This window comes from Sturnus vulgaris, chromosome 8 (genome assembly GCF_052056855.1).
Source record: "Sturnus vulgaris isolate bStuVul1 chromosome 8, bStuVul1.hap1, whole genome shotgun sequence".
NCBI lineage: Eukaryota > Metazoa > Chordata > Aves > Passeriformes > Sturnidae > Sturnus > Sturnus vulgaris.
Window position 1 is genome coordinate 32,505,780 of NC_142250.1, and position 141,614 is coordinate 32,647,393.

The window sequence follows — 141,614 nt, forward strand, 5'->3', positions numbered from 1 at the left end:
TGCCATATATAAAACATGACTCACACATGCTTTCAATACTTTCATAATTTGAGCTCATGTCTCATTAGAAATATGATTCAGGTATATAAATGAGACTTCAAAGATTTTAATATGGGAGGAGAGAAATAGTCCCATAACAGCAGGTTGAAGAGGCAAATTATGACTCTCTAATGAGGTGTGGCAAGGTAATGACAAGCCAACACTGGCCAAATCTTCCTGTTCTTTCCCCTTTAATAGTGTTGTGATTTTTGGAGTCACAAGCTAAGTTTGTGATTAAATTAATTTAAATTTTATAATAAAAGAATTGTGGCACTAGGTTAATGTATCTACTCCAGCAGCATATCACTTTTGGGAGAAGGAAAAGGGGAAGAGAAGCAGGATTTGTTAATGCCTGCCTTGTGAAAACCTTCCAGGAATCAACATTCCAGGTTCCTCTAAGGCAATGGTTTAATCCAGAGAGATTTTTTCCATGGGGTTTTCACCCACAGATTTCTCTGGGTTTTATTCATCCATATCCAAAACAAGCTACCAAAATCATGCCACATTTTCACTTTGCATCTTTAGGTTTTAAACTGACCACTTGCTTGATAACTTTATGGTTTGCTTCCTAGTTTTTGCTTCCTCAAGATCTACCACATAGTTTGCTTGCTACACTGAACCCATAAAGTTATCTACTAGGCAACAGGCTTGAAACCAAAGCCATGCAATTAAAACATGGCACTTTTTTTGGCAGGCATCCTTCCTTCTTTTACCTATAGAAAAAAAAAAAAATTTATTCTTGAGTACTGCTAAAGATGCAGCTTGAACTTCCAAACAGGAGAGTATAGACTGACGTACCAGGCATTTCTGCAGAATTCGAATAAATTAATGTTTTATGTTGAAAATTGATCAGCATAACAGTTATTATATGAAATACAGGTATCTACTAGTTAAATTTTGACAAGTTTTTGTTCTCCATCCCTTCCTCAGCAATTTTCTCCTGCCTTCATTAGTTAATTCACTCTGCCTGAAGCAGTAAGCTTCTGATGCTTAAGAAAAAAATAGAAAACCAGTAACTCAAGAGACTCTTAGAAGCTTTGATCATTTGTTCACTCAGGCTAACCTACAAATCTTGCCTTTTTTTGCTTTTAAAATTCTTGCTATAAATTCCTGCAGAGAGTCTCAGACTCTGCTGCTGGGGTCCTTTCAAGTGAACTTCTTATAAACACTTTCAATCTCGGGTTGCTGTAGAGAGTTCTCCAAAGCAGCTAATGCCACAGAATAAACACCAGAGAGTCAGAGCTTCTCCAAGCCATTAAGATACCAAAGATGTGAATAAGCTCAGCATTTTTAACTTGTAATTTCACTCCCTCTGCAAAAACCAGTAGAAGGCAGCCCTGAAACCATGTTGAGCTGGACAGTTAATCACCAGTGTTAGCACTGCAATAAATTACCATGAGTCTCATCCAAAATCAATGACAGTGTTCATTTCTTCAAAAAATGATCACTTATCATTTGTCCTCCAGTAACTTTATTAAGTCATGGTTTAATAATTAAGAGTATCTTGCATCTATTATTCATCTTAAAAGGATCAGATGGTAAATCTCAGATGAAATGAAACTTAATATTTTTGAAAACTCCAGGCATATGATCTGGAAACAATATTGACTTAGTTAGCCTGGTTAGTGCTAATAGCAATAAATACTACTGGGGAAACACAAAATAAGCTTAAAAAATTTTCTTCCTTCTCTAAGTAATAAACTGCATCATTGGCCCTTTTTTTCAAGTGCTATCTACATGAGAGTCACATATTTCCCAGCAGAGCCACTGCTTTCAAATAGGCAATTTATTGGAATTTAAACCAATTTGTAATTTAAAACTATTCATAACAGCATTAAGATCATTTTATTTACTGGATGACTGGAAAGTTAATATTGCAACAATGAGTTTCTCAACTTAAACTCTTTCCAGAATAATAATCACACTGTAAAAGCCTGAATATAGCTGTCTTAAAATATGTGTTAGTAAAATTCACAACCCCAGACAGAGGTACATTCTCCATTCTCTATTAGAGAGGATTTATTTGTGATATCAGTCTATTAAAATATCAGATTGAGGCCAATTGAGAAGTGCAGCAATACGAGTCACAAAGTCCTGCGTTGTCCTTATTTTACCTTTGCTTGAACCTCCAGAGAGAAAGCTGTCTTTTAAACATACAGAGTGCTTCAGGCACTTACCCCTGCAACCACTAATCACAGAATACTCTATTCTGAAGTACTAAAAGAACAAGAATTTATTAGTACTTTATTCTGACGATGTACAGGAGTGACTTTTTTTGGGAAGCTGGTACTCCAGATCCTCTCATAAATCTATCCAAACTGCATGTGACCTTTCAAAAATGTGTACTTTGCTAAAGGTTACATATTCTGACCTTCCCAGACCCGTCAGTGGAGGGAAATTTGACTGACTCAGCACTTGAATTCTGAATCTTTGAAAATCACCTTCTTTTTTTAGTTTCAATCCCTTTGCCAGCTCATGGTGACTGCATGACAAGTGTATAGCTGATAGAATAGTGGAATAATGGTTTCTGTTGAAAGGGACTTTAAAGATCACCTCGTTCCAACCCCCTGCCACGGGCAGGAACAGGAACACCTTCCCCTCACCAGGCTGATCAGGGCCCCATCCAACTTGGTGTCAAACATTCCCATCCTCCAAAGCCTCCCAGCTCTGGTCCTGTGCACAATTCTCTTAGAAGCAGCAGAGACTTTTTTTCTTTTGATATTTTGATCATGTCCAGACCCAAATCTGCAAAAGCCTGTGCTGAGCCAACCATCCAACCAGCTGTAATGTCACAACTGCCATTAGAACTCCGAAGTTGTTTTCCTTGTAAATTAAGAACTCCTCTAAATAACAGATCCAGCTGATGTAACTCCCAGTTCAGCAATATTCCTGCCCCTCAGGTCACCTGCTGGAAGTGTTTGGGCTCCTGTCCAGTGAGCTGGGTTGGGCAACTGGTCTCATTTACAAATAACAGTGTGGAAAACAAAACTATTAATAAGTAGGGTTGGTTGACAGGCTGTTCTCAAACCACTGCATCTCTGAGTCACTTCAGAGTCCCAGGGGCTGGAGGTGGACTGACCATGACCCTGACACCATCCCTTGTGCCTTTTTGATGGTGGCAGGAAACACGTGGACGTCTGCAAAGCCACAAAAAACCCAGGGTGCCCACAATTCTGGTAGAGGTCTCCAGACTGAAATTCAGAAGATTCTATTAACAGCTCCCTGGTTCCTAGGAAGAGCTTTTTTAACCAGATTATTTGCCCCCACTGCCCACATTTCAGCATTAACAAATTTATCTTTTTCCCTGCACATATTCTATCACTACTCAATGGGTCCAGCTAATTTTTGCAACATCCCACATGCACACATATTTTTCAGTAAGTGGCAGCCAGATCCACATGACTCATCCTCAGAAATTATCTTTTTCTACAAAGCTCCAACGGGTACAAAATTCCAGCCGTCTCCTAACAACCAGCCCCGTTGTTGAGTCCCTCTGGTAAGTGGTTGCCTCAGTCATACATGTGGCAATTAGTGGTGATGGAGAAAGAGCCTTTTATGCACAATTCCCAGCTGTGAGCAGAGTGATTCTGGCTCTTGGCTGAGCTTATTGACACTCTGCTTGTTTCCCTCTCCACGTGGGCATGGAGAAAAAGATGAGGTTTGTGTTAAAAAATCAGCACAGGTTCAATGCTGCTTTCAGCAGAGACTCAGTGAGGCCCACGGCAATATTCATCTGGTTTCATGTGACTAAATCACAGTATAGGTAAATAAATATGATCTTAAAAGCTTCCCAGAGGAAGCAGTCTGCAGAATAGAGGCAATATAGAACTACTACATCTGCAGGGAGTAAAGTTCTGCCTGTTTATGAGACAACTAAGAAAGAGAAAAACCTTTTTTGTGTGTGCATGACACACAATAATTTCTAATTCTTCTTTCTCCCCCTCTCTTCCCAGATAATCAGCAACCAGAAATAACAGGAACTTTTAGGAAGGGTTTTCAGACCCTTTTGTCAGATAACAAATATTTCTTTTTTCTCCAAGGCATTGTCTACACCAAGGCAGTGCAGGACAGCAAGAATTGCAGAGGGAATAACCAACCATGCAGAATTTCTGTCCTGCCACTGGTCATGGTCACTCTGAGCCATGCTGGGCTCAGCACCAACCAGACTCTGCACCCATCTTTGACCACACAGAGGTGCCTTCACACAGGTTGATGGGACAACCCACAATTTGCAGAGAATCAGCATAGAGCAGACATCAAAAGTCATATGTCAGTGTCCCACTGAAAAAGTCTTGTTCCATAAGGTAGGAATCAGATTTACCAATATACTTCCTTGAACAATCAATACAAATCCTTTCAACAGTTTAATCTGAAGTTCAATAATTGCACTGGATGATTTATTTTTTTAATACTTTACACATTAGCCAGTCATCACGATTTCTTTTAAGCTGTGGCTGCTCTGTATAACAATCAGCTTTAATGGGTACAATCAGGTAGAAGGGATGTTCATCTCCACAAAAATATAACTAAGTAATTAAAGTGTCCTTGAGTAAAATTAATAAAAACAAAGAAGTAAATAAAAAGAAGGAGTGAATTACACTGAAAACCATTTGCACTTTAAAAATATAATCCTATTGACGTCCATAGAAATTAAATCAAATGGAGAACACTGAAATTAAAATTACCCTTTTATCTACACAAATTATTGGAAAGTAGTTAGACAAGGTGATTGTTATGTAAATCTTCATCCAATGCAAGGCCTGGGAGTAATTTCCAAGAAGGCATGTTAACTCTTTCTAACACATTATATCTGCTTTGTTCAGAAACCCTTGAGTCTGGCTTTTCTGATCATCCCCACATGCTTTGTCTTGAACAGAAATATTTACAGTCATGAGCATTCACACACAAATACATTTGATGTTTTTCATGAGTTACAAATGTAGTTGATGAAGAAATGGGTGTTAATGTATATAAACTTCTGTAAAGCAGTTAATGTACTGACATATGGCACTTGGATTTAAAAACAGAATATACACAAAAGCAATATATTGTAGAAAGTGAGCTCAAATGTATATGACATATACTTGAGAGAGTAAGAAGTTATCACATCAGCTCTGGAAAAAAATTTATTCAGTTGTTTTATAAAACATGCAGAAGCCACAAGGGATGGGTTTGTACCAACAGAGCAGCAGCAGAGAATGAAGTAATGACTTGTATCCCAGGGAGACACAAAAGCAGATACTCCTGCACACAAGCCAGGCTTCCTACAGCCTTGGCTAGGAGAATGGGGGCAGAAATGGCCACACATCCCAAATTATCACTTGTCAAACACAAAGCTGTCTTGTGGGTCAGCTTTAACTTTGTGGTATGAATAGGAAAGAGAGAGAGAATTGTATCACAGTCACCATGCGTGCACAGCTACCACAGAGCTCTTTCTCAGTTTCTCCATACCCTCTAAAATGTGCCAGAAAACCAAATACTCTGCAGCAGCTTTTCCTAGAATCCACTGTTACCAGGAAAGACTCAAAGGACCTCAATATGAATGCATGCAAGAGGAGGTTAAAAGGTGAAAATGTTCTAATTCATGCAGACATGATGAGAACATCTGGTAATGGAGGGACTATTAATCAGCAAAATGCATAATGAGAGCTGAAGGCCAAAGCTGGAGCTGGATAAATTAAAGCTAAAAATAAGGCACAAAACATCAGCTATGCAGTTTATTGGGTATTGGAGAAATTTTCTGAAAATAAGGGTTTTTTGTTGCTCAGAGTCTTCCTAAAAATTATAAGATTTAAAGGCTGGTTGATTTCCAGAAGAAATTCTGCTCCTCACCAAGGGTTTACAGGCTTTAAGTTATGATTGTGCCATACACAGCATCCAATTATCCAGAGTGAGCTCCCCTTTCCTGAGGAAAATACACTCCTTTGGAAGTGAGGGGAGTATAAACTCCTGCATGCATTAAGAGTTAAACTCTGCATCACTGTCTGATGCACATGCCCTTCTTCCTTGCCTGGGATTTGATTGTGCATCTTGCTAAAGAGTTTTTATTTCTATTTAAAGCCATGGGTAGAGATGTTCATCAGCCACATGCTACATCCCTGGGTTACAAGCACACGAATTTCAGATTGAGGCTGAAACAAATGGATCTGTGATGACAAAGGCTCAGGAGTGAGATTAATTTAAACTACAGGGATAGCAGCTGAGCATTTCCTAAACAAAAGGCTGCTCCTGGAACAAATATTGACATGTTTAAAAGCTAGAGAGAAGGAATTCAAGAACACTGAGTGTGATCATTTTATCTGCTAAAAGCATGCCTCACTCCTCATGCTATTTTAATCAGGCAGCAATACACAGAATTAAGACACACTTCTCCCACCAGACTGTCTCTTCTCCCTGTGCCTCTGCTTCTCCTCCATCTGTAACTTTTCCCAGCATAAAGAGAAACTGCCACACAGCAGAGGAATTATGCAGATTTTATTTTAAGGTGAGGGAAGGCAAGAATTCTAGATCCATATGAACAAAACAAGGGACCTGCTCCCACACTGAGGGATAATCATGGAAATGCTGCTGGTGACAGCACACTGTGTATCTGACCTATGCTTCAGTACAATTTTTTGTTAACAATGCAACATACCTGAAACGGCAATGAAAATTGCACTAATTCAGTTTAGCACTCCAATTTCGTTTTTGTTTTGTTTCAGCACTAGTTGTTAAAAAAATGCGATTTTTTCCTACCCATTGAATTTATTTCTCGAATGTCATCCCAGAGGGGAATTAGAACAGTGTGAAAGCCTGAAATGGATCCATGGTTAGCCAAAAACAAAGCTCTGTAACATGTGCAATGTTTTTATTAGTATTACAAAATAGTTTTTCTTTCTGTCTATCACATACCTACTCAAATCCCAGCACCTGAATCTTCCCAAATGGGTCCATGGAATAAAGAAATACCCATTTCCAAAGCATGCCTTTGGTAGGGTAAGGAACAGCACTGAAACCCCACAAAGCTGGTTTCCTCAGGTGCCTGCTCTAATCTCCCCCCTCCTCTCCTGAATCCATTTTTGCTTTCCCAGTGTTGGCAGCTGCCTCTTTACAGTTCATGTAAGTGGTATTGCAGCTCAATGCACTGCCAGGCAGGATGGCTTTTCCTGCTTGCTCCATAAATAGTCAGTTTTAAGGGAGGAAATAAAAAATCTCCTGAAAACTTGGCCTAGGATGAGCAGAAAGAAAGAAAGAAAGAAAGAAAGAAAGAAAGAAAGAAAGAAAGAAAGAAAGAAAGAAAGAAAGAAAGAAAGAAAGAAAGAAAAAGAAAGAAAGATAGATAAAAGGGGGGGGAGGGGCTTGGTTGAAGTAAACCAAAAAAGAATCTACAAAAATTTCATTTTGGGCTGTGGTTTGCCCATCTGGGGTTACTTCAGCTTTTCATCCAACATCAAAATAGAACATGTCAGTATGAAAAGCCAAGGTTGCTTTTTAAGAAAAAAAACATAACAATATAAAAATTAACTATGCAGACAATTTTGGAGTGAAGTTTTTTCAAAATGCTGAAGAAAGGCAGGTTTTTAACATTCCTTCTCCTTCTCTTCCCCCTGGTAGAATCTGTTTCCTAAGTTCTATTGAAATTTGCAGGTAATTTCTCTCCTCCCCACGTTCTCAAGAAACCCTCCGCCTCATGGATCTGCTACTTACAAACACACTTGAAAGATTTAAAATGCATAGGAGCAGCTGCTGCTCAGAGCTGACATAATATAAACAGGAAGAAGCTACGAAAAAGAAGGAAAATTACTGTTCCCATGGTCAAGTAATTATAGGAAAAGGGGGAGCATTTTTTAACTAAAAGAGGGGAGATTTAGATCAGATATTGAAATTCCTTAATATCAGAAATTCCTTACTCGCAGAGTAGTGAGGCACTGGCACAGGTTGCCCAGGGAAATTGTGGATGCCTCAATCCTGGAAGTGTTCCAGACCAGGCTGGTCAGAGCTTGGAGCAGCTCAGCACAGTGGAAGGTGTCTGTGCCCATGGCAAGGGGTGGAACAAGATGACCTTTAACATTCTGTGATGAGTAGGATCTCCTCAATGGGGCAGCCCAAATAAAAGCCCAAGTGTTCTCCTGATGGGATCTGAGCCCCCAGCCAAGGGTTTCCAACAGTGTTTTGTTAGATGTTCTCAAGGAACAAAGGATTAGGGTGGAGCACCCTCTCCTTTTCCCATTCCTCCTTCCATTTTTTTCAGTGTTACAAAGAAAGGACATCTGTAACACCAGAAATGGGGTTATGGAGAGAAGTGGCTCCTTTGTCCTCACAGCTACACCTCCTCACCCTCCTGGCAGCCTCCTCACAGGATGATGGCCATCAGGTACACCGTGCCCATCCATACAAATACATCTATTGCCCACAAGGAGTGAATCATGCTCATACAAGAGCAGGGACACCGAGTTAATCTCGGAGTTCATGTTCCTCAATTAACTTTAATATCCCCTGGGGTTGTCATGCCTACAGACCCAGGCACCATCCAGATAATGACTCTGCTCCTGTGATAACCAAACTGCAGGCACTGCCTGGTGCAGCCTGACAAAGCCTTGCTGGGGTCGGCAGAGCTGGGCTGAGATCTCCTCTCCTGGTTCCATTTCTGTGCCTGCAGCTCATGGGCTGTACCCTCAGATGTCTCCCATCATGAGCCCTCAGCTCCAACAGGTCACTGCAAGCCTTTGAAAGGAACAAGGAAATCACACCAGCAATGCCATAGAGCCACCAGCAAAAAAAAATTGTATTTTCAATCAACGAGCACAGAAAATTCTGAAATTAAATGGATTCCTCCCGTCCAGACTGCTGCTCTTCTCAGAAGGTGGCAACGCTGCCCAGACCACACTGCATGACTAAAGCAGCAGCTGGGCTACACTGGGGCTTGCAGTGCCCAGTGCCAAGTGGCAAACACAAGTAGCAAAAGCCCAGCTGTCCTCTAACCGTTGACTGATAGTTTTATTTCATAAAAGAGAACTAAATCAAATTCTCTTCCAAGTAAGTTCGACTGACATGGCAAAGAGTGATCCTGGGGACTGCTAGAGAAGTAAAAAGTGGTTGTTGATATTTTTCAGAGAAATGTTGCCAGAAATCTGGGCTCTCACCTAACAAAAATTGTAGTACAAAGTATCTGTAAATCCATAAAAATTTGTATTCTGACTAAAAGATGAAAGCCACACAAATCTGAAATATTCTTCCAGGCTACTCCTTGGCAGTTTAAATTTAGGACCTGAAGGGAAATCTAATGTACTTCCTCCAGCTAATTAATAAAGCCCCCTTCAGATCCAGCTAAATATTAGGAGCATGTACAATTTCTGTCCATGTCCCTCTTCCAAAGGCTGTGATACAAATTCAGTGGCTTCAACAGGAGCCTCACCAACTTGGAATTGAATAAGCCTGGTGATAATTTAATGATAACGTGCTCCTGTGCTCCAGCAGGGGAGAAGGCTCAGCAATGGGACCTGAAATAATGAAATAATGAAATAATACTTTGGTGGTTCTTGGTGTCCAGGCCTTACACAACTTAAAAATGGAAACCAGAGTGGCATTAGGGGAATACCACAGTAGGCAAGAGCAGACTGGCTGCTGATTGTCCTCCAGTCCTCAAACCTCTTCATCTTCTACTCTGCTACCTGAACACAGGGTCAACAGGAATTCAGCTTGAATCAAGGCTGTCTCATGCCAACCCCCATCCACAATGGCAAATAATTCGTGGTCTAAAGAATTATTCTAATCATTTTATAACAAAGTAAAGAATACAGTGAATTTGGGAAAATAGTTGTTTTGTCAATATTTGGCTACTATGACAAGATTTCAAAGGAGAAGTTGTGAAAGTCTTTCATTGTTTCAGCTGCAATCTAGCTAAATAAATCATTTGCAAAGAAGCACCTGGGTCTACCCCACCAGCTGGGTTTCTAATCTGTGGGACAATTACAAAATAAATCCCCCAGGCAATTTAAAATCTGGCTGGAATAACCTGGTGTTTTCCAAGATTATGACAGAAAGAAGTGTAAGAGAGAAACTTTTATCAGCAAAATTGCAACAGCTGGCCAATTTTGCTTTTGAATGTATATCAGCACTGCTGGCCTTTGTCAGGCAGACTGCAAAGAGTGAGTGGAGGCTCTTTTTAAATGTGCTGGTTTCCACTGGCAACCAATGGAGCAAAAGGACAATCAGATTTAATCAATTGATCTCAATGTGCCATGTTCAAAGAAGTTTTCTTTAAATGATTCAAGAGACAAAAGGAGGAAGAGAAAAGTCAAGCAATAAACTGTAATGGTTCTCATTAACTGCTATGAATCAATTGTTTCATAGTTTAATTTTGTTAGGAACTTCTGAGCTTTTCATATTTTCATCAGATAAAATCTCTTTTTCTCCAAGTGAAGCCACAAAACCTAAATGTAGCCTCCAATCCCTTTGTTTGGATGTTGATTTTTCAACTCAGTTTTCCCAGAATTGGAAATAATCGAAATACCTTTTCCTGTCTAAAATGCCATCTGCTTTTTTCTTAAATAACTCTCTATACATGAATCATCTGTATTTTTATGCTGTTGCCGAAATGACATAAAAACCTTCCACCCAAATTGGAAATGCAACGAGGCTGGATGACATTTGCAAAGAACACCTTCTCAGAATAGTTTTCCACCTAACCTTTAATAAGTGTATTTTCCATATATTTATTAATGTCAGTAGAAGAACATGATGTTCTGGAATAAAATATTTACGGAATTTCTGCGTCTTTGTTGCGTAAGGCTCCTGGTTCCAAGAACCATTCAGAGGCTTTTAAACTGTTCACCATGTCACCCCTGTCAAGTGGCACTTTTGCTGAGCTCTCTGCCTTTTTTTTTCTTTTTTCTTTTTTTTTTTTCTGATGCATTAATGCACACTGGCATAGCTTTTCCTTGAAATTTAAAGTGACTCGTAACAGCACCACAGAACACATCCACCTCACAGACCTTACATTACCCTCGCTCGATTTAATTTTTAAACAGATCTAAATCGCTGTACAGCCTGTTCAGACTCCTCAGCTTCCAGTTCAGCATGTTTAGGGCAGCTCCTGACTCACAGCCAGCATGGAACCAAGCCTCTCATTCTCTCTTCCATGCTGCTTCCCTATTTATATCTCTCCACCCTGTATTAACCCTCATGTTCTTCGTTAATTTTGCCTATTCATTAGCAAACGGGCACACACATACAGCTGTTTCTTTCTGCAGGAGCTGTAACATGCTCTGATGCCCTGATGTCACAGTAGCACTTTTTGTGAGTGTTGTGTTTCTGGATTATTTTACCCCATTCCCGAGCATTCCCAGTAAGTTTGTTGAGGAATGTGAGTAAAAAGGGAGATCCTTGCACTCACATCCTGGCTTTGTTTTACTTGTTTCCCTCTGATTTCCTCTGTTATTTTCTTAACCCTTATTTTTTCTGCTTTATTCCATGATTCCTTCAAGCTGTTTCACAAATGCACACTTCAATAGTCCAACACTATATTTATTCATAGCTCTAAGGGGGCAAGAACATAAAGCAAACAAAACACTCGCTCTTTGATGAGAGAGAAGTTTGTCTCATGTTTTCCAAGCCACCACCTTGTGATGGGATTTCTCTAGCTGGGAATTTGACATGATAGCCTACAGAGAGAGTAGGATGTGCACTGCCAGCCCACACTATTCTCAGAGCCTGCAAACCAGTTCCAGCTCCTCTTTGAAACAGATCTGTTGTTTCAAGTGTTTGTCAATATTCATAGCCTTTTCTCAGCTGTTGCACAATTCTCCACTTTTAATGAGGAGGTTGAAACGTTGGTAAACAGGTTGAGGAAGGTGTAAGATAATAAAAAGGTCAGACTGAACGAAGATTGTACTGCAGTAAGGAGGAATGTAAAATTATTCTTCGTGATTTTTTCAGTAAAACAATGAACCAATCCAGATTTTTAAATTCTCAGAAAAGACAGTAATTCTCTGCTGGACTGAGGGTGAGATGTGATACTGCTACACATGGAAAGCAGGTCAGAAAACATTAATTACATTGCAAAGTGGTGGCAAAAGCATCCTTTCAAACAGTCATTTCTGGTAAGAGAGCAAGAGCAGGAGAGCAAAGTTCAAGCAGGATATTAATTAGACACCTTGCTTACTGTGGTTTGTCAGACACATGGTAAAAAGAAACTTTTCTCACACAGCACTTTATCCCCTCTAGCATGTCAGAAGCTGGCCTGATGCAGAAGCTGACACAGAAATACAAACACATAAGAGCACAGAGGCACTCAGGATACTGACACTGGGCAGACTGATCCCAGGCTGAGGTCACCCACCTTTTGGAGACAACATTTGTTTTGGACCCTGACAAAACACATCTCCCAGGTTCACTGTGGTTTGCCACAACAAAAACAAGCCCAAAGGCGAAAATAGAGGTGTTAGAGCTGGACCTCAAGGGACAGGAGCAGGATGTGCAAGGCCACAGGACAGGCAGCAAGCTGCCTAGCAATAAGGTTTCAGGCTATATCCTGCTTTCTTCTCTCATATTAGTTAATTTTTCACTCTGAGAAGGAAGGACAACTATTCATTTTATAAGATTACAGCAGATCAATAAGGGGAAGCTATGATTCATTTAATGCTTGACGACAGATTAAATAAAAAGCATAATTCTGGGTCTGCTCTAAAGTAAAAAATTAAAAGATAAAAGTAGATGTCTAGGGAGATATAAAATCAGAGCAGTTTTCCTTCCTTTCCTCCTTTTCTGTCTCATTAAAACAGAAATTTAAAATGGTTTTATTATCCTGTGTTCAGCAGACAAGCATCAGGATGGTGAACACTAAAGTCTTTTTTAAATTAAATTCATACATTTGCTAGAATACAAATGTGAAAGTGAAGCAAAGAAAACTTTTGGGAGAAGATTGGTATACTCTGCATAAGCCTCAAAACACTGCTCTTTGAGTCACTAAACTGAGATTTAGCAGAGAAGGAGGCAGATTTCCAAAGTATTTTAGAGCTCTGTATTTTACAAACCATAAAGCAGATTTGCTGTTCTTCTCATCTGCTGTCCTTCAGCCAACCCTGTTGCTAAATCCACTGCACAACAATTTCAGGGACTTGAAGTTATTGCAGCTTTTTCAGGCTTGTTGGAGAGATTATCAAACAGATATCCTGTCAATCTGCTGACTGCTCAGAGTTTTGGGCTAACAGTGAACGGGTAACCTTTTCTGGAAGTATTTGTGGATTGTTGAGCTAAATACCATATCAAATAGGAGACTGCTGGTCTGGAGGTGGTTGTTCAGCTAAAGGAGGACAGGGATTTTCCATCTTGAAAGTCAGGAGATTGCTACACAACTGCTCCTGATCTTCTCAGCTCCACACAACTCATACCCACAAAACAGAGCCTATTGAAAGAGGAAGATGACAGTGAATATTTCTGAATTACAATAATTAGGCTCCAGCTGTTTTCATTATCCTCTGATGGGGATAGAAACCAATCACAATCGATTTTAAACATAATGAAAGACATTCTTCTGGTTCATGGCAATGACTTTTAAAATGTGTCTTGCATTGGGATATAGAAATATTAAAAATGTGCCTGCTTGCTTCTGTGAAGAGCCAAATATTGTGCAACACAATATTGAATTTCAGTAATTAATTACATGCTGCCAAATTCAGCTGTAGCTTTCCTGAAATGCTAGCAGTTGTTTCAGCTAGTCTTTATGGCTCTGCCTCAAAGCCCTTTAAAATGGATCAAAATCTCTCTATTGACTTCAAGTGGTCTTAAAACTGATCCTCACTGTCAGTGAGGCTACTGGGGGGAAAAAAAGAGACAAAGAGTCTAGTCTCATTCATAGAGGAATAGAAATGAGAGCTTTGGAGTACAGCATTCATTAAAATATCAGCTAAAAATAAGTGAAGTTACTACTACTGCTATTAAGAGAGAAAATACATGCAAAAATCATCTCTGGACCTTGAAACAGTCTGAAGATTTCCTGTTAGCTTTGCTGTCCAAAGCCAACTGAAATTGGAGAACTGAAAATGTGTTCTCTTTTCCCTGCAACTGAAGTAAAATAATGTCTTATCAAAATGTTCTACAGGTGGTATGTTTCGTTTGAACAGTAATTTCAGGAGAGAACTGAGATAGTTTAATTTAAATAAAAAATTTATTTTAGTGTTTTATGGGAATGGAATTGGCTTCTTTACAGTTCTAGTCACCTATTACAAAAAGCAGCAGCCAGACCTGGAAGGACCTGCAGTTAAAGGAATGTGATCCCAGTGTTGTAACCAGGCCTGGAGAACCAGGAAAACCTAGGAGAGTAAAGAAATCACAGGGCAAAAAATAAACAACAAGCAAATATTAAAAGAAAAAAAATTAAAAAAAAAAAAAAGGAACCAAAGAAGTTTATTTTGAGTTGAAACAGTGGAACCAACAGTCCTGGAAGCAGCAGGGGAATTGTGTCCCTGGAGGCTGGACTGCTGTGAGCCCCAGCAGAACACACCAGGAGCTGCCTCTTGGCTCTGTCCCTGTCTCTGCTGGCTCACTGTGACACAGCCTGCTTTGGAAAGCAGCTGCTGAATACTTTGAGGAAAAACCAAACCCTTATTCTAACGAGCAACCTTGTGCAAAAGGCATGTTAATTCACTTGTAATTGTAGTGTTGACTTTAAATATGGGACTTGGATTACATTAACAGATATCCAGATATCAGAGCAAACTCATGCAAGCTGCAGGATGCCCCTGTTACAATTAGCACGTGCTGCTGTATGGCTCAGGAGGCTGCACACATGAATCTATGGATCCATAAATCTCCTGAATCTATGGATCTATGTCCAGCTGAGCATGAAGGAATCCATGGAAAATCTTCTTTTCTGTAATTTTTCCTCTATGGAAGTAAGCTCACCCCTCCTTGATAGCATGGAAATAGATGTGGGAAAAAAAAAAAAAACAAGTGCAGCAACACTGGCACTTGGTAGGGATTCCAGAAAAAACAGAATTCCAGGAATGAAGAAGCTCTTTTTGCTTCATCCACAGCAGAGGCAAAAAGGAGCCAACAGCAGGAAGGATTCCTAGAATCTGAGGAGAAGTCATATGAATAAATAATGTGTGAATTTTGACTACTTGGAGCCCTGAGACTTGTGGCCAAGAATCTTTCAGAACAAGCAAGAAAAAATTCAAGTCAGTGTTTTGATCAAGACGCAAATGGCTGGATTTTGAATACTGCAAAAAGCTCAGGGATCTGTTGCCTCTACTGTCACAGATCCATGTGGAATGTCCACGGTCCAAGCTCTGAGAATGGGTGCAATTTGCAATTGCAGGGGTTTCTCCACAGAGCAAGGTGAGGCTTTGTTTGGAGGTGGAGGGATCACTGGACCAGAAGATCTGAGAGAAGAGACACCTGCAAGGAGACCGAGATGCCAAAGAGGTGCTGCTGAAATTATTTACTGCTGTAATAGACTGACCACAGCTGAGCAGGGAAAATTCAATAGTTAAAGTGTTATAGGGATATTCTTTATGAGAACTTTCCTCAGTACTGATCTTGCTTGTGGCTTTATGACAAAATATACCAAAGGGATAGAACAGTGATGGAAAACTCAGGGATAGAACAGAGCATGGCCATGATTTTGAGAGCAGGAAATGTAACTGATTGTGCCTCTTGGATTGATTAAACATCACCACCTTGTTAGCACCTTAAAAAGCAGAAAGCATAAAAATTTACCATTTTACATTATTTTTTTAGCAGTTGTCTCAGCAGCACACCTGGGAACAGATATGCCACGCTGAGCTTCTTAATCTCTGTGTCTGCTGCCTGAGATGTTAAAACTGTCCTGGTGGATCAACTGGCTCAGTCAATCTGAATGATTAAAGCTGCCAATGGAATGCCATAAATCTGCAAAATAATACTCCTTGATGTTAGAGTTTATCAGCTTCAGGTTTGCCTGAACTGGGAGCAGCCTCTCACACCATCAAACAGCTCACTACACACTCTGTGGCCCTGGAACACCAAGACCATAAATAACTCTTTCCAAAATCAATTACAACCTACACATTTGAGCCAAACATTTACTCTTGCACTTGGGAAAGGAAGGGATTAACCTTCCCCTATGCCAGGAATTTGTCTTGCATTGAAGAAGATAGCTCAGGTCCAGTAAATCATGAGCTTGGTGCAGTGCCAGCCATGTGGAGGTTGAGACTCAAATTTATTGATGTTCACCCAAGGGAGTCACTCATGTCACAGCCCAGGGACCTGTGAACCAAACAAAACAAGAAACTTTGCCCTTAGTTTATGCAAGCATTCCTAACTCACACAGGCACAGTTCTTCCCCTGCACAGGGGAACACATTTCTAAGTTGGCACTGCAGCAGCTTGTGGGACATTTCACAGTCAGGCTATTACTGCCTTAGGAATGGGAATAGGGATAGGGATGGTCTTTAACAAAGACAGCACAAGCACAGGCATTAGAAATCATCCAGGGTGGGAGAAGAATATATAGAAATATACTGATATAGATATAGATTGATATAGATAAGAAATTATGTATAGATATAGATGATCTAGACATTAGATATAGATAGATATAGATATAGATATAGATAGATATAGATATAGATATAGATATAGATATAGATAGATATTGATATAGATATAGATAGATAACAGCTCCTGATATAGAAAGAAACTCTTTCTAACACATCATTGCAGATTCTGGGTGGAGGAAATGGATTTACTCAGCAAAAATCTTTTCTAAAACCACCTTCCAGAGTTTGACTTTGCAGTCCTTGTGCAATGGTTTCCCAAATCATGTGCTTAACATGCTCTCTTGGGAAATGTATCATACTGCATTTTCCAGCCTTAGGGATCCCATGCTGAGGTCAAACTGTGCACTGTGCATTCCTCTGGCTCCCTGACTCAACCTTGGGGTGCACAAAGTCCTATCCCTGATGACACCAGCTTTTAGCAGCTTTCATTTTGTAATTAATTGCTCTACTCACAGAGCTTAGCTGGTAGTGAAAATTACAGCTTGGGGGATGGAGTTATTTTTAAAATCAACCAATATTCAATAATAACCTTTAAAAATTTTATTTGAAGTACCAGAGTAATTCACCTTCTTCTATTTTTTTAAATCCCACTTGCAAGTCTTCACCTGTCTGATGCAGGAACTGGAGGTTTTTTGTTGTCCAAGTTAATCTCAGAAAATCAGGTAATCAAGTTCCCACAGCACTTGATATATCCCAGGAGATTACACAGGTAATTTAAAGGCACCATGCTGATCTGTTATAAAATCCAGGCTGTCAGGAGTTCAGAAATTAAATCAACAAGAGAAATCACTAGGACTTTAGCAGATTCTTTAAGTTAATCTGATACATTAAAAGATGTCCTAGACATGAATTTTATGCATAATTTGAATCCCTTACACTGCAGAAACATTAACAATCACTGAAACATGTTTAACTTTAGTGTTTTATCCACTGTAATGATCACAAATAAACATTTGCGATGACAGTGGTTCTATAACAACAACGTCCCAATGACATTGAACATTATTTATAACAGAATGATGTAACCAGATTGTTTGATTAACATCTGCAGAGTCAATTCTGCACTTTACACCCCTCTTGGAACACAAACAATCTTTCTGAGGCTGCCTGTGTGTTTGGGACACTTTAGGGCCTGATTTGCAAGATGCTGAACATCCACATGCCTCACTTTAGTCCACAGGGCCACCTAATTCCTTACAACATCCACCCTTTAGGCTCCTTCTTTGTGTTTTCCTCCCTCAGATTCCATTTGGCACTGGAGCCATCAATTTGTTTGAAGGGCAAGAATTGAGAAATTAATAAGAAGCTGAAAAAGCAGAGTCTCTCCCATCTCCAATGCCCCTTTTCTCTAATTTGTTCTTACTCTGTTTTCCTAATCCCACTGCCTAAAGGAAATCACAAAAAACCCCAAGTGACCAGCCAATACATCCACATGCCTTCTGCAGCAGGGACAAGCCCAGGCTTTTCTGATGATGTCCAGAGAGCACCTGTGCCTCTTTTAAACCAAGAGCTGAAACACTGGCTCCTCATCATCACCCAGAGAAGCTGTGGAGGTCCCATCCCTGGAAGTGTTAAAAGCCAGGCTGAATGGGGCTTGGAGCAAGCTGGTCAGGGTGACTCTGCCCATGGCAGGGGTTTGGAGCTAGATGATCTTCAAGGTCCCTTTCCAACACAAGCAGAGGAGCAGGCGTTGAACTTTGCTACCTGCTCTGCAAAAGATTATTTTGACACAAGCAGTTAATCCCTCAGGCCACTTGTCACTCCTCTCACAATGCTGTAGCCTCAGTTGTCCCTCAGCTAATGCCACAAGCCTGAAATTCCTACCAACAACTTTTAGCACAGGGGTGTGGGTGCACCCGGCAGTGCAAACAGGAGCTGATCCAAACAGATCAGGAGACAAGTGATGTACCACCCTCAGTTTTACACTGACTCAGCAAAGGCTTCATTGAACACCCACAGACAGGTACTAGAGGGGCTCACAAGAACCAGCGAGGTTGATTTTTAGGTCCAGGGATTCAAGTAACATCAAGTAGAGTAACATCAAAAGAGTGCAGCAGTGAAACCACTGAAATTGTGCATGCCAGGGGGCAGAGATCAAACCCTGCAGGCAAAGCAATCACTAGAAAGGAAAACAATATCCTGAAAATAAAATACCCCAGATAAGAAAACACAAATGCAGGTACAAAAATCCAATCCAGCCTTGCATATCAGGGCTGTATTAACAAGGCTTTGCAGAGATCAAAGGACACTGATCCTTCTGCCAGATGAGTCCTTACAGAGAGAACAGGAGGATTTTCATAAGTCAGGTAAGTAAAAAGACAGCAATAGAAGTCCTGTTTGCATTTCTCTGTCTAAATTCCTCACTGTTTTCAAGCATTTTGAGATTTACAATGCAAGATCTGCTGTTCTTCACACAGCTTTTCCACAGACTTTGTGCAGACAATTTATTTTAGTCCCAACTGAAACATGAAAGAATCCTTTTGCCAAAAGCAGGTTTCTCTGGGGATCATTCTTGCTCAAACATGTTTGTCTCTAAGCCTCCCATTTAATTGTGTGGGTAAGAGTGCAGGTTAGAAATGCACTAAATTTCTTTATAAAATAACCAAAAAACATTTTCCTAAGGGAACACTTATGTGGAATTTGTAGTTTATACCTTTACCCTTTATAGTTTGCACTTTGGATTTTTTAAGAAATAATAAATATTCTAAGAGTCATATCTGAGTCTTTTCAATAACCTGTCCCATCCAGCACACTTGGAGCCCATGGGTGCAGCTACAGAGCCTGAAATAACCACAGGAGAGATCATTGTGGAGAAATCTTTTTTATTTCTGAATGATGACAAGTGGTTGGACTGGTTTGCCAGGATTTATCTTGTAGGGTGGGACTCCACATCCTCCAGTGGGGATCAGACTCCAGATGAATTCAGATGTGGCAGTAATATGGTAAATTTAGTAACCATAACAACCGTAATCCTCACTGCAGGATTATTATTTTCACTCCTAAAAAACTTGTCTTGCTCCTATTTCTTCCTAAAAACACTTTAGCTCAAGGAAAAGCAGAGTTTGCTGAGGTTTGGGAGCACAGAAGAGCATAAATTGAAACAAGGAGGGTAAGGTTAGAATTGAAAGAGGATAATGAACAATTAATCAGGATACAAAGGGCCGTACAAATATCAGAACAAAGCACATCCTTTGGTCCTGCAGCAAATGAGATATTAAATACCCCAAGAGGAGTGATGGAGCACCTAAAGGAGCAGCTTAGGAAGTTAGGCACTTTTCTGTTCAATCACCTTGTCATGTTTATAGCTCCCCAAAGCCCTCCTTAAATATGATAATAGGAGTCTGACTAGTCTGACTTTGTCATTTTAATTAAAAGCTCTATTCCTCATGGCAGGAGTAAGTAAAAAAAAATACAGTTCCCACTGCAACCTCATGGAAAATATGAATGCCTTCCTCTATAAAATTGTAAATAAGTGGCACAGCTTAGGGATTGGTCTGGCCTATGATCCATATGCAAGCATCCATAATTCACCTTCAGAAATTGAATTTAATGGTAGATTCACTTTGTTAATGTGAAAAAAACTCCCAACCATGAACCCTTTTTCACCCCTCAGAGAACTTTTATTTTTCTCCCTAGAAGATTTTTCATCCAGAAATTTCCATGGTTTCCAGAATTAAAAATCAGCTGAAGCTACCAACTTTATAAGAAATTTTCAACTAGTTTGAAATTTGTTTTCAGTTTTATTCCACTTGAAACTGTCACATTTTTTCCAAACTGGGAGTTACCCATTAAAGAGAAAATCCAGCTTCCAGCCTGTTCCACTAAGCCACATGGTTGTGCAGAATATAATATCTTGAATCCATATCCTTACATTCCTTAAGCAAATCCAAACCCACAGATTGCCAGGCACAGCAGATAGATCACACTGCCACCAAACTCATTCCCACTATCTGGATCACAGCTTCTACAACTTAATTCCCTCTTTGTCAAACCTGGAGAGCTCCCTCAGTAGTCACAAAATCCAGTTTGCACCTATTTTAAAAAACTAGAAGTCACTCTGGCACACGTACCAGGGGAGGACAAAGATTATCAGTCATTAAAAACATCATTTTCCTGAGTGATCGCTGGCAGCTGATGCTGCCCTTTCAAAGGGCAGAGATATTTATCTGAATAACTCCCCCACAGCCATCTCTGCACACTCATGGATTGCTGTATGTTAACAGCGATCCTTGTCCTTTCTGCTGCATGCACAGAGCACTGGAGCATTTTCACATGGGTTCTTTTTATCCAGCTGAGCAGTTCCATTGTGTCCCAGGGGCTCATGTGAGCCCAGCAGGTCTCAGGCTGGCATTGTCTTGCAGTGGTGGGTCAAGAACACTCTCAAGGGGAGAAATCAACACTCTGAGAGTTCAGGTGAAAACAGCAGAGATCAACAACAGCCCTGGCTAAGAGGGGTGATAGTCAGGATAGCTTTGCAGTAAAGTCCTCTATCTGCAGAGGATAAAGGCCAAATCACACCCTGTAATGTTCTTGCTACTGGGAAAATAAAGATGTGCAGACACTGCATCTTCAACCCAGCTGAGAACTGCTGCACCTTGTGAGTTGAGATCAGGGACAGAGGGCAGGTGGGGGACAAAGGGACAGACACAAACCACCTTTTCCAAGAAGAGTTAAAAAATGAACACTGGAGCAATAACCACACAAACATCTTTCTTTAGCCAGAGCAGCCCATGACATTGCAGCCCAGATACAGAGATGCCTTTCTGTTTCCTAGAGCAAGCTGTAAGAAAAGATCCATCAGCATCATTCCCTCGTCCCTTGAGCTCTCCATAAACACTCATGCTCTTTATTAATTCATTTCCTCTGTTATTTATTAAAGCTTTATTCCACTCAGATTTCAGATGTTACTCCACAGCAAACCTCTTCCTACAAATCTGTTGGTTTCCTTAATTCACAGTAAAAGCCTTAAATAAAATATTTTAGGGGAAAAAAAATCATGGAAAATTAATAAAGATAGCCTCAAAAAATCATACAACACTATGCATAGGTATGAAATGAGTTCAGATGTAGACTGGGATTTCTGAGGAAGGCTGTCGCCTGCAGGCAAGCCTACAGGCAAGCTTTGTGCCTTTGATCAAATTCCCTGGGGGGTTTAAAGTGAGCAGATCAGTTTCTCCATCAGATGTTTTTCCAGTAAACACTCAGTTTCTTGTAATAAAAATCAAACCTAATTGAAAAGCAAACCCAAGAACGCTTATGAGATGAAAGACTTCTTTTTCTCTTGCAAACCAGTCGTTCACTATGAGAAAAGCAAACCCTTCCTCCATGGAGCAGGTCTCCAGGGGTGGCTGGAGGGGTGGTTCCATGGCACATTCAGCAGGGTGTGAGGCTTCCATGGCCTGCAGCAGTCCTGGTGTCCAAAGCCAAGGAAGCAGCAGCTCAGCTTTGCTCATAGTAGAGGATCATGAGTGTGGAAGTCACCTCTAGAGTGAGGTGCTTCAATCTTTGCATTTTTCTTCTGCTCAGATCTTCAGGGAGGAACACAAGTCCCACAAAGCTTTGCTGCCTCTTGGTCAGGAATGCACTGCTGTCCCACAGGGCTTGTCCACTCTTTTTTAAGAGAATATTAACAAAATCTGACGTTAGACTGCCAGAAATTCACTTCAACACCTTGAATAAGAGTTTTCTCTCTCTTCAGAGAGCACAGGAGGTAGAAGAACACTTTGCTTTCTGATGTTACATCAATCTTGTTTGGCCAAGCAGTTATGGAGACCCTAGGAACGAGGTCTGTGACTGCAAACACCGTGCAAGAGAATATCCATTTGCACCTTGACAGCATTAAGAACTAAGACATTTTTGTGGGAGGAAACAATAGAAATCCTTGGAGAATTCCAGAGACTAGTTTTTAGGCTTGGAAAAAACAGACTTGGAGGAATATCTAGGAAATGTTTCAGTAAGACTATGAAATCTTTCAGTGGTCCCAGCCAAATCAAGACATTTTTTAAATCCCCCCAGGGATGATGAATGCTTGAATGCCCTGAGCAACCTATTGCAGTGCTTGACAACCCTTTCAGTGAATAAATTTTTCCTGATACCCAATCTAAACCTCCCTTGTCACAACTTGAGGCCATTTCTTGTCCTGTCACTTGTGACTGACCTGCACCTCACTACAGACTCCTTCCAGGTAGTTGTGACAGCCAGTGGCACTACCCTTTGGTGCATTATATTTCCCTTTTATACAATCTTGGCACAGCCAGCACCCACTGGCAGAACAATAACACAGCCAGACAGGAAAAGAAATATCTGAGAGTTGCAGGTGCAATAGAAAAGCCACTGAAGTCTGAAATTAGCACTGCATTCAATCACTGGAACCCAAAGAGAGCACTGAATTTATAAGTTTCTGTTTTCATAAGACCTGTTCATTAAAATGAAGATCACATAGTTTGGAAATTGCTCTATGATAAACAGATCAGGATTTATGACATGGTATCTAATTTGCTGCCAGCTATGAAAGCCAAACCAGAGGAAGTTTAGGAGTGACTGCTGGGAATGCTGAGGGCTGTAGGTTTGGGGTTTTAACAAATGCTTTCACCATCACATCCCCTTCAACACCCAATTTTTCACTATTTCCATTGCCTTCCTTACAGAATTTGCTAAATCAATAATGGACAAAAAAAACCATCCCTAGGTCCAGTCTGGGCACTGCAAGTTTATCCTTCTCGTATTAGTCAGAATTTCCTATAATTAGGCTTTCCTCACATTTCAGGATATTTATTTTTAAATTAATCCAGCAGGTGTTGTGAAAATAATTATGAATAGCAAATGGCTTCATTGAACCAATTTGGTTCCCTTTATGACCAGAAGCAGATTGTACCCACCCTAGAGAAAGCCTTCACAGCTCCTGTGAGCCACAGCAACAGAAATTAAACATTCTGGTCAAAAATGCCCTTGGTGCCCAGCAAGGCAGGCACCCACATGTAAGACTCTGTATCACACACTGTTCTTCTTTCCAGATGTTCTTTTATTTCCCTGCAATTGATTTTCATTGTGATGATGAGGGCAGGAAACTGTTTCAGGGCATACTTGAAATAATAGAAGCACCAAGGACTGGATCTTGTAACCTCTATTTTTAATAACCTTCAATATATAGAGAAGAGATGAGCTGGGCACTGTTGGGAGTTCTTGCATTTGCATACTCTATTATAGATTTAAAAATCAAAAGCAGAAATTCAATGGACCCTCCTCAACCTATGGGTGGACAATTAAATAATCCCAAGAATTCTGCCAGGAAGTGAACTTGTCACACCTGCTGCCTTTTTCTACTTTCATTCCTATTGAAGCTGCAGGTTCCTTTAATTATCTAAGTGAATAACTTAATGATAAATTCTATTCCATCTCTGACAGCTGAATAATTTAGGAGAATTCTAATAGGGAACAATAAAACAGACTTTTAAAAAATTCACTTTGGTTCCATCTCATCTTTAATTAAGTCAGTTCTGGAAAGATCCAAGTTCTAAAGGTCATTGAAAGAAGTTGGCAAATTCATCAAATATATTAAAATCTAAAAAAAAACCAACCTAGGTTCAGTTTCAACACTCTAAGGTAACCTTAAAGGAAACTGTATGTCATGACCAATGTATCCCTATATATTAGTTTGAAATGTAAAAACTACCTAAGGTTAATTGTAAAATGAATACTTCTATTTTTAAATTGCACTTGCAATAAATTTGCTTTAGCCAGAGTACATTATGTTGTTTTTCAATTAGTGACCAAAACTTCATAAATAATGATGTTTTCAGGGTTTTGGGGTGAACTTTGGAAAACAGTTCATGTCCAAACAAATGAAAAAACAAAGTTTTGTTTTCAAGTCATCACTGAGACAAGCAAACAAGAACATTCTGCTTGGAGTCAGCCTACAAAATTGTTTGAATTGAAATTGAAAGTCTGTTAAAACCCGTTTACTAACTTTTGCTGTTGGATCAAAGTTTAAATAAGGGAAACTCTTCAACAAAAGTCAACATTTCAAATGAAAAATAACTCAAGGCTTCCAAGTAACAAAGTGATTATTTTTTCCCCTCAACTGAAACAATTCACTAACCTTTCTCCAAATTCACAGTGCACATTGATTTTTGGGGTCAGTTACCTCTGTTGAACCCTTCACCAGATCAAGTTAAAACCTGGCAAGCCAGTGGAGTCTCCTGCAACCATTAAACAGATGATTAAAATATTCACCTGCTGCTCAGTAGGATTGTTACAGAGATAATCTAACAGGGGTGCACTCCTGGCTGACCAGACTTTAGGCAATGACAAGCATTCATGAAAATAAACGAATATATTTCGAATGATTGTACAAATATATACATACGGGAGATGTCCACTGCACCTTCTCTCGTAGAATGGGACTGCACTTAGCAAAAATCCTCTGGAATTACATTTTCAACCTAAGTGGATTAGTACCTAAGTGTATTACCTTCTTAGTTCAGACTGGGCAGGAGCAGAGCTGCTGTCCCCCAGGAAATTCATCATCCCAAATCATCTCATCAGCCAAGAACAAGACAGAGTGCAGAGCTCAAAGCAAATGCAGCTGTACAGCATTCTAAGAACTGGCTTGTGCCTGACTTCAGTCCTGACCATCAGAAAATTCACTCTCCTGTTTCCAGATGAAGCAAGTTTCCAGCAGCTAAACAAGCCCTGGCTAATTTCCTGCTGTTGTGGAAATTGACTCCATATCCACATGCCTGGTGAAAATGTATTTTCTCCTTGTGACAACCCAAGTCAGGCAAGGTCATTTACAAGTAATGATGATTTAATGTAAAAATGAAAGCAAACCTTGCACTGAATTTGCGCAATTTGGGGCTTAGGGATTTTCAGCCCGTTCCAAGAAGCAAGATTCCATGTAAATTCCAGTTAAGACAAGATTCCCATCATCACTGCCATCCAAAAACCACTGGGGATCAGGAGCAAAGCACTATCTGGAAAGCCAAGTTGCTGATCAGCATTCCCTGCTAACACTCTCATGCCTGGTGATTTCCAAATCGCTTTATCTGCCTCTCCAGCAGGAGCCAGTCACAGCCTGTATGCAAAAGCTGTGGCCATTTATCACCCTGCAGCCATTCATCTGCCTTCTCCCTCGGATGGAGGGATGCTGGATCCGCCTGAGGCTCCAGCAGGGACTGTGCACCAGCCCCACCCTGCGCAGGAGGAGCTGGCATCACCACGAAGGTGAGCTGGCATCACCACGAAGGTGAGCTGGTATCACCACGAAGGTGAGCTGGCATCACCACGAAGGTGAGCTGGTATCACCACGAAGGTGAGCTGCTCTCTGCTTCCACAAGGACAAGCCCATAGGCACAAGCCAGCACAGCACAATTCCCTCCCTCTTCTCTGTTGTTCACCCCCTTTTTGTGAACTAACTCCAGTCTGCAGCGTGGTGCAGATAGAGAGCAGACACTGCTAGAGAAAAGGGCTCGCCCAATTTAGAGTAAAGCCAAGGAACAAAATTCCCAGTCAGACCCAAAGCAGCAGGTGGGAGGTGTTAGCCAAGCCTGGAAACGCAATGCCTTACTGCCACTCAGCAATTCCAGAGGAGGAGGAGGAGGAGCTGGAGACGGAGTTGTCTCTTTTGAACAGAGTCAAGAGACAGCAGAAACTTCCCCCAATTACTGCTGTGCAGGAGGAGAGGATGGATCTCACGGTGCAGGCACGGTTTCTTGGAGCACTCCAAAAGGAAGGGATTGTGCCACAGCCCCTGCAGGGATGGGGAGCCCCACTGACCCCAACCCAGCTCCCACCCACCCATCCCCACGGCCCCAACTGTTCCTCCTTGAACACTTTGGTGCCACCAGCAGATGCTCCCAGCAGGGGCATGAAGGAAACACCCACAAAGGAGCTCTGTGCTGGGACAGTGTCAGATCAGCCACTGGCAAATTGCAGGCAAAACCTGGGTGATTATTTATGCACAGCTGCACCACCTCATTTCCATAGACCTGTCATGGCTGTGGGTCAAATTAGGGAAAAAGGCTCTTTGCATGCAAGATTCCCCAGGTGGTGTGTGCAGGCAAGACAAGAGAGCACCCAGGACAGCCAAGCAATTGGAACAGTCCACAAAAAATGCAGAAGGGATGAGACTAAAATGAGATGCTAAGCAAAAGAATAAATCTGTGCAACTTCTCCTTGTGGGATTTACAGAAATACCAATTTGTCTTGCTTTCAGACAGATATTTCTTTTTGCCAAAAGCCAAGGCTTTTTCTTGTTTGTTTTTAAGATAAGGGTTTTTTTCAATGCCTACAAATCCAGACATACAATTTAATGTGAGATATGTTCCCAGCATTTTGTGAACTTGGACCATCACCTCAGAAACGGGGAGCAGCTCACTATCTCAAGTGTCCCTGCTTGAAAATGCTTCCCCTCGCAGGTGAAGGGCAGCAGTCACATCCACTGCTTGGATTTGGACCCTCCACTCGGGAGATTCTCCAGTTTCTCTTGGCTTGCTTTGCTAGGTGGAAGAACACAACATCAATATTAGGCCAGGCTTTGATTTCTGAGATGTTACATCTCTGGCTCAAGCTGATGTTTTCATGTTAAGGGTGAGCAGATGATCTTTCTCAAACACAAAGCACAAGCCCATTAAACCTGGGGGCTAACCTGGGGCTTTGCTTTGAGCTTGGTTTCATTCCCAAGCTCAGCTAACAGCACATCTGGTATGCACTTCTTGCAGTTGCTCAAGAGCTCACTGGAACAGTGCAGACCTGGATGGGAGGGAGACAAACAGGCAGATGCAGTCACTGCCCATTTTTTTCTCCTTGTAGTTTTCACCAGATGCCTGGAAGGAAACCATAAAGTAAACAAATATCAAACCTGATGTCTTTAATTCCCCTCCACGCTCAGAGTCCACTGTTTGCTCTTTGATCACCCTGAGAGTTTTCCCCCCTCTCTTGAGGAATCCCCTCTAAAATGCAAGTGAATAAATCCACTCCTCCCAGCAGAGCCCAGCCATGGTTACAGCCTGGCTCCTGTCGTTGCTTTTCCTGCTGCATCCACTGGATCTGCACAAGCACCCACCCAGATGCTGAGCATCTCACCAGGGCTGCAGCCAGGCAAGGGGCAGCAGCCCCAGACCTCAGCTCAGGAAATCTGTGCAGACTTCACAGAGTGCACTGCTGGAAGAAGTGAGTGATGGCAAACCTGTCTCCAAGTCCCACAGCCCAGAGAAACTCCTCAGGGCAGGAGACAGACCCTTGCCCAGGGCACGGGACTCTTCACATCTACCCCATTGCCAGCACAGATACTGCTGAGCCGGCTCCTCTGCCTCACAGGGGACATGCCATTACTTCATTCCCCAAGATATTTATTTTGAAGCCAGTGGTACCAGAGCTTGAATTCATCAGTGCCACCATCCTGGGTCTGTACACATCCACACTGGGCACTGCCAATGTAAATGTCAGTGCAGCTCATCCTCCCCTTCAGCACAGTCTGCATTCCCAGCCAGCTGCAGCGGGCTGAGCTCATCTCCTCTACCTCAGAAACAGAATTATCAGCATCAGCATCAGTAACAGGAAGTTCTCCTTAAGGGATCAACATCTGATTCCACACCAGCCCTAAGAGCCTCACCCTGTGACACAGCTCATTAATTAGGGTTCACATGATGGCTGTAGGAATTTCACCACACATGTGAACCCATGCAGAAACCTGGAACTTGCCAGCTTTAAAGCTCACTAAAGGGCTTTCACAGGAATTTTTAACTAAAGCATCTCTAGCTTCTCTTGGAAATGTTTTGCTTCAGTAGGATCTGTGCTCAATCTCAGCTGTAGGTGATTTCTGCCTTACCTGGCTCTGGCCCACTGGGATGGGGGATATTTTTCTAAGCAAATGTTTTAAAGCCCAAGGACTGGGTTTACCACATAACAAATCTGTTCCCCAGGCCAGTCCATAAACGAGGGTCACACAGAGCCCACGGTGGAGCAGGGGGATGAACACACAGGGATTCCTCACAGGTAGCTCCAGCCTGCCAGTGCTGGAAACAGCAAAGTCTGCAGCTGACCTGAGGCACAATCTGGCAAAAGATGGAATTCTTAACAAGGAGCCAGTCTAGACATGGGAGACATCTGGATATGTCACCTGTGCCCCTCCCAACAGCTTCTCCCTGCAGTTCATATCACAAGAAGGAATTGCTCCTAATTCATCCAGCTTCACTTCTAATCAGTCCCTCTCTCTCACTTCTGTTGCTATATAAGAAAGCCCTTTTAACACCGAGAATAATCTCCAGGGCTTTAGCTTGCTCTAATCAAGTCAGTATTTCCATTAGATAAACAGGCATGTCTGTTTGATCCTTGCTGCCAAGCTGTTTTCTTGTGTCTGGTTCTTTTCTGCCCACACTCGACTTTTTCTCCTTCATTTTAAGCACCCTGATGGTGACCCTGCCCAGGGGTGGTCCCACCAGCAGCATGCACAGGCACCACATCCCCTCCCTGCTCACTCACACACCTTTGCCAACCCGTTTTGCCATCTAGTTTGCACCATGATTAGCAAGACCAAAAAAAACCCAAACAAAAAACAACAACAACAAAACAAAAAACAAACAAAAAAAACCCCAAAAAACAAAACAAACAAACAAAAAAAAGTACAGAATGGCTCCTGTTCATCTCAACACACTTCTCTGCTTTCTAGCAATTCATCTCGGTATTAAAATCAAAGTACTAATGACCATCATCCCATCAGTAATTGCCTTAATCTGATCAAAATTCCTGCAGTTATCAATCACTACAAGTTCTCATTACCCTTTCCTCTTTCTGTTCTGTTATCCCAGAGGCATCTCCACCACCAACATGAAAAATGTTCTTTTATTCAGAGAGCCTGTTAAGGATCATAGCTACCAATTTCCTAAACATGCAGCAAAATCACATTTTTTTTCCTGGTCCCTGAATCAATCACCTCCGAGTGATTCCAGTGATAAATTAAACTTCATATCTTATGTGCAAGAAAGTGAAAATTATTGTTTTCCACTTGAATAGATGCACAAAGAGGTGTAAAAGCCAATATATGCCATTCACACAGCACCAGGTATCTCCAAGGACTCCTGCTTTCAGTTAATGGCTTGAACAGAATACCCTGGCCAGGAAGAAACAGCGTTACACAAATAACTGCTGTAGTCAATTTGCTGGAAAATTGGAGAAGTTTAGGAATATTTATTTTGGTGAATTGCAATCCTGAACAAGCCAGTGTAAGATGCCGAGCTGTAAATAGTCTTCCTTCAAGCAATAAGTGGAGTCTTTTAACAACTTTTTTCCATTGTAAAGGTGAGGTCTGCAGCGTCTGCTGCTCACAGGGCAAGGGGAAGGGGTGCAGCATCCTCAGCAGTCTGTGGTTATTGGGATCCTGTGGTTATTGGGATCCTGCGAGTCTGTCTTCGCAGAGAAACACTTGCCAACAATAAAAACAAAGCCCACAGATTTTCCTGGAGCCTGTCCTGAGCAGCAGCCACTTACTGTGGCTTTAAGTGGTTTTACCTTGGCTGCAGGGCAGGGATGGAGATGTGACAGTGCAGACCTGGGGGAAATGAATAAGAACAAAGGAGCTGCATGCAGCACAAAATCTAAATAGAGGAGAGACAATGGAAATTACCCATTCTCAGACAGCCCAGAAACCGAATTCCTGCCATCAAAAGGCATCACTAATCTCTTAATGCATTAAGGGACTCAGCAGTCCTTGCAATTGCCTAAGCATTTAAAGGTTAATTGCAACCAGGATCTTTCAACGAAGTTATGTCAGAGAATAAAGGTTTCAGGAAATTCAACGCTGTAATTAAGAGATTGATATCACAGATTCACATCTTCCGGAGCTTTGTGCAGTGCCTAACACTGACTTCTCAGTTTTTATCTGGAATTCAGAGCAACACAAATAAGTACGTGAATCTGTTAGGCTGAAGGCTCCAAAATCCAGCTGATCATTTCTTTTGGGTCTAATTACTAAACCCAGGGCTGTATTGGAAGACTCCAGACACTTATTTAAAAGTCCTGGATGAACAACAGCACCCCAGATACAAAAATTATAATCTTCTTTCTTGTGGCCTTTTTGCTAAGAGTTTTTCTTTTGCTTCTCTTGCAGACATTGAAATTCCCGCCGTGACCCACAAAGGGCCATGAAAAGCTCTGGGGAAGGGGGTGTTGCCCCTCCCTAGAGCAGAAAGGATTTTATTTTGTTCCCTTGTGGCAGCAGAAGGCTTCATCACACCTGTATCTTTGTGTTTGTTGGGTGACTGCTACGAGGCCCTTGCCTGGGATTCAGGAAAGGGGAAGATGTAAAAAAGCTGCTGGATGTGACACCAGCAGTGGCTGGATGTGATAGATAAGAGTGTAAGAAGCTGATGAGCCTCAGACAGCAGGGAAAGGAAGGTCTGTGTTTGGGGGTAGTGGCAGAGGAGTTATGTGAGGAGTAGCCAAATTTCACATAATGGAAGGACTGAGCTCCTGCCAGCATTGCCCGGGTAATCAATCACGTCTGTGACATCAGCTGCAGACCTGGCAGCCACCTTTCCACAGGCAGAGCTGGATAAGAGTTTCATGTCCTAGCCCTGCCAGAATCAGCTCGTTCATTTAGTGTCCAGCCCATTTCATACACACGGTGTTCTGAGAAGAGAGTTCAGGAGCAAAGCAGACAAAACCCACATCATCTGCAGATCATCTGCCTGCCTGAAAAACTAGAAAATACTCTCTTAATCAGCTGGTGTCTCACAGCTCAAAGGCTCCTTCTTTGGGACAGTGATTTTCCTCATCACAAGATAAGAATAGACTGACATGTGGGGCTGGCATCCCAAATTCAGAATTTATTCTTTCTGGATCAATCTCTTTCACAAGCCCAAGTCTGTTTTAAAAGCAAAATGAGATGCCCCAAAACAGAAACACGGGAAGCTCTTAGCCAAGCCTAGAGGATCATTAGGACTAAGCTGGAGTACTGAAAGCCCAGTTTTCCCCTTCTGCCTTCATCCAGTGCCCAGCAGGGAACCAGAGAGGTGGTGGATGCCCCATCCCTGAAACATTCCAGGCCAGGCTGGATGAGGCACAACTTTCAGCAGTCCACATCATTAGTGGCATTTCATTAGCAGAGTTGCTAATGAGAAATGAGACTGATATGTGAGCATTTTCCTCCCAGGGACAACAAATTGACCAATACTCACTAAAAGAAGCAGTAAAAAACAGGACATGGGTTCTGTGCCATCTGGGCAGTTTCCACAGAGAACGTGTCTGGAGTCTTGGCAGACCTGCAGGAATCCACCTGGCTTCTTGTCAGAGATTGTATTGCAAGATGCATTTGTACCTTCGTGTTTCAGTTTTAAGGCACTCAGAATTTGGGGTTGATGGGTGAGAAAGGAGCCCAGTCCAGGCCTCTCCAAACGTGGGAGCAGCCACTGCTGTCAGACTGAGCTGAAAGGCTTCACATCCTGCAAAGCCTCACTTAACAGCAGAACTCCACAGACTGGCAAAGGTGAGCCTAAAACTTCACCTCCACGAGATGAAAATCAAGAAGAGGTCATACAGCCTTGCCCTGGCAGAAACAACAGCAAAACAACCAGCCTTTGGCAGGCAAGAGAGATGCTCTGTAATGCACTCCTGGAAAGTGCCCTGCAGTTGTTCTGACATTACCTGCTCAGCTCAGCAACAGCCACAGAACAGAGAGCAGGCAGTGGGAAGGTCAGGTGGAAATTAGATTCCAAAAGAGACACTGCACATTTAAAATTCTCCAGCCTCGGGAGGACAGAATTGAGTTGTTTGTTCAGAAGGAAGCATGTCTGGCTAACATTGAGTTTGCATTTAATTGGCACTGATGAACAATAAAGTTGCAAACTCCTTTCACCAGTGCATGAATGTGCAGAAAACAACCTGTCACAGAACATTATATAGGAAATATTGTCCTTTGGCATCCTGCAGCCTTCTGCCATGTGAATCACAGCCCATTTAACAATGACAGGGATGCTGGGCTGCTCAGGGGAGGGAAAGGCAGCTCTGACCATTACACACCAGCCAACATCATTAGAGTCAATTACCCTATTAGCTCTGAAACAGACCTGATACGTGAACAGGGAGCCTCAATGCTCTTCAAGTGCTGCTTTCAACTGGAGATCAAAAATGGGCACAGGAAAATATCCAGCTGCTTACAACCAGCGCTCAGCACCCGGCAGCATTGGGTCCCTAATTAGGATTTAATAAGCTGGTAATTGTAATGGCCGTGGTCTCATTAGCCTGATACCTCATTACTGTGAGCACGGCTCAAGTTGAGAAAGCCAGTCAACCTTGCAAGCCTTTCCAAACAACCAGACAAGAGCTGATTAAAGCAAGCGCTGCTTTTGAGGCAGCTCCTAATGAAAAGTCCAAATTCACGGCCAATGGGAAACCAACAGTAATTTGTGTCACTCTTTTAAAGAACATCTTTAGTGAGAGGCATGGGACCAGGAAGTTTGTTAATACTAAATAAATGCCCAAAATAAAAAGGAAGAATTTGTAGTCAGCACTACAAAATAAGGAACACTGAACTGGAACAATGCTTGCCCCAAAGACAGTCCATGGAAATTGCTAATGACTGCTCAGGGTAAAATCTCTGAAGCAGACCAACACGTTTCTGAATCTCAAAGAACTTCATGGCCCTTGGTTACTCACTATGTTTATTGAAGCTGTCACTTCAGGTACACATTTGGGCACTGCTCAATAGCAGGTGAAATCATTCTGCATTTTCACTGCAGTGCTCAGAGAGTCTTTGATCAAACAAGTGTCTGCTGACTCTCACCTACCTCTGTTTGTGCAAGATCACAGCTAAAGGTCTAAAATAAAGTCTTGCATTTATCAATAACAGAAATGCAATATGTTTTAAAAATACTTTTGATTCCAGGAATTTAGATAGAAACTAGACTATTCCATGAACAAAACGGGAGCACAGATGCCATCTCATGCTGGGTAATTCCCTAGAAACCAATCAATCAAGAACTTCTGAATGCAAATCAAAAAGCCTTTAGGCTCTGTTGCTCACCTTTTTTCCAATCAGAAGCATTAAGTTTACTGAGGCCAGGATTTTGCAGCAAGTCATTTTACACCACCTTTTCATCTCAAGAAAGCAACATGAGCAGAGAGTTGGTAAAATGAATTCAAAATAATCGATTCATTAAAAATAAGTATCAAACTGGCTTCATGAAGATCAAATATCTACCAAAAAAAGACCACTTCTGAGCTTGATTTCTAAGTATCCAACAGACAATTTTAAAGTTACTCTGAGTGGTTACCAAGGCAGAGACATGTAAAAGATCTTATACAGGAGGAATTGAAGGGTTAAACTTTTTTGGTGAAAAGATGCCTGCAGAACAAATCTTTATATGGGCTACCTTACATTCATAAAATACCTTGACCAACACAGAGAGAAAACTCTGCTCTTACCCTGGTGAGTAATTTTGGGATGGCAGAGGATGCATTTGCACAGAGGCCTTGGAGCAGCAGCCACCCCATGGGCTGTCCCTGGTATCACTCAGCAGCTGTTACCTCCCTGTTCAGAAAAGTCACAATGGACATGGCCACCAAAAATGGAGGAACCCCTCAGGAGCCTGAAAATGAGATTTTTTTAAGCAGTTAAGGGGATCTTCTTTGCTATGCTGGTATCAGTGCCAGTAGTTCCAAGAGCCATGAGCTGGTGTCTACCCAATCCTGCAGGAAGCAGGTTCAGGGAGGGCTCACAGCAGAAATCCTCTCCCTTGCCTGGTTTTGTGTCTTTCAGCATCAGGAAATGTTTACCTTTGTGGGAAAACCCCCAAAGAGTTTTGATAATAACTTCATGGCATTATCACAAGGGGACCTTTTGTTCCAGTCACAAGGTCTCCTTTCCTTCCCTTAAAATGAGATTTCTCGTGGTGTAACTCAATGACCTCCACAAAGCACAGTTATTCAATAACATCAAAATTAATGCTAATGCTAGAGTAATGCAATTTATGAACAATTCAAAAAAGCATTCAGCACTTACAGTTAGGACATAATTATGAGTTTGAAAGGAACCCAAATAACTATACCTGCTTTTCCTCACACAAGTTACTGGTCTGACAGCCCCTTGCCAAACAATTCCACAAATCCTTCTGGAGGAATCGAGTAGGGAAGTCCTGCTCTTTCCAATGGCATTTTGTGTAACATTATGTTGCTACTGGAGCCCCAGGTTTTCCTGTATTTAACCAGAGGCCAGGCAGTTCTGTTATCTGGTGGAGAAATCTGTCTATCCATGCACTTAGAGCTTGACAAGATGGGATGAATTTTGCCTCTTCTGCCCAAAGCAATTGGGCATTTACCTCATGTGCTCCTCAGCAGCACCATGGGCTCAAGGAATGGCCCAAAGAGCACCAGGCAATCTGTGTTTGGCAGATATTGCAATGTATGGCCACAGATGTGTTTTCTTTAGCTGTTTTGGTACTGTCACCCCTCAGGAGCTGTGAGCAGAGCTCATTTTCTCAGGGAAAGCCTTTCCACCCCTCCATCACCAAGGCTCAGAAAACATTGCAGGCAAACTGAGCCCACATCACCTCCTTTACCATTTCTTGCTGAAGGAAATGATCTGCAATGAACCCTCTGAGGTCACAGACCTCAGCAGACTCTAATAAATTGTGGATTTCATTGTTTAACCAGACTCTGTACGGATCCTTCACATGTTCCAGTTTAACACAACACCCCTAGTCGGTTTGTGCAGAATTTAAGGAACAGCTGTGTGCTGTTTCCTTCCTTGTGCAAGACTGGATTCAGCCACGTGTCTGAGCACTTCCCTGCACAAACATCTCAGCTCCAAACTGCAGCATTTGGTGCTTTGCAGGGAAGTCCCAGCCGAGTTCCAGCAGGGGCAGAACTTCAGTCTGGCCTGTACTCCTGGCATCCTTCACCACTGGTTTTGTCACCTAATTTCACCTGTTTTGTCACCTGTTTTCCCTACAACCACCACTTCATTCTGTGGTGCCAGTTTTCTTCTGTGGTTTAGAGGAACTTAAAGTATATTTTCTTATTAAAATATGGACAAGAAGTTACTCTGAGGTGAAACAAACCCCTGACATGCTGAAGCAATGGCCAACACTGCCAGCTGGCCAGACACATCAGACATTCAGCATACAGATGTCCCCAAAGAGCCCCTCTCAGTGTCTTTCAGTAATTTCAGGCAGATTACTGAAAGTTGGATGTTTTTATCTCTTCAACTTCCAGGAATTTTCCACTAAGTGGGAATAATCCTTTCTGACAGCTCTGAGTCAGAGTGAAAGGCAGGAAAAGTGACAGGTTTGTATGACTTGAGAATAAAACCAGAGAGAACACATCTGCAACTTCATACATATTGAAGTAGGCTACAAAAAAGTGACAGCAAGAGAAAATCATACAATGTTGGAACCTAGAAATCAGGAGAACCTGACTGACAGCACAGCAACACCTAGAGAATAAGAGACCAGAATTGCTGTTAGAAAATTTAAATATATTTAAATTAATTCCCCCATTCCCGAGAAAGCAATTATGTTGACGCTAGAAGTACCTAAGATTTCAATCTGTTTTGAAATATCAAGCTGTCAATATTTTCATCCATTTTGCAAATAACCATTAAGGGGAATTAAAATGCAACATTGCTCAAGGATTGCCAGTACATCATCCACACAGGAGAGAGATTAAAGCTGCCTTGACAGCTGCAGCCTCACCCAGCTGCAGCAGATGAACATCCCACTCCAGAGCAGCACTCAAGGACAGGAGCTCGGATGGGGGGAAGGATGCAGACAGCTCTAACGTGGTGCAAAGGCTCTCCAGAGCACATTTGGACAGCCAGAGACACAGATCAAGATTACCAAACCCAGAGGAATTCGGGTCATGATGTTTCTCCTCAGAAAGAGACAGAGACAGTCTAGGTGCGTGGCTGTTTTCCTTCACTGAACAGTCTTGTCCTGTCCAGCCTTTCTCCTGCAAGCATCTGCTTTTAGAGACACACAGACTAGTCCAGACTGTGCTTTGAAGGTGTCCAGCATCACCCAGTCAGAAGACACTGCATAGCTGAAATAGAGACAGTATTTGAAAACCACATTAAAAGCTACAAATTTCAGATAGAACTCAGGCAACACACTGCAGAAACTAAAAAATACTGAAAATGTGCTTATTGGGGCACACACAGGTTTTGCACAGTCTCAGTCTCAGTGGTCAAAGATCAGCTCTTCCAAGTGGTGAAGTGCTGCCTCCATTCTGCTCATGAGTTGTCATGTACAACATGACCCAGGACTTCTTTTATTAGCTCTTAAAATTCTCAGAGATTAATATTGAGGGCCAAGCCTGTTTGAAATTTATCTAGCAAAGAGAAGAATTATTTCTTCTGTATGAATATCCTTCTTTTGTTTTAAATTCAGTTTATTAGCCTTAATTTGACTGATGAAAAATCAAATAAGTCACATGGTTCAATTAAAAGCAGCCAGACATGTTGGGCTTTTTCCTGTGTATATGTAGCCCACAAACAAAGAGAATAATATAATAATGGCCAAAGCATTTGTTTGTATTCAATAGAAGAAGAATTCATCAGACTAAAGCAATCTTGAACTAAGTCATTCTGAGCATACAAACCAGCAGAAAGTTAAATTAGCTCCCCAAGGAACTAACTTCAAATGTATTAAGTTCTAAGGATGCTTTTAAAAATCAATAGAGCTCTTGAAATACTTCAAATACATCCAACAACTGGCTGCAAAGCAGCTAAATCAGTGTAAGGCTGGTTTGTCCTACCCTGGGAATGGCTAAAAGGAAGCACAAGCACCATTTGTGGTACAGTGACATCCTGCCCCCAGCACACAGCTCCCAGCCAGGCTGAGCACTCCTGCTCTCCCCAGAGCACTTTTATCAGCACGTAGCTCTAAACTTTGCAACACGTGGAAAAATGTCCTCAACCAGCCAGGAGCAGTCCCTGCTGCTCTGGCAGGACAATGGTTTTTTAGTTTGCCCAGCTTGATTCAGCATTCTGCTCCTTTCTTCCCCAAAGCCCATGGGAGAATGGTGTTGTCATAGAATCACAGAATGGTTTGGGTTGGAAGGGACCTTAAATCCCATCCAGTGACACCCCTGCCATGGCAGGGACACCTCCCACTGTCCCAGGCTGCTCCAACCCCAATGTCCAACCTGGCCTTGGGCACTGCCAGGGATCCAGGGACAGCCACAGCTGCTCTGGGCACCCTGTGCCAGTGCTTTACCACCCTGAGTAGAGAATTTCTTTCCAACCTGCTCTCTGACAGCTTTTCTGCTCGCTTATATAAATACAGAGCAAAGGATAATCTTTTGATTCCCCCTTTATTAGGCAAACTGCCTCCCATGCCTCAAGGTTAGCCCAGGGCTACACACATTGTCATTACACCTGTAATTAAAAACCTTCCTGCAGCACATGAGCCTTTGGGGACCACTGTGCACAGCCCCTGCACAGCTGAACACAGACCCTCCATGCCCAGGATTTGGAAACAGGAAGCCACGATTTTGATTTCTTGCAAGAGTCCAGAGATGATATAGCTCAGGAGGGGCACGGTGGCTTTGGTAAATGTGCCTCAAAGGTGATTCCTGACATTGGCAGATCACTGACTGTGTCTTATTTTGAAGTAAAAATCAGAGAAGTAAATGTGACAATGAGGCATTGAAATGCCCTGTAGATGAAACAGCAAGTGTGGATGTGGAACCTCATCCAGAACAGCTAGGGCTGCTGCACTGCTCTGCTCAGTCTCCTTTGCTCACTTTGGACCTTCAGGTGCCAGGACATTCTCCTAGGATGACAAGCTGACAAGAGGACCTGACAAGCCATAAGCTTGTCAGTCCAAGTTCAGAGACCTTGCAGCAGATGTGCAAAAACTCTTCACTAAATAGAGTAGATGAAATATTATGATAATTTTTTTCTTGTTCCCTTTACCCAAGAAAATCCCCAATTTATCATCAGAGTCAGAGCATGACACCACAAATTTCCACCTGAACTTTTGTCATCTGTGATGTGAGAGCTCAGATCTTTAGGTCTGCCCAGCAATTCCTATAATGGATTAGCTTTTCCACATGAAGCTACACAGCAGGAACTGACTGTGCTCCCAACAGAAAGAGGTTCCCATCACACTCTGACCACACTGGGGTCCTGCTCATTGCTGTGTTCACAATAAGCTGACAAGGAGGTGAACAGTGAAATGTGAAGTTCCTGTGCCATCACCCAGGGAAGGGCAGAACATTGGCCACAAAGAGCTACAGGACTTCATTTCACTCAGCAAGGGGGTGAGAGCTCCAAACCACGTCTGATTGCAGTGACTTACAAAGACATGCACTGGGAAAACGTGATCCTAATTCTGCTTTCACAAGGAGGAGCTGCTACTACCCACAAATGGCATCTTGGCACTCTAGACGCCCTTCCTTGATATATAGCAGCCAGTAAGAAAAGGCAAATTCAATGCTGGGAATTACTAAAAAAGAAACAGAACATGAATGAACTGAAGATGCAGTTTTTTCATTCCATGTCACATTCCCAGAGGGAAACAGGAAACACAAGTATGGAAAGCAGGATTTCACTTTATGGGTGTCTCTCCCCTGCATATCTGTAACCATGGCATTCTCTGCAGAAGACTGGAGCCATAACTGGTAAACACATTTCACTTGAATATGCATTCAGAAGTTGTAACTGAGGGAACAAACAGGATAATGAGATTATTTCCAAAACAAAGAGATAATCACCAGGTATGACACATCTCTGCATTTTTAGGGAAATGATTATTCTATTTGGATGGAATTCTGCCTCAGATCCATTCCAATAGACATTCAAACTGTGTACCTGAAACAACTGAGGCTGTCTAAGCAACTGGGAACAGCAGGTGCTCACCCAATAAAGACTTAGTACGGAAGTAATAAAGAAAAAGAACCAAACAGGCCTGTTTTACTTCTGCTCTTGCACAGGTAGGACTGCTCCTGTCTGCCAAGTTCTGCTTCCAGCTCCTTCCACAAGGTGGATTTAAGTACCAGCAGCCCATGGCCAGTACCTGAGACCCCAAACCAGAAATCTGGGAGCACATCCATTTACTGATGTGTGATACCTGCTGGAGAAACTTTTTGTTTCACATTGACCACCCAGGGAATTTGAGTCAGGAATAGATAATCCTTAGATTTCAAGCCCTGGCACGTTTCAAACGGGCTGAATGTCACTGCCCAGCCACTCCTGCCACAGGAACAGGCAGCTGTGGAGGTGAGTTTACAGTCCATCATCTCTCCCACGGTGACTGTGTGGAGGCATTCGGGGTGTTTGCTGGCAGTGCAATTCACTCCACGGTCACTGGATGTTTCCATAGGACAGCAGTGTGACCCTTCCCCCAGGGATCACCTCAGCAGAGCCTTCAGACCCCCTCCTATCCCATACCTTGGACAGGAGCTCTCATCCAGGCAATGCACCTCATCCACAGGGCAGCATCTACCAACCATCCTGAGATTAATGTATGAACTGTTCTCTGTACAAAACCATCCGGTTTGCTGATAGATGGCAAATGGTGCAAACCATGACTAATAACAAATAAATTATCTGCTGCTCTCTAACAGAATCCGGTGCTGACCCAGGTCACCACAGAAACTGGAATAGTTTTTCTTAAGGAACGACTAATTGAAAAACAATACTAATGAGGCAATAAGTGCTATTACTAAATCCATTCTGTTGTCATCATTAGGCGAGTCAACATTCCTGTTCTGTGCTAATTAGGTCAGATAGCAGAAGCTCAGAAAAAAGAACATTAACCAAGTGTATCTGGAGCATTCCAGAGACAGAGACAGCCAGAAGGGATTTCTGAGCATTCATTGCCTATGGAATTTTGGAATCCCCTTAACAAGTCATTCCAGTTAGATCAAGATATGTTGGTTTAATCCTTTTCCTCACTCTCTCTAGCAAAGCACAAAACACTTTGTCAAGGAGTTTTCAGCTGAGGCCAAATCAGCAAGTTTGTCCTGTTTTGCTCATGCAGTAATGCTGATTTTCTGCCCTGATAGGGCACAACTCCCCCTCACAGTGACTGATCCCCATTCAAAACCACTCTATTTCAGTGCTACAAGGATGAAATTTAAATACTCCAGCCTTTTTCTCTTAACAGGCACTAGGGACATTAAAATATGGTTTTGGGCCAGTATCACACTGACTTGTGCTAAATTTACAAAATTAATTCCCATGGTGTGTAACTGCTGGAATGACACCTGCCAGAGTAAGTCCACTCCTGGTTCACACCTGTCATGATTGCCAGTACCTGAAGTCTGTAAGCTACTAAAAAGATCCTTGTTTATCCCAGGATGGTTACAGCCAACTGAACCTAAAGGCCCACACTGTAAGGTGAACTAAGTGCCCTCTGGATACCTTGTGCATGTCAAGGCATCACACAAAAAAACCAAACCAAACCGAAATTCTTTGTTTTCTCTCTCCTGGAGCTGGGTTGATGACAGGAGTCAAATTCAAGTGGTTGTTTTTTATTCCATAGTTCCACAGAATAGTCCTTTCACTGGGGTTGTCACAGTGTACACGAGAAACATTTTTCAGTCACTCAAAACATGCCCTTTGTATTTCCTGGGGGTTTTGTTTGGTTTTCTTAATCTTTAGAAAGTAAATAATCATGTCAGGGAAAAATTAAAAGGGATGAGTCTGACTGATCATATTTCTATCAAATGACAGGAGTCAAAAACTTCTTCAATGCATTACTCTGTAAACATTTCCCCAACAACTGCAGGAAGGAGATGCAGCTGAAGAAAAGTTGGGTACTTGGTTAGAACCCCCACTCCATCATTTGTACCAAAGACCATCTTAACCATGTATCAACAGCTGCCAACCATTAGTCAGAATGCTGAATTTAAATATTTCAACTTCTCAAATAAAGAAATGAAATTAATCTAAAAATATTTTAATGTAGCAAGCTTGGCTATAGAACCAGTGCAACATAAAGAGGACACCCATTGTATAACCAACTTTACTGCTTAACAGAGTAAGCTACAGATGCAACAGATTTACCACAAGTTATTTGGTTAAATTAAATACTGAAGTTAGGATCATGCTGTTGGTAATTGTGGTTTTACAGTACCAATGCTTAAGTTGGCTGAGTTAGTTTGACTGTAAGTAAAACGCAAGTTTACAGAGAAACAAAATAATTTAGTATAGTATCCTGTATTCTGTTCCATGCTCAGTCACAATGATAATGCCTTCAACAGATAAACAACATTTCAGCATTATGTAAATAATGCCAAAACATACAGGAATTGTAATGCCAAATTTACAACATAATACAGTGCTAGACAAACAGATTCCTCAGGCATGGGGGCCAGTGGTGACAATGCTACACAGGACTAGAAGTATCCAAGCCCTACCCAGTGCATACACAGTGGACCACACTGACAGGAATGCTTTACCTTTTGATGGAATTGTCACTCTAGGAGTTTGTGTCCCAAATATAATGCAATGGAAAAGGAATGTTCAACCCCTGCCTCAGACATGAAGCAAAAGCATTACATGTTATTTACAAACCTGAACCAGTGAAATCACTTTAAGACCAGAGAATAACTGTGATCACTTGACAAAGATGACAGAGCTTGGTTACTGTACTGTGTGAACCATGATTGTAATGAAGTTGTAAACAAACTTTAACCAAATTAGGTTAATGCATCTATTCTTAACTCAAGAATATTGCCATTTCAGCAGACAGTGATTTTTAAAGCTAAGGACACTATAAAGAGGTTTTATTTTTGTTTAAAGCCAAAACTTTAAAAACCTGGAAGCTGGCAAATTATTTTTGTTCCTTATTAGCCTATTAGCCTTAACTTCTCCACAGCTCACTTCAACAAAATTTTCAAACCTCCTGATTTTATCTAATTCTACTCCAACCTCAATAGCTGGTAGGAAAGTTGAAGCAGACACTACCAACACCTGAAAATCCCTTCTCAGAGTGGTTTGGTTTACACCACTGGGGATGAGTTCAGATTGCTGGCATTGTTCTACACTGAACACAAAACACCGAAGCATCAGATCTTAATTTGAAAAGAAACAGTTCCTCAAAATTAAACAGGCTTTGCAAATATGCAAAGAAAGACAAAGGGAAATCATATTTTAATCTGTCAACCCCATCAGTGTCAAACTCATTTTTCCTCCCCCACCCTCCAACCAAACCACATTGCCAAAGTGGCTGATGAGACACTGATGGAATTAAATTCACTGACATAAAGCCTGGATACAAAACAAAAAGAAAATTTGTCCCTGCCGCATCTATTTTTTTCTTTTTTTCTTGCATTTTCTAATGAACCCATACAAGCATGAAAGGAATTGTGTTGGTATTTTGTGTTGTTTTTTAAAACAGGCATAAGAGTTGTGCCAGACAAAGCTGAATAAACTTTTATTTCACTTCAGATTTTTTTTGTATTCCAACCTATTTCTCTTAATAACTAGAGGTGATAAAAAATAAATCCATAGTAATGAAAAAAAACCCCAAACCCTGTAATTAAACTGCTTTTTCAAGTATGTTTCCCCCCTCATGAAAGAGCTGCATTAGCCATCCTGCTGATTAAAACCCTCATGTCAATGAGCAGACTTAGCCCCTAGGCCCAGATCCCCTGGAAATGGGCTCAGCTGGATCTCCAGGACACAACACTGGAGGTAGGAGGCAGATGGGCACATGCACACTTTATATCACTCCTGAAATCCCTGATTCTGACTGCATCCACTGCCACAGCCTCATCACATCCTCCCAGCAGGAGGAATGGCACAGGAACCACAGAGTGATGTTGGACAGGTACCATTGTTCAGCCCAGTGCAATTCTTGTGCTGATGGAGATGCCTTTGCAGAGTTACCAGACTGCAGAGTTTTGCCCACAGTGTTTTTACAGAGCACAACATAAACCACATCCTGGTATTTTTGTTCAGTCTGGAATTCTCCTCTCCATCTATTGCAATTATGGAATAATAAAATCACAGAATAGTCTCAGTTGGAAGGGACAAGGATCATCCAGCCCAGCTCCTGAGGCCAATGAAAAGCCAGTGAGGGGGATTCTACAAGAGTTGGTCCCTGCATTAAACACTAATACATGTGAAAAATAAATGGGGACAAACTTCCAAGTTGCTATAAGTGATGGTGATAGGTTCAACTTTTCTTTCTTCCTCCTTATTTTCACTTCCCATTAATGCAAGAGAAAAGTGCAACTTTGCAGCATGTTTGTACACATCAAGTTTTTCCTCAAGAGCACATTTTGCAGTAACAAAATATGGTCTGTAAAGTTGCAAAGTGCACAAGCTGAAGGCACAGAGTACAAACACATAAGAAAACAGATTTCAAAATACCAAGTAACAAAAAAAGAGACAAAAGAAAAATCTGGAATTCAAAACTCCCTGACAGAAGATACATTTATACAGGACCAACTCTTGAAAGGTGACAGGTTTTAAACTAACAAACAAATACTGCAAAATAATGAAACTTTATTCTTATTAAGTAGAAGCTCCAGAAAATAACTTGAAGTTTAAAATCTAATACACTGACTTGTTAACTAGTTTTAAGAATGTCTTTAATATTAAGAAAAGAGTGCAAAAAGGATTCTTCCATTCTAACGCTTTTGGAAGCTGCTGATTTCGGCTGCCCATTTCCACTTTGAAAGGATTGTTTTTCAAGGTGCATTCCTCACAAAGGTTGCAGAAGAAGAGCTTGTTGATAGGCTAGACCAAGGAATCTTATCTTTCAAAGTCATCCCAACTGTAGCAGCAACTGACATTTTAATATATAAAGAAGAAAGTCCAAAGCTCTTCTTTGAGGCATAGTTCGTGTCAGAGCTTGAGTATCAGCAGTTGCCAAAGGAGGCTCCAGATACCACCTGTGCTCCTCCAGTGTCTGTTCTGGCTAGGAATAAAAGCTGATCCAGTATATTCACTATCTGTATCCCCTGGAGCTTGCACAAGCTGATGAGCCATCTGAAATTACAGAAAAAGTTAAGAAATTCTCTCATATTAAACTTCCCCATTATGGCCCTTGCCACCCTTCCCCCAAAACACAGGAGTGTCTGCAAAACATTCAGATTGTGAACAGAAGCTGATACACCATCAATGTCCATTCAGTCATTTCAGTCTATGATAAGAGTAAATCATAAAACTGTGTGACATTTTATGGCAGGGAATAAAGAGAACATACTCAGCTAAAAAAAAAAATGAGGAAGCTTGGTGGTAAGAGGGCCATAAAATGAGCAAAAATTAACAACGGTATCAGAACAGATACCATTTCCCAACAGGCTCTACATCCAAGCAGTTTGTATTATTACTGGCATGGTAAAGGTTAGACTGCAGCCAGCTGTTACACGTGGAGATGCAGCCTTTGACACCTCCCCACCCTGAGAAGCCCGAAGTCCAGCACGACCTGAATGCCCAGGCTGGGAGGGGCTGGAGCTGCACTTACTGTAAGTTAACTCTTCTCCAGCTCTCTTGCGTGACTGGTCACCTCTGCGGGAGAAGGCAAAGAAAGGTTTCATGATAACCTCAATTCAAGATGTCCCTGCTCCTCTGGACCTTCAAAGGTCTCTACTAACCACAACCATTCTGTGATCTTCAAAACATCAGTGAAATACCTTAGAAAAACACCTCTTCTAGAGATTTAGAAGCAAAATGCAAACACAGTAACAGTACTACTACTGCACGAATCTCAACTTACCAAAAGTCTAAGTAAATTTCATAGATTTAATTAGCTCATCCTTTTGCTACAGACAGTAGGCTTGATCTCATAGGATAATCTTTTACAAAATTAAGATGAGGAAAGAATGCTCATACACAGCTGGAGCTTAAAACATGCATAAAATTGTTTTCCTCACTTTGAACTCCTCAACCAAACTTTATAGAACTTTGTGAAAAAACTCTGCATTTGTCAGTCTGAAAAGATGCTCCTGAATCCTACAGACTCTGAGCTGACATTTGCTCTTTAAGCAGAAAATTTTAGCACTTAATGGTGTTGATAGCTTTTGTTCTTCAACTAGAAGCTGATGTGCCAATACTGCTGCTGAATAACCTCACTGAGCTGTGTTCCTCATGGTTATTGCTTTCAATCTTACTAATTCTGTAGGTGGCTGATAATAGTTCTGCTTACAAGTGCATTTCACCAGTTTCACACTGCTTAGAGAACTAAACGTGACATTTTGAGTACTAACAGTCTATATCCACAAAACCAACTGGTTTGAAAAATGTTTTTTCTTTAGTTACCTGAAAATGAGAGACTTGGCTGTGAAGTTCCTTGGCTGGTTCTGTAAGGAGGAGAGACTCTGTGAAAGGCTGGGAAAGCCTTGACCATTGCAAGGCAAAATGCATTTCAAAAAACCAGTTGGTTTTGTGGATATAGAAATGTCACGTTTACTTCTCTAAGCAGTGTGAAACTGGTGAAATGCACTTGTAAGCAGAACTATTATCAGCCACCTACAGAATTAGTAAGATTGAAAGTTTGACACCACCAAATTGTTCCCTTTTTTTGCTTTGTTTTGTACATTACATTCTTTTGTCAGCATTATATGCCTATTCAGTTACAAAGTCTCACACTTCTATTTCTTGCGGCAAATGCACTGCTTTTTTCAGCCCAGGGTCTTATGGTCTTTATTTTTATGCCTATCTCTCAAAAAATTCTTTTTTTCAACAGACAGCCATACAAGGAAAGAGTGTGCACCACATCATTTGCATTTGGGACAATGGTAGAGCTCTGAAGCTCAGTAATTTACCAAGCTGTGAAGAGAGAGATGATCTTTGAGGAAAACCACGGAGTATGAGATGCAGAAATACACCCAACATTAAACATACCCACATCTAGTGGGTGTTCAAACTACAGAGCCAGACTCTCAGCATTGCACAGGTAACAGGAAAAATGAAGATGTTTTCTATTTATGAAGAAATGAACCTCTTGGGAGTAGAGCACGAGGCTTTCCCAGACTGATCTTAGATTGTCAAAGCACTGGAGAAATGGTGAAAAGTGCTGTGCCTTTGCCTGGGCAGAAAAATAGAACAGCACAGAGCAACAGGCACTGCCCAGAGGGAACAATTTACAGCATGAACATTTTCTGCTGGGTCTTTTACTGTTTGTTCTTCTCCTTTTTCCCCCCTCCCCAATTTGATAATCATGATGGGAATTGCCTATTTAAAATAAACACCTTGCCTATATAAATAATTCTGATAGTGGAGTAAGGAGAAAATGACATTTTCAGAAGCACCATGAATAAAAAGAGAGCTTATAGAAAATAAACAGCCAAAGTAAAGGTTGAACAGGAGCATGATCATGCAGTATAAACACAACCAAAACCCAGGAATGCATGAACTGCAAGCAACCTGATCAAAAAATTTCAAGCCTTACAATAATCTACTTTTTAGGGACCATCTGCAGCGCTGTTAGTGCTCAAAATACATTGAAAATAAGACCATATTTCAGGTACTGAATTGTGAAGGCTCTTTATTAACTCTTAAATTATTTCTTCAGTATTTTTAGGTGTATCCATTTTTACCATTTCAGCACTGTCCTGCACAATCACTACTGAAGATTAATAATTATTACCTAGTAAATCCATTCTGAATAAGCTCTCTTTGAAGTTTCTGGTCTTGAGCAGCATATTCCTGAAGCTCAGATTCCACAGCAGGGGGTAGAATATTTGGGATGAACTTAGAAAATAAAGCTGGTGCCATCTGTACCCATTCTGTAAGAAGAGATAAAGCAATAATAAAAAACATGGAAGAGATATTTTGTGAAAATGTTACTGTTTGATAAATGTAACTTTATTTTGAATACATATTAGGATCTTGAGTTGAAAAAAAAAAAAGGAAAAAGAAAGAAACACAAATCCACAGATACCATGCCTTAAAGCAGAACAAATAATGAGACACTTGAAATCAGATGTTTACATGTAGACAGAAGAATTACTATTTTTCTCAGCCTCATCAACAAATTGTAATTTAGTTCTTGCAGCATCTCATAGGACCTGCTGAGTCTCTGGACGCTCTTAAGGACAGGCAACCGATGATCAGCAAACTCACTTGGATAATTAGATAATGATTGTAACATTTCACTGCAGAAAATTGATCCCCGAAATGTACCCTTCTCTCCCATGAGCCTTATCTCTAAAAAGCACAGTAGTATTATCATACAACCCTGCTTCTCCATACCCATTTCAAAGGAATTCATGCATTTGTCTCACTGATCTTCCAAAGCTTAGACAAACACTTTTTTTAATATTCATAACATAACTCTAACCTGTATCAGTTCAGCTTCAGGACAGACACGTGATTTAATTTCATTACACTGAACATTGTTTTACAGGAGCAAGACAATTTACCTTGAAGTTGTTTCAAGGCTTTAACACTAAGCACGGGATGAAAATTTGGTTTACAGCAACTGTATAACAAGTTCTGAGAAAAATATATAGCCCTCAACTATTTCTCCAGGCAGACTTTTCACAGGCTGTAGGAGTTACCTGAAATTTGATCTTTACTTAGAAAAAAGGGATGCTTTTAAATTCACTGAGGAACATCACAAGTTTTTATACAATTCCCACAGTCCTGCAAACCAACTGAGGGAGCACTTGACCCCCTCATCCAGATCAGGGACAGAGGTTTGAAAAAGGACTGGCCCCAGAACTGAGCTAGGATTAAAACAGAGTCTTCTCTGGCAACATTTGGAAGTCTGATAGCTGTTAGGAACTTTCAACCTGAAGAGAAAACAAAGGAAGAGGATGAGAAGGGGAAGGCCCTGGCTGCCAGCTGTGCTCCCCCTGCTCTCTGCACTGCAGACCCTCACAGGCTGCTCTAATCCCACTGCACCTTCCACTGCCCCAATTCCTGCTCCCTCTCCCCATTCATCTGCCCAGCAGCCCCACAACACATCCAGTGGAGCAATCCCACACAGCAGGTGAGCAGCACTGCCACAGAGGAAGCCTGGCTCTGACTGATTCAGAATTCATCCCCAAGAACTAGGATGACCAAAGAACAGCCTTTCACATCAAGAAGTCTATCCTGGGCTTTTCAACTCCTCAGAATCTGGTTAATCCCATGGCACCAACCCAAAGCAGTGTCTGCTGTGCTGTGGACAGCAAGACAGGGATCATCTGGAGCACAAAACTGTGAAATCACAAATCCATCACCTACAGTATGAAGTGTGGTCAAGGAACAACCACCCTGAATTGCTTCCAAAAGAGTAATACTTTTATACTTATGTATACACCCTTCCTATCTTTGGTCCTGAACACTTTCTAAAAGTAAAATTAGCATTGCCTTAAAATAGATGGAAGTACATTAATTTTGCTGATGTTAAAATAATCTTTGCTTACAGAAACTGTATTTTGTACATGTAGAGTCCACTATATTCCTGGCTTGTACATATGCTAAAAATTGCACTAAAGCTTTTTGTAAAGGATTCCAATTCTTATTTCTATTTCTAGAAATGGGGACTGCAAAATAGACCAAAGCTCAGGCACAATCCTTCTCTCAGGCACGCCACAGTAAGAAACTGTCAGTACTGTAAAAGGAAGAGAAACAGGTACCATTTATTTATGGATATTTTGAACACTTCCTCTTTCTAAAAACTTCTCAAACACAGGGTAAGGCTCTCCTCAGTTCTCCAAAACTTACAAGGTTCTCGTACAAAACTGATTAAAATCTGCAATGCCATTTTCTTTTCAATATAATTGTTGTTGTGTAAGACATCACAATGTATTCACAAGTTAAATTAAGCTCTTCCATGAAATAAAACCAACAAGACAATGGCTTCATTCACCTCATGCCAAAGATCTGGTTGTTTGAAGAGTGACTCTCAATACAACTTTCCATTTCAGCACTTCTAAATTTCTGACTGTCTCATTAACATCCTTCTTTCTTTATTTCTACAGAGAAGGAATGGATCTTCCCTTTGTCTCCAGAACAGAGGGCTGGGTTGTTTTTTAAAAAAGTATTTGGTATTTGCATGGTACTTTGCCCAGTTGACAGGCAACAAGAACCAGAGTGGAATTGAGCATTATGATGCACAAAACACAACACATTTTGATTGTTAACTGTGCATTAATTACAGAGAAGACACATCTTGGCAAACAAATGACAATCAAGATGAGATCAGTACAAACATTTCTCCTTTTTACCTGGTCGTAGTGTATATAGGCCTTTCACAATATTTGCCATGGTTGAAGGAGTTATTTGAAACGGTGTTGACTGAGCTTCCAAAAGTAAAGCTGAAACAAAATTAAGACAATCAGCAAGTTTTTCAACCAAGAAATACAGGCTCTTACACGTAGATTTTTTTTTTTTTTAAATCAAAGAAATACAGTAATTGTGCTTTTTTGGCACCTGATGTCCTCACAAAGATAACACCACATATCTGATTTCAACTTATTGTTGAGAGTAATAAAACATCACCTTTAGATAGAAGTATCCTGCTCAAATTATGTATAGTGAAAATGTGTAATAATTTATTTTTCACACATTGGAGGTAGCAGAGGTTCAGCAAAACCAAGTGGGTGATAGGTTTAAGCATTCAGACACAGAACTGAAGCAAACTCACACCAAGTGTGTTAAACACCTGAAGATCCACAAATTCTTACTTTATAGCATTTAGAATCTTGCACACAAAACTAAGGATGCATTGAAAGTCTATGCACGTGTAGTGTAAGAATTGTAACCACCAAAGAAGAAAAGCTGTTTTTTAAACACAAGTTACTAACTGTACCTTCCTCTTGAGGAGAAACCTGCCAGTAGCACTTTGCTGTTTATGCCATGATGTACAGGTTTTCATCCTTTATGAGCTAAGTACATACATCTGAATTACAGAAACACACTCACACAAAAGAAAGAAATTAAGAAGGTATAAACCAACTGCTGCCTCTTGATTTTCATTTCTCTACCCAGCAGTTGAGCATCCTTCTGTGCCCACCACAGGAGGAGAAATGACTCTTATAAGTGTTCTACCTAAGGGACATGTCTCCTGGGCTTACACTGGAGAAGCTCTACTTTTTAAGCTTCACAGCATCTCCAATTCTGGCTTCAGCACCTGTCACTAGAATACTTAAATAGAAAGTAAAATCTTCAGTAGCACCTTTCTTCTTCTCTTTCTGAAACTATTTAAGTGGCTCATGTCATAGGGAAATTAAAACAAAGTACTTCTTTGTAACCTTCAAGTAATCAAAGTTGCTGTATTTAACTGTTACAGATGAATTTGTTTTACAAAGAGCCATCTTAAAAGTGCTTGCTCATTTCAGCTGAAGCCTTGAGGGTGTAAGAGCCTGTGATTTGTTCTGTAATGACATATTTACAGCCCCTTTCCTAAAGATTTGTCAAACAGCCTCTTGGCAGCCAGGAAAGTTGGAAATTATAAAATTAAAATGGGTAGAGTGCTTTATAATGTGACAGTCACGCACAATCCAAACAATTTGTGTGCATATACAAATATTTATAACTTTAATTAAGACTGTGGCCACTTCAGCCTAAGCACTACCAATGGATTTGCAAAGTACCCAAGAAACTGTGAATTTGTTCTTCACATGCAGACATTAAATTATGCAAAACAAATTATTTAAAACAAAAAATCTTCATTACTTCATTGCAGCTTCAGAAATTAACATTTCTTATCTTGCTTTCTGCAAATGCACACATCACCTGCTACAATGAAGATTTAAATCACTCACTCCTGATTAACATTCAATAAATACAAGCATAACAGTATTATGTTCAACAAGATAACAAAGTAATGGCATGTATTTCCTCATTCTCAATTAAGAAAATTAAAAAATATCCTGTTCAATAAGCCATACAGTATGAACTAACCCAGCTTGTCCAAAAGCTGGACATCAAACCTCAAAAAATTAATAGCACTGCTGTAGGATTTGTGTTTTCAGAATGATTTCCATAAGAGCAAACACGACCCCTCTCTGGATAGAACCAAAAGATCTCAATGTAAATTTAATGACAAAGTTGTAAACTAAGATGCAAAGATGTAAAACTTCTCTGCACACAAATTCATCTTCAGTTTTACAATGAAACAAACTTAGACATTCATTCAATCCTTTATTACTTCTTGAGAGGCTCACTCAAGGAACAGAAACAGCTCTGCCAGCCATGCTGAAATTACCTCTGTTATTATTTTACAAATCTTACAAAAGACTAGCAAATACTAAGGCTTTGACTTGCTTTATTAGAATAATTAGTGAGAGTCTACAACACAGAAGTTGCACAGACTCCTACCCACTCCCAGAACTGCACCTGCAGCATTTACAAAGATAGAGGAGGGAGAGACAAAACAAAACTGAACCTCAGCTGAATGAGAGTGGTAATGCCACCCTGATACCATCTGACCACCCTCCACAGTGCTCATGAATTAATACCACATTCTACAGACTACATAACTAACATGTGAACAAGTTAATTAACCTGTAAAGAGTCTTGAAAATAACTCCTGGAAGAATCAAAGAAGTGTGGGTTCCCATGTGTTGGGGGTTGAATGCTTTGCTTTTCTTTCTGTGGAATTTCTCCCATTGTTATGCTAATTAATTGTGGCTACACCTTAAAATGACAGATAATGTTCTCTCGTAGGGGGGTGGCTGGAGGGGGAGGGGGGGGGAACCGGAAAAGGAAAGGTGGGATAGGGGGGTCTGGAGCGGGGGGACGCCCTCTCGCTTGTCTCCTGGAGTGGGAAGACCACCTGGGCTCTGCTCTGGCATCTTCCCCTGCCATCCCAGCGCTGAGATCCACGCTCCCTGCCTTTGGACATCGCTCCGCGGCTCTCCCAGCTCACCCTACTACCTCCGGACACTCTGCTGAGCACCACGACCGACACCGTGAGGGGGGAGTCACTTTCCCCATCCCCGCTCACCCCTGGGCCGCGGCCGCCATCACCCAGCCCTCTTCAACTGCGCGGGACCTGCCCTGCCCCCACAGCACCGGTAACAGCACAGGGAGACGGCCTGCGGCCAGAAGGGACTGGAGCGGAGCTAGACTGTTTCTGTTGCCAATTTTTATAGCTGTTGTTGTTTTTTTCTGCTTTGTTAAATACCAGTAAAGAACTGTTATTCTCATCCCCATATCTCCTGCCTGAAGGTGTCTGAATTGGACCTAAAATAATTAAAAGGGAGGGGGATTGCACTCTGCATTGCAGAAAAGGGGCTCCTGCCTTTCCTTAGACCATACCTGTCTTTCAAACCGAGACAGATTTTGGCGCCCAACGTGGGGCATTGCCTGAGGGCATTGAGAGAGGGGTAGAAAAGGGGATAACAGTTCTTAAATTACCCAAGCTTGTGGTAGGTGACACCATGCTGTCCAGCTTACCCTGGATTGGCCTCCATGTGGTCACTGCTATATCTCTCCCATTTGCAAGCCCTTTTTTAAACATGAGTTTCATAACCAAGGTTACTGTGGCTATTATCCAGTTTATTATGTGGGTTGATCAGTTGAGGAATTCATGGATTTTTAATTTTCTCTGGAAGATGGCCACATGGATTCAGAGCTATCACACTCTAAGTGTGTGTTTCTGGGGCTACTTCAATAATGGTACTTACTGTGAGGAAGTAGCAGCAGGTGAAATTTTTTCTCAACCCATCACAGGGTTTTTGAAGTTCACCCCACCAGTCTTCAAGGGGTTCCAATCCTCTTTAAATGCTAATGACATTATATTGTGGCTAGTGTTGCTTATATCCCTGTTAAACCTGTTCTATCTAACATTCAGAGATAAGGGGAGATTGACTTGGATAACAACCCTGATACCTACCCGAGGAAATAGTGATGTTACCCCAGAGCCTGATCTTGTCCCAGAGACTAGGGAGGTTACCCCAGAGCCTGATCCTATCCCAGAGACTAGGGATATTACCCCAGAGTTTGACCCTGCTCCACAGCCCACCTCGGAAAGGAACCACCCAGAATGGGTGGGGGTGCTAGCAAAGGAGATACGTGAGATGGGCCAGATGCTGAAGGAGTACCTCTCCCCAGCTGGTGAGAAACCCTCCCCCTGCCTTAAAGAGGGAGACTCTGGTGGTGCAGCAGTGGGACCCACAGATGTTACATCTGTCCAGGTTCCAGCTGAACTGCAAGGGCACTCACAGCCAGCAGCAGTTGCCCCTGTGGAAACTAGGAAGTCTAAGATGAAAACAAGGCACCTAGATAATAAGGGTCAGGAAGGGGGCCCCTCACAACCAGCAGGGGAGCCAGAAGTTGAGATCATCACCGAGTCCCTGTCATACGAGAGTCTCCGTAACCTGCGAAAAGACATTGTACGACGGGGCCGTGAGGCTTTTACAACCTGGTTACTGCGGGTCTGGGACCTTATGGGTACAGGTGTGCAACTGGATGGTACTGAGGCAAGGAATTTGGGAGCCTTGACCCAGGACTCAGGTGTGGACCAGGTATTTGTAAGGGAGACAGGTCTCCTTTCCCTCTGGGAGCGACTTTTAATGAGTGTGAGAGAGAGATTTGTCCACAGGGAAAGAATGCAGGAGTACCACCAGAGAACACGTTGGAATACCCTTGAGGAAGGGATCCAAAAGCTGAGAGAAGTGGCAGTACTGGAGGTGCTCTTTGGGAGGGATGGACAGCATGACAATGACCCTGACAAGGTCAGGTGCACAGGGCAGATGTTGTGGAATCTGGCAAACCTGGGCCCATCTCAATATACCCCCTTTATTGCAATGATTGATGCTGATACCAACCAAGTGACAGTGGGTTCTGTTGCCAACAGGCTCAGGAATTATCAGAGTATGATGGCTGGCCCAGTGCAGGCTCATGTCTCTGCTGTGGCTAAGGACCTCAGAGAGGAGTTTAAGGAGGAGATGAAGGAGATAAGGGAAGAGGTGAGGAAGATCAGTGCAGCACCAGTGAGAGTCATGGACCCCAAAAGTAGAGCCCAACGCCCCCCAGCTAGGGAGAGAGGGTACACCCCACGTGCTGACCTGTGGTTTTTTCTACGTGACCACGGGGAAGACATGAGAAGGTGGGATGGGAAACCCACTTCTGTCCTGGCAGCACGGGTGCGCCAAATCAGGGAGGGGAACACCAACAGAGGGAACTCCACTAAAGTGAGGGTAGCCTCAGCCTCCCATGGAGGTGCAGGGTATTACAGAAGGGAGGATGATCTGTCAGATCCCCTTGAAGGAACCTCCAGTATGTATGCCCAGGAGAGAAATAATAACCAGGGCTAGAGGGGCCCTGCCTCTAGCCAGGGAGAGGCACGGGAAAACCGGATCTTTTGGACGGTGTGGATCCGATGGCCTGGCACATCAGAGCCACAGGAACACAGAGCATTGGTTGACACTGGTTCACAATGTACATTAATACCATCAGGACATGTCGGAAAGGAACCTGTTTCAATTGCTGGGGTTACAGGGGGATCTCAGGAATTGACTCTGCTGGAGGCTGAGGTGAGCCTGACTGGGAAAGAGTGGCAGAAACATCCAATTGTGACTGGCCCAGAGGCACCATGTATCCTAGGCATAGACTTCCTCAGGAATGGCTATTACAAAGACCCAAAGGGACTCAGGTGGGCTTTTGGAATAGCTGCTGTGGCAGCAGAGGGCATTAAGCAGTTGAACACCCTGCCTGGGCTATCAGAAAACCCATCTGCAGTGGGACTCCTCAGGGTGAAAGAGCAACAGGTGCCAATTGCTACCTCAACAGTGCACCGCCGGCAGTACCGGACGAATCGAGATGCCGTGATCCCCATCCACAAGATGATCCGTGAGCTGGAGAGCCAAGGGGTGGTCAGCAAAACCCACTCACCCTTCAACAGCCCCATCTGGCCTGTGCGTAAATCGGAAGGAGAATGGAGATTGACCGTAGACTATCGTGCACTGAATGAGGTGACTCCACCGCTGAGCGCTGCCGTGCCGGACATGCTGGAACTGCAGTACGAGCTGGAGTCCAAGGCAGCAAAGTGGTACGCCACCATTGACATCGCCAATGCATTCTTCTCCATTCCTCTGGCAGCAGAGTGCAGGCCTCAGTTCGCTTTCACCTGGAGGGGTGTGCAATACACGTGGAACCGACTGCCCCAGGGGTGGAAACACAGCCCCACCATCTGTCATGGGCTGATCCAGGCTACACTGGAGAAGGGTGGAGCTCCAGAACATCTGCAGTACATTGATGACATCATTGTGTGGGGGGATACGGCAATGGAAGTATTTCAGAAAGGAGAAAAGATCATTGAGATTCTGCTGGGAGCCGGCTTCGCCATTAAAAAGAGCAAAGTCAAAGGGCCTGCCCAAGAGATCCAGTTCCTGGGAGTAAAGTGGCAAGATGGACGGCGCCAGATCCCCAGTGAGGTCATCAATAAGATCACTGCAATGTCTCCACCAACCAGCAAGAAGGAAACACAAGCCTTCCTAGGTGCCATAGGCTTTTGGAGAATGCACATTCCTGAGTACAGCCAGATTGTGAGCCCTCTTTACCTGGTCACCCGCAAGAAGAACGATTTCCACTGGGGCCCTGAGCAGCAGCAAGCCTTTGCCCAGATCAAGCAGGAGATTGCTCATGCAGTAGCCCTTGGCCCAGTCAGGACGGGACCAGATGTGAAGAACGTGCTCTACTCTGCAGCCGGGAACCATGGTCTGTCCTGGAGCCTTTGGCAGAAGGTGCCTGGTGAGACGCGAGGCCGACCACTGGGGTTCTGGAGCCGAAGCTACAGAGGGTCCGAGGCCAACTACACTCCGACGGAGAGGGAGATCTTGGCCGCCTATGAAGGGGTCCAAGCTGCCTCAGAGGTGGTTGGCACAGAAACACAACTCCTCCTGGCACCCCGACTGCCAGTGCTGAGCTGGATGTTTAAAGGAAAGGTTCCCTCAACCCACCATGCCACTGACGCCACATGGAGTAAATGGATTGCCCTCATCACACAACGTGCCCGTATTGGAAACCCGAATCGCCCTGGGATTTTGGAGATTATTACCAACTGGCCGGAAGGGGAAGACTTTGGCCTTGCCGACGAAGAGGAACAGGAACAGGTGACCCGGGCCGAAGAAGCCCCACCATATAACCAACTGCCAGCAGAGGAAACACGCTATGCTCTTTTCACTGATGGTTCCTGCCGCATCGTGGGGATGAACCGGAAGTGGAAAGCAGCCGTATGGAGCCCCACACGACAGGTTGCACAAGCTACCGAAGGAGAAGGTGGATCGAGTCAACTTGCTGAACTCAAAGCTGTTCAGCTGGCCCTGGACATTGCTGAAAGAGAGAAGTGGCCAAAACTCTACCTTTACACTGATTCATGGATGGTAGCCAATGCTCTGTGGGGATGGCTGGAAAGGTGGAAAAAGGCTAACTGGCAACGTAGGGGAAAACCAATCTGGGCTGCCAATGAATGGAAAGACATTGCCACCCGGGTAGAGAAGTTGCCTGTGAAAGTCCGTCACGTAGATGCCCATGTCCCCAAGAGTCGGGCTAATGAGGAACACCGACACAATGAGCAGGTAGATCAGGCTGCACAGATAGAGGTGTCGCAGATAGATTTAGACTGGCAGCACAAGGGAGAGTTGTTCCTGGCTCGATGGGCCCATGATGCCTCAGGTCATCAGGGCAGAGATGCCACATATAAGTGGGCACGAGACCGAGGGGTGGATCTAACCATGGACAGTATTTCTCAAGTTATCCATGACTGTGAGACGTGCGCTGCCATCAAGCAAGCCAAGCGGGTGAAGCCCCTCTGGTATGGGGGGCGGTGGTCCAAATATAAGTATGGAGAGGCCTGGCAGATTGACTACATCACACTGCCTCAAACCCGCCAGGGCAAGCGCTATGTACTGACCATGGTGGAAGCCACCACTGGATGGTTGGAGACCTACCCTGTGCCTCATGCCACTGCTCGGAACACCATCCTGGGCCTGGAAAAACAAGTTCTTTGGAGGCATGGTACCCCTGAGAGAATTGAGTCAGACAATGGGACTCATTTCAAGAACAGCCTTATAAACACCTGGGCTAGAGAACACGGCATTGAGTGGGTGTACCATATCCCCTACCATGCACCAGCTGCAGGGAAGGTTGAACGGTGCAATGGCCTGCTTAAAACCACCTTGAAGGCACTGGGTGGGGGAACTTTCAAGAACTGGGAGATTAATCTACCAAAGGCCACCTGGTTAGTGAACACCCGAGGTTCCACTAACCGAGCAGGCCCTGCCCAATCTGAGCCCTTGGGAATATCGAATGGAGATAAGGTTCCAGTGGTACACATGAGAGGTATGCTAGGAAAAACTGTTTGGGTGAATCCTGCCTCCAGCAAAGACAATCCCATCCATGGAGTTGTATTCGCTCAAGGACCAGGTTGCACCTGGTGGGTGATGCAAAAGAATGGAGAGACCAGATGCATACCCCAAGGAGACCTTGTTTTAGGGTGAAATACCTATAGTACTGTGCCTATGTCTCTAACTGCATGTATGTATATATAATGTAACAGTTTAATTTGATATAGCATATTAGTATGGGAGAAATTCAGGGGTGGATAATGTTGGGGGTTGAATGCTTTGCTTTTCTTTCTGTGGAATTTCTCCCATTGTTATGCTAATTAATTGTGGCTACACCTTAAAATGACAGATAATGTTCTCTCGTAGGGGGGTGGCTGGAGGGGGAGGGGGGGGGAACCGGAAAAGGAAAGGTGGGATAGGGGGGTCTGGAGCGGGGGGACGCCCTCTCGCTTGTCTCCTGGAGTGGGAAGACCACCTGGGCTCTGCTCTGGCATCTTCCCCTGCCATCCCAGCGCTGAGATCCACGCTCCCTGCCTTTGGACATCGCTCCGCGGCTCTCCCAGCTCACCCTACTACCTCCGGACACTCTGCTGAGCACCACGACCGACACCGTGAGGGGGGAGTCACTTTCCCCATCCCCGCTCACCCCTGGGCCGCGGCCGCCATCACCCAGCCCTCTTCAACTGCGCGGGACCTGCCCTGCCCCCACAGCACCGGTAACAGCACAGGGAGACGGCCTGCGGCCAGAAGGGACTGGAGCGGAGCTAGACTGTTTCTGTTGCCAATTTTTATAGCTGTTGTTGTTTTTTTTCTGCTTTGTTAAATACCAGTAAAGAACTGTTATTCTCATCCCCATATCTCCTGCCTGAAGGTGTCTGAATTGGACCTAAAATAATTAAAAGGGAGGGGGATTGCACTCTGCATTGCAGAAAAGGGGCTCCTGCCTTTCCTTAGACCATACCTGTCTTTCAAACCGAGACACCATGATGGAAAAGTATTAAATGCAGAAAGATACAAAACGCTTTGAAATGTTCTTGAACGTAACACCCAAAATGGCCTCAAGGAATTGTGAGGAACAGTGAATGAAATATATTGGAGTAAGTGAGGTATGAACCTGCAACACTTCAGATACTCTGCAGTAACCAAGTTACCCCAATACTGCACGGTAGCACTGGAGAACCATGTCCTTTGATGAGCATTTAAGCTACTTCCTACAGGAATTCCAGGAGTAGCAGATGGTATTTTAACAAGTTCAAATTCATTTGTTCTTAACTCAAGACTGACTTGCAAAACCTAGGACTGGCTGTTCTGAAAAGCTTTTTCTATCCTTCAACATTCCTTTGAAAATAGATTTATTTTACTTAGTGAAGATGTAACTTTTCTGGCACAACAGTGAAACTTTCATCTGTTAGTAAAAGGGCCTTTTTCCTCCCTCTGTAGTAATTTAATAGAACTAAAAAGTAGGCTATTTTAATAAATCATACCTAAGTATGACCTAGGCAGATGTTTTCAAAGTTGTAACTACTCAACAATGCACCTTAAAAAAATTAGAAACCGTATTCCCACTAAAAGTAACCCCAAACAGCTTCCACACCAAGGCATTCATCATCTGCTGCTCTCCAGTCTTCAACAGCAGCAGAACCCATTGTTTAACAAGAACAAATGCTGGAGAACTTTGTCAACTGTGATTTTTAGGACTTAATTCCACTATGTATGCAATGTCTATATTGCTGTGCAGGGTAACAACTTCAATACTTCCAGGGAATTGAGCCCTTCCATAAGTGCACAGCATTTCTGCCCCTTGAGAGGATCTGCAAATCTCATGGAGTCAAACCTGTAGTAGGACAAATTACCTTTCCCTCAGCCAAATTATCCAGGGTCCATCTGACCACACAAACCTTTCCACTTCACTGTGATAAAATCCCACTCACCTTGAAGATGGTTCCTTTATCCCAGTCCATGCAAAGCACTGGATTGAACCCAGATGCCAACAGCAATTAAAAACATTAAAGGGAGGGAATTGCTTCAGCCAAGATGCAGCTGAAAGTTTTTGTTGTTGCCATTTTGGGTTGTGGTTTTCTGTGAGGTTGGTCAGGATTTTCTGTTTGTTTTTTACTGTTGCTGTTTGGCGTTTTGGATTTGCTGGGGTTTTTTTTACCTGCTGCCTATTTTATTATTAAATAGTCTGATAAAGCTTGTTCATATATTACATTTTCATTCCTTCAACCTAGGTACAATTCCTGTGTGTTAATTACTGATCTAGAACTTCAAAAGCCTTTTGAATGAAAACTGACTTTCTCTTTGGCTTGCAGTTATATCAAACTGGGGTTTTATCTTCCTTTAAACAGAACGAAAAAAATAAATTTTTACCAACTAAAATTCTTGGTAAGTTTGTACTGAATTAAAATGTAGATCAGAAAAAAAGACATAAAAACTTTTTATTATTACACATTTGCCACTAGGCATTTAATAAAGCCACAGCTTACTTTTAAAATATTCATTACATAGACCAAAAGCTTTATTAAGTACATAGTAAAAATGCTACGAAATAAAAATTCAGAGTCTTAATCACAGGGAAAATACTCAGTGCTGTAAAAAGAATAAATATGAAAAACAAAGTTATAAATGTAGAGATATATGCTTTTGGACTTGTCTAATTGGAAAATAGGGCGGTATTTTCACATTTGTAATTTTATGAGCTCTTACTGAAATCTGAATATTATTCCTCTTTCTTTGCTGAGGAGACAGATTAACCATGGTGGTCATTACCTGGACTGTATTTTCCAACTTAATTTCAAGTGCTGCAACTCTGTCAACATGAAACAAGGAAAATAAGAAACACAGCTGCAACTTTTTAAAATGGCCTAGAGTTCTTTCATGAAAAGTTTAGATCAGAGACAAAATTTGCATGTAGATTGTTATTTAAAGAAATTGAATTTGTTCTACAGTACTTGGTAACAACACAGACTGCTTCCAGTATTGTTCCAACACGATTATTTAGTCCTCAGCTGTCAAATTACAGCTGCAACTTCAATATTAGTAATGGCCCACTTAAACTGCTAAGTGTGTAAATATTGATTATTCCATCAGATCTGCAGAGCACAGAGGGTATAAAACATTAACAGCTACAAAAGCTCTCTCAGTTAGTCCTGGAGAGTGCAAAGGTGTCTGCTGCGGTCTAAGACAAGGGCAATATTAATGTAACAAGAGTTTTGAAGGAATGGTCGAATTTCCTGCAATAGCAGCATCCCAGCACACTCCCCATGGGCTGGGAAAGAAGTGGAACAATAAATACTGCAGTTGATTTTCACTATCAGTTATCTGTGTCTATCAATATTTGGAAAGAAAGAAGGAAGGAGAGGAAGGAGAACATTGTTTAGAAAGGTAGAATTGGAAACTTGAAATGATTAAACTATTTACCAACATAAAATTAGTAAGAAATTAAATACTGAAATTCATAATCTTGTAGATGCATATAATTATTTTAAAATTATTTTTAATGAAGAACTTTAGAATAAAAGCATCCCTTCCCTATATCTCAAATAAAGGACTTTATGCTACAGAACCCTCTTTACTCCCCAGATCAATTACTATCAGAAACTGGAATCTCAACAGCTTTATAGCTGGGGAAAAGGGTATATTAGCTTTTTGTTTCAGAGGAATTCTAACAGAAATCACCCTGGTTTAGTCTAGCACAAACACACTGGAATTAATTGGTATTTTCTCCTAGTGGTCTGCTACCTTTCTTCATTTTTAAGGCCCTGAGGAAGAAATAATTTCATTTCATTTTACCTATCCTGACACATATGCTAATTCTAAGGACAAAGTGTCTCCACAGGCCAGTAATTCTGTCTTTTTAAATATTTCTTTTTTAAAGAAACCTCCCTTTTTTCTGTCTCATTCCTAAACTTAAAAAGCAAGAAATACAGTTTATGAACGTGGCAGAGTAGAGCTGTGCAGATTTTCTTCTCATAGCAGCTTTTCAGAGTTTTGGGAGAAAGCAAAGCAGTGTCTAGAGGCTGGATAACATCCAATATATAACAGAAGGAAAGAGCCTCAGTAATCAAAAAATACATTTTTAAAACACATTGCTTCTGTCATCACAGTAGTCACTCTGAATCCCAAACCAAAAAGAATAATGACTTCGAACTCTTGAGGGCAGTTTCTATATTAAAGCTTTAGTTCAGATTAGAAATGTGATTTTGAAGCAAATTCACTGATCATCCCCACTTTGCTGCTCCTTGGTTGGTATGACAGAGCTGCCTGGGAGCACATTACTTTAATTCCTTTTGGGCAAGATTAAACTGTATGTGCTCAGTCTGCTACTCCCTAGCTCTCTGTCCAAAGGAGCAGACATGAACAAGTGAGAAATAAAACTCCAAAATGAAGGGAAAGGTCAGCACTGGGTCCTCAACACCAACACGGAGGTGTTTCATATTCTGCTCCCTTTCCACCTCCCCACTTATTAATGCAGACACAGCCTAAACCATGCAATGAAACCCTCAGCTCTTCCTACAGGGCCCAAACCTTTCAGATAAAAGCTCGTGCTTCTGCTGCACCAAACCTATAATGATGCTCCAGGCACTGCTGTCAGAAGCAACTCAGGACAGACATTCAAGAACAAGATCATTTTCCTTAGGAAACAGAGTCATTAGATGTGACATGGAAATGAGAAGCACAAAGAACAACTTCTTCAATGTCAGCAGCATACAGAAAGGCTGGGGGCAATGCTCTCTGCAAGAAGCTGAGAAGCCATGAGGGTGTTTTCTCCCCTTGTCAGGGTATTTTTCTGCACTTTGTGCATCAAGGCAGTAACAGGTTGCTTCTCATGAGAAGATTGTTTGAGACATGTCAAATTTGAAGGGGAGGGAAGAAATGCCACCTCAAACAGGGTGAATGTCAATTCAATCCATCTTTTTCTTGTCTATCTGTGCCGAAGGGTGAGGCAAGGGGAGTGAATAAAAAAACCCAGCACACATCAAAACAAACCCTCTGGTCTCTGTTGTAGCTGTAGAGTCAGGCCATGAACTTGACATCAATCACAGTCCTTCTCTCAGCCTTTTGCATTGCCCCTCTCAAACAGAGAGTTCTGTATTCACAAACAAAAGCTGGATATGGCATTTATTAATGAAAGGCATTTTGTCAAAGCAGCACACAGCTGAAGAGATGAAGAGGGTCCCTTGCTTCACTGACATCAGAGAGTTTTTGGGAGGTCAGCACAGCAAAACACAGCTGCTAAATACATAGGGCTGGGTGCCTGCAGAGCAACAAACACTCCTACTGAGGCACTGCACAGGCAACATCCTCCCTGCTACATTCACCAACCTCTAAGAGACATAAACAGATTCATTCTCTATGACTTTGCATTACATTTCTAACTGCTGAATCAACAAACTGGACAACTTCGTTGTTACAGAGCTGTTAACGTTCAAGTTAACTGTTCCGGTAGTTTTTAGAAATCATCAATGCAGTGGAAATGTCTTTCCTGTTTTTATAAAGAAAAACCTTTATAAAAGATTTTAACCTTTCTTTATAAAGAAAAAGGTTTTCCAACATAAATAGCCCTTCTATTGAACATTATTACACATCCAACAAAAAAATGGAACAAAAAAAAAATCTCCTCCCCTCATCTGAATCCAAATGACCTAACTAGGAAGAAACAAAGCTGTCATATGTAAAGATCTTCAGAGAAAAGACTTCCTCTGTAACTAACTAGAAACTGAAAACATAATGAAGGAGGCTGTGAGTGGCCTCCCTCCTCCTGACTTTTTTCAAAGAACTTTTCTTGGAAACCATGAGAAAAACTTCTACTTTGGCAAACATATGTGTTATATTTTTACACTGGGTTTTAGCTCTGAACTCACACATACACTGATATAAAGACTGACAACAACTGCCTACATGCCTTTAGAATCCATACACAGTAACCACTCTGTGTGCTCAGGCTTCAGTGACTAATTCTGTAATTACCCCAGGCAATAGGAACAAAATCACAAGTGCTGTAAAAAGCTATTTTCCCTCTGATAAAGTTCACCTGACTTCCCAGTTGAGTAACTACTGTACAAAAGTGCAGGCAGATTTTTTTTTGGGAAGAACCAACTTGTACTGAATTATCTGTACCAGCACATTGCTCTTTCAAGAGTAAAAAACACTTCTTGAACTCAAAACAGTAACGTGTAAGGCAAAAAACAGCCCTACACACATATAAATGGCTGAAGTACTACAGCCAAGAATTAGGAGAAGGAAGGAGAGGAAGACTGCCCTCTAAAACAGCTTTCACCTCTATGCCCAGCTTAACTTTCTGTTGCTTTTTTCTTAGTATGGGAACATCATCGACCTCCCAGAGCAGGATTACAGTCTAGCATTCACCTTCCTTTCTTCAGTTTTCAGGAAGAGAACAGGAGTAATTGCAAACTCCTGTAATTTAAACCCAAGTGATCTCCGGACAAAGGAGACACAACATTATGCTCTTAATGGCTTTTCTTCTTTTGTTAGATTCAAAAGCAAGCTTGTTTGGGCACTAAGCTGCCAATATCCAAAATGGGAAGAGTGGAAGTTACTTGCAAACACTCTGCCATTGAATTTTACCTACTGCAAGTACTGGACAAACTGGAGTTTCGAGAACTGCTATTCACTTTCACACAGCAGTTGCCATTTTTCTAGATGAGAATAAACAGGCAGGATGTTTCCAGGGCACAGAGACTACAGTGCAGGACTATCAGAAGAGATAGTGGCTGCATAAGGAGAAAATAAACCTATTTCTGAGTTTTTTCTGCTTACAAGTCACCTCATGCAGGACTGTCGCAGGAACAAAGATGACATTCTCCATGACCCCTTCCCTAGTGACATGGGGATATTATCTGCATCTTCTCCTCCTGCCACCCTCATTTCTGAAGCTGCCTGTAAATAAGATGCTATATCTTTGCTTGTTACATTCAGTTAAGCAGTTCTGCACACAGCAACTTCTCCCAAGCCATTGAATGCAGCAGTCTTATCAGCAAGAGCCAGATTTGGCTTTGTAAGGAAAATAATCAGGTTATATTCACTTAGTTCAAATGTACCCACTTTAATCTGAAGAGCATTGACTTGATAAATGTGTGAGTGCAAAAGTGTTTCACAAACAGCTGTGTTTGTGGATCTGTGTATTGTGGGTTTTTATTATGTATTTACTTTAACTAATGAGAAGTGCTCCAGATAGTGAAGTGCTTTAAGAAAAAAAATAAAATTAATCTATCAAACCCCAAATGGAACCAAACTGGCATTGGTACAGAAAAAATGTGTCAAAGTAATGTTCATTTAGGCAGTATTTCCTCTGTAAATAATGAATTGACACCTTGATCACTCAAATTTTTGCAACCAAGTGCTCAGAGAACACCACAGAGACAGGCATTGATCTTGCACCTTTCTGCCTCCCACCAGTCAGCACAGGAATGAGGGGGCTCAGCCTGGGGGAGTCTGAGCCAAGAGATCAAACACCAAGGAAGAGATCAGGGCTGCACTGCTCTTCTGGTTCTGGATCTCCAGATCTGGAGATCTGGTTGCACTTTTCTTGACCCACCCCTCCGCCCACCCCATCTTTCTGAAGTGGAGCAGGAACTTTTTCAAAAATCAAATGAACCTGAAATGTACTTACAGTCCTTCCTGAACACAGCTTCAAATAGAAATGCCAGTTTCCAGGCTCTGAGAGAATGACAAGGTACTATAAACAAAACTCACTTTGTACAAACATAGCAACAAATTTCAGGAGCGAAAGCAGATGCTACTCTGACCTTCCAAGTCTAGAGCACAAATGGATTAAATCAATTTTGTAATTTGTTGGGTTTTTTTTTCAAACAGAGGGAAGGCATGCTTACTCTCACTGAAATGGCAGTTGCAGCATCTCTTTAAAAAACAGCCCCAGGATTCCATTTCTCCATATGAATCACAACTTCCTTGACTTTAATTTCCAAAGTATTCCCATTCGTATCCGTAACTTTTCCACCTCACAATACAGAAACATTTTTTTGCTGAACCAAGTCTGTATCAAATATCAGCAAAGAGCACCACACACTGACATTGGGAAGCAAAGTAAATAACAAACACCAACTTGCATTCTATTTCCACAGAGCCCTTACATTTCCAAAAAGGAAGGTACTACTCATCTATTTTGGTTTGAATTTCAGGAAGCTAGAACAAACAGCTGAGAAAGGCAGAAAAAAATACAATACTAGAAGTTTTTCAGCCCATCTGCAGTACTACATCATGTGCTGTCTATCTTCAATTATTTCCCAAGAACCTGTTAGCAAGTTTAAAATTTTATTTAGGCATACTTTAACTCAATTTATAGATCCTCTTATCCAAGATTTAATTAAATCAGATCACAGTTAGGAGTTCACGCCTGTCAGTATTTATCATCTTACTTAGGAGGGAGATAAAACCCAAATAACTTAGCTTTAATAAACTGATGGTCAGACTGAAATGAACCTCTTGCTCATTAAAGAGACTTTATATACAGCAACACAGACAGCTTACCTCTAATTTTCTTTTTTTTTTCATTTTACTTCTGCAATTAACAGCTGGGGAAAAGTATTTCTGATTCCACACACACACACACACACACCACCACGGGTCTTTTCCTTTCAACAGTTCATTTGCAATTTCTATTTGATTCTGCTATTATCACTGCAGAAAGTTAATTACTTAGCAACAACACATTTGACATCACTTATGCCAGAGGTTGATTCACTGTTACACCTTTGCTTTGCCACTGGAATAAAAAATTCTTTGCCTGAGAAATGCAAACATTTTAATATCAGCCAAATTTTCCATGATCCTGTTGCAGCAATCATCTTACCAGGTTTCATACTAGTAATTCTCTTTGGTACAAAATAAAACATCAGGCCCATGGCTAGGCATTTCTCATTGTTCTGCTATTTTTAAGGAGAAGTGCTCTTAGCACATTTTTTCAGATGGCAAGAAAAGACTTCATCAGAGCTGATCTCCATCCCTGCAGGGAGCCAGGCTCCCTTGTAGTCACCCTGTTCACCCACCCCTCTCCCAGGAAGTCACCTCTCAGTGAACCTGAAATAACAGCAAAGCTCCTTCTCCCCAGCTTGCCTGCAAAGAGCAGGGCATCGCTACCCAAGCACAGACAAAAGGAGCAATAAACTCCACTGCCATTGCCCTAATGCTCTGCTAGCCGCCCTTCTGAGGGGCCAAGCAGGGCAGCACAGGTCCCTGCGCTCACACAAACACTCTCAGAGGTGGCAGGTTTCAGACAAACCCTGTGGCTCACCACAGGAGTCACACTTCCCATTCAGTGCTCCTCTGGGTATCACTTGAGGCACATTAACCCATTAATCTGAGAGAGAAACTGCTGCCAGCATTCTGCAGCTCACCACCTCCAGCAGTACTCGAGTACATCGTGACAATAAGCCCAGAGATATTCACAGTTCTTTGACCACACCATGTTCTCAGTAACACCTGTCAATATTTTGATGATGAAGTTGAAAAGTAACAGCATAAACAACAGAACAATAAAACATTCATTCTGCCACAATCACAAATCTCAAGGGAAAAAGACATTGGTTCCCCCAGATCTCAAGCAAAGCTTTACTTCACATAAGGTCAGATTTCTGACAAAAATAAGCTGAATGTGTCACATTTCCTCATGCCTCAAAGGAATTTGTACTGAAGTTCACTAGTATTTGGCATTTTATTCCTATTTGCTGTGGATTTCCACAGTATCTGAAAGCACTGTGGCTCTCCAGGCTTCCATTATAAGAAAAATTCAACAGCTTTACTTACGCATTAGGTTGTAAATGTGCTTTTCTGCAACATGTTCCGTAAACAGCTTTATAAGGTCATCTTTTAAGTCTCTGTTTAGCTTGGTTTCTATGTAAAATTTATTCTGGAAAATAAGACAGATGTTTTCAAGTTTGTTTCTCATAATAGCAAATAAAATAACTTATTTTTTCTCCATGAAAACAATTCAGAATATTAAAGTCGTAGAATATTACACCTGTAAAGTGTTGCCTTGGTGACTGCATTTAAACTAAATAGAACATTCCTGTACAACAAAAAAACCATTGGTGACAAACCTACTTACATACATACAGCCATACATATTTATTTTGTTTTCTGTATCTAGAGCTATACCTCCATATTGATCCAGACTGAGCTTATATACAAAACACTTCAATTTAGAACTTCTGGAAATGTTGTAAATTCTCTTAACACCAAAATACAGCTGGACATCATGTTTGTAATGCAAAAAAATATTTTTTCCAATGACTAAAAGTGATTAAGCCATTAAAATAGATGGGTTACAATAACAAATCGTCAGCATTTATCCACTTCTGTGGTTCATTGATAATCTCAGAGGATAGCTACTCAGAATAAATCAGCTGTAGAAATAAGTGATACATACAAATCTACACTAAACTAAACTACATTAAAATTTTCAGGATTCCATTACTTTGACCAATTCAGCATTAATAAAGAATTCATCTCTTTGAGGAAAATTCAAAGATAATTCTGTTCATGAGTTCCTCGAGAGCCCCAATACCTAATATACTATTTAGTATCAATGCTCCGTTTCCTGCAATTAATAGCAAGATTTCTTGTCTGAGTCTTATTCATAGAGGTGTTTTAACAGCTGGGGGGAAAAACTGCTTCAAGATAAATCTCCTAATATTAAAGAGCTGACTTGGAAGTAGAACAGTTGAGTTAACTAATTTGGACAAATGGTGTAAAAGAGTTAAACAGATAATCTACCAGAAAATCAAGTAAAAAATAATCCACAGGAACACTTATCTGAGAAATTTACTAGAAGAAGGGATATCTTAGGGGAGAAAGGTTTTTCCACACTTTAAATCAAGTTTTTCTCCTATTCACTAAAGCATTTAACAAAACCAGAACAAACTCTCAGAACACAGATGTTTTTGTGTGAAACCCACTCATGTTTTTGTGTGAAACCCATTCTCTTGGCCATTACCAAAGCTACAAACACACTGCAACAATCTGTCCAGACAGAAACTCCTTAAACTTATGAGAGAACATTTACCAGCAGTTATTTACCTTTAATAAAGATTGAACCTGGTAGAACAAAGGCAATCTGAGGGCTGAATACATGTCCTTATTATAGTTTAAGTTTGTTGCAGTGATGGACAACAGCCTTAAAAAGGCTTTTTTTTTTTAATTTACTAAATTTGCTGCTGGTGGTTCTCTCTGAACCCTAAATTTATCCTGCCTGTAGAGGTTTTATCAAGGACTAGGACTCAGCTGTTTCCCCACACCTGGGCCTGTGAACAGAGATTGAGGGAAAGGCTCTGCAGACAGAATAACCTAATTAGAAACATTAACTTATTGGTAATGGTTTTGGTCAATGGTGAATTGCCATTACAACAGAAACCCACAGCAACTAAAGATACACTTGGAGGAAGTGTTAAGCCACACACCACACTCCAGCCTTTCACCAGAACATTTTCCTAAAACGGTTTGCACAAGATGTGCTAATTATAATGCTTTGTTTTGCTCAGGGGCTGGAAAGCCTAAACTTTTATTTCTAGTAATTTCATTACTAGAAAAGCAACAAAAACCCCCCACAACCCAGCAGTTACAACACAGTGCAAACACAGAAGAAATGTAAAATACTCTTCTCATTTGCTCACTTAGAAACACATTTCCAAAAAGAAGTTTCACTTGTGTGAGCTTAAACAGACAACGAAAAAGCATCTAACTGAAGTACTTCATTTCCAATCCACAGTGCTGAAAGGAGAGAGCAGAAGAGCTGCCACCTCTCCCATTCTTGTTAGGGGTAAGTCTGGAAGGTTTTCTGTATAACTTGACACTATCTAGGCTGTGCCAGTAGTCCTTGAAAAATGTCTGAAGTTACATAAAGGTCTAATTGACACGTAAAAAATAAGCAGATGTGAGTAACTGAAAAAGTCAGGTATGAAACAAACATTAATTTTACACAACAACTTATGATAAAGCAATCTGGCAAATCTTAGAAGATAAAATTCAATTAATATTAAGAGGAGATCAATAAGTGCTTGAAAGGTGTGCTTATCACATCATACTCACATATACTTGTATATACAGACACACACAAAATGCCCTCTAGCTGATAAGCAACAAAGTGCAATATTGCCCAGTAGGGAAAACAACATTTTGGAGGCAATGAAAATATTTTAACTGTCCCAAAATCCCAGTGCTCACAAATGTAAGGCTCATATAATGTGATAAAATAACAGAATTTCAGCTATATCTCAAACTAAAATGAAAAATTGAGATTCTGTAAGAAACATATATCATCTAAATTTTATTTTTTATTCAAGTGGAAATATTTTTTCATTCACATTGTGATATGTACAATCTGTAAGCAGCCAGAATCATCTCACCTAAATTTACAAAACAGTTTTCTGCTAGGAACAAAGCACTGTGTATGAAACTGACTTCCAGTTTAATTTGCTTTACCTTCAGTTACATCCCTGAACTTCTGAAGGAGCCTAAAACCCAGAAAATCTCAGAAGGTCTTTTGACCTCCATGCTTTTCTGACAAAAAGAAAGCAGTCTAAGACTGAAAAAATCCATCACCACGTGAAAAAACAAAGTGCAAAAGAAGGAAAAAGAAAACTTCCTCAGTTGCAAGGTCGGTCCTCTCAGCCACCCCTCCTGATAAGCCTGGAAACACCCCTTGGCCACCATGCACACACAGGGTAAGAAATCACCTTTCCTGCTTTGCTACATATGAGGAAAGGAAAATGCTGCTGCTTCTTTTAAGACATACAGCATTAAGACTAAGACAAAATATTATGCCATATTCCAGTTTGACATAAAAGCTTTAGTTTTTCCTCAGCTTCCTAGATTTTAAAAATATTTAAATGCATATTAGAAGTTTTCCTAAGCAGCAATATAATTATCCTTTCAGAACAAAGTCCTCAAGAGTAACTCAGCAGCCTTGGAAACTCCTGATTAAAGCAATCACAGAAACGGAAACCTTGTCACCTCTGACATAAAGGCAGAGTTTAACAACTTCATCCACTTCAAAATGCTTTGAAAAGGATCTATTAAACTAACTGCAAAGCTGTAATTTAGACTGTAATTAGGCTTTCACCTCTTGCAGTTGTTTTTCAATTGTACTTTTGGACCAAACAGAGGAAACTGCTGTTGGTGTATGAGAAAACTTGATTAGACACTATAATGTAAGATTGTAAGACTACCTGTACATAAAAGTACTTCCAAATGCATGCAGGAAAAACTAAAACACATTTTTCACCCTGACTTCTCCTGACATATTTTCCACATCATGCACAACACTGAAATGATTTCAGTGAAAAAGTATGACAGCTAATTTGCCATTAGCCTTATAAACCAGCTGTACAGCTGAGCCAAGTCAGCATTGCTTTTGGCAGCATGGGGAACTAACAGGTAACAGAACCAGATAAAAGGGCAGATTAGAAGACACCAAGTTCAAGAAAGGCAAATGCCTCTTTTAATGCAACAAATCTGTAAGGTGACACAATATCAAAATACTGTGGCAAGTTATTTAAATTCACTGAGACACAGAAGAGCCCCCAAAGGCTACTGCTTCCAAAACGCTGTGAAACTACCAATGAGAAAAACTTTGAAGAGTTTCAGGCTTATTTAATATTTTTCTTTTTTTTTCCCCCATTTCTAAGTGATATCAAAACAAGGTCAGTTTCTGGGAGGACATATTTCATGCTTAAGTTATGCATTACCATAAAAAAAAAGGCAACAGGAGTTTTGGTACTTGGACAAAAAGGATGCAAATGATTGGTTTCTGAACCACTCCAAGTACACCTGATAGTGCTATGAACATCACTTTATCTTCATCCATCCAACACTCTGAATTGCTTTACCAAATGATAAAGACATTTCCAAGAGACATCTTCTTGTCTTTTCTGAATCTGTACTATTTGAAAGCAAAAAATAATCATCTCCACAACCTGCCCAAACTATAAAGTCAAAACTTAACAAGTCAATAAATAATTGCTGTTCAAAAAGATATAAATACTGAACTATGTGAGATGGCTTTTTTGCCATTAAAATCAAAACCATTCTCCCCACTCCCAGGAAAGAAGTATTAGGGCAGAAACCAACTACAAAACTCAGCATTTAAAGGCATGGCTTCCCCTTCCTCTCCCCATACAATTTAATCATTATTGTTAGGCAGGCACCAAAACTAGGCATGGCTCATAAGTTTTACATGTCAGAAATCATTATAGCTGCATTTTATTCTTTCCACTTTCAGTCAGCATCTTGTGTATGGACATATTTATTTGAAAAGAATTTTCTTAAACTTACCATATATATGAAAAGAGGCACAATGCTCTGCAATGCTCCCATATACTGTCCAAGAGCTACGTTAAATCTTTCAATATAGAGATCTGGAGGGCTGGCCTGCAAGAAACCGTAAAAGTCAGGTTGGAATTTGAACAAGAGAAAGATCTGGAACAGCATGGGCTATGCTTTCATAGCAAACACAAACAGCTACAAAGGATTTCATACACTAGGTCCACACAAAGCAAGCCACACATCATTCCAGAGTTTCTGCTCTAACTCCCTCCAGAAAAACCAATCTCCCTTCAGTAACTAGGTTTTGCCTAGGACTACACATCAGTGCCCAGCACAAGGTCCATTCAATAAGAAATACAGTCAGCCTGTAAGAAGATGACATTTAGCATATGCAAATAAAAACACTTTTCCAAGACCACAGGTTTGTTTTGAAAGCACCAGCTGTCATGCCTAAAATCCATAACCAAATCTGCACAAGTGCTGTAGAGTGTGCTCCCACCCCCCCGAGCTTTCACTCCACCAGGGCAGGGTGGCACGAAGCTGCTGCTTTGCAGCTGAGCTGGCAAGTGTCACATCCTGCAGCTCCAGGGAACACTGTCCTCCACAGAAAACCTGTCTAAGTTACTGCTGGGTCACCTTAGGCAAGGCAAGTGCTCAGGGGGCTCATCTTCACAAAGAAGCAACATCTTCAGAAAGAGTTCTGCATTCACGTCTCATGCTCCAGGTTAGGCCTGTGGAAATCTCCAGCAGTGCTCCAATACACGGAGGTGGAGGCTCCAATCCCCCTGGAGCCTCAGCCTAAACTTGGCCACACAAAACCTGAATTTTTTGGCTACAATATCCTATTTCCCAAAGAAGGGTATAAGGAAGCTAAAAGATCTGTTCAGCAGCAGGTGAAGTTAGATTGAGAAGAGAACCAGAAGAATGGGAAGCACTAAGCACTGTCTCTGTTACAATAACCTTTTGGTGGCATGCAGGGGAGCTGCACTGCAGCATTCAGAAGTGCACTTAGATACCGACAGCTGCAAGTGGAGCTACAGCAATGTCTTCCTCCACTATCCACTTCTCCACCCCAATCCTCCCCCTTACACTGCCCTACCCCTGGCCCAAATCCTGCTTTGGTCTTTCCAGAGGGGCTGGGTGGCTGCCTGAGCTCCTACTGCTCACATATATAGATACCTATACAAACCCAAGGGAAAAGTGTTGCCTGCTAATGAGAAGCATAATTTCTCTTCCTCTGCACTGTTTTCCCCTCTGACAGCACCAAACCAAAAGAAGATGGAGAAAACAGCAGTAACTGAGACCTTGCAAGAAACCAAGTTCAAAGATTTTCCTAAAGCCGAAACATCTGTGGCATGAGAAACACTCAAGGCTTAGCTGCACCTCAAGCACTTTATCAGAACTTAAAGCTATCTTCAAGAACATTTTTCAGCCTTTGTATGGACACTCACCAGCAGTCCTAAGAGAAAAGTTAAAATTTATGTTAATCTTTTGTTCTATTTAGGATTATAAATTTATGATCTTTTTTTTCCTTCAAAAAAGCTTCTTTTGCCTCCCTTCTTAATATGCTTAATGAACACGTGGGTAATTTTCACAGCAAACACCAATACAGAGCAGACAGTTCAGAAAGGAAAGCAAAACTGGCAAAGGAAGAAAGAGTGTTATTCCATATGCAGTTGCCAAAGGCTATATATGGTTATTCCTCATTTTGATCCTAAGGTTTTAATCTTATTGCAAATGCAGTTCTCAGGGGTGGCCAAACAAATTTTAGTTCAAAATGCCAACAACGTATAAAAGCGTCTATGAGCTCCAAGGACTCCCTTTCATATACAGCTACATATACAATTTGTTGCAAATAACATGCAATGAAATCTGCATTCTAAGCAGTATGTATTCCTGCTTCACTCCTTTTCAACCTCAACTTTAAATATGGTTATACTCTCTGATTTGTATACAGCTTCTAAGATGAAAGAAAAAGGAAAATTCTACTTGAAAGAACACGTCAGACAAAAGGAGACCATAGCCTGACACAGGGCACCACTCTTCCCTCACTGATAGTTTGCCATTTTCATTAAAAAAACAAAACAACAATAAAGTCAACAAGAAAAAACATAGACAGAAGCTGTCTGGGCAGTGGAGATTTAATCCCAGGCAACGTGTGCAGCCAGTCTGCCACACTTTTGACAGAGGATATAAGCACTGGTATCTTTTTTCCCCACTGCAGATGAGAACTCTGCTAGCTCAGCTCCCAAAGACCGTGTCACAGTACGGGAGGCTGTTAATGAGGGCATAACATCTGCACACTCAGCTGCCTCCTGACAATGACCTCAGGAGCCCTTCAGTGGAAGGATATCTGGGAGCTGTCAACCACCACCTTGCCTTGCAATCAAGTGGAAAACAGCTGCTCTGGATAAAGACAAAAAAAGCTAAGAGAGGTCCTGATGGCTTCAGAGGAAGTGCCTCACTAGTGTCAGGCAAATATCAGCCCTTGGTTTTAACCTCTGCAATGCAGAAATTACGGTGTTGTCTGCTTTATCAGCATGAAATGTCACTTTTCAATTTCATTCTTCTGATAGCGTTTCATGTCAAGCCTCAACAGCCAAGACATTAACAGCACTGGACAACAACAAAAACAAAAAACATGACAAACTCTGCTCAACTAAAGCTTGACTAGAAAACTACCAAAATACCCAAGCCAAAGAGAAATCAATAATAGTATTTTCACAGCTCATCTATGAATTACTGTAATCTGTGTGGGGAAAACAGAACCATCTGTTTTCTGCTCATCACAGTGTTACTGCCAGACTGAAATCAATTATTTGCTTTAGCACAGCATCTTTCTCCACATCTCCACATTCATATTTATAGGACAGTAACTGGAGCTGGAATAGTTTTATATAAACCACTTGAATTTTATAAACTAAAAAGCAGTACATGTCAACAAATTCATGAGTAAACAGAAGTTGCTAAGATTTTTATATTAAGTGGCCATGATTAGAGCTCAACTTGCATTTAAAATCTATACTTATTCAGATATAGCTATTACAAGAAAACCTCAAAGAACTGCTTTGGCTAACACTTTTTACTCCTGGTCCTAGTCCAGAAAAAGAGAACACATACATTCAGCTGTTTAAATTATAGGGAGAGGGGCAGAATTAAGCATTTACTTCTTACAACTCCCCAGCAACTATTAAGTCTTTAAATCCACTCCTATCTTACCTAAGGCATATATTACAGAAGCTAAACAAAAAGACAAAATACACACTCCTAGCCTAAGGTTTCCCCGGAAAGAAGAGGATCCCTCATTCCTTCACTCCTCATCCTGAATCCTATCAAACTGTCAATTTGGGATGTTTTTTTGTAAATTTGTTGGTTTTTTAGATTGATTAGTTTTTTTTTTTAAACACTCTGACAGGTAGACATTTTAAATCCTCTCCTACATTTGCTCTTATCTACCACTTGTAGGGTTAAGAACAGTTTTCCAGCAACAATTGTATTGTGTGTCTGTCCACAGGAGCACTGAATGTTTGGTTTAATTTCTCAAACTGATGCAGTTGCATTTGCTTAACATCTTCAGCTTGGTTGTGAGTCAACTGCTTCTTAGAATAAAATACTATGGCTGCTGTTTAAGAGCTGATGTTAAAGACACAATTTCATCTCCTTACACACCACAGTGGACATCTCAGCACCAATAGAAATGAAAAGTAACAAGAAAATACATTTGAGAAAGGATGACATACAAGACACAGTCAAAACAAGCAGCTAGAAGTCCTGCATACTAAATTACCTTTCCCTTATTTGAAATCTAATATCTAGGCATTTCAATGCACTTGTGGGCAAGGAACTATACATCTGAAAAAGATCTGTGCTTTTTCAGCCTGAAAACCAGTCTCAATATCATTCTTAAATTGAACATATGAAATCAGAAGGCAGCTGCTGGCTCAAAACAACTCAGAAATAGCTCACAAGAAAGAAACAGAGACAACAGTTCTGTGCTTGAGGAACACAAAGTTAATCTGTTTCTGAAGAGCTGTCTGGCACAACCTGCAGTAGGTGTAGTAGAGCTTACATTCCTATGGTGAATGGGCAGCTCCATTTTCCTGGGAATATTCTCCCTGCCAAAATGCCAGCACATATGCTGCAGCATCCTTCCCACACCAGCCAAGTGAAAAGGGAGAATGGCTATGACTACACAAATTAACCTGTTATTCATGTAAGTGGTGTGAATCTTTTAAACCACTCTTTGTTCTTTCTCAAGAAAATAAAATTTGTTTACCTTGCCTTGCAATGTATGTGATGCCCAGGTCTACCTCGCTCAACTTTGGTATTATTAAAACATTTTACAAAAAACAGACATCAAACCAAAGCACAACTGATTCAAAGGCTGTGTATTCCTAGCCAAGCCTGCACTCAAACCTATTCAAAGCCTCATGACATTTTCTCATGTAACTGTCTTACAGCAGGTTAGCAGGTGTGGGCCGTGTTCCATTCCCATTCTACATGCTTGTAAAACAAAAAGACATTGTATCTAAAGACCATCAAACTATGTAGCAGTAAGAAACCTTCAGAGCTTTTCTATCTATTAAATACATATTAATTTGTGCTGTATTTACTTGTATCTTTCTTGAAATTGCACCAAGGTCTGCAGCCCCAGTGTAGTGTGACACAGCACTAAACAGAGCTGCAGGACTACAAGCCTTTCCAAAAAGCTGCAGGCAAGAATGCTCCTCTCAGCTTAACTTGCTGATGGTTGTGCCATTTCTAATGGCAATTCTGGCAATATGGTCACTCCTACTACTTCAAGTCAAAAGCCATCCACACACAAAGATACAAACATTTATAACACTTCTGGTTTCTACCTTCTGAGTTCAAATCATCCATGTGATCTGATTCAGTTCAGTGAAATTCACAGCCATAAATTCATTTTAATACTAAAGCTGCTTTTGCTGATACCTTTACCTGGTAAAGGTATCTTTGAGCAGCTTAAAGCCCTCATTCAGGATACCTGACTCCCATACACATTCTCCCAAGGAAACAGCAAGTGGGACAATACTTTCATACACTGCACTGACTGGTTTGAGAGCTGACAAGACAAAAAGGCTGAGAAGTTGTAATGATTAATATCAGGCAGGAAACCTTTCTGGCATTGCACAACAAAGACTATAAACCTGCAGGTCCTGGGGGCCAAACAGTAGACATGCAAATTATCTACCAACAGCAGTGACTCCTCAGTGCAATCATGTTCATTATAAAAAATAGAATTCATCATCATAAAAAACCCCACCACAAACAGAAAACAACAGATCCATTTTTCTCTCTTCTCTAGACAAAAAAAAGGGGGCAACAAGACAAATAAAAGGTTTTCAGCTCTAGAATCATTTCACAAAGGAATTTATTCTAACTAAAAGGAAAATATTGCACTGCACCTGCACAAAAAAGCTGCATTTGTAACAAGCTACCTCAAAGCCACAGCACATTCTGATTGTCAATGCTTTAAGTACTTTCCAGCATCTTTTGCTGAAGAGATACATAATAGGTAAAGTGCTTAATTTTAAAGTACTTTATCAGAGTGCAGAAGAATAAATTAAGCCAGAAACACTAGTGCCTAATGCAAATACAGTTTTATTCATTTTAAAGAGATGTATTTAATTTGAAAGCATATGTTTGTGTATCCACCCTACCTCATACATCTGAATGACTCGGCAATTACCCACAAAAACTGCTGATATTATTTTAAACCACAACATAATGAACAATGTCCATTACCAGTGAAATGTTTCCAAATAAAGCATCTTAGAGAAATCATCTGCATGCTATAGGCTTCACAGACCTCAAGACAACAGGAAACAAGTTAATTTGTGTTTTTTGCAGCGACACGTTATTTTTTTTTAAGCTGGCAAAATTCAAAATTCCAATCAACTCAGGAATTAGAGAGACTGAATTCTCAATTACCAAAAGTCCCGATGGTAAAACTCTGTCTTAACTAATGTAGAGAAGCTGGTCAGGCACCAGCTGCACGGAAGGAAAGCAATCCTGACTGTGAGTCTCTCCATAGCGGTGTGAAGAGAGGATCATTCCCTGACAGATACAGTAACTAGGCAGCTGGAAATGGCTGGGCATGCAGGAGCCCCAGACCAGCCTGATGACAAGCAATTCATCTCATCTCAGAGTACCAGCACTCTGCAAGCTTTGCTCACTGCTTTGCACCCAATGTCCAACATGCAGAAATACACCAGCCCAGCTACGTTTTCCTATGGCCTCTGCCACCACTGAAAGAAACTCTCCCGAGCCAACAAGCTGTAAAACAAACCTTCAGGAATGCACAGGGCAACAAACACCAACACCACACAAGGTGTCCTGCAGTCTGCAAAAGCAAAAGTCACATGGGATGACCAGGGTTTGTTCTGAGTGTCCCTGGGACACCCAGCTCAGGGCACGAGTGTCCACCACTCTGCTGATTCCAGCTGTGGCCAGCTGTTCAGGCAAGCACAGGGCTACACACACAGGGAGGGGGGAAATAAATATATATAGGGAGTTTCTGCAGTCAATGCCCCGAAGAGAGAAACCGAACTCTATTAAGACTAAATCCATGCAAGAGCAAGTCTGACCAGTCCCCTGAGGTGCTCCCACTTTTACTGTTTGGTATCTGAGTTTTACTGGCTTGGCTGTTGATGAGGTTCCTGTAGGAGACAGCTTGCTCTGGCATGTTGGTTCCATGCACACATTCTGCAGCCCACTTGCCATTTGGCTGTTACACTGCCATGCAAAGAAGGTGCTGGCCCGTCCAAAGAAAAGACATTGCATTTGCCTGCCATTTCAGTGCCCATAACCATCTGCTTTCTTACACACACCAACATTCCTGCTTCTACTGGGCTACTTTTGCATCTCTGAACATTAAAAACCAACAACTTGCATCAAGTCATAGCTTGCCAAATAAACAGAACTCTTAAAAGTTGTTGGCAGGTGAAAGAGATTATGTCAGAAAGCAAAACACCACAAACTGTACTAAAAGGATTCACATATATATGGTTTTTTCATTGTTTGCCTATGGGAACCAGAAACTTCCAAGCAATCAACATTTATAAAGCAATTTGCTATTGTTGCTAGAGTGAAGATCTAGAACTGCATTTTCGACATAAACCTCAAGTGACTGAATGTCACCAAAATGTATTAAGATCAAAGAAGTATCAGGATAATAAAACATATTTTAGTAATTTCTGAAGAGTAAATTTCACAACCCACAGCTAAAACAGTTTCTTTATAGAACAATTTTTTGAGACACATAAGAGTTTTACCTCCAGTAGCTCAAAAAGATCCATTTGTCATCTAAACGTCAAGTCATGTTCACACAAAACTCACGTAATGCACTCAAGGATGGTATCATGTTATATTACAGGTGTGTCTAACCTACATAAGGAAGCTTTTGCAAGGCTAAGATTGCATTAAACAGTTGTCTCAATTATTCTTTCAACAAGCTGATGTTCAGAAGGCAGCCTTGTTTTCAAGCAGAAGTATTTAGGCTCATATGTGCTAAAGCAAAATTTAAACAGCTGCTTCAGTTTTGGGACTTAGGAGAAAAGAGTCACGGATTAGCACGGAGTAAAGAATTTGGGATATTCCCAAATTCAAATCAAATTAAAGCCGTGTATTACCATGGGATATATCAGAAGAACTGGCCAAACCTGTAAAGCTTAAATGATTCATAGTTCTCACAAACAGAAGAAAAAATGTACAGGCTGCACCAGCTCAGCAGAACCAAGGGAAGGCTTTCTTTTAAATACTACGTTCACCAACTCCAAGCAATTTTTACAGAACACTGGGGCTGTCACTCCATGAGGAATAAAGAGAACATAAAAGAGAAAAGAAGAAAGAACCTAGCAAATACGATGCCTATTAAATGCTGGGTGGTTATTTTTTCTTTATAAGGAAAGCCACAGGAGGAAAACAGTGCAACAAAAAGGACATCAGAGAGATCACAGCGCTATATATTTTAGGTATGCATGTTTAGCCAGAAATATCTGATGCAGTTAAAGCACTAAGACTGTTTTGGGCTGACAGAAATTAGTTATCAAAGCATTAGAAACACTGAAGAAGCTGCTGTAGATAAGGGTTTCTTTGTGTTTGGCTTCTCTGCTTCATGCACTGCAGATCAGTACAGAATTCAAACATCAGTTATGGAAGTGAAAAAAGCTGCAGAGAAAAATCAAGCAGTGTTGCTGCTACAACAATGACAATTTTAAGTTCATATCTGGAGATTCTAGTCTAAAAGGAATGTTCAACAAGGAACACATGTGAAAACAATCATGGATGCACAAGTGAGATGCAAAGGAGGATAGGGATATACAAACTGCACATATTAGGACTGCTGTAAACCACTGACATCTACAGATAGGCAAGAAAAATGCAGAATAAGGTGTAACAGAACTCCAATTCTTAACTTATACTTCACATTCTATACTTAAGTCACTTAAATTTTTTCCTTTAGATTTTCCTTTTTGTGCTGCTTGTGGTGCACAAGAATTATAAACAGTTTATACACATTTACACAAGAATGGCAGACATTTATCTCACGTGCTCAGATACATTTGACTCAGGTATTTACATCCCAGATTATACAACATTTCCCATTCTCCATTATTTCATTCTGTATCATATACTCAGGTTTAGCCACTGCTCTCCATGTGGCTGAGATCTCCAAGGTCTGGCAGTGCCAAACCTTTGGATCTAGTGGTTGGTTTTCTGTCTAACAGCCCATTAGTGAGTGAAGTAGCTGATAATTTTGCAAGTTAATGTAAATCAGTCTTAATAGCAATCCCCTCCACGGGCCACCTACATACTGCTCTGATACAATCACAGATCCCAGGAAAGAGAGAATTAGATTGTGCAGCTTCTTACCTGCAGCTCCTTTGAGACTCTCTCTAAGTGGTTAGTTATCTTTTTTATTAGGTCACTATACATCTGTTCCGAATGCTGCTGGCATACACACTTATACACACAACTGCAGAAACAAATATAGGAACAAACAATGAACTTACAGCAGTTTGCAATGAAGGGTAACAGACTTCAAAACATTTTGTTCAAGTTACAATTTAGAGGATAATCGAGTTAACTGAATGACTGTTGAACTTTTAAATGCAGTCCTAAGTTTGAAATGAGCTCCAGCAGGCTCTTACAGCTCCTCTGGAGGCTCCAGGGTGTCCATCCCACTCCCCTCCCACAAGTTCATTTTAACTTACAATGAGTTCTCTTAACAGTGCACTTCAAAACAGCCAGGACAATTCTGTCAACAGCACATTCCTACTTCTGGCTTTTCTCTCTCCTTTGTGAATGAATTCTCCATTAAAATAAGCAGGTTTAACAATTCTATGAATATTCTAGAGCAAAACCCTTACTAAAAGAAGGGGAATGCTGACAAGTATCATAGAAGTTGCACCAAAACCATGGAAGCGTTAGAAAGAAATGGCAAAAGTTGTAAAATTAGACCCAAACAAGCGTCTCCATTCTTTGTTACTTAAATTCTAAGAAAATTCTACACTTTCATAATAAAGAAAGATGAAGAAAAAGAGCTATAAAAATAATTCTGCATTCTATGGTTTTGCTATGTAAACTCTGGTATTCAGTGCTACCTTTGATTCTTAAGAACACTTTATTGCTCTCATACTGCAATATAACACCTGCAAAACAAGCCTGTTCATTGAAGACATATTTACTGCGGCTGTAAAACAAATACATGTAGTACTTTCAGCACGATGTGACTTGAGAAGTCATCACTGTCAGGACTAACACCAACATCCATCTGTACCAAGCAGCATTTACTCCTCAGTCAGCATTTTGAAATTTAGCTGCCAAATCCAAGAGGCCCAGGGTGACTTCACCTGGTACCTTAGGCAAGTCACATCTCTGTTCTGCTCCCCTCTCCACTCCCCTGTACCAAGAACTGTGACAGCAGGCAATTTAGGCCAGAGACTGCTCTTAGGACATGTGCAAACAACTGATTTCCAGGGAGGTCCAGATACCACCCCTGAAAAAGCCCAAAGCTAGGGGACAGCAACACTGTATCTCTGTAGGGGAACTATGACTTCAATTCTCTACTGAGAAGATGGCACAAAGGCAAACTACCAAGATGGCAAAAGTCTACTTATTTGGTGAACTAGGTTATTACTAAAAAACCAAGACTCCCTACACCTCTCATACTATTATATTTTAAAAATGACTGAGTATCTGTAGTTTGATATTACTTAAATATATAGTCAAGAGCATTCTTTTTCTTTCATATCAAGCCTACCAATAGCAGATCCTATATTGAAACAAGCAACTGCAAAAGAGATTTTGGTACAGTGCTCTTTGCTGAGAGCAAAAAACATCAGTTTGGTTTGGATCAAAGAGAGAAACACTGATAAGAAAAGTGAGACTGATTTTTGTGACCTCTTACAAAACCAGCCAGCTGGGTAACCACAGCAAATGGCCACACATTTGTTTGCTCCATAGCTAACCAGTATACAGCACTTCCCCAAGTTGACTGCTTTATTTGCATGTAACTAAACTGAATTTTAAAGTACACTTCTCCTTAGTGTTGCACACACTATTGCTGCCTCTATTTCTGCAACGTGTTCTGTAGTCAAACACCAGTCTTCCACACACATAGGGTGTGTTTACATTTTATTTGAACACTTCTATTTAGAGGTTCCTTCCCCATTTGAGATCCTGTTTTCAGTTCCTGATTGTGGGCTTAATTCTGTGAATCATCCTTGCTCTGGTATTACCCAAAAGAAGTCACAAGCTTGTTAGTTCTTTAACATAACCAAATACCTCAGGAAAAGGAAATCCCAAAAAGGACATTAAGAGGGTAAGCAGTGGGTGAATATCCAAGCTCTCTAAGCTGTCCTAAGCAACAGAAATCTGCACTGCACCTGGAAAGGAGTGGAAGCTGCCAAAAGTACAACTTAGCTGCTCATATTTTCCTCATCTTAAACGTTCCTTCACACCTCTCTGCCAATTTATCCAACTCTTTGCTAACTGGAAGTGACTGCACAAGCAGGCTTTGGACTCGCAGTTGAAAACAGACACTAATGACACTTTGATACCTTACAGATAAACTGGTCCATGGTAAATATCTGTATACACACCCTGGGAGTTATCTCCCAGCTCTCACTGCTGAGGAATAAACACCTACAGCTAGCACTGACCATGTCAAATATAGCAGATATCCAAATATTTGGGTATCTAATAATGCATTTTGAGTTTGCATTTGCATTTGAACTTGATTCTTTTAGTCACCACAAAGATGACCAAAACTACTAGTGTATTTTCAAGACAGTTTCACTGTAAAGAAGAAAAAAATACATGTAGCTATTTGAACCACTTCAAGAAATATTCCATTTTTCAGAGTAAAGAACTGGCTTAGAAGCAGAGAACATCTAAACTCCAAGTCTGCTACAGACTCTCAAAAATATTCCACGCAAACATCCTTATTAAATTCAATTTAAAAAAAAAATCAATTATCCTTCCCTTGACAATCCATCTTGTCAATCAAAGGAACAAAAAAACCTCCAAAATCAATCTCCTGGTTGGAAGAGGCTGTGGCAGAGTAATTACAACCACAGACATAATTTTTAAACAAAAACTGACAGATCAGCTTTACCAATAACACTAAACTATGGAAAATCTTTAGCTTTAGTAATAGTAAAATATATGCAACAGATATCCATGCATCATTACAGTCCTGCACCAAGTGCCCCAGATGTACAGGGGTTATCCAGGAGAAACCCAAAACCCAGTATTCCTTCAGTAAATAAAACTTTTGAGGAGTAGAAAGATGACAAGGATGAACTGCAGTTATCTGCAAACCGTAATTAGGTAAAATTAAACTACTAACTTTGCACACCTATTCTTTATCAGAGATGACTTTTGAGAGATGTCTTACTGCAGACTGTTTGCACATTGGGGGATTTCAAACTGGGAAAAGATTGTGATTACTTACACTAAAGCTGGCTCTCTTAATTCAAACAACCATCTCAATTATTTATACACATGATGACTGAGATCTGAGTCCTGATAAAAGCAGTTCCAAAAGTTTGGAGAGTAAAGAGGAAGTTTATTGAAGTTTTCAATGGGAACTAAAGGGCAAAACTGAACACCTGCCTTTCTTTTATCTCCTTTCCTAAGCCAAAGAGGCTAAGAGCAAGTGGGTGTGAGAGCTTCAAGCTTTCAAAAACAGTCATCAGTGACTGTAGCTGGCAGCATTATTCCACAGAAGGCAACAAACACTCTGTGAAGAAAACCAACACAGCAATGCCACAGTTGTGCTGCTGGCAAGGGCCAGGGGTTTGAACAGCACCTTGGCCAGTAAATCCAGCAGCAGTCGCCCACTTTCCATCCTATTCACCAACACCCTGAACACCTGCCACCGACAGAACAAAATCTCCAGTTTAGTTCATCTCTTAAGAAACTACCAGGTCTCTAAATCATTTAGCACTTTGGCTTGGAGCAGTAGTGTGCTGGGGAAGCAAACCCCCCACCACCCCCAGTGCTGAGCACTAGTTTAGCCTGAAGGGCAGTTCTGTTGTGTCATTAGATCCCTTTTAAACCAAACTGCAGCTCCAAGACAGGCACAGCCCAAGCCTTCTCCAGACAAGAACGGAGATACAAAGGAGTGTCCTTCAAACTGCCTGGAACTGGGCAAGGGAAGAACACACCAAAACACCTGAGGCAAAACACACTAATGACAATTTACATCTAAGGACCTTGGCACCAGGTGCTTCAATTTCCTTCTGCACATCAACAATACCAAATTGGTTCCTATTAAATATCATAAAGGAGCCTTTTGACACATTAACTGCCTACCATGTCAATCTCTTTGGAGAATAGGATGCTGAGTCTTTAACACATTTCCTAGTACATTATACTAAGCAACTGTGATGGGGTTTATTTTAATGTTAATGTTTTCAGGACTTCTGCATTTTAATTCTTTAGCATTTACTCCTCTTAACATGGTATGTCAAGATATGTACCTATTGTTCACTCTAACCATTTAAACAGTACTGTATTTCACATAACTTTTCCATTTGTCTCCTCAAAGGTACAAAATATGACACATGCATAGACAGCAAGTTCAAATAAACATTTCCTTCTAAAGAAAAAATAAGTTATGTAGCATTTAAAGTATTTCCTTACCTGTATATTTGTTCATAGGAGATAGGGATGTAGTCACCAGGACTCTGAGTTAAAAGCTGATCTATGGCACTGTCCAACTTTGGCCAATATGTGCTCTTATAGTCTTCAATTGTAATAACATTCATTACTGCAAGAAAAAGACAAGAATAGATTTAGTAACTTCACCTAAAAGAATAGAAACAAGTGAATGCTCTGTGATTTCAGATCACACCAATAACCAGGCCAAAAAACCTGGGAACAGCTCACTTCCACCAAAATAACTTCATCTAAAACTAAAGCCCAGACCTCTATTTGCATCTTGGTATTTACAAAAAATAAAATCAGAAAACTTGCCAAATCAGTGCTTCCAGAGCCTAAGTAACATGGAAAAGCAAACCCCTGGGAGTTCTAACATGAAAATATAATAACAAAAATTCATTAAAATATTAATTCAGGCTAATAAATGACGTAACTTTGTGACAGTTCAGAATCAATTATTAACACAGTATCTTCACATTCAGGAGAACAAGCTCTGGCCAAGACTGGTAGGTTTTTTTCCTGCTCCTTCCCAGTAGATGTATTAATTTCAAAAATCTCAGGTGGGACCAGCAGCTTCCTTGGTCTAAAAGATGATGCAATTCCCTCTGCCTTCAACTGCAGTTAGGCTTCCAGGCAACTTTTTTGAATCTGAATTACAGTTCCCCTCTAGCAGGGACAATTACACTCCTTTTCCAGATAAGGATCACCACGGGGAAGAATAGGAGGTGTTTAAATTAGCGTTCCCCACTGCTCTCTGATCTTCCTCCTGAGCTTCCCAACTGCACCCTCTTGCAACAGTGACTCAGGGCCTTCTCAGCCACGGAAGGGTTTGGATCTCTCTCTTTTCAGGGAGGATTTCTGAACCAACCACTCGTGGCTCAGTTCCAACAGTTTCACACCCTCCCTTCAGGGCTATACTCACAGCACTACCTCACTGCCTTGTCACACCACCACAGCTTCACAGCACCCACTCAAAAAAGCCCTCAGCAACCAACAGCACCTCGACCAAATCCATGATTTGAATTCAAGCAATGAAATCAAATCAAATCTATCAAAACAAAAAAGGATCAAAACAAAAAAGGATCAAAACTATCCAGCCTCGGAAATCTAGAACTATTTCTTCATTTGAATTCCACATGTAGGTCTGGTCTAAATGGAACAGTGAATAAAGACACTTGTCACCCCACACAGATCAGTTTAGACACAACACTTGAGTGAAATACTTTGGTTAGGGATGAATTTTAAATATATGTTTAGTAGATTCACTGATGGGTTTCAGAAGCAATATTTTTGAAAGGTGTTTTCACAAGGGGTTGAAAGGAGCTGGGTGAATGAGTCACTTTTGGCAGCATTATAAGGAACAATTATAAGGAAATTGGCAAAATAGGTATGAGTATCATGAGGGAAAAAAAAGGATTGTAAAGAGAAAATTAACAGAGAGCGGTGTGAGACAAGGAAGTGTTGGAACTCTATTTGTACGAGCAAGTACTGCAGCTTTCTCTGTGTGTCGTGTTAGGGTATTTCAGCCAGAAACTTTGCTTAGAGAAGAATGTTAGTGCAGCACTCCTGCCTCCTCTTCATCCTGCTGCAGCCACTGGTGCCCTCTTGTTTCACAGCTGTTACAGAATCAGATCTAGTTAACCTAAAAGTGTCTGAGCAGTGACCAGGTCCTCACTACCACTGCAGGACACTGCCCAAGATCCCAGGCTGCAATCTGAAAGAACATCAGTGTTTGCTAACAAGAGAGTGAAGGTCACAGGGCTGGCTACACAACCACCAGGATTTCAGTTAACAAGTCCAACAAGTCAGCAAGAGCAGGGCACGTCCCTGGCAGTAAACTCAGCCCTTATTCCTTGCCTTGCAATGCCTTGTCTGAGTTCTCATCCCTACGGAGCCCACAGATGTTCTCAGGAGCAGCTCCACAGAGCAGCTTTATTAGTTCTACTTAACTCAGCAGCAAAACCCGAGCTTTTGTTTTTTACTTTGTTACCCAGAAAATACTAGGTTGAAGTCAGCATTACACATTAGACCATGTCTTGCTTTAAGATTTCAGTGTATAATCATGCCCACATCTGGTTTAACATATTAAATAAGCCCTATTAATTTCAAAGAAGATAGTCAAGTTAGATTTGGGAACACTGCAAAATAATTTTGACAGGCTATTGAGATGTTAATTTTTTTATTTTTTTTGCAACATGGAAAAAGAAAGCAGCAGCAGACAGGAAGGTCTGCCCATTAGACATGCTGCACAGGTAAAGCACAAAACGAAAAGCCCGGTGAGACTTCCGTAGAAGAGCTTGCAGAGAAAATTCACTGATAAATTCACAATAACATTCTAGAAAAGCTTCATTCTCATTCAAAAGTCTCTTACAAGTACTATGTAATTTGATTTCCACACTTCAGTTCTGAAACTAAGCCAACCACAATATTTACATAGCTAAAAGTCCAAGACTACAAACTGAACAATAATTTTATTCTTCTAATCTAGAAAACAAAGTACTTTAGAATTTTAATAATTATCACAAGTTAGTAACATCCTTTCTCTCCTGGCAGTGCTTACACACACAGAAGTGAAGGGTGGGCTAAAGATTCTCCAGCTACAAATTCTGCAAGAACACGGCTGAGACCAGCAAGGAAGGAATCACACAGATCCTTAGCAAGGAAAGACAGATTGCCCTTTATTCTTTTATTTTTCTCTCTTTTTAGGATGTCATGCTTAAATGCTTATCACTACATTAGGTGTTCAAGATTTAAAAAGAATTTGCCCAACAGCTTCCACTCTCAAACTGAAATGTAGTCGGTTTCTGGGAATTGATATTTTGTAAGAAAGCATTCTAGAATGCAGGATTTTATCCAACTCCAGCAAGGCTGGGGAGGTGAGGCTGGGAGAGAAATCAGTCTGACAGAATCTAGAGAAGTCAGTATTTTCCAGAGAATTCAGCATTTTCCAGAAAATTATTAAAGACTTCACAAGTAAAGCTTGAGCAAAGATCTACTTTTCCATACAAAAAAAAAAAAAAAAAAGAAGTTCAAAAGGAAACCTTTAAGTGAAATGCAGCAGTGAAACCATTTCAATAAAAAAGAATATACATGAGCTATCATAACCTAGATGTATCAGTATTACAGTCATAATGGAAACACAGTCTGCTCCAAGCTACTAAATTCTTTGATATCAACTTCAATGAAAAGAATGGCAAAACCCACTAAGATTAAAAAAAAAAAACCACACACCCCCTCCACCAAGAGTAGGTATACATCCCCCATGAAACTGGTAATAAAACCTTACACACAACTCACTTTTTCAAATGTGTAGCTAAAAAGCAACAGAGAGAGCAGGATGGCTGATCCAACCTACTGCCAAGTAGGCAGACATCAGCCTGACAATTATCTGTCATTTATTCTGGCAACAAAAATGAAAGAAAGCAACCAAGCATCTTGCAGAAGCTGTATTTCATCTCACCAAGTGAGATACACGAAACTTTACTGCTCAATTAGCAGTGCACCCTACAATCCTCAATATTTTGCTAAAGTGTACAAACTCTTCAGGCAGCTGTCCAAGAGTCATCTACAGACTGTGGCCCTGTGCTTCCCTTTTTCTCAGCCCCCGTGTGCATATTTTCACAATAGATTTTGCTCTGCCCCCCTGCCTGACACATCCCAGCATACATTAGCAAGTTTATGCGTTTACCCTGTGGTTGCTTCCAATTCTATTCTATTTTTATAACCTGCTTCTCAGCCTGCATTAAGGCTGGTTAGTAAGAGTAACTTTTTCTTCATCAGACCATTGCCCACGCAGCAGTGCACACACACTGCACTGAACAATGTTATGCAACAGGGAAGGCAGCAGATTTAATGGATATACCAGTGCATACAACCACATGTGCCTGACCCAAATGGCACTGGCATCAACAACACTTGTAACCACCCTTTCTTGGAAAGGATAAAACAAACAGGATGGAAACTCTTCACTGTTCACCACAATCAAGTTATGCTGAAATCACTACTATGGAAGAGTTTTTCTTAAAGCACTAAAAGTTCTTAGTCTTCTTTTCTCCCTCATGACCTTTGAAAAATACTTTCCACAACACTACTGCTTTATAAATCCACAGCTATGACTGAATGACTGAAGCTGATCAATTGCAAATATTTAGTTCTAAGTTTACTACAACACAGAAGTTTTTCTTAAGTTGCTTTAAGTAGAAGAAAAGCTATTCAAGAAAAACTATTAAATTAACTATGCATTATTCTAACTTTACCTCTAAGTCTTACCAAAATCTCAAGGAAGGAGAATTGGATTTAGTCTCTTTGAAAGACAGGAAGGATACTCTGTCCAGGACAGTCTCTGCATCATGAAGCAAGGCAGGAGTTGTTCTCATTCAACTGCAGAACTGCCTTATGCAGAAGAGAACAATCAACTTTTCTATCAAGCTTAGGACTGGTAAACTTCTCCACACATGTTCTCCCATTACTGGGACAGAGCAGGCAGGAGGGATCCAGCACATGCTGATTTATATCCAAAGTGACCTTTCTCTCTTTTTCTATATGTGAAAATCAAACAAAGGTGATTAAGGGATCCTCTGTCAGAGCCAGGATAAGAACAAGCAGGACCCCATCTCAGCTCCTTCAGGTTCTCAGTCAATACTTCACTGGAATTGTTCAGTTCATTTACATGTGAACCATCACAACTATCCACAACACAAAGGTGTGGAAACCTTATAATGAATTTCACTTAGAGAATTTTCTGTTTTGCAGGAAAATATTTTTTAAAAAATACATCAGTAAGATATTATGTTGGGATAGCACTGCTGGAGAAGTGAAAACAAGAACTCCAAAACCACACCCTAAGCAAAATCATGCTCTGCTGCTGCTGCTTCTCCCCCTCAGACATAAATTGTGGATTAGCTGGAAAGTCATCTTCCCACTTGCTGGAAATCCAGCTTGAAAACCATTTTCATTCTGAAACAGAAGGAAAAACTAAGATTCTGAATGTCTGGACTAGGACTTCAAGAGCCTAATTTAGTAAGGTGGAACAACATCTCATTTCAACTGTCTCGAGGGTTTAGAAGCCACCCCAAGGTACCTGGAGCCCTGACAAGCAAGGCAGGCAAAGTGCCAGGGAGCTCCCAGAGCCTGGGAGTCTTAACTTCAAAGCAGCCAGCCTTGGCCATGTGCCACAAAACCCAGGCTTACCCAAAAAGCAGAAATCCAGAAGCCTGAACTTTGAGCTTCTGATCATCTCTGGACATGGACAGGTGACAGGCCACTGGGGAAAGCAGCGAGGACACACAAAGTGCATTTCCCATCAAAATTTTATCGTGGCAATTACACGGTTGTACTTCCAGGAATGCTTTTAACTATCCAAATCCAAGTTTTCTGACCATGAAGTCAGTCGGAAAGTTTTTGAGAAAAAAAAGGTCTATTTTGCCCAGACGGGTGACTTTTGGAAAAAAATTAGAACCGAAATGTACAGCTAAAAATCTTCCCTTGATCCTAGCTCAGAAAAAAAATGAGTGAAAATGCCATTTTTGCTAGAAGCTATACACAAAAGCCATTTTGGAACCCCCAAGGCCAGCATGGATGGAGCTCTGAACAACGTGGTGTAGAGGAAGGTGCCCCTGCTCAAGCAGGGGGCTTGAGCAATATGGTCTTTAAGGTTCCTTCCAACCCAAACTGTTCTGTGATGTTATGATTCTATTTTTGGGGCTAACTTGGGTAAATGAATCCTGCACCGTTCTCATCAGACCTTTGCAGATACTCATCCCTCCAGGACAGTACACCCATTCCAGGGGCTCTGCCCACAGCTGCCACCAGCAATCCCGAACAGGCTTCCAATTCATCTCTAGGTTTTTCAGGCTGAGCGACAAAGTCTATAGGAAAGTACGATCTGAGCGAAAACGGTTCAGAAAAAGCAGCGGCCAAGAACCCTGCCCACGCTCACTCTCCAGGTCTACAGCCACATTTACAGAGACAGCAAAGCAGGAGAAGTTGGGGCGCTGTGCCAGGAAAGGTTATTTTCGCTTTCCAAGGCGCCTTAACCCGTTTGACTTCGCTTCGAGAAGGCTCTCGAGGCGAGACCCGGGTCGGGGTAGGGAAGAGCTGAGCCCGGCCCCAGAAGGGAGCGGGGTCAGCGGGCTCAGCGCAGCCGGCGAGGCCCCCCCGTGCCCAGGCCCGGGTCACTCACGGAACTTGGAGGTCGAGGCGCTGATGTTGATGGCGGCGATGGCCCCGGCCGCCCCCGCCCTGCCGGCCGCAGCCCCCGGCTCGCAGCCCCGCAGCCCCGCGCCGTTGTGCTCGGGCCCCGCGGGCCGCGCCGGCCCGGCCGGTGGCAGCAGCCGCTCCCCGAGCAGGTGCCGCCCGTAGCCGCCCGCGCCCCAGTTGTTGTGGTTCTGGTCGTCCATCATGGCCTCGCCGCCGCCCTCCTCCTCCATGCTCTCCTCCTCCATGGCGGGCGCCTGGCTGCGGGAGCGGGGCGGGATCAGCGCCCGCCGCCCATCATCGCCGCCGCCTCAGGCCCGGCGGGGCTCGGCGGGCTCGGCCCGGGCCCCAGCCCAGCTCCGGCCGCGCCGCGCGACACTTCGCGCCGGGCGGAACGCGGCGGCCACGCCGGGCGGCACCGCCGCGGGGCATGCTGGGGGATGTAGTCCTGCGGGGCGGAGCGACCGGCGGGGCGCGGAAAGAGGCGCGGCCGGCTCGGGGTCCGTCCCCGGCCGCTCCCGGGGCTCGGCCTTCCCGGTCCCCCGGCGCCAGGGAGGTTTTCTCTGGAGCGGGGAGGCTCCGGCAGGGCCGTGCGGAGAGCGGGCCCCGTGCCCACAGCGCCCCCTGGCGGGAGCGCGGCAGCCGGGAAGGGCCGGCTCTCGGGAAAAGGGAGCGAGCATGGATCGGGATGTCACAGCCATGTCACAGCCATGTCACAGCCATGTCACAGCGATCTCACACCCTCTCCCCGCTCTGCCGCACCAGCCCGGGCCACTGCAAAGTGTCCCTGCCCTTGAGGGGCTTGGAAACAAACCATCCTTAAGGTCCTTTCCAGCCCAAACTGCTCCGGGACCTGCGAAGTGCCTGCACAGCGCTGCTCCCTTCTGTTCTCCTGCTAATAGGGGGAATCATCTGCACAAATAATATATAAGCCCGTTTGTCTTGCAATAATCAATAGAACAATTAAAAAGTTGGTTTTTTTAATATGCTCTTCGCCATGAACTGTAGTCATAGGACAAGAGTAATGGATACAAATTGAAAGAGGGGGAATTTAGGTCAGATATTAGGAAGAAATTCTTTATTGTGAGTGTGGTGAAACACTGGAAGAGGTTGCCCATGGAAGTTACGGATTTCCCATCTCTGGCAATGTTCAGGGACACTTGGGACGAGCTTTGAGCAGCCTGGTGTAGTGGAAGATGTCCCTGTCCATGGCAGTGGGGTTGAGACTAGATGGTCTTCAAGGTCCCTTCCAACCCCCTTCATATTCTGTGATAATATTGCCTAGTTACCTTCAAGCACGCTTATTTTATTTTCATTTTCACCTGAGTACTGTGATGGAAGAATGGAAATGAGTAGTGGGTTTTTACTGAAAATAAATTTACACTGTGTGGGTTTTTGATCTTGCTTGGAAAACAAAACAATTTTTTTTAAAAAAGTGAAAAATGTTGATAAAATCAAAGGTGCCTTGCTTTCTTCCCAAAATGTCTCATAAAAAGTGAAAAGCATGTCACCTTTTTTCTGAGTAGAACAACAGGTTCTATTTTAGCACAAAACAAAATTGTTCCGTTTTATAAAAGCAGAAGATGCCAATGATTTCACAGCACTCTGGAACCATCTCAAGTTGCTTTGATAAAGGCAAGTGATGAAAACAGTTTGCCCCTATTGCATGGGGGGGGTTATACAATTTTGAACTAAGAGTGTTTTCCTTAGATGTAAAATAACACCTTGAGCATCAACGCTCTGCTCAAACCAGCAGACATTTCTCTCCATTTTCCATCTTGGTAAGCACCAACAAGTCACAATTTGGCCTCAGAGTCCAAAAGATGATTTGACACATCATGCATAAATCTCAGATTACGGGTTCAGCAGATCCACGGGCCTGCTTTGGCTGCTGCTTTGTTTCTATACACACCTTTACCACACCTGGAAAGGGAACAGACAGGACATTTCTGTTCACTCTGCTACAATTTGTGCTTCGTGACTTGGATGTGCAGTGCAATGCGAGTATCAGTGGAGTCATTTATAATGGATGTTAAACTTGGAAAGCTAAAGCAGCAAACCATTTCCAGCTTAGGTAAGTGTTGTGATTCTCTGATAACCACAAAGAAAAGTAAATGGAGGTTGCATATCTTCAGTGCTTCAAGGAAGGCATGTTTGTGTTCTCAACCCTCAGAGCAACTCCACTGTTGCCTCCCACTCACCTGCTCTTGCTGATCTCAGGAGTGGGTCTCAGATTCTTTGCCAGTATTTAAAAACATTGTGACCTGAGGAGGAATCAGAAACTTACTCTTATCAGCAGAATTTTATCTTTGTTTTACTAATTTCAAAAGTGCTTATGTTAACACCTAAGAGCAGTGGAAAAGTAAGACAAACCCAGCATTTTTCTGTTCTAGAATTTCTGCTTTTCATTTTTAGTTCTAAAATGCCTTCTTTTCTCTTTCATACTCTCTTGCTGCCCACACCTATTTCTGCTGCCAACTCTGTAAGTTTTACTGAACAGCCAGGGGTTTGGTTTGGTGCTTGGGGTTTTTTCCTACAATCTCTAAAGGTACATTGCCCTTCTAACTCCTTTTCACAACCTTCCATTCACAGTGACTACACTCACTGCACTTCCTTGTGGCAGGAATCCAAGAAAGCTTAGGAAATACTTCACCAAGCATTTCTCCTCCATTGCCTTGTGCAAGGAGGCAGCTCATCTTACCAAGCAAACAAGAAGCCCTTTCTTGCCTCCCATAAGGCCAATAACAAGCTGCAACAGTCACCCATGGCTCACGCTATTCAAAAGACGCCTGCACGCTGATAAAGGCACTATCAGATGCTTCATCACTGCAGCACCACTTGTCTTTGCACGGAGACTTCTCTGCACCTTTTCCTTTTTTCCTCATCAGCATGTGAAAATTCGACTCAGGCTTTAAATACTTTCTTGGCAAAGTTGCATTTTGAAATACCACAACTATAATTATTTTCTCTGTTAGCTGAGAATACCAGATAAAAAATTCAGTTCTGACAAGACTTGAGGATCCTCATGTCTCTGGCATCCCTGGGGAGTTGAGGTTTGTCTCTGTTGTAACTAGCTCGTCAGTAGACTGCAGAAATTTCGATGACAAAGTAACATGCAGATGTCACACTTTCATTTCAGTCTGGATCTACATGTAATTACCCAGACAAGTATCAAAAGCCTTTGTTACTTTTTTTTTTTTTTTTTTTTTTTTTTTTTTTTTTTTTTTTTTTGTGGCTCACAACTTTTGATAACCAGGTCACAGCCACAAGCTTTGCTACAAATGAAAAAGAAAGATCAAGATTTCCTAACAGTACCCCTCCATGGAAAGTGTGAGTGTATATTTTCTAGAACTTCACAGAAATGAGACTACAAGAAAGCTTTTCCTTCCAGGTTCTCAGAAACAGACTGTGACATTTGCTGGATGTTTCCTCATGTGTAATTTCAATTTTATATGAACATTTCTATCAATCAGATAAGGGAAATTTGTTTTTCTCATCGATTTGTGTTTATAAAGCAGAATTATTAGGTAGGCCAGAAGAGCTGTTTCTACACTCTGTGTCCCAGCTGGGTGTATATAGGTAGCAGTTAAATGATATATGAGGCATGTTGGAAAAAGACGTGCGTGTTTTGGTTTATTTCCTGCTGTTGGTGATAAACATTATGACATGGATACAATTCTTATTCATTTCTTCCTGATTTCCCAAGCACCAATTCCACTGCAGTCAGTAGGAAAGCTTTCATTGATTTCAATGGGATTTCAATCAAGCCCTAACACAGCATGTAAAATGCTTTTCAGATTTATAGCTCTGGTTCTAAAAACCAAATAAAAAAGAAAATAATTCCAACAAGAAGGAGAAATTAATGCTAGGCAGAGCCTTAAATAGCAGTGTGTCAGGAGGAGCGTGCAACACAGCTCTTTCAATGCTTAATAAGACAGCCCCTTGCTGAGTGTTGGCAGAGAGCAGATAAACCTGAAAGGACGTTTAGGTGCTGATTATTTTTGAGAAATATTTTGACAATTGATTATTTGCTTAGTCACAGGGAACTGATAGTCCCATTGCAGGTTGGGAATTTGTTCCATGCCTCTTTCAATAGCAACTCCCACTTTGGGCAAGCTGATCAGTGTAAAGTTTTCTTGAAAATGTGCCAGTTATGGGATGGAGAGACCATCCTTAGTGTTTCTTAACTACATATAATTTGTGAACCTAGCTATATACAGTTCTCTCTTATTGCATCATGATGTCTCTGTTGGTCTCTGTCTAAGGAGAAAAAAAAATGGAAAAACACAATTAATGTGATAAATCCTTGGGAAATAAAGGCTGTTAACATGTTTTACCAGTACTATCAATTTCTGAGCTCTATGGAAAGTGTCAGAGCACAAGCAGAAATCACCTGCTTGAAGAGGAATAATCTTTACCATCTTCCACAGGCAGAAGCTCTATTGTGAACAAAGGGAATTCCTGCTAATCCTCACCAAGACAGCAGGAGCATGCTCTTGCCAGGTGCCAGCAGAGTGCCTTTGATGGAGAAGAGAAGGAAACAGCCAGGGAATAGTCAGGGAACAGCCAGGGAGCAACAGGGTAGATGTGAGCTCTGATCAAACACAGCTAATCCAGGGATGTCTGTCCTTTCCCTGTACTGTCCCACATGGCTGCCTTGCAGGGCAGAAAAAAATACAGAGTCCAATCAGACCACATTCTCCTGAAATGAACTAAAAAGTCACACCATGATCTGGTCCTGGTACTCTGGGTGTATATGCAAAAACTCAGTTTGATAATTTGCACTCAGGATATTTGGGATAGTTTTACATAAGGCTCAAGTGTGTCCCTCCTTCTGTCCTTCAACAAGGCTGTATTCCTGCTTCTCAGCCTTACAAAGAGGACAGGATCCAGAACTGTGTGAAAATGTTTAAAAGGAAAATGTATTTTTCAACCAGCTCCCCCCTCTCTGTCTGAATGCTCTCACCAGCAAGATATCAAGAGCACAATGACTACAAGAGTATATGCACTGAAATTTTTCCAGTTTCCCCACTAGTGGTCTCATTCTCTGCATCATCTGTGCCTGGTGTGAGGGCCCTGAGTGCACCAATTTGTCATAATCAAAAAGACCAGCCTCACCTAGATTCCCATAAAACCAGTGCCTTTTTGTCGACAAGCTCTGTTTTAACTCAGAACTTAAGGTTCACTCCATACCTGCCCTATGCTGTGTATGTCCTGTCACCTTTCTCTGCCAGCCCTGACATGTTCCTCCCTCATAAATTATTTAACAGGATTATCTCAAGGTCTCTGAGCTCTTGCATATGAGAATAGCTCAGTATTTGGCCCATGGGAGCAGGAAACAGCACAGCCCTGCCCAGCCATGTTCCCTGGGCCAGAGCTGCCCTGAGCACCCTCTGGCTGCTCTGTCACATCAGTCGGGCTCATAAAGCAGTGTCCTGAGGGCTGCAGGGTGGGAGGTGTGTGTACCCCATAAAACAGGACGTATCTTTTGCTCTTGCACCAAGACAAAGCACAATTCTTTTAGTGTAATTGCACTATAAGCACATTTGTGGCATGTGATATGGGTTAATCCTTCCAACTACAGGCATGACCAGACTATTCTGTCCCATAATCCAATATGTTAAATAATAAAATATATTGCCTGCTATTCATTAGTAACCTCATTTTTTGCTGTTTTTTGGGCCTTTGGTCAGCCAATCTCATTTATCTGGATGACACTGGGCCAGTGCAAGGATTCTCTGAAAATGTGCTCAGGCCCTTCCAGAACCAGGCACCTGGAGCTGCCCAAGCTGTTCCACCAGTGCTGTTTCCCAGCCTGGCATTAGCTGCCCACAGCTGGGACCACAGGAATGGGAAGATCATCCAGCACATGGATACCTCCAGCAACAAGCAGCATTTGGAAATAAACACAAAAGCTTCAGTTTTATTAATGCAAAAGGAGCAAGCAAAACAGCATGTAAATTTTCTGCTGTTTCATCATGTTTTCTCATCTGACTTGCTCCATTATCTCCCAGTAATCGTCTGCTGAGCCTCTGCCTCTACTCGGCTGTGCAATCTCTTGTAAAATCTCTGAAAGCAACCCATTTATCAAATAAGTGCTTCTTGACTAAAAGCAAAAAGCAAACTCTAGACTTCCCGGAGCAGATTTTGTTTATTTTGTCATTAAGTATCTAATTACTTTCTCAGAATGTATTCAGAGAGTATGTGAGAGTCCATGAAAACTTTGGTTCTAGGAAAATAAGATACATTAGTGTATGCATTAAGTGACATTTTCAGAGAATCTCCCAGAGCTTTTGAGCTTTAATCTTAAACCCACATTTCCCTTTGCAATTTTTTAACTGACAATGCAAATACAAAGATATGTTGTGCATAAAAGCCCGACGACTTTTGTCATTTGAAAAAAAGGTGAAAAGTATTTTGATATTGCCAGATATGAATAGGTTTCTCTTGGTAGAAAATCTTTTTTTAAAGGGACGTTATCAACATATTTATGTACGAAGTTTAGGAACTATTTGGGAGTTTTTCATGATAAGAGTGAAGAGAGTGAAAACTTTCCTTCCTCCTAGACTTTAAGCAGATAAGTGTAACAATAGAAATGTGCCTGTAACTGAGAGCAATCTATGTAACAAAACATTCTGGTCTGATTTCTCCTACAGGAAAACAAAAACCTGAGCATAAACAGCTCTCACCCTGCAGAGCCAGCTGTAATTGGCCTAGAGGTGGAGCCAGTCATCTGCAGGGCTGAACACAGAGGAGCAGACGTGTTCTGAGCAATAATGCAGGAAAACTGAGAAATAGTAATAATGTAAGTCAGGGTTGGCTTGAATAATGGCTCTGTGGGTGTGATACATCCTCACCAGTATCACAGCAGCAGATTACTGGAGGGTTTAGAATATAGTTGTGATAGCCACAAAGGAATTTCTCAGGGGAAAATGTAGGAAGGGAGCCTGGGGTGGAGAGAAAGAATCTCTGCACAAATGAAAACCATACATAAAGGAGAAGAGAACAAGTAGCACCTTCCTCACAGAGCAATGTTTTGCTGCCCTACCATGCAGAGCCCTGCTGCTGATTACTGTCTTGCACAATTTTTAGGTGCCAAGCAGCAGTTCTCTTGCTCTTTCAAAAAACAGGCCTTTCTAGGACAGTTTAATCAGATAGTAGGAAAGCTTTCTTCATCACATCTTTCACTGGCTTTCACATCTAAGGCATTCTGGAAAATAATTTGCCCAGCACTTATCTGGGCAGGCGTCAGCTCTCATCGTGCAGCAACAAAAGAGTGGGTGCCCAGTCTTTGTTTTTTATCAGATACTGGATATCGACTCCCTCATTATTTCTATTTTCTCGGGAAATGGAAAAATAGCATCCATAGTTCCTCCTGATGGAAGATAATGCCTGAATTCATCATGCCTTCAGTTTTAAACCTGACTGTTTTATTTCCAGGGCTATAAGAGAGGAGATACTGGTCCATTAAATCTTTTTTCCCTGTAAGCTGTCATGGTGGGGAAGGTTTTAAAGAGAATTATTTTTAATTTTTTAAAAGAGGTTATTTCATCTGCTTTCAATTTAATACTCTCAAAGGAAGGTCCACCCATGTATACTGTGGGACCTGCTGCTGCTTCCCACTTTCCATTCTGCATTGTCCATAATTGACACCTGCTCCTGTTCACTCCAAAATCTCGGATGGCCCAACTAATGTCCCCTATGTAAAATAGGGTGAAAGCAATTACACAAATGCAAGAGGTTTTAGAGACAAAGTTAAACACAGAAATAACAAATGCGAGGGATTTTTATGTGTTGTTATTCAAGGATCAAAGGCACACAAATGCCAGCCTCTAGCCCTCATGATTATTGCTCTTCCCAGCACAGCAAGTGGCCTTATCTTAATCAAACTTCTCCATCAGCACTTCAGCCTCATCCTCTTCAGTCTGCCCAGAGCTCTGGCATTATTTACCACCCACAATCCTGTCTGGCTTCTTTGCTCAGTACTCTCTAATTTTCTTCCTACTTCTTCAGTTATTTCTTCCCTTCAGCCTCTCCTCCCCCGCCCATGTTGTGTTTGTGTCCCTGGCTTAACTTTCTCTCCTCCCTTCCTTTCTGGCAGCAGTACATCCTCAGCATATCAAAAACCTCAAAGACATCTTTAACTGTGCCTCTGGACTCACAACCTCATCTCCTTCCCTTCTCTTCCTTGGGCACAGTCCCATCACCCCACCTGGGTGCTGTCCTGGCCTGGACCTCCTCAAAAACTGCTTCAGGTAACATTTGGGCATCCATCCTCTCTTAATCCCCCGAAGGTGCAGGTCTCCTGCTCACGTTCTTTCCTCTGTTACAGTGCCTTATTTTTTCATTTTCCCTCAACAGATGTGGTTATGTTCCCCCCTTATCCATCAAACCACCCATGTTACTGAACCATCTCAGACCCCTCTTGGGATTCTGGACCCTCTTTTCCATTGCATCAAACAGAAGCTTCACTTTCAAGGTCCTTGATGATCCAGTTCTTGTCTTTCATTAAGAGTCAGGAAACCAACTCTGTCCTCTAATCCATTCAGGATAAAAGCCCTTATCTCTCACTTGTTAAAACACTCACTTAGGCACCTTTGTGCTTTTTCCCAGGCAGCTATAAGTATCTGTGAAACTATCCTCATTATCCTTATAATTCTCCTGTGGCATTACGTCAATACCATCCTTAAGTGTTAGGCTGTGGGTTTGCTGCAACCCTCTGACTCAGAGTGGCTCATGTGTCCTTCTGCCTCCCCCCGTGTCTGTATCCATTCTTTAATTGTCTGATAGGGAGGTCTGGGAAGGACAGACATCGCCTTTCTCTTCCACAGCCCCCACCACAGCGAGGTCTTGATCCCTGACCAGCTGCTGTATTACAGCAGCAGGCGAGTAAACCAATCCACAGCTTTTTCCCATCAAAATCATGCTTCAATTCTTTTTTTTATTATTATTTCTAATAGCAGATTTGTCCCAAATTCACCACAGACTGCAGGAATTTAGATGCAAATGACACATATAACGCTACGTAATGAAAGGAAGCAATGAACTAGCAAGAACATAGATGAGCATTATTGAAGACTAATTCTGACTTCATGCCAGAATGAAAGAAAAAATAAATATGGAGTTCCTGGCAGCATATCAGCAGAAGAGTGATAAGAAAAGGCAAAAGCATTCCTAGGAGGTTTTTAATATGTGCCATGTTTTAAACTCACACCTTTGTTTCTATCAACTATTTGTAGAACTGGTAGAATTTATCAGGAAATAAGAATACAAGACAGAGGTTTTTAAAGGAGTGTGGAACTAAAGCACCTTTTAAATGCCATCTTCTGATGTTACAAAAAATATTTAATCCCATCCTGGTTTTTTGGTTTTCCCATGGTAATAAGGAGCATTAACAGATTATGCTTCAGGTCCATCAGTTCCTCTGCTCTTGCCACACCCTCTGCTGCTCCTTTCCTGCTTCAAGACTGATTCACCAGCACAGATTTTATTCCTGAATCAGAGACCTATCCACTTGGCTTCATAGACGTCTCTCTTGAAGTGAAAGCAGAATTCAAAGAAAATACCCTTTTATATTCATGTGGTCAAAACCATTCTGTTTTGCTGTTAGACAACAATTTCTAAGCCATAAATCTTTACCAGGACAACTTTTGCTGGCAGAATTATAGTGGCAGCAGAGCCACTATAGCATTCCTAATTCCAAACACCACCAGGCTGACATATGCTTAAGTCTAGAACAGAGGGACTAAGCTTTTAAACAGTTTAATTCATTGCTGCAATTTCTTTGATAAATATCAGCTGAAAATGGCACGTAGGATTAAAATCATCGTGGAGGTGCTACAAAACAACACAGTGACTTGAAAATAATGCAGGAGGAAATAGTAGCAAAATAAGTTTTATTTACAGTAAATAAAAGGGAGGGGCAGCAATAATATCACTTCTCTTTATGTGTATTCATTAGTGTGGCTTAAGGCATGTGGAAATTTCACTGCAAAACTCACTGCTGCAGTGTATAATTGATAAAAGTAGAGAAGGAGCTACTCTAGTGTTACAGAAAAAAGCCTACCTGAATCTAACCACCTTTCTTAGATTGTTTCTTCATTCATTCTCTGATGAGGTACAATGAGAATTATCATATTATAGGTGAGCATTTTTCTGCTGATTTATGGAAGAAGTTAACATCTATGTAAAAAAAAAAAAACTAACAAGGAAAAGAAAACCCACAAAAACCTAAATAGATGAATCACTGTAGAGGAACTAACAGGATTAGACAAAGCAAATTAAATACTTAGAAATCTTAAATAACTAACATAAATAAAAGAGGCTGCAAATAGCCTGTCATATGTGTTACTTTCACAGACAGAAATTCTCTTTAAATATTTCTTCTGTAAGTGAAACAGGTAAAGAAAAGCCCATATCACAATAATAAGGGGAATTAGGTCAGCTTCTGAATTCATCCATCAGTGCCATGCAGCACATCTCCAGTTCATACAATTCCAAAATCATTTAAAGTGATTGTTTTCAAGTCAATCTTCCATCACCCACCTTTCTTTTTGCCAGAGGCCAGAAATAGCACCTCATAATTTATCTTCTATGTCAAGCTTTGCAGCAGCTACCCCATTCTGAGCCACTGAACCCAGTTTGCTGCATCTGCTTTCAATATACACACTGGAACCACATTTTCTCCTTGCATTCACCTGTCAAATATGGTTTAGGAGAACACGCTTCAGATACTGCTAAGAAATGCCACATCCACAAGACTCAGGGCTTAGAATTCAGTGTTTGTGAACTCTCCTGAAAAGCTTATGGAACTTCAACTCATTGCAATGAACTAAAGCTGCTAACTCATGGGTTGGATGCCAGAGACAAGTTGGCTGGTGATTTTTAAATTTATCAAACCAGAAGCTGCTTTGGACTCAAACATTCAACATTTCCACCTAAATAAACGCTGAAAGCTTCTGTATTCTTTTCCCAAACACCCTGCATTGCAAGCAGTCTGGAACACTTTGCTCAGATAAGAAAGGAGTTCCTGGAACTTTTCTTGGTTCACGGGTCAGGGTGTGAAAGCTTTACACGTGCTGGCTCTGTGAGGATAAGGCTCAGGCATGACAAGCCCTTTTCCCTCTCCATCTTGCCCTTGATGCTCTGCCTTTACCAGAAGTAAAACTTGGCTGCAAAGGTGGAAAGCAAAGGCCCTTTGGGCCACCTGGCAGTTCTGGGCAGTCAGGAGAAGGATGTACCATGGCTTGTGTTTGCCATTCAGCACATCCTTCCTTTTAGGAAAGCTGATTACAAGATCCCGGTGTACCCAGGCTGCAATGCACAAGCTCTTCCTTCTCTGCACCTTGCCAGAAATTCTCTCTGGCTTTCCACATTGCCCTAATGGAATTTAGCCTGATCCAGTAGGAACAACAGTGGTAGAAGGGACCACAGCACTCAGGCCATTTATCATCTGTTGTAGGAGTCTATTGGAAACACATGCCCAGTCCCAGGGCTCTGCTGCACCAAGCACCAGAGAAGAGAGAAGTCTGGCAGCAAATCTCTGCTCCGCACAATTTACTGAGCAGATGTTGGGCAGGATAAAAAGAACAATCCGGACAACAGGAGAAGTCTCCTGAAGCTGAACCTCACTGTGCCAAGTTATTTATGTGTTTCCACACCCTCACTGCTCTGAAAACAGAGATTCACAATTCCTGTATGAATGTGCACAGTAAGACTCAAGTAAATGGCAAATAGCACATGGCAGTTCAAGTCCCTTTATGTTGGTGCCTGTTTCTTCATCTTTCAAAAAGCAGAAGCAGCAGCCACTCTGAGCTGGAATGTAACCAGCTTTGTGTTGAAAAGGGAAGAATTCCCTTTAAGAGGTCAGTATCCAACCTCAGCTTTGTTCAGCACCACCTCCTGAATAGCAAGAATTATGTTTGAAAGGTATGTCCCTTTGAGCAGCTCCTGAATAGGAAAAACTATAGGAGACTGCACATTTTTACAAAGAGAGGATCTGCTCTTCCCAATTTACTGATCCAATGCTCAAAGAGCTCAGAAAACACCTCCTGCAGGTGCCAGGCTTTGAGAACAAAACAAAATAAAAAAAGAAAAATGGATATTCTGGTAACTACGGAGAGGCAAAAAAAAAAATTCTAGGTCACTGAAGGCGGGCAAAACACAGAAAGTGTTTTCTATTGCCACTCCACTCTCCTCTGTGCTCCCTGCAAACATAAATAGTTCCATGATTCATTGCAAAGCTGCTCTGCCCTTGCTGAATTTGAAAGAGAATATAATTGCTTTTTCCATACACCAGTAATGATGACAGGGACCAAGATGCCTTTTTGACATAAAGTGGTATGTCATTCATTAGAATTACTACTGCCTGAGTGGGAAGTTTTCAGCAGAAGTGTCATCTTCTCAGAACACGCATTGAAAGGAAGTCAGATAAATAGAAGTTTTCTCCTCTTACTTTTGCACAACACATCAAACTAGTTTGCAGTTTAACAAAACCTGTCTGCATCTTCTCATAGGAGCTCTGGGTTGGTTAAAACACCAGCCCAAAGCTGATATTAAAAAATTAATTCTCTATTATTCAAAGTGCAGCCTAATCCATTCGTAGTGAAATATTTAATCTTTTCTAGTTCTTTGCATTCTAAGCTTATATTGAATAAACACACACCACTTGTTACAGCACTGCAACCAGCAAACAGAAAGCTGTATTAGGTTTAAGGGAAATGTTTCAATAGGAAAGGAGGTAACCAGGAGATGTGGGCAGTGAAGGAAGCAGTGGACTCTGTTACCAGCCACACAGTGAAGCCCCCTGGCTTCTGATGCAGCTCTCCTTTCCAGCTTTAAAACCTTGTAGAAGTTCTCTCCAGTGATCATCTCCCCACCACTGCCTGGTGCCCAGCATCAGCAGCAGAGCTGCCAGACCTTCGTTCCAGGAGAACTTGTGTCACACAGAATCCCAGAGCTCTCATGCAACAAAAATAATGGTGTGCCCTTGGTCAACAGCAATTTGTTCTCTGTCTGTCAGCTCATTCCCTGCAAGAGCCCAGTGCCCAACACGCAGGGCTGGGAGATAAAGGTGAAACATGCCCTTCGTTCTGAAAGCAGAGTTAGAGCACAGTGACATCCCTTTGCCTGTGATGCACCTCGCTGTACAGCAAACCCAACACATCAACTGCTGATGCTATCAAAGGAAATAGCATTTCCAGCCACATGGGAAATATGTCAGCAAAACAAATGGATTCAAATAAACAGCAGCAGAAGGCACATAGCAATATTGATTCATGGCTTTTTATCCTCTGTCCTTTTGAAATGGTCCCTTTCCAGCACTCAAGCTGCTGTGATAAATACCTCCTCCCCCTCCTGCATGCTTGACTACTGAGAATACATTTTGTGAGATTTTTTTTGAGCAGAGAAGAAAAAAAAAGGATTAAAAAAAAAGACACCTACACTTTGTAGTGATTCTGGTTTTGAGCCATTAGCTTGCCCTGCAGTATAAAGCACAGCTTTGAACCTCTCCCTGATACAACAATGGCTGATTTGTATCAAGGTGCTTCTCATAAAGGCGAGGCATTTGAGAAAAACACTGAATTGTGTGTCATTAAAAAAAGGTTAGCAGTAGAAATACATCAAAGGAAGCGAGATCAAAATTACTGTGAAGTGAGCAATTGAAGCAACTGGAAAAGTCCTTCCCATTCAGACAGGTCACCTATTCAAGTCCAGCCTGAATCAAAAGTGAAAATGAGTCTTCTGTAGCTTTGAGAAATGAGGGGTCTCTCTGCTGGCTTTACATTTGACAGACAGCCCCATTACAAAATCAGCTGCTGTCAATTTTAACAAAGGACAGGGCAAGCTTGTAGGTTTGGGTAATTCAGATTCTTTGAAACAAAAATATTATGATTTTTTTGAATAAACACCACCACCAGAAGGACATTTTTTTCCACCTAACCATAAAAACACAGAAAAAAAGTGCAAATGGTGTTTGTTATCTCCTGGTTTATGAATGAATAAGAGTGAGACCAAAGAGTGAGTCTCAATTGCACAGGATTCAGCTACCAGCAGAAATGCCATCTCCTGCTCTCCTGTACCAGCTCCAGGGAAGGACAACTTGCTTTGGGGCTTGCAGACAAACAGGATTCTAAGAGAGTCATCAATGCCAAAATAAAATGAAACATTTGAGGAATGCCAAGAAAGCTTTAACCTCTGTCCTTCAGCATCCCTAATGGCCTGGTATCTTGAGCAGAGCAATGCTGCCAGTTCAAATCTTGCCCACACAAGACAATTTGTCTTCAAAATGGAGGCAGCAGAGAGTCATTGCTGACCCAGTCCCTGTGCCCTGAGTGCACAGCTCAAAGGCTGCACAGGTAGAGGAAACAGCAAAAAAACCCTTGTAAACCTAAGGAGCTGCTTGTGCTGACCTCAGGTAACCCTGGCTGGCACTGATCTTGTGACAGGACAGTCCTTCCTGCTCATTCTAATGGCACAACTCACTAACCACACTCACTTTGAGCTCTGAAGTTCATGGACCAAAGCACAGTTCTTGGGCAGGAACGTGGGATTTTTTAGTGAGTTGTTCTGCTAAATAATTTGCAAGTGCCGATTCCCCCCTCCAACCCTAGCTGTCCTTTTTTACTGCTATAAAAATGTTAGCATGACTGTCTCTGATGAATTTCAGAAGTTTCAACACATATTTAAAAGCAGAAGTCATTAGCAAGTATCTATTTGATCACTGACAGCTGAAGCAGTGAGAAGAGCTATCATTTAATAACAGTTAAGGTTAAATATATTCCTGTAGTTTATCATCATTCACTTTCCCTAAATGCACGACTTCAGGTAGTAAACTGTGAAGAGAAGGACAGTGTGAATTACACTGTGTGGCAGATATAGCCATCAGCAGCAGGCTTTAACCTCAGACCAATCGAAAACAGGAGCCTGACAAACAATTCCAGGGGATCATCATATGACAATAAAGTCCTCATAATATCATCCTTTCATATATGTGATATATTGGAGGCAGCTCTCGGGCATTCCTTAATGGCCCAGCTGCCACCACAGAGATAGATGCACTGTGTATTAAGGAAATGAAACAGGAATTATGCACAATGCATCATTTCTCCTGCTGCTGTCATTGGGCAGGGAAGACTGCAGCACCCTGTTGCTTCAAGATAGAACAGGATCCTTAGTGCTTCATTGATATGGAAAAGAACCAGAACATTTCAGTTGGAAGGGACCTACAGTGATCATCTGGTCCAAATTTGTGCAGGTGCAGCAGACCCAGCAAATGAGGAGACACCAACCTAGAAAACCAGATCTGTTCATAAAACCTCAATATATATCATGAAATACCAGCCCGTGCCTTTCCTAGCTGTACTCGCAGAAGATTCACTTTACCAAACTCACCCCTCAAAACAAGCACATTTCCTCCCTGCTCCAAGCTCTGCTCCATTCCCTATTCCAAGCATGAAGCTGGGAGAGTGAAGAGGTGGCCACTGCTCCCTGATTCAGATCCTTCCACACCCTGGATTGCTTGGAGCAGCTTTTGGATGCTCCAGCACCCAGCATTACCCTTGCAGTAAGAGAGCTGAAGTCCCCTGTACCAGTGTGAATGTGGAGTATTAAATACTAATATGTAACTCAACATAGCTTCAGCAAGAAAATGCCAGTGCACAACAACAAAGCAAAAATAACAGCTATGTCTGTCACCTCTGCAGCAGCAGGGAGCTTTTCAGTCCAGCTTTCCTGGGTACTCATTTATAGCAGCATAGAGCAGGTGGAAATCACTGCTGCTCTGATCTGGTGGCATTTTACACCCACTCTGACCAGAGAAGATCACTATAAGGAGAGGCAAATACACAGCACAGTCTCCTGAAGACAAACATTTGGCAGCACATAGTTTCCATTCTCACTACCACATACTTGAAAATAAAATTAGGCTGTCTGGGCAAATGTAATTGTGAGATGCTCTGGTAGGCTGACAGGGAGTGGTTTAGATACTAACAGGCACATCCATGGCACATCTAAGAGCAGGTGATAATCCCAGTTCCAGCCTGCACATCCCTTCCCAGGTCAGCTCACCTTTTGCAGGTTTTCTCCCTCCCTGGGGAGCAGGTGAGGCGATCTGGCTCTTCCCAACAAATTTGCATGTGTCATTCAGAATCTATGTTTTCTCATTACAGAGCTGAAAAAGTGACAACAATAATTAATCTTACTGTGTATGGAGTTCATTGATATCAAGAAGAATTAAACTATTGTGATCAAGTTAGCCTGTTGCAGATGTGTGAAGTGCTAGAGTTTATCAAATTCTGCAGGCACACAATTTGATTCTGCATAACAAGGGAGGACCAGCGAGATAGCAGAGAGCCAGCAATATGATGCAGGATTTCATGAATGCCTTTTCTAGTTCTTAAAAAGTGCCACACTTGTCAGCTGTGCAAAAGATGCCGTGACATGTTAGTGCATGTCATATCAAAATTGTTAAAGGATGCTGTACTCTGGCTCCATGGGGATGTGCTCTGTGTCCAAATCAACATGTTCCTGCACAGGCTTCTGGAGAGACACCTGAACTTCTGCAGCTCCTGGAACCAGATAATGGCAGTAAATGTGCACATTTATGAAGGTGTGAAAAATGCCTCCAAGGGGGATGTTGAAATAGAAGCAAAGCTCAACAAGGGCAATTATCTCTGTCAAAGGCTTTTGGTGATCGATGGCAGCTGCTCTCACAGTCAGAGCTGGGAAAACCACAACATGAATATTTGATTAAATTAGGCCAACCTGAAGTCTCTGCCAGAGCATGTGATGCCATGGGTTTTCTCTGAGATGGCAGGGTCTCTCCTTCACAATGGATTACATCTTTGTCTTGCCTCACCACTCTTTTCTTCAGCTGAAATGCTTTTAGCATCCTAAAAAAAAGGCACAGCTGGGCAGTGCCAGGGATATCTGGCACCCTGTGCCAGCTCAGCTCCATCCCCAACAGGACCCCCACCAACCTGAGGTGCAATTACTGCAAATGGGCTGAGGGCACAATCAGCTGAGCTGATCCAGCAATTGACTGCCTGCAAATCCAGGTTTGGATCTCATTCCACCTCTCCTCCCCTGTTTGGATCTGTACATTCCTGCCCCTTTTTCTTGGGGCTGGCCTTATATTAACCCCCAACCCCCTTCCAGCTGATTCCAGGCACTAAGCAGGCAGATATCAAATCTGGGGGACAAAACCAAGAGAAGCTTCCAATGCCACAGCCAGCACAAGACCGAGGGACAAGATCAAGAGCGAGGATGCCAGAAGGAGGGAAGAGGCACCACTGCTCTGTGGCACTGTGGAATTGGCTCAGCTCTCCCACCAGCCAGAGGAGCTGTTGTACTCAGGAGCAGCAAGTGCTATCAGACCTTTATTTGATGCACCTCAGGCAGCTGAACAGCCTGGAGATTATCTCCCCAGAATTTACTAACCCCTTGGCATTTATTCCCTTTTCACTCACGATGCTTTCCATCTAAGCAGGATGATAAATGGCCACAACTCGATCCTGCTCTTCCTTGCCTTCAGAGACCTGAGCTGCTCTGCTCTCCCTTAGGCACTAGGAGCTGTTAACAAATCAACCTGAATGTTTGCTTGCAAAGCCTAACCTGGAGGAAATGGCTTATTTTCATTAGCAGCCTGGTCTATTGTTCAACACAGATCCTGAACCTGAAAAGGTTGTAACTCAACCTGCCCACTCTGATTCCTATTTGAGAGACTCTGCTCCAGAAAAGCCAGAATTTTCTGGCAGTTGCCCCTAGAATAGGAATCTCTTGGTACTTCAAGCAACTCCACAGACCATCCTGCCAAGCAGTCACCTCTCCCTGGCCCGAACATGCTTTCACAAAGAGGGACAGCCATGTCCACCTGTGCTGCTGATCCCCTTCTCCCCCAGCACGGAAACAGAGCTGTCTTATCCACTGAGGTGAGGAAAGCAAGCAGGAGTGGGTCAGACAGGGAACTGGATGTTTCCTCCCTAAGAAAATAACTGTTAGGGCTGGAAGAGACCTTCTAGCTTGCTAAGACTCACTCCTGCCATCACAAATAACTCTTCTGTGTAAAATGGCACATAAATTGATCAATCTCTCTCCTTAAACAGATCCTGTTGAATCTGTTGCAAGGCCACACGCCCCTAATGCCTAAAAGCTCTGTTAGTTCCCATGTTCTGGTCCTTTTGCAGTTGATTTATGCTCATTTTCTCTGTTTACCTTTAACAATTCCACTGACTGACTCCTTTACCTCATATTATTTAATGTTTCATTGTGTTCCTTCATGCTCCAACACTAACAAAGGAAGTGCAAACACAGGAGAACACATCAAGGAGCAATAGGAAGAATCATACAGCTTTAATCAATTGTGAAAGGGTGGGGCAAAATGTAGAGAACAGCCCAGAGCTGAATATTGCAGTTTTCCACATAATAAATAAATAAAGAGGGACTAGAAAATTTGACCTATGAGTTCAAAATGAAACAAGATTCTTCCTGCAAATGGAACAGCATTAATGGCCACTTCTGTATCAGAGCTGTATTAATTGGGCTAAACAAACACAGCTGGGGAACCAGCTTTGGGGAAGAAGGAAGACTTGAGGAAAAGAAATTAAATTGCTGGAAAGAGCCAAGTAGGCAAATTTGCTGTTGTTGGAATAACACGGGCAGAACTCAGTGAGCAATCCTTGTGAATGAGAGGTGGGAAGTCACAGTTCCTGTGCTCTGCAGAGGGAAAATGAACATGAAGAGGTCACATCTTGCCTCTGAGCAGGAGCTTTTAGGGTCATCTGATTCTGTGGGAGAAGGACCAAGGTTCAGGAGCTGGGTGGGCCCAGGTTGGACCCATCCAGAAACATCCTGGACTATGTAAGAGATCATTTCCCTACAGCAAACAAGGCTTCTTCCCCTTTGGAGTGGTTTTCTCTTGCAAAGAAAGCCATTCTCTACTCATGCCTCTCCAATTAATAGCATCCTCCTTCCCAAAATCACCAGAATGGACAGTACACAAGAACAGTTAAAGAGAGAGCCCTTAAAATAGAGCAGCTTCATTCCAGTGAAAGTCCCAAGTTTATCTTGCTTGACTTTCAAGACACTCATTTGCAACACCTCATCTTTTAATAACCAAGATTCAAAGTTTCCAAAGTCTTTTATGAAAGATCTCCTACAATGTGCACATAACTGTATCACGTAATGGCCTTTCAGAGAACATCTTGAACCCAGGGAATGGAAAACATCTTCACAGGCAAGGAGCAAAGAGGTAACTTAACAAAGAATCATTACAGGAACAATTAGGCTTTCAGCTGGCAACATCAAAGAGTTTATTTATTTGTTACAGGGCTGGAAAATAGACCAGAAAGTGTTATAAAATGTTCCAGCTCATCTGAGAGCGAGTACAAAAGCTTCATGTGCAGTTATATCACCCTTTCTAAGCTGAAAGCAAATAAAAGCCTTGTGATTAATTCTTTGAGTACAAGCCCACAAGAAGTTGGGGTCTATTACCACAATGCATTGAAAAAGCTACAGGGATGTGACTTGGTTTAGAAAAGATCTTGAGAATAAGTCAAACTTTCTTCCTTTTTCTGTTTAAAAATATTTGAGCAATTTTGAAGTTGCACTGAAAAGCTCAGATCGATTTTTTTTTTCTTAATTTAAAACACAAAAGCCTAGGTAGTAGCTGCAAAACACTTTTTCCATATTTTTTCTCAAACAAAAACGGAAGCAATCTGAAAAAAAATTGTATTATTGGTGCAATTTCCATTTTTGTCAAAACTTTTACCACTGAAAGTTCTGAAAAAGTGGTTTTGTTGTTGCTGGCACTACTGGTCCTTTGTAAAATTCAGGTGAATCACTACAGACATGCACAAGCAACTCTCTTTATTGCAATATAAAGTAATTTCTAGTTTTGTTTGAAGGTACTGCTGGTTTGCTCCAACACAAGAGGTTCAGGATGAAGTGAGCAGGGGATCTGACCTTACTCATTCCCAGCAGTAGGAGCTGACTTTTTTTTTCTGGTAAAAGCATTCCAGGCCTTTCATTTTCACATTTTCTGAACAACATATTGTGTTCTATATCAAAGAAATGCTTGGGCCAACGCAATCCTTTTTAGCTTTTTTTATTTTACACTTCTGTGGGAAGATGAAAAAGTTGGGGAGATCAACTCACAAGCATTTTCCTCACAAATTCCTAGTTCACTCAGCAAACCAAAAAATCAATTCTTCATCCATTTCTAGCGCTCAGGGTCACTAAAAGCAAAATACATTCTTTTTCAGTAAGTCATTCCTAATAAAAGGCACAAAATTCAGTGGGCAAATGCCTTTTGTGTAGATCTGGAGATACACAAACTGAAATTAAACCAGTGTCCAGCATTTCTTTCTCCCTATAAAAGGCAAGTATTGAAGGGGAATTGTTTTCTAGAAGTTAGTGGATGTGTGGGGTAAATTGTTCTATAGGTCCTGTGATAATTTTGTTATTTGTTCAGCGTAAGTAGAATTTTACTATAGCAATTTCTTTACAGAGGAAGGTATTGGATGAATTTCAATGAGATATTTTCCTACTCATCATATTATGAGGTTGTTTAATAAACAAATGATAGCAGATTAACGGTTCTGCTTTCAATGTCCAATTCTCTTTAAATCCCCTCTTCACAGAAGGAGCTCTTATATTCATGTAGAGAGAGGGGGAGGCAGCAGGGTGAGCAGATTCCTTGCTGATCTAACATTTTCTTCTCTGTAGCTACCCAATTCCCAGCATGTGTCTGCAATATAAAATTCTGAGCCTTTACATGGCACCTATCAGCATGGTGGGGAGGGGACAGTTTGATTTTCACTACAGGAACCCTCCTGTATTCATCACAGCACAATTTAACAGTGATACTACAAACAAAGCCAAGCTTTTCATCCTCCAGGAAAAGAGAATTCACTCCCTCTCTGCCTCATCCCACATCCTTTGTTTGACCAGACAAGGTGACTGAGCTCTTCTCACGTCTCCAAAACCCAGGTTTGTTTCATTTGCAAGGGTTTGGAAATTATTTCTACTATTTTCTCAGTTGGTCATTGAGGAAGATCCCTTCCATCACTAACCCAGAAATCCTGAGCACCTCCTGCCCCATCACATCACGTCCCTCGTGCACCGGGAGCAACCCTTGTTTTGTATCTTTTTCCACCCACAATTTCAGGAGACAAAGCACCTGCACAACCACAAGTTTTTGCAGAGCTGCAGGGGTCCCACATCCAGTGCCAGTGTCTGAAGGCAGCGTTCCTGCTGCTGTGGCAAGGGAGAGGATGCTCAGGGCACACAGGTGTGGCACCCACCAGGCACAGCCACCACACCTCCCACTGCCAGCTCTAAACCCAGCTCTACCTCCTTTGCCTGGCTCTTCCTTTGCCCTGGAAGAAGCTCTGGTGCAGTCCAGCTCTTATTTTTGTATTTGGAAGATTTAATATTGCCAGCATGGCTAGGGAGTGGTGAGCCAGCACAACCTTAGGTGGCCACGCAGATTGTCCATAGCCAGCCTCTGCATCCACAGAGGCTCCGGGACAGCATCCAGACACATTCCCTCCATTTCAGGGTTACATTTATACCTCCAGTAACCGTTTCCTCATTCCTCCTAATACTAGGAGGTACAGAGCTGGCAAGAGAGGATTAATCCTGGAAGTGTGAGCAGAGATTCACAGGGTGGGAGGGGACCTGGCTGAATTTATTTCTTTAGTGCAGTCCACAGTGTGCTCAGCCTGTGTCTCTCTCACTCCAGGACATCATTGCAGCTGTACAAAGATGTGACTTTTCCTTACCCACAGGCTCACACACACAGTCTGAGGATGGAGCTGGAGTTGTAACTCCATGGTGTGGCTTTGTCACAGCTGCCACCAGTTCAGGGAAAAGAGTCGTGAAACTCCTCTTCCATTTTGAGCTAACCACTGAGCAGCATGTTAATTTTCTGGGTCAGCATCCCAGGATTTTCCTTTTCCTAGCATGCTGTTCAGTACTCTCCACTCTTTGACATCATGTACAACTTCTATAGCAAGAGAGTGCTTAATCCTCTCTGAAGTAATTTCTTTCTTCTTTTATGACTGGAGCCCTGGACAGTCTGTTATGCTTCAACCCCAGTGCTATATTTAACTCAACCATCTTGTTCATTCTTCCTCTCATCTACAGCTTGGCTAAAAGGAAGAAATTGCAGCCATGAACGAAATACCAGAAAGAAAGTCAAATTAAACAACACACTTTTAGGCAAATTCCAGCACTTGCAACACTGCCCATTCTGTTTAGGAAGGATTTTCATACAGCTTACTGTCTAGAAGTGCAGTGTGAGAGTTAGAATTTAGGAAATAGGACAGAATTTGAAACAGTGGTGAGAGAGCAGCAAAATTACTCTGGTCACAGGGAGCTGCCTCAGCCTCTTGCCCTAAGCTGGAGGCTGGATTCTGCAGATCTGGTGACAGCAGAAGCAGTTGCCCACCTATAGATTTTACTTCCAGGGTATGGATTTCCCAGATACTTCCCAGCAAACTTTGCCCACCACTGTACAGCCCTGCCCAAGCAAAACTAGTTCAGCATGGCATTTGTCACCACTTCCAAAACAAGTAAATTTCATTTGTCCACATTTAGATGCCACAGCACTGTACATAACTCATCCTTTTCCATGCTAGTCCTGACACCCTCTCATTTTGTTATATCTGCAGGATGCAGACACAACACCATGAAGAGGAAGAATGTGAATTAGAGCTGCCTGGCTCTGACATTGCTCTTCCTGCCTCAGCTGTTTGGTGTGGATACACCCTTCACCATCTCATGCACATAAAAAGAAATGACCACAATTCACAGCAATCATAATCCTGAAATGTCCTATGCACAAAAATTAAAATTTTGGGGGTTTTGGCCCAATACCAATCTTCAACATCTCTGCAGTTTATTTATTATTGCTTCATTCATGTTTAGCAGAAACATCTTTTCCTGAGGCACATAGAGAGTGCATTGGGGGAAAAGAGGACAGATTTTCCAAATATCTGTCCCTAAAAGGAACCATCTACCTATATGCAAATACCCCATATGTAAGTGCAAACAATCTGGTCTTCAGAAGTATGGAAGATTCAGATAATTTTTAATGACCCAGGGGAAAAAGGTACCAGTTCTGTTTCTATTCAGTTGGTTTTCTACAGATGACATTTTTATTTTCTGTTTCGCTGGAGTGCAGACAACTGAGAGGCTCCAGGTTTAGCCTTTGAAATTTTGGTACAGCTGCAGGGTGACAGCTCAGAGAGCAGACACCAGCACACACACACAGCACAAATGTTCAGAGAAGTCTAAATTCATAAAAGCCTAATGTGCTGGAGGAGTTCATCAGCAGTCACATTTTAAAACAATTTCAATCTGCTTTATTTTGTATATTTCTCTTGATCACAACAAAACCTCATGCAAATCTGCTGCATGTTCCCAGCAATAGAAGGGGCTCACATACACATTTGCAGCAAAAAATGAATTTCACGTTCAGCTTTGAGACTTAAAACCAGCTGGACTTAAAACTCACCTACAAAAGCCTGACCCACACACTGAAAGACTCTCCATTCCAAATTTGTCAAGCAAGAACTGCCTCTACACTGAATCTAGACACTTTTTAATTGTCCCCCAAATATGAAACTGATAGCAAAACCACAGATGAGACAAAAGCACCAATATTTGTTTAGCAGTCAGTTAAAGGAAGAGCAAACTCCTTTCAAACTTCAGATAGGTCTGAAAAACGTCAGGAAAAAGGGAAGAGATGAGACAGGAGAAATTAAACCTTTAGCCTGTGACATCCTGCTCTCAGCAGGGATTTCTATCACAGACAGATGCTCCATATCCCCAAACCTCTTAATGACCCAAGTTCCAACCAAAGCAGAAATTATTTCTCTGCACCCTTGGCCCCAGAGAGGACTGGAGGGAGACAATGCCTCCAGCCAGGGAACCCTTCCCTATTCCCATTGCCCCTGTGACACATAAGGGGGGTGTGGAAGGGGCAGTTGCCTTGCACCAGGCTTTGCACCAGCCAGGAGGGAAGTTGGAGGAAGGCCAAGCCCCCCATTGTTCTGTGAGGCTGCTCACAAAGACTCTTTTTTTTTTTATTGTTTTGTGTCCGTTTTGTTCCACCAGACCCACTCTAAATAGGCATTTTGTTTGCCATTAATGAAATCTGCTTCAATTTCAAAAGTTCTGTTTGCAGGCTGTAATGTCAGTCCCAGTCCAATTTAAATATCTGTTGTTTTGGTGGTGGACTTCTGGACTCCATCCCTCCATCTCAATGCCAAAAACATAACGGAGAAAATTTCACCCACCGTTAGGAGCCATCTGGTTGTGCTGCTCTGAAAAGTGAGACAGATAAGGAGCTGTATGATACCCATGTAAGGCAATTTGCTGGCCTGTTTATCATACCTGACTCTGGGGTGCACAGCTTTATTTTGATTTGATAAAAAGCAAAGGAGTACAGCTGCAGCACACTGCTGCTTCACTAAGTCGACAGATGGGCATCACTGTAAGGAAGCCACATGGCATTTTTTTGTTAAACTCAGCTCATTAGGTTTTATCTGCAATATGTTGCTGTATTGGCAGAAAACCTTTCAGCTAGCAGAAACATTAGCCAAAGTTTGTCAACAGATATAGGGAAGATCCTATTGTGGAAGGATATGTGCTGGGGCAGGGGTGGGCTGTGATTGCTTCTCAACACTCACAAGTCAACTCTTGAAATGCTTTTCAGTTCTCTCTATAATTTGTGCTATAATGGCAGTTTTGACTTGCATATTAATAGAGCTGCTATTCACAGCTTGCAATTGTTGGGGCATTTCAAGACAGTTCCCAAATCACATTATCTGAATAGGTGCAGGAAGTTTGTCAGCAAAACCTGGGAAGTGGGAAATTTTCCTCTTCTCTGACACATGAGAAGATAGATGCTCATATTCTTATAATAGTGAAAAGTGCATTTCTAAGCTGAGAGCCGCAGGCTGTATTATTTTGAGGCAGTTTGGGTTGTAAATAGTTCTTTCCTATCTTGAGTCCCTGGTTTAATTCCAAAGGGAGAGTTTAACTTTGAGAGAAAAAGGAAGCCCCATTCTGTGTGCTAGTAACAGTTTTAGCTACAGGTTGGCAAACGTTAAAGGCAAATCCAAGTATTTTCAATTCACAGAAGAAATATTAGAAACTATGAAAAGTTCCTCCTTAAGGAACTTCAAGAAATTGAAAGGGCTGCTTATTGTTTATGCTGCAGATATTTCAACACCTGCTCATGTGGAGTCCCAGCACCAGCCATTTCACAGACTGGGATCCCACTGAGGTTTTAGGAGCTCTCTCCTCACACACAAACATGCACCAAGTCATCCAAAACCAGTCAGGGAGCCAAGAGACAACCACGACTACATCTTAGCCCAGGTCAGAGATGTGCTTTCAAACCAGCCATCCTGACCATTCCCATTTTGTTATGTCCAGAAAGGGGTCTGGGAGCACATGCTGTGGATTCCTCTCAGATGGAGCTAAATCACCTGCAGTACTGCCCTGCTCTGTAACAGGCACTCAGCTCTCAGGACCCAATTAATCTGAAGCATCCCCCCAGAAACACACACAGTTTGGGTATCAGGGCTCAGCACCATTTCCCCCTCCACATTTCCAGCACTGGATAGCTTGAGAAAGCAAAAACATTGAAAAATATCCCTTGTTTTAATTTACAGGTGGCAAATTTAATTTTACATCGGGGATTTTAATTTTCTTTAAACTCGAACTAAATCAAATCAAGCTCAACCAAAATTTAATAAGTCCAGATTAAACCAAAGTGGGAATATCCACTCAGTTTTCTGGTTACTCTAAATTTACCAGTCTAATATGGTACTTTGAATTAAACCACACCAGCTCAGAATCTAAATGTACCCTTAGTGTCTGTAAAAGAAAACATTTCTCAGTGATACAGCGAGCTGAGCTATGTTTTCCATTAGTGGAAAATGTGATCACATTCTGAGATACTTTATATTTTTATAGTGGCTTTTATTTTTAGCCGTTTCTGTGTTAGAGTGGTGCCCATTATCTCACTCTAATTAAAGGTCACTGCTCCTGTTACTATCTATAGCTATAAAACTTCATGCTAAGCTGTCATACCTTGACCCAAAATTAATAGATGTGTTTTAGATCATGCATTTCCCCCTGTCTGCAGCTGCCTGGCCCGTGTGCATGTCACCCTCCCCGGCTCTCAGCCGTTTTAGGAGTTGTCTGAAGGATGCTGTGGAGGGGTGAGATCACAGTCTCTGGGGACACAGCTCTCACCATCACTGGGATCCATCCCTTGAGCGGGGTTCAAGGCAGAGCTGCCACAGCAGGGAACGTGCCAGCCCTGCTGGTTTGGTCTCAGGTCACCAGGGGAGCCCTGAGCCCTCGTTCTCCTGCACAGGGAGCAGCTCCAGTGCTGGGGGTGCAGGGAGAGCCTTTGGTCATCAGGGTCCTGCCCCAGCAGTGGCACCTGACAAACCACTGTGGGATCCACTGCCTTCCACCCACATCCCTTCTGGCTGGATTTGCTTTTTTTTTTTTTTTGCTTGGTTTCTGCAGAGCAGCCAGCAAAGTGGAATGCTAACCCATAAGTAAAGTTCACTGGCATTTTTGTAATTCAAATAAAGAATACATTGGACTTGCAGCCAGCTCTCTCTGGCCTTACTTTGCTGCCATGCAGCCAGAGCTTACTGTACCATGGGTAAAATGTGAAAGAAAAAGATGGTTTTGCGTGTAGAAAAGCATAGCTGTAAAGTTTGCTATATGATTTTGACCTTTTGTTGTCATGATGGTCTGAATCAGGTAACCAACAGTGCAACTGCAAAATAAGAGACACAATTATTCCCTCAGAAATAGTCCCATTTCCCAGCAGCCCATAAACTGCATTCATTTCAGCACCAGACATATTCCTCCATCTCAAGCACTCGAAATTCTTCTGTCCTTTTAAATTTCAGTCTTGCTGGAGAAAAAAAAAAATACAATATCTAGTCACACATGAAAGAGATAAGCTCCATGGTAATTGAATGGCAGAGATTCTGCACTCCAAATTCTGCCCGAGAGCCTGTGTGGATATTGCCTTTCAAGGGCAGGAAGGGGAATGGCTTTTCCTGATAACCATTGTATATATAGATACTACAGGAAAAAAGCAAAGGGCTATCAGCATGGTGGGAGAGTGGGGAAAAGAAATGGCAGGCTTGGCTTTGGAAGAAACACCCCCAGGTTTTACCTGAGACAGGGTTTGTGCATAGAATTGGATCTCGACTCTGATGAAAATAAGAAAAATCTTCTGGCATCCAGTTTACAATTGATATTCATGAAAATGTATGAGATTAATGTGTTCACTTGGCACTGCCCTTCAACCTTGTAATGAAAGCAGTCAGGTCTGTGAGGAGGTGGCAGAGAATAAAGAGGGACAGGAAAAGTAGAAGTGAAACAGGGAAGAGGAATAAGCAAACAGAATTGATTGATTGAAATATTTCCTTTCTACGGAATTACTGGCCACATGCTGTTCTCCCTTTCACCACATAACACTGGAGTTAGATGAGATTTACCCTGGTGACCTGGGCCACCTCAGACCTGTGCTATTCTCTTTGTGCATCAGAGCCTGCAGCTCAGAGCTGGATGCAGTTTTCCAGGCAGGGTCTGTGTGTCACAGAATCCATGAGATCTCTTGGAAGATGAAGCTGTCCAGTATCCTGGCATGCTGCTACTTTTTGTTTGTGCTGCTCCCTCTGTCCTGCAGGGGATCAGCAGTGTCACCTTGTCCTTCATTTTGCAGGAAACACAGATCCATGTCCTACAATCCTCCTGCCGCTCTTTGGAGGACCTGGCCCTGTCCTTGAACACTGTTGCTCTCCAGCAGAACATTTTCAGCTCTTTGCACTCTGCTGATTATCTCAACAAGACTTTCGAGTGATTTCTAGGAGGAGGAGGAGGGTATTGAGAGATATCAGGCCATTGTGTCCTCTGCCAGTCACCATCCTAAGGGACATTTATGCCAGTGTTGGCCAAGGCTTGGTTCAGCCTTTTCATTAACAGCCTGATGGAAGGACTGGGCCACCATATGGTACTGAATGAAATATAACTGTGGAGCCAAAGAAACCATCCTGATGGCCTACAGGATTAGCCTCAGTAACAGTGTTTGCAGTACAACCCATATAACCTCACAAAAAGGATGTTTCTCTGGTGTTCCAAGAAAAAAAAAAAAAAACACCAAAAAAATAAACAAAAAAAAAAAAAATGCAGTTAAAAGAACTGTAAGGCAGGACCTTGTTCAGAGGCAAGGGGTCAGTGAAACCATCCTAAGGAACAAAATTGTAATGATGCACACCTCCCTTGTTTATAACCCATCTGGCTCCATCTACCCTGTAGTTTCTTCTCCCAGAACTGTGCAGTTCAATGGCTGTGCTGTAGGTAATTGCCTTCCCTGCTCAGCTTTGCTGGTGTGCCAGAACAAATGTGTGTGCAGCACATTTGACATCAAACCTAAGCTGCCTTACAGTGAAAAAAAAAAAAAAAAAAAAAAAAAAAAAAAAAAAAAAAAAAAAAAAAAAACACAACAAATTTGAAGCTTATAGTGGGAAAGAAAAAGCAAAAAGTGAAATATCAGTAGTAACACAGAACCTGCTTTGAGTAACATTCCTGTGCTCCAAGTTTCTCCAGCAGACACATAACCTGTCATCCTCTATCCCCATCACACACTACAAAATATTCTCCAAGGTGAGGAGACAGCTGTTCATGGTGCATGAGGGAACAGCCAGTCCATCTGGGAAATAAAACTCCCATGACATCCTTTCAATATTTCTAAATAAAATGTTATTTCCAGTTATCTGACTTAAAAAGAGGTGAGTAGAGGACAAAGCAGGGACTTTCTGAGAAAAGTTGAACTTAACAGGCAGTCCAGTTTGTTGCTAAAAGCAGTGTCAGAGGATGTTTTCAGGCAAATCTAACAGGTTTCTTAAGGCTCACAGCAGAGTGTGAGCATTTTAGGGAGTGCAGCAGGGGCAGGGCCTGGGGAGGAGCTGCTGCCAAGAAATTGAAGCAGCTCTGCAGACTGAGGTGTCTACTGAAATAACACAAATGGGAATTTTTATTTTTTATTTTTTTGCTAAGAAAATCTTACCTTAAAACACTCCCACTTAAGGACCATGAAAGAATATGCCAGGACAAAACCTGCCTGTACTTGGGGATGGTGCACATTAGATTAAAATAAGAGAGTGTGTTGCTTTGGGCCCTGCTCACACTTTCTGTGCAGTAACCTCATCACTGCCCATGGGTGCTGCTGCATCTCTGCTGTCCCCTGCCCTCCAGTGCAAGGGACACCCAGCTGGGATGAACATTCTGTGTCCATGCAGTGAGAGCTGGCTAGAGACTGAAGGCTTGCAGCTCCTACTGACCCTGGTGGGAAGGGAAGGGATTCAGAATCCTCTCTGAGGTCCTGCTTTGCCATTGTATCTTATTAAAAAGGGTTGTTTGTGCCATTATGAAATAAGTAGGTCACAGACAGCCCTTACCAGTGTTCCAGCCTGCTCACTTTGCTGCTGATGTGGATTAGCACTGAAAAAGTAACGTTACTCTTTTCTCACGTGCAGATGCAAATTACCTTCTCATGTTTAATTCCATTACAGGAAAAAAGGACAGCTGAGCTGCCCACATCTCCGTTTGAGTTTTCTTCTGTATATTTTTTGCTTGGTTACCAAGACTTCCCGTCATCCCTTCAGTATCAGCACAGAGACAGGACCTTGTTAGGTTGCCTCTTTGTATTTAAGAAACCTAATCTGCCCCCCTGCCAGCATTGAAAAAACACAGAAGAAAGAATAACACTTTCTGACCTCCAAAGGATTTTATGAATTAAGTAGATCCTTTCTTTTTCACCAGGAGCCACAGAACAAAGCTGGTAGTGATTGGTGTGTATGAAGTCAAGAGATATCAGGAACCAATGCAACTCAGTATTCAATGGGCCATTACCCCAGAGACAAATTCCCTCCATTTACCTTCCTGGATTTGTTCCTCTCATCTTTGGCCACATTGTTCTGCCTCTGTTCTTATCCCAGTGCTGAGGAGGGAGAGCATTGAGGTCCAAGCTGATAAACAGCAAATGAATTCTTTCTGTGCTTTAATTGACTTCTGAGGTCAATGAGGACTCACTCCATAGGCCAGTTTTTCCTTATCTCCAGAGCACCAGTGCATATGGAATGGAGACATTTATATCCAGCTCCAGGAATGGCATGATAGCTGCATTTATCTTTCCAGGTGATGGTGCCAGGCTCATCACCATGGTACCTGCAGTGCACTGACTTTTAGCTACAGCCTTTTGCTACAGAAGGCTTTTGGTGGCCCTCACCCCCCTGCTGGGAGCCAGGAAGTGCAAGGGACCATTGATGCTGCTCTGGAGTTATTTAGGGAGGAGGGTAAATGTTAGTGTTGTTAATCATTTCTTACTGTTTGCACCGTGGCTCACTGTGGTATGCTAAGTGCCTGAGCTCTCCTGGCAGGCTGAGGGGTTGTGGATTATTAATCACCCCTACTTTCAAATATATAAATCATGATCCCAGTAAAGGCAAAGGAAGAGAAGCAGCAATCTCCTGTTAACCCTTCCAGCTCAGAGGATGCTGTCTGTCCTCACCTGATCTCCCCAGAAGTCCTGGTTTGTCCCTGTGCCACCCACCTTTGCAAGAGAGAGGCCCCCACGTTTTTGTACCTCAAACCTACTCCAGCAGTATTCTCACATCCACCAGTTTTGGGGTTTTAGGCCAGGCTCAGAAGATGCCTGTTAGTTCCCAAGTGCCAGACTCATAAAATGAGGGAAAGCAGCTGGTTGGACATCAGACCCCGCTTCATTCCTTGTGTGAGAGCCTGGAACAAAAGCACACAGCACTGCTGCAGACAAAAATAATATTGGGTAGAGGGAGAAGACACGTTGGACATTGAAAAAACACAGGAATAATAAGCTTGATATCATTCTCAGATCCATAGAAATCGGGATAGTTTAATAAAAATTCCCAGATAATTTGATGTTAATATAATTCTCATATAGAAAAGGGGAAAAAAAAGAAAATTTCCTCCTCACTCCTTCTGCATTATTCTAGGTTTTGTCTGGGCTAAACCAGAATTTCTGAATTGGAGCAGACCTTCCTCAGCTGATCTAAATATTAGATCCAATAAATAGTTATTGGGGTAAATGGCATCCATGCCAAGCCCACAGGCTAGACAGTCTTCTAGCTTACAGGAAATCTTTCAAACTGTACAGTCCTTCATCAGTGCCATAAATCCACATTGATTCCAACCCCAGCCAATGCTGTTCTCAAAAGCCAGAGGAAACCACTGCTCAGGCTGGACCCTCTTCCAAAGCTGCAACAAGATCTGTAATCCAGGAATCACATCTTCAATCAAGCTCCAGACAGTGCATAACCACACCATGTCATGTATCACTACTCTCCTCCAGCTCATCATAGCTAGGGAACAATTTAGATTCATTCTAAGTAAACTTGCAGTAAACAAAATAGGCTTAAAAAGGGTTATTTTACAAATGCTCGTGGTTTTGTATAACATTTTACCAAGCACTGCTATTTCAGGTTAGGAAAGAAAAAGGAGTGGATAGGGTAGGTTTTTTGAAAAAAGAAAATGCTTCAGTAAGATTAAAATGTAGTACTAAAAAAAAGATATTTTATGACTGAAAAGACAAAATTTGAAAACCAATATTACTTAAAGTGATTTATCTCAAGAGAGTATCATGGTCTGAAGACAGCAAGGTTCAGCTCAAGTGATGTATCTCAAGACAGCAATGCCAGCCCTGATTCCTTCCACCTCAGTTCTAGGGGAAAGCTGTCGGCCCAGAAAAAGGAAAATGTTCACAATGCTCACTTCAGTTCCAGGGCCAGATCCTGCATGCAAGAAAAATGCTGCTGAGATCTTCAGAAGGCCCCCTGTGGGTGGGAGGGAGGGAGCTGCCTAAATCATCAGGCCAGATCTACAGCAAAAATTTTCCACCACTACAAGATTTTATTTCAGGTAGAGCTTTCCTTCCCCAACATGGGGTCTGCCCATGCCAAGCATCCTGGGCTGGTTTGGGAGAGGGGGAGCTGCTTTTCCTTAGAGCAGAAGGCAGCTACTGCAGCAAAAATCCACAGTATGAGCACTGGTAGTGTTTTGTCCAATAGTTTGGCCGCTTTAAAATTAAATATAGCGCAGAATAAAAAATTGCTAATTGTCGGGACTTGCGAGCATGTTTTATGCTACAGCACAGATTAATATTTTGAGGTTTTTTCTGTTGTTCTCCAATGTTTATAGCAAATAACAGTAAATCTGGGTTTTAGGTCACCAGTCAGCCATAATGCTCCAAAGGCCTTGCAGCAAAGCAAAGCAGCAGAAATCCTAATTACAGTGATGAAGAGGCAAGAGCTGTGGTCGCAGTATTTCTCAACACTGGTTTGATTTCAGATTGAGCTGTACCCTAACTAGGCATGTTTATAATAGATCACAGAGGTTTGGTTTGTGAGTTTATACAGCCAGACTCTCATGTAAATCAGCACAGCCCTGTTCCAATCCCCCAGAGCTCTGGGCTCCAGCCCCAGGGGAAGGGCTGCTGTCAGTGGAGCTGCATCATTTTACAGCAGCACAGCCCACTACATTTAAGAGTTTGCAGCACCAGAGAGGGTCTTAAATATTGAAGGTTTTATCCTGCAGTGGGCTAAAAGGATTCACATGTCCTTGGAGCAGCAGGCATTTAGTACATCTCAGGAGGAAGGCAGTGCTCTGCACAGTCATTTTCTGTTATCATCTGAGCAGGGCTCTGTAGGCACTGTCAGGGTGGGTAAAACTCACCCCTGTGAGCACACCCTGCACAGAGCACACCTGGGCTGGAGGCTCCCTGCAGCCTTTGAAGTGAATACAGATGAATTCATACAAGGGGAAAACTCCATCCTCTCTAAATTATCCAGCCCTGGAGCTAAAACCCCCCGATGCACAGAACTGCATCCTGAACATGCATCCAAGATCTCTGCAGATGGGATTGGGTCAGTGCAATACCTCTGCTCAAATTTAGATTGACAACTACAGAGAGCAGCTGGAGCAGCTAAAAGGAAAAATACATCTGATTGCCCTCTCTGCTGAGCTCAATAGGTCCAGCATAAAATATCTACAGCACCAGCAGTGCCTCAAGAGCCACAATAACCAATCCTGTCTGCATAAATTAATCAGGTATTTATAAATAGCTAATAAAATGGAGAAACTTGTGTGTGAAGCAGGAACAAAAAGATGTGATTATGGTTAAGCAAATGTGAGCTGTTACAAAGTTTTCTCACTTATCTGTGATGAAGGCACTGGCAGACTCAGCCCCTTGTGTTCCCACAAGCAGAGGCTTTGAGATCCCATCTAGGGCAGCCTGGGAGGGTGGAAAGCCAATGTAGGTTCTTGGGAAAACATACAAATATTTTGCTGTAGGTTTGGGAATCCCGTGGCTCACATGGGGATTGTTGGCTGGCCCAGATGGAGCTGGTAGTGATTTGTTTTACAGGGACAAATTCTCAACTCTTCAGGCAAGGAGGTTGCCATCCCCAAGAGTTATTTCAGGGAACCTGCTCCAACATAGAAAAGATCCATTCTGTAAGCAATGATGCCAGGAAGACATCTTCTTTATCTCAGAAGCTGGATTTATCTGGACACAAAAAATACTGCAGAATATCTGTAGAGCAGGAGATGTCCCAGAATAGCTCAGGCAATCAGTCACTAACAAGCCATTAGTTCATCCTGAACCACCTTGAATTGTTGAATCACAGAGTTCTTAGGCTGAGAAAGACTTCCAAGTTTGTGGAGTCCACCACTAAACTGTGTCCCCAAGTGCCACATCTGTATATCTTTTAAATCCCTCCAGGGATGGTGACACCAACACTTCCCTGGGAACCTGTTCCAGTGCTTGGCAGCACAAGATTTGGGCTGAGAGTGACTTTTCCTGGATGGGAAAAATAAACAAGAAGGATTTCGAGCCTGGATTAAGCTCAAGTTGTATTTCCTACACTCTCTTCATACAATGAACTTCTCCAGGGCCCTTCTGCAGTGCTGTGCCACTCAGAGGGGGCAAATTCTGCTTTCTCCTGCACTGGTGGCAGTGGCTTTGCCCTCAAGTGATCTGCAGATATTAACCCATTTGGGGTTATTTTTTCTCTCAGATGCCAACTCTTATTTTTCTAATCTACCTAAGAGTAAAATATTGACAGGAGCAAGACTCTTCTTATAAGAGCTCCTGAATCATCTTTCCTGTTTTCTAGGATCATTTGAATTAGACCAAGAAAGCCACCCTGCAGTCCTATAAGCTACAGTATATTGAGCGTACTCATTTGATTACAATTACTGTGGTTTCCTGGACTAATAATTAAATTAAAAAAGACATTCAATATGAGCCAATATTAGGTATAGGCCTTGTAGGAAAAACACTTATTGTACTGAAAATTTGGAACACTGAAATATGAGGTCTGTGGGAAAAATCCTAAGTGTTTTATGCAAATTTTAAGAATGCAAGAAGGAAAAAAAAAAATACCAGAAACACTACAGGATCCACCAATTACATGTTGTTTTATGGGCAAGTTCTCCAGCAGAAAGCAGTAACAACTCATATTTTCCCCCATGAAACTGAAAATGCACTTATATGTAAGTATAGTGGATTATGACTTTGTGAATTATTGCAGGGTTCTTTTATTTGCTTTTGCAGGTAGTTAAATTTTAGGGCTACTTACATTTCTCCCTCATCCCCAAATTTAAAAGGCAATAAATTGCTTTAGTGTTTTCAATTTCTTTTCCTTCAAGAGATGTAAATTGATTGCCTGAGTCCCTCTACAAACTCAATTCTTATGAATAGGGGAGAATAATTTACAAGGCCACTGGTCCCATCCAGTCCCCCTTTAGCTCCAGTACACCAGCAGGATGGGGAGTGGGGCAAATCACCCCACGGTGGGTACCCTCCCCAAATGGTTGGATTTTTCCAGGAATAAGGATCATTCCCTGAGCAAAGCCTTGCTGCCACTCATGACAGAGACGCCACACAGCCTCTGCAGCAGATTTGCAAAATGGAAACCTGCAAAGCCTTGAAATGTGAGGGGCTGGCACCTGGCTGATCCTGTAAATAACTCACAGGAGTTATCCCTCAGAAGGGGAGATGCTGAGATAAGTCTGAGATAAGCCAGAGGAGCAGCAGGGCACATCCTCCCAGCCCTCCCCAAGTGTTACACACACAGAAATCCTGTAATCCCACCCCCATCTGATGTCTAGTGACAGCCCATCAAACATCCCCTCTTTATTAAATTCAAGTGTGAACAAAATCAGCAAAGAAATATAGGGTTTAATTAATGTTTGCCTTCACCATAAATGAAAGAGAACTTTAATTTTTTTGCTGTATTTTACTAATCAGAGTCATTCAATATCTTGGATGCTAGTAAATTAATTCTGAACTAATGAAGTTAAAGGGGGTCATTTGTTAGAGAAAACTGATTACATATCAAGATCTCCCAGGGACCTAAATGAGAAAATCACTATAATGAAAAAGTATTTTAAATGATGCAGGTCAACCAAGTAAATCATTAAGGATGCAGGGGGGATGGAAATATTAATGACGCCACGACAGGGAAATGCCAAAAGGGAAGTGAGCTGACATAAGTAAGCAAAAAGACATTTACAGGGCAGGCAGGCTTGCTTCTTTTTTCTCCTTATAATGATTGAATCACACAAATTTCATTGCTTGCCTCAAATTAGTCACCTGTGTCCAGATATTTCAATGACAGCAATGAACTAATGTGCATTATGCACATAAATTTATTTGTATGGCACATAAACCTTTTTAGCAGTATAAATCACAGTGGCACCTAAGGACCCAAGCTGAAATATCGGCTGTATTCTACAAAGCATGGGGGAAAATTTCTCCAAAAGCAAGGGGAAATGAGAGATGCCTGCTTCTCAGAGGTTTAATTTCAACAAACAAGCAGCAGTCGAATGATGTAAGATTTTGTGGCACAACAAGTCAGGCTAGTGCTTGAACAGTGGGAGCAGTGGAGCCTGGATGTGCAGAAATACCCCCAGAGACTGCAGCTCTGCTCAGTCTAGCCCTGAAATCCCACTGCCCTGCACCAGGGACAATATCTGAGCCTGGCCACGCTCTGCAGCCTGCAGTCCCTCTGCTCCTCCAGGATCTGTAACAACTGCAATAGGGACACAAAAAAAATTGTTCTACCTGCACTCTTTGGATCCACTTCACACCTGCTGGATGAAATTAAATGTGTTCAGCAATTTATTTCACCTGACACTTAATTCCTACCAGTTTCAAAGAGTTCTTCCACCCAGAAGCAGTGCAAAATTCGATGAGAAACGCTTCCAAGTCCACCTAATCCATGACTTTACTAACCTTGATTATATCTTTCTCAGCAGTCAAACAAGTCCCAAAGCTTTGCTCTCATCATCCTTCCTGAGGACACGCTGGATCCTGTGGCTGCACAAGGATATCATGACTTCTAAGAGCCTTCAGCAACGTCTCTCTCCCAACTCCTCAGTGCCACTTGTGAGTCTGGCATTGTGTGGGCAGGATTTAAACCATTCTTTTTCCCTATGCCTTGAGTAGTCTCATGAGAATTCCCCAAACATCCCTTTTGCCACCTTCACAAACACTGCAGATGTGGCTGAGCCCAATCCTGCCTGGCAAAGCACACAGAATTCCACATATCTAGATAGCATCCAAAGGCTTGCTGAGCTTTACTGAGGCAGTTTTACTGAGTCAGGGCTTCAGGATACTCTCAGGTAAAGAAAAATTAAAACTCAAAGGAGTAATTGAAGGTAGAAGCACAGCAGAAGGTGCAAGTCAACCCATGGGGAGTGGCAGATACAGCTGGTAAGGAAAATTGTAAATTTGCATGATATGGCTAGACAGAAAAAAAAAAAAAAAAAAAAGAAAAAAAAGAGTAAAAAACCCAAATCTCTGCTCTATAATACAAAGATGGAATCGCCTCATGGATTCAAGAAAGTAGGGAGAATTCAGGGAATATTAGAGGAGAAATAAATGTACTACTGAAGGAGAAACAGTAGTACCAATAAAATTAATTGAAACAATCCTTTATGAAACAGGAAGTACTGACACACTGCTTACAAAGATTACCAGAAAGTGGTTTAGTCAAAGTAAAGAAGATTCTATCCTAGATCCACTAAATCCACTTTTCAGGATTTTTTGACCAAATTAGCTGTAGAGAAATACATTAGTCCTACAGAGAAGATGCAAACTATTTAAATTAGCACATCAGGCAGTTCTATCACAAAGAGGTGTAATTAGATTTGAGGAGCCAATACCTCAAGCAGAGCCTGAAAGAGTGATCAACAGTTTACAGCTTGGAAAACTCCCAGAGCTGGAAGCCAAATCCTTCAGAGCATTTAAACAGAAACTCATCCCCTCATTAAATGGAGCATTTGCTGAAATTCCAGGAAAGTCTAGGATGAGGCTACCATACTAATTCCACACAGACAAAAGCCATTAATTATTGAGGGTTCTTATGATTTATTTCTCTTTCAAACACAGGTACTAAAATCAGTGCTAAAAGGCAGATGACAAGATAGAGATTGCTTTCCCCAGCAGTAAGCATTTCTGACCTTTTAGTGGCCAGTTGTTTAATTGCAATCTCCAGATCAGCAACAACAGCAATTGATTTCTGTTCATTAAAACTCAGTTGTAGAACTAAGAACTAACACAGATGTTTTACAGTGTAAAGATAGCATTAGGCTGAGTTAAGTAACTACATCAGTTAATATCATTATGATGATTTGGCTTCCATGTAAGTATGCCTTGTATTGAACCAAAAACTAGAATTCCTGTAAGAGCTTCATTAAATACATATTCTCCAAGGATAGAATTAGCTATAATTGTTTATCTCTTTTTAATTGGTCTTTCATTGAAAGTTTTCTGCCAACTTCAAATGAGAAACTCCCACCACTAACAAAGCAAACACTTCAAACCCAACTCTACTTCAAGGTATAGGTTTAGCTCCATTTATATCCATTATACTGAAATATTATGAAAGCAGGTATTAATTTAGAAAATATTTCTGGAGTTGTCAACTGCCTGACACAAAACCCCCAAATTTTCAATCATTTGGGTGCAATACCCAGTAGAAAGAGTTGCCATAGTCAACTGAAGTAGCACAGTGAACTGAAGATGTTTAGGCCAGTACAAGTGAAAAATCAGGAAAAGAGCAGATCCATCCAGCTGAAAGGGAACAGATTACTGACACATGTAGGAGAAAAGGGAGGAGGGTTAATTCCTGGAAAGCATAAGGCTGGTTTAATTTAATTCTACACCCAGAAATATACCTGTCACCTCACTGGCACCTGGGAATTCACTTCTGCTGTACCCCTCTGGCTTTGTTGTGGGAGTGCTGCCCATGAAATCACTGCCCCACAAGAAGGGTGGAGAAAAACCCACAAGCTTCAAAGGAACCTGCAGTGTATTTGTTCTCACCCCAACAGAATTATAGGGCCAGGAGTATTAGAGTGATGTATTTCTCACTCCACCACCTCTGCGTGGAGGATGGTGTTTATAAAACAGTTAATTACAGTTGAAATCATAAGTAAGCACTAAAGCTGAATTTCATGGTAGCCAGATGCATAAATCTTCCTCACCTATAAAAGTTGGAGCAGATGTACAGTGGCTGTGCATGCCTGATGTTACCATTCCATGTGGTTGATCCCGACAGGAAATGAGTGATGATTTGCCATGCTTGGTGTGCACATTTTGAAGGCAGAATATTCTCCATGCAGTAATTTCTCCATTCCTAACCTTGAAAGAACCATGCATTTTTGTAAATATATGCATATATGTGTATATATACATATATATATATATATTTAATTTAGAGCACTGATAGACTGAAGTTCCAATGGTGCAAAATAAAGTGCTCCTCTCACAGGTGCTCATCACAGTTTGGTAACACTTCCCAAATTTTTAAGATATCTTCACCTTTTAGTACAGCTGTGCCTGGAATGTACAAATTCCAGCTTTTGGCCTGCCCCAAGTTGTGCCTGCAGAAATGAGTTCTGGTAGCTGATGGAAATTCAGGCTGCACAATTCAAAATGCACACATGCTCAAGATGGAAGAGGACACCTGTGAAACCTGCTCTGATGATAAAAAGAGTGAAATTTATCATCAGTGAAACACAGGCATTAATTTTTTTTTTCTCATCATTGGCCAAAAAACCCGGTGGATCCATTACTAATATTTAGCAAAATTATTAGCTTAATATTAAAAAGAAATTACAGATAACAAGGGTGTTTCTGAAGAAGACCACTGATGCTATTGAGGAATTCCTCTTTGCTATTTAACACAAGATCCTCTTGCAGAGATTATTTCTCATTTCTAAGACAAGAGTGGCATTCGAGAGATTTATTATTAAGACACATCCAATAAATTCCTTCTTTTATTTTCCACATTTGAAGGGTTTCTGCCCATTGACAGTTGGCAGCAGATCTTTGTTCTCAGTAGCTGAGATGGTGCAGTAGAATTCCAGTGAACTAAAGCACTTTCAAAGGAAACATTTCTGCCTCAAGTCCAAACATTTCATGATATCCTACTGTGAGAAGCTAAAGGAAACCTGGTAGAAAACCACTCTGGATTCTAATCTTTGTTTCTAATCTTTTTTTTCCTACAACTGGAGCATGGCAATAAAGGCATGGGGTTTGCACCACCCAAAAATATTGCAGTTTCTTGGCTGTGAAAGAGGAGTGTGGCTTGATACACTTCACACCAGTCTAATCTTGGTGTAATTAGAGGATCAGTGCCAAACAGGAGCATATGCTTTGTCCAAAAATCTCAATGCAAATCTCTGTGTGTGTCTATGTGTGTTGAATTATTAAATTCAGAACCCCATAGCAACATCTATGATAATATATCCTGCTGCTATTATTATACACAAGAAGCTCTAAAGTCACTTTTAATCAAAAGAGATCCTTCTAAATCTATACCTGGTTTTAGTGACATTACTCTTAATGCAGCTGATGAAATATTAAGCATGCAATTACTGTACATGCTCTATAAATGGCTTTCCTGGTATTCAGGCTGTATAGAAGGCTGTGTCAAAAAGAGAAGGAAGTTATTTTTCTCCTGAGTACCTTTTTCCCAGAGAGAGATTCAAGATCAGGTTGAAAGCATTTCACTCAGAAGTGACAAGAATCCCAAGCAAATACAGAATTAATTGGGGAAAAAAAAACCAAAAAACCAAACAAAAAAAACTCCACCAGACTGGAAGAGAAATAATCAGAACTTTCAATTGCTGTCCTGCAGAAGGCTGGGCAGCCACACTCAGGCTTCACACCTGGGGTCCCACCTGGTATGTGCTGAGCAACTCAAAAAAGAAAGAGAGAGAGGCAATCTTCTCAAGAAAGCTTGTGAGAGCCTTGCAGGCACATACAAAAAACACAGGATAAGGTTAATTTGTGCTCATTTTTCTAGGGAAACAGCACTCAGAAATGAGAGATGCCACAGTGAAGCTGCTGACACAGTTCGTGCTCTATACAGAGTGAAAAGGGAGGTTCATTTTGCAGGCATCCTGTTGCCATCCCACCTTTGGAACTGCAGCCATAACCAGTATTGATTGATGGTGTCTCATGGCCTGATAGGGCTGTGCTGCTGTAATTGTACCTACACAGGCAGGTGTCAGAAAAGCACAGACATGAGCATTTGCAGAGCTCCAGAATCTGTCTGTCAAGCTCAGAAGACTGAGTAAAACACAACATAACCAAAATAGAGCTGCTCACTGCAGGCAGCAGTCACTGCAGGGTGTGCACTGGCAGGGCCAACCATCAGTGGCACAAACAGGTACAAACCTTACAAACCCAGTCTCACTGCAGGACCTTTATTAACCTTGGTGGTTAAAAAACCCGTTAGGATCCCATCACATGGTTGCTGATTGCTGCAGTTGTGGACAAGATGCTCATTATTGAAACAACATGCACAAGAACAAAAAAAGAAAAAAAAATAGACCCCTTTTACTGTCATAGGGACAAATATTCTTGTTCCTTTACACACAGCATCCTTCCTCTTGGACACTGTCAACAGCTGCTGCAAACTAAGGGAGAAGTCTCCTGTTCTGGGGCTGTCTGATCATCCCATGATTCTCCCACTCTGAAATGGAAGAAGCTGGCTGCCAGATTGGGGAATCCTTTCATTTCAACACCCATTCTTACTACGTTCAGAGTTGTGCCAGAAACCCTCATTCCTACTGGACCTGAAGCTCCTTGTTACATTCCTGGCTCCTGCAGCACAATTTTCTTTCAAAAAGAACATCATCAGTCCCCTTTTATTATACAGAAGGCTTTTCAGGAAAAGGCATAGCTGGAAGGATCCCAACATCTGGTATTTATCCAGGAGACTGATAATTGTATGCAACATGGGCCTCAAAAACTATTAGACAGCTCTGGCTTTATAAAGATGTGATGTAGAGAAGGTCAGGCTAAATGCAACAATCCCTTCTGGACTTAAATACTATGAATCTGTGAAAAGATCATTCATTTTATTCAGTGTCTCATAACTAAATGATTATGCTCACCCTTCCTCCCAGCACATCACTATCAGTGACAGATGCACAAAATAATACTGCTCCAGACAGAAAGAAAGATAACAGGCTCAAAAGAAAAAAAAATTAATCTACAGTATTTAAATATTACTACCAGGAGGCACAAAGATATTACTCACTTTGGTCTTGCATTGGACAGTGACATCTGCACCAAAACAGATGCATTTTCACAAAAGCAGTAAAAATTTACCCAGCTGATACAACATCTCATATATTTGTGGTATATTCCATTATTTCCATGCAGCTGGAGTCCTGCAATTAATATCCTAGTGCTCTGGATCTGGAAAGAGGTTCTTTCTTTCCCCCCATATGAGCCTGGATCTGGGATACTGGAAGAAAATCTAAATATTTAAAGTAATATTCAAGTTGTTAATCCATTCCACAAAACAGTGTTTCTGGACCTATTCCAATATAAGGTAAAATGCTTTGCCCTGTAATGGATGAATTACTGCTATTAAAGAATTTAATCCCAAATACACCACAGTGCATTTCTTTATACATCCAGCAGAATCTGAAGGGCTATTTTTATCAGGTTTGTATTTTACATATAAGCATTATCACAGCATTGGCTCACACCAATGGTTCCCCACTGTACAAAGGCAGAGCTTTGAAGAGCCAGCAAAGCTGGACTGTTTTACCTGAAAGAACTGCAGGTTTAAATATCATTAACATTTCCATCCTTGTCTCCCTGATTAGCCTTTTCACAGCAGCAACTTTCCCTGGTGCCAGGACAGATTCACCAGTAAAGTTTTCAAAAGCAACCAGAGAGGATGGGCATGGACGTGCTGGGCTTGGTGACACAGCCTGTGAGAGCCACCCAGGAGCTGCTGCCCCACAGGACACAGCCTGGCCTGGGCAGGGAGAGCAGCAGGGCTCTGGGATGCTGCCCAAGGACAGCAGAGACAGCTGTGCTGGCAGAAACAGGAAAACAACACACTCACGTCTTGGGTTGTAATAAAGGATGTAACCAAAAGTAGGTATTCTATCACCATCTGTTAAAAACCAGCTGGGGCAATGTTCTTTATCTTTTCCACAGCCCATCCTTCCTCCAGGAGATCTCTCCTGTCAATGGGCCACTGTGTCCCACTGCATGGCTGATAAAATCACATCATCCCATTGGGAGATGCTCCACCCAGGGAGAGAAGCCAAGCATTTCCTATCTAGATAAAAACTGAGATTTGGAACACCAAGGCAGCTTTCTTCCACTGGATTCCAGAGCAAAACCAGACCCTTCCACATCATCACTGGAGCTTCAGAGGAAAGCTGCACCTTCTACAGGAGCACTGCTCCACCAGAACCACATCTGTCACTGCAGGAGGATGCAGCCACCATGGAATGGGACTGCACCAACACCCTGAGTGACTGACGGGGTGTCATGTTGTATTCTGACTCTGTCAGTGTTTTGGGGTTTGTTCTCTGTAATACTGTATTTCTATTTTAATTTTTCCTAGTAAAGAACTGTTATTCCTATTCCCATATCTTTGCCCGAGAGCCCCTTAATTTCAAAATTATAATAATTTGGAGGGAGTGGATTTACATTTTCCATTTCAAGAGAGGTTCCTGACTTTCTTAGCAAGCACCTGTCTTTCAAACCAAGACAACCCATCACAACAGCTTCCTAAAACACAACTCCCTGTGGCAGCATCCTGGAGGGAAGAATAGCAGCAAATGCATCATGTGGAAATCAAAGCTGAGTGGAGACAGGGTTTTACTTCAGAGGGGTGTCCAGGGCAGAAAGGAAGGTTATTCACAGCCCATGTTTGTCGTGCTGGCTGCCCACAATAACCAGAAGGGAGGGAATATGGGATGCTAGGAATGAGAAATGCAGAAGTCTGAAAGTATTTGCAAATACTTCAGTCTCACTAGGAAAAAATTGTTGTGGCAGTTTGGGAATACAATACATTTGAATGAAAGTGAAAGGGAGGAAAAGTAAAAATCAAATCTACTTGAGGATTCAGGTAAATGCTGTGTAGAGAACAGATAGCTGAAAGCAGTAAAGAAATTGTGAGAAAAGAAAGCACTGGACAGGCAGAAGGAAATAATCAAAAAGGATTGGGAGACACGAGTCTGATTTTATGAAGGACTTTATGGGGGATACAGGAACCAGTCAGCAGAAAGTCAGTACCAGATATTTAAGAGCAGAGAATGACAGACTGAAGAAGAATCCCGATGGATGCCAAAGGAATAAAGTCCTCAGATGCTACTTCAGAAGGGAGTTGTACAGCTGAAAACAAGTGAATATTCATTGCAGAGGAGAGGATGGGATTAATTCTGAATCCTTCTGCACTTGGCATTTTTAAGGCAGCAGTGAAATACTTGACTGCAAACAATATGTTCACGAAAAAGGCACCAACAGGCTTGTGCTTGCCGTGATGTTTTCCACGACATCTCCCTTTGATGCAGGCTTGTTACCTCCTCTTCCCAGCAGCAGGAATGATGCCTGTAGAGACAGCTAAAGGCATTTTTACTGCTCTTTCTCCCTGGCCTGCTGCAGATGAAATACAGCAGTAGCAATGACAGTGCTCCCCCAGGAGCAGGACTTGCTTGGGGACACCAGAGCCAGGTCAGGTTTGCTCAATTGGCCTCTGAAGAAAATTTTGTTCAGAGACCTGCAGAATTCACTGGTGACAAATTAAAAGGGAATTACTTTAAACTGCTTCTTCAAAGAGAAAGGACAACATTGTCCATCCACTGACATTAAAAAGCAGATGAGTCACTGGAAAAGATGAGTGTTTAATTCAATTCATCATCTTTCATACTCCAGAGGTTATAGAGGTAATTTCTCTAGACTTGTGATAAAGCACCAGCTCATAACATTGAAAGAGTGGTTTAAAATCCTGGCTTTGCTGCATGGTGCTCCCAGAGCAGAGAACATAATTCAGCTTAACCCATACTTATTTTTCCACATGCCAAAATAAAACACTCAAACATCTACATTTACCAGCCAGGCTCTGGGAGGAGACTGGACATCCACAGGAGGGTTGGGTTCAACAATCTGATGTCCAGACTGACAAAAAATCAAGTAAAGGGCAGATGTAGCAGTAGCCTTCTTTTCAGAGTCAATGATAATATTTTTCCATCTCAATATGTCCATGCCATAAAAACCATTCTGACCAAACCCAAGGTTTTGCTCTTGTAGTACCTGACAAAGTCGGAAGAGCAGTTCCAACAGGGCAGTTGGAAAAGCAATTCCAACCATTGAAACAATTTCACCCCACCTCATCCATCCATTCCCAAATAGGTTTTGAGGAGAAACTCTTATTTCTACAGCAGGGAGAGCTTGTTCCTGCTGCTAATAAATTCAGATTACAAATGGGCACCAGTTCATAAATAACGGTCTGACATCAACATGATAAAATTCAGTGAAGACATAAATAGAAATCAAACACAAAAACATGAGTCAGGGGTCACCAGTTTAGCAAAATCACTGCAGAAATGGAGTTTATTACAGAAATGTAGTTTATTACAGACCATCTGAATGGCCACCATCACAGTGTCCACAGGAGGATAGTCCTGCTCTGGGATGCACTGGCAGATGTGTTATGTGCAGGGCATGGGAGATGGACTTTCTGCCCTACACACAGCTGAGGGATCTCAGCTGGAATATTGCAACTGGATTTGAGCATTTCACTAAGAAAAATGTAGAAAATTTAGAGATGGTTCAGAGAAGATCAACAAGAATCATAAGTATAGACAAACACAAGTTACAGGGAAAGTTGAGAATAATTGGTTTAACTTTCACTATAGAAGCAGAGTCACCTGACTATAGGGCAAACTGGGTATCAATCTCTAAACAGGTAAAAGCAGAACATAATTGACAAAAACATTAAATAAACATCATCCCTGGCTAGATATACCTGCTTTTGCAAAGGAGTAGGGCTTGACCGTTCAAGTGCACCTCAAGTTATATATAGCAACATATTTTATATTTAATGTATTAATAATTTTATATGTATGTATTAAATATATTAAATTTTAATTTTTATTAATTTATTCGTACATTAAATTTTATCATTTTATATATTTTATATAATTTTTTATGTACTTATATACATAAATATGTACTTAAGATGTGCTAGGATATGTTTTATTTCACTAGTACATGCTTGTAGATGTACTAGTGAAATAAAGTGTCTTCTTTGTTTAAGTGTCTGATTTGTTAAATTTGAAACATCTCAAAGTAAATGTTAAATATTAATACATTGTAAAAGCCCCTGCCAAGGCAATACCTGCACACATATGGCAAAAGCATTAGGAATACAGGTAACGTGGCTTGATAAAACATCAAAATCAATTGCACTCAAAAATACTGTTGGTCTCAGCAATTGCATTTCTTGTAAACACATTAAAGGATTGATTCAATAATCAATTCTGGATTCATGCAGTGAAGCTATAGCCAGGAATGTGCATGTTGATCATAAGGAAAATTGCTAAACCTCATCCAGCTAATAACACTTTCTAGCTTGAAGCTTGATACCTTTGATAGAATTTGAGCTAGCAGAGCAGCAGATGATATTCCTACTTTCCATGCAAATGCATAATCCTTTTCTCAAGGCTACTAAGCTCTTTGCCACCAAAATCAGTGGAACTCTGGCTTTTTACATCGGATCTGTGAAAAGCTTTGAAGATGAAAAGAGCTGTGCAAGTGCTAAGTGTAGCTATTTTGGCAAGGAATCTAGACCAGAAACACAGGGTGTTACACACAGGTCCTATTGTCTCCTGACATCCTTGTCAGCATAAAGGCAGAAGCCAGCAAAACCCAGGCAGTCTGATAAAACAGAGGAGAAAAAAAGAAAAAATTTTCCTAAGGATGCTTTCAGAGGCACTCTTAGCAGAGGGGCACAGCAGAACTTTATGTCCATTACTAATCCTTTCTTGTATCAACTCTTTTATTTATTCTGACATGGTTTGTGATCAGTCACTAAGTCAGCATTTGGGGGACTCCCTATGATCATCAGTTTATGTACATTAACAAGAGAAGGCTGGGGAGGTAGAGAATCTGCAAAAAAACCAGCTAGCTCAAGTTGAACAGGAAAAATAAGAATAGAAAGATTGTTCTGAAGAACCCAGAGCACAGCAGATGAAAGAACCTCAGAAAAACTTCCAGGTTCAAATAGAAGAGAGCAGGTGCAGGGTTTGTTGTTGTCTTTCTTGTGCTTATTGGTTGTGGGGTTTAGTTGTATTTTTTTTTAGACTCTAAGGAGCCAAAGGTCTCATGGCTTTGGAAAAAAGGTTTTAAAGAGAAAAAACAATTCAAAAATTATATTGGAAACCCATGCTTCACGCAGGCAGTGAATCCACAGCTAAAGAACTGTACAAACCAATTCCTCAAGAATATAAATAAAAACAGAGTAAACAATAAAGAGAAAGAGGAGGAATTGAGGGGAAGGTAAAAAAAAAATAACTACAGATAAGCAAGTTGGGTTTAGGGTAGGACTCAGAAAAAAGACACCAACATATTACTTTAACAGAGGTCTTGAAAAAGTCTGCAGGACCCAACTGAACCTGATAAATTAATTTCATAAAACCTTAGCAAAAGTGGATGAAAGACCATAAAACTCAACCCAGAATTTATTAGAGGACAACAAGATATATGGCTCTAGGTTCAGGTATCACAAAACCCTGCAGGATTTTTGGGCTATAATTAGAAAACAAGAATCACAAAGACACTAGAAAAAGAAGGATTAAGTTGCTACTGACTGCAAATGAATCAATATTGCAAGATCCATGAGGTTAAAGATGGGGTTTTTACAAAATTCATAACTGAAGCAAGTCAGCAGCCTGGAGGGGAGCAAATGAAGAAAACTCATTGGCTGCAGAAATTGCTTCAGGTAAATGGCAAAGACACACATGGAATAACAAGGTCTGATGACAGAGTGGTAGGATCATAGAATTGTGAATTACATGGAATAACAAGGTCTAATGACACAGGGTGATGTCTTATTTAATTTCTATTGTTGCATTGAGTTAACAGACATGCTTCACTTCCAAATTTGTGGAGCACAGATGTAAGCAACCAGCCAATAAAGTGTATACAATTTCCAGTGTATAAAATTAAATGCAGTGTCATAGAAATGTGGATTTGAGCCAAAGCCCACTGGGGCCAGAAATGCTCAGCTACTCCTTCAGATTTCTGCAAACCCCAGCCCCAGGAGGAGCACTGGGAATCTGCAGTTCCAAGAAAACTGACCACCACAGGAGTCACCTGTGGAATTCAGGCCATTGCCACAAACACAGCCACTGTGCATTTACACAGCCTTTCAGCATTTCCCATCTGGCATTTGATCACCTGGTGCAGGGGGTCAGGAGGATTTCAGAGGGTTCCTAGGCTGAGGTGTTGAGTACAGACCTCTGTGACTGCTGGAAGTGTAAATCCAGTTTTTCCATGATCAGCCTTCTCTTCTTCATGTGTCCTTGCTTCACAGAGAGCATTCAGAAGGCTCAGAGGGAAGCAATCAGCAGGAAAGGGCTGCATGATTTCCTCATCCATCACTCATTTTTAAGGCTGTGTGATTTGGGACACAGGACCTAATGCCACCCTGCTTGTCTCTCTCCTAAATCCTCATCTCAGGAAAGATGCAAAGGGCTGCCCTGGGCCCACGCATCCTAACAGCTCTTGCTAAATCCAAATAAAACAGGGGGGAGAGTAAACTTTAAAGCAAAATGCTGGCTGTCATGGTGAATTTCCAAACAGTCTGTGAGTCAGAGGAAGTTTCTACATGCTTATGTCTTCCAGCTCAAATAAAGTAATTAAATTATCTTAACTACTGACTAGAAAAAGCTTTATTATTGCAATAGCTGGGTCTGCAATGAATCATGGTGCCATTACACAGAAAAGGTGGTTTATCACAGAAGTCATCCAATTGCCTTTTAGGACAGGTGGCATTTACCAAAAGGGAAAAAAAAACAACATGCTTTTCAATGTCTACGCAGAAAATGCAATCCCAAATATTGCCCTTTCTCAAAAAATACATTGAAAAGGCAACTTTTAAAGGGGAGAGGCACGCTGCAAAGCTGTTCTGACACTAGTGATTAAATCCTAAGAATTTAAGTCTGTATTGCTCTGCAGAAAGAGATGAAAAACCCAGCAGCCCATAACAAATACCTTCTGCAGGCTGAATTAGTGTTGTTGACAGTAAGATTTTCCTTGAACACAAATGAAGAATGGGCCATGTATGAGCCAAGATGTGGCCATACCACCATCACAGAATACGCCATAATATAGAAAAAAAAAAAATAAAGGCAAGATGCAAATCTGTGCATTCTATATTATCAAACATTTCTGGAGGAGGTTCTGAAGCAGGCTCTGCTTCCATGCCACCAGCAAAAGCAAGAGAATTTTCTAAATGGCTTAGCAGCCAGCATCTAAAGGTCTTTTGTTATTCTGGCCAAAGTAACCCCAAAAAAAGGTTGCTGAGTGATGAACACTTTGAAAAACATGGCTGAGATATCAGAATGCTTCTGTCACGTGCCTTTGATAGAGAAAGGCTGCCACATCCAGTTTTACAAAGGGCCAGGTGGGACAGACCCTACAGAGAGAGGGATTTTTGTGGGGAGCTCTACTGAACCAGGGACCAGTCAACTGCTGCTCAATCGGTGTCAATGAGGGCAAGTAAAAGCTGTGGTAGGTCAAATATGGGTTTGTTTTTTCCTTCTTGCTTCACCAAAAAAACACCACAGGAGAAAGGACAGTGTGGTGTTCTGATCTCTCACCCCTGATTTCTCTCATGTAATGGGAGCTATGACTGTCCTTTCTTTTTCCGTAGAGAATTCTGATTATGAAACCAGGGCAAGAACAAGTCATGTACAAAAAAAAAAGTTCCTTAAAAAGGCAAAAATTAACCACCCTTGGAAAAACAATAAGAGAGGAATGTGAATAACACAGCATTTCCCGTGGCTTGTATACTTATCTCATACCATAACGATCAAGTGGCTTACTTGTCTCTAACCCTTACAAAAGGGATTCTTTGCATTTTCACGTGGTTCTGCTCCACAACCAACCACACAGTTTTACTACTTTGTCGTAGCTATTTTGGTGCTTAGATACTCAAATCCTTTCCCCTTCCCCCCCACTAAGTAAATTTTCCAGGCTAAAGTTCAAAGTGAATTCCAATGTGATTATATAAACACATGCATACTGTAGATTGACATCATACAATGCTATTCTTTGTTGTTGGATTTTTTTGTCTTTTTAGTTTGCAACAACTTCAGTATGCCTGGTTTGTTACCCTAAAATAGTAGCTTATTACACCCTACTGAATAAGATAACACTGTATTTATTCCTCTGGCAGTTTGGTTTTCACAAGGGAAAAAAACGCTCAAGATTTAATTCATAAAAATAGACTTGCAAAGGAAAAATAAAAGTAACAGACCTTATGAATCTCTCTGTTTATTAAGGCATGTGAGTAGTGGAGTGGAGAGAAAGCAGGTTTATATGTTTCAGTCCATCATGACTGCGAAATTGAACTGTAAATGGTACCTAGTGCAGCCAAGTGAGACAGACACCATGCCGGGAGTTAATGGAAATTTGGAGTGCTTTTCTTTTTAACAAAGTACTTGAGCAATTATTCCAGCACACCCACAGTGAAATGAGATAAAGTTAGGCTGT

General features: G+C 41.7%; 1 protein-coding gene across 1 annotated transcript; it reads right to left on the reverse strand.

Moving 5' to 3' along the window:
• Positions 1–43,989: 43,989 nt before the first annotated feature.
• On the reverse strand, positions 43,990–91,758 carry CACUL1 (CDK2 associated cullin domain 1). Its single transcript, XM_014872562.2, has 9 exons — positions 91,407–91,758; positions 85,208–85,334; positions 80,930–81,032; positions 72,044–72,139; positions 67,520–67,622; positions 49,667–49,756; positions 47,098–47,236; positions 44,974–45,017; positions 43,990–44,495 (listed from the first exon to the last, which is right to left on the reverse strand). The coding sequence occupies exons 1-9, from the start codon at positions 91,666–91,668 to the stop codon at positions 44,455–44,457; spliced, it is 1,005 nt and encodes a 334-aa protein (XP_014728048.1). The 5' UTR covers positions 91,669–91,758; the 3' UTR covers positions 43,990–44,454.
• Positions 91,759–141,614: the final 49,856 nt, after the last annotated feature.

What these genes read in the sequence shown, in the direction of transcription:
- CACUL1 (XM_014872562.2), bottom strand. Translation starts at nt 91,668, where the DNA reads ATGGAGGAGGAGAGCATGGAGGAGGAGGGCGGCGGCGAGGCCATGATG. An exon ending in TCCTATGAACAAATATACAG is followed by an intron (nt 81,033 to 85,207) that starts GTAAGGAAATAC and finishes TTGTTTCTGCAG; the next exon opens with TTGTGTGTATAAGTGTGTAT. An exon ending in ATTCAGAATGGATTTACTAG is followed by an intron (nt 45,018 to 47,097) that starts GTAATAATTATT and finishes CTTCTCCCGCAG; the next exon opens with AGGTGACCAGTCACGCAAGA.